This window comes from Schistocerca serialis, chromosome 3 (assembly GCF_023864345.2).
Source record: "Schistocerca serialis cubense isolate TAMUIC-IGC-003099 chromosome 3, iqSchSeri2.2, whole genome shotgun sequence".
Classification (NCBI taxonomy): Eukaryota; Metazoa; Arthropoda; class Insecta; order Orthoptera; family Acrididae; genus Schistocerca; species Schistocerca serialis.
This window is the reverse complement of record NC_064640.1, coordinates 155,296,494-155,440,672: the sequence shown is the minus strand read 5'-3', so window position 1 is coordinate 155,440,672 and position 144,179 is coordinate 155,296,494. Positions and strand designations below refer to the sequence as shown.

At 43.1% G+C, this 144,179-nt stretch overlaps 1 non-coding gene across 1 annotated transcript; it reads left to right on the top strand.

Annotated features, from left to right (window-relative positions):
• Positions 1-31,444: 31,444 nt before the first annotated feature.
• Positions 31,445-31,517, top strand: Trnaa-cgc (transfer RNA alanine (anticodon CGC)). The gene has a single exon. It is a non-coding gene; the product is annotated as a tRNA-Ala (tRNA).
• Positions 31,518-144,179: the final 112,662 nt, after the last annotated feature.

The following is a 144,179-nucleotide window of genomic DNA, read 5'->3' as shown; positions in this document are numbered from 1 at the left end:
CTGCTCAAACTTTTGCCAGGCGGCTTCCACTTTCATTTTTTAATGTGTATGAAACCTTATGAGACTTAACTGCTAAGGTCATCAGTCCCTAAGCTTACACACTACTTAACCTAAATTATCCTAAGGCCAAACACACACACTCATGCCCGAGGGAGGACTCGAACCTCCGCCGGGACCAGCCGCACAGGCTATGACTGCAGCGCCTAAGACCGCTCGGCTAATCACGCGTGGCTTCATTTCTTACCCCCAGTCCGTATTCACCTACTACTTTTCATTCTCTTCCTTTCCCTACTATCGAATACCAGTCCCATATGACTATTAAATTTTCGTCCCCATTAACTATCTGATTAATTTCTTTTATCGCATCATATATTTCTTCAATCTCTTCATCATCTGCGGAGGCGTGTATCTTGGCTACTATAATGCGTTCATTATGCTGTTCATAGTAGCTTATCCGCGCTCCTATTTTTTATTCGTCATTAAATATACTCCTGCTTTACCCCTATTTAGTTTTGCATTTATAAACCTGTATTGACCTGACAAGAAGTCTTGATCCTCCTGCCACCGAATTTGATTAATTCCCACAATATCTAACTTTAATCTATCTATTCCGCTTTTTAAATTTTCTAACCTACCTGCCCGATTAAGGGACATGACATTCCGCGTTCCGATCCGTAGAACGCTAGTTTTCTTTCTCCTGATAACGACGCCCTCCTTAGTAGTCCCCGCCCGGAGATCCCAATGGGGGACTATTTCACCTCCGGAATATTTGCATGCCCTCGGTAAAAATTACGGCTGTAGTTTTCCGTTGCTTTCAGCCGTTCGCAGTACCAGCACAGCAAGGCCGTTTTGGTTAATGTTACAAGACCAGATCGGTCAACCATCCAGACTGTTGCCCCTGCAACTACTGAAAAGGCTGCTGCCCCTCTGCAAGAACCATAAGTTTGTCTGGACTCTCAACAGATACCACTCCGTTGTGGTTGCACCTATGATACGGCTATCTGTTTCGCTGGGGCACGCAAGCCTCCCCACGAACGGCCAGGTCCATGGTTCATGGGGGAAAGGTTATTTATGTAGGTTCGAAAATGATGTGCACCATACATCAGGCAGTGCTGTCGCACGTTCACTTAAAGAACGCTTTTAAATAGAAAGTTAGAGAGGGAAATTGATTAAATTTTACACTCACAGATTTCTTACCGCTGAAATATTTAACGGCAATGTGAACGATGCCTGGTCGGCCCCAGCAAAATGGTTACGAGTACAGTTTAAGTGAACCCACTGTTTCTCAGAAGACTTGTAACTTCGCCTGTTCCTAGCCTTTCCGCAGACGTGGTCATGTTCGCAGTCTGAAAAATTCACCTCTCGTTTGATGCAGTTTTAGTTGCTATACATTGCAGATTGGCTGACTGTAAACTCTTATTGTCGCAGTCTGAATGACGTCTGATCTCTCACACATAGGAAAAAGTTACTCTGTCGGTAATCCCCATTTATTCTGTCCGAGTAGATAGTCTAATCAGCATCTAATACCTGATTCTGACAAAATAATAGATATCGCTACCATGAGACAGAAAAGTTGTCACAGCATTTCTTGAAAGCGTGCCGTCTGCCTGCTGATCCCTCCGTATTCACTTCAGGAGTGCAGTCACTGTAGTTCCCATATTTCTGGCTAAATTACGTCCACTCTCTGTAAAATCACTGAATCGCTACCTTTCAATACAGGAGTGCTATTATGTATTATCTGTCAAGTTAATCAGCTCTCATAGTCTCCTAGAAATCTTGTTGTTGTCTTCCCAGTAGAGGTCTGTCGGTGTCCACCGAAATCCCTCTCGTTCAATTTCACCAGCGAATGCACTCAATTTGCGATGACATCCCCAGTCTCATATGCAGATCGCTATGATGCAGTTCTGTATGCAGATGAGAAAGAGGAAGCTGAATCGCTGAGTACCAGCCATCATAACAGCGCGTATGTTGCTTTCAGTGCCCGCACTCAGTGCTTACATCAGAATTAAAACCACTGATTCGAAATTTACGTCAGTATCACATACCTTTTTCAGCTTAAGATATTAATTCTTCGGTGGACTCGGAGTTTAAAATCCATAATATCATGCGTCGACATTGGAAAACGTCGACTGTTCGTTATCCTCTTCGCTGAATAGATGAATATTGTGTCTCGGAAGGTATAGGCGTTTATGAACGTCTGAACAAAACTAACTTTTACTATTCTTCTGAGAATAATGCAGTCATAAACTTTCTCATTGCTCCTTGCCCATTTTCTACATTTCATTGACGAAGAAACAGCCTAATAACGTTGAACTTTATCACTATTACATACCACAAGCTTCCTTTCCTACGGTAAGCCTTACATTTATAACCATTATCTTGAGCACATACAAACCTGCAGAGACTGAACATGTTAAATATACGACTGAGATAAAATGAAAGTTTAAAATAAATCTTAAGGTAGACGTTTGTGCTCCACAGAAGTGACTATAGTGTAGTATGATATACGAACAATATGACACACACATTCACGTCTTGTGTCATCATAGAGTGTCGCTTCATTTTATGTATCTCCAAATATGTGTCTTACTATAAGACTATTTGTAGCAAAGGGCCGTTTTCTTCTTTTGGATGAAGGCTTTGATAAACATTCAAATGACTGCAGTATGCAAACGTGCAGACCATTGGTGTGGTATATCTCCAACTATTATCTGTAATGGTAGTTACAGGTCAGTTTATGTCGTGTAGTGTGGCTCAAATATAGCTAGATATAACCACCGAAATTCTTTTTATCTCGAAAGGCACGTCCTTTAGAAGGTCTGAAAGAGTGTGCTCAGTAATCGGTAGTCACTGCCTGTTAGATATCATTAGTGAACATGCCACAGAGCTAACGGATAGTCATCTAAAATTTGTAACTCAGATACATGTATTTTTTCTAGATTTAATTAAACTGCAATGAAAATCATGAGTGTACAGTAATTACCTGTAGAATTTTGCAATACCATATCTTTTAAATGTTCCCTCTTCCGTAAACTAGGCGGAGAACACAAAAATTGATAGGCAGTTTATATAATAAATGGATGCCAAAAGTCAACAGGCGACAGTATGTGTGGACTTAGATGATAAGAGATTCTTGAGAGATATGTAGAAGTAATATACGTATCACTTTTTACTGTGTTGTTCTGATTCCTGTAACTTCTTTGATAGCCTATAGAACGTTCTCGTATTCATCCTAATGTATTTGCTCCCATTGCGACGGAAGATAATGGAATCAACAGAAATTGGTTCTGGTTGTATCTTAAATTATTTAGGTCCAACCAACTGTATTTACTATTCTCCGCTAATTTAAAGCTAAAATGCTTCATATTCAGACACATATAGTGGCAACTGACGTATTACACATTCGCAAATGTATCATACAACAATAAAGCAGTAGTTATCCATTAGGGAATGGCTGAAATATAATTGGGATTGTTATAGCCCTTTAAAATGTCAGTAAGTTCTCTTTTCCCGGTTTCCGATTCAGATCTCTTGCAATCGTCCTGCGTGTAAGTTATATGACCCGCATAAAATCTGATTATGATTTGTCGATAAAAAATATCAACTTGTTTTGTGTTTCAAGTGGGTATCTTTCACTTACTTCTTCATATATCACACGAGATCTTTCCGTATTTACTATTCTCCGCTAATTTAAAGCTAAAATGCTTCATATTCAGACACATATAGTGGCAACTGACGTATTACACATTCGCAAATGTATCATACAACAATAAAGCAGTAGTTATCCATTAGGGAATGGCTGAAATATAATTGGGATTGTTATAGCCCTCTAAAATGTCAGTAAGTTCTCTTTTCCCGGTTTCCGATTCAGATCTCTTGCAATCGTCCTGCGTGTAAGTTATATGACCCGCATAAAATCTGATTATGATTTGTCGATAAAAAATATCAACTTGTTTTGTGTTTCAAGTGGGTATCTTTCACTTACTTCTTCATATATCACACGAGATCTTTCCGTTATTATTTACCTAGTCATCGAAACAACGAAAATATTCAGAATTCGATGTTGTATGTATTACAGCCACAAAAAATCATTGGCTGTAATAGAAATAAAAGAAGCTATTGCTGCTGTATCTAACTAGATATCATTCACAGTTTTTGCCGTATCATTTGTTCTGCCCGAAATAAAATCTCCCGTTAAGACACATCGTGAACCTGTCAATGTTTCCGGTACTCACTGCATCAGGGAGCATCTTTCAATAATTATTGTTATGTAGGCAACTTTGGAGCCATTTAATCATAAATACCAAAGTCTGTAATACTTATCAATGGCAAGATGTCCCTGTCTCACTGGCAAAACATGAGTGACCGTTTAGCACGTATCGTTTCTATCGGTAAGGTAGCTAAATGTTGTCTCGGCCATCGCTATTCCTCTTTTACTTTGCATAAATCCAGATAGACTCGGTTTCTCAATGTGCATCACTTCTGAATTTGGATGAAAAAAATTTATTGTTTTGCTTTGTTTTTTTAGTGAATTGTGTCTCATTTCTTGCCAGAGACAGCTACAGAAATACGTTTCAGTTCCAGCTCCTACTTACCATTTATAAATAAATTACTGCTTCAGTCCGCCCTACTACGAAACACATATATTCTGTTGTATGGTGATGGTTCTGAAGAATAGGCAAGACAGCATGCAACGAATTTGGGCTCGGTGGCGCGAGCACGGTCGGAATGAGACAGGCCTTTGTACCGTGAAGCGTGCTTTATTAGCTCTTTGGGCGGAGCGCTGGCCGACGCAGCACAATAAACGGGCTCATTACTCGCTGCGCTTCACAGTTACAATACATCACAGAGGCTGAATTAAACAATCACATCGCTGCTGTGCGCAAATTATATCATTATCTACCTTTTTTCTATATCTTGAAACTACAATGTATCACCTATTTCATGTTTTTGGTTTATAACAGAGAGCCATATGAGTTCATTTTTGAAATGATTGAGACAGATACTCTTGATATACGCAACATTTTATATATTAATGAATACGTCACAGATTATTTTCCACATGCGCTCCGCGTACACTGTGCTTTTGTGACATTTACGTGACTACGATGATTGATAATACTGTCTGAAAAATCAGACACCTAAGTTTTGTCGTACGTCGTGATATAAGGGTGTACAATGATTTCAAAAGTGCTGATGACAACATTGCGTACTGCTCCGAAATGAAACCATTCATCTACTGACGTACTAATAATACTCTTACGTTCTTTGTTGAAAGAGAAAGGCAACACAGAATTCAGATGAAATACGTGATACAAGAGGAAACATAAAACAGCAGCTGCTGCTCTTCCTATTGTTCTTTTGGGAGACGAAAAAAGTGGCTGATCATTTTAGGAATGTATCTGATATTTACTGAACAACGAATGCCTAAATAGCTCTCCATGCTGTTCCTATTGTTTATTTCACTTCCCCATCGCAACGATCTGTTTTCAAATGTCACAATGGTGCTCTTCAGCCTACATGGGTTTTTAAAAACATTGGGCCTATTTTAAGGTATCATTGAGGTTTAAAATGAACAATTAAAATGTATAAAATTTTCATGGTGAATATGGCGATGTTTAAAATTTGACAGTTGTGCAACGCATCTGAATGAGCAGTTGCTCCTAGCAATTGTAAATAGGTGGATGAGTTTGTAATGAAAAGACAGGAAATACTGTTAGCAGGAGAACGACGGGCCTTTTGTGAGACGTTTCGACAGGGTTTAAGGACGTTAAATGAAGAATGATGCTTGCAGGATATATTAATACGAGGGTGGAAGAAAGGGAGGACTATATCTCATGGGAAAGATGAATTTCTGCATGAGTTTCGGAATCAGAAAGTGGGAGATGCTACAAGTTCCTTTGTGGCAAGAAGTGGAGTGTGTGGAAGGGAAGAGACGAGTTTCAGCGTTGATAGAACATGACAGCAGCCCAGTTGGTGTGATGGGGACTGTCACAATGGGGATTATGTGTTGAGGAACAGACGAAGTGTCACTAGTACGAATTTGGCAGGATTAACAACAGGAACTAAATCGGTAAAAGAAAGTACAACACTCATGAATTATGCAAAGTATCACATAAAATGCCCAATAGGTTGCTTTGAATGGACTACCGCTGCAGTGAAAAACTAACTTCAGCCCTTTTTGTATGGTTGTAGTAACTTGACAGTCACTGCACAGTTAATGTGCTCATGCAAGGCGTCACATCCAGTCAATCGTAAGATTGCTGGAGCATACATCGTTCACATCACCGTCTCTTTTCTTCTCTGACATTAATTGCTTATCTGCTGATATAGTGATTACAGCATTACATACACATTTTGTAAAGCTAGGGTTGAATAACTCAACCTCACATCGCAATCTGAGTTTTTCTTAGTTTACTTATGTCCCGCAGTACGGTGTTTATTCAGGAATTTGTTCAAAAATGGTTCAAATGGCTCTGAGCACTATGGGACTCAACTGCTGTGGCCATTAGTCCCCTAGAACTTAGAACTACTTAAACCTAACTAACCTAAGGACATCGCACACATCCATGCCCGAGGCAGGATTCGAACCTGCGACCGTAGCAGTCGCACGGTTCCGGACTGCGCGCCTAGAACCGCGAGACCACCGCGGCCGGCAGCAGGAATTTGTGTAAAATGATTTAGTTAGTTCACGTTAACCGTGAAAACTGTTCGCTACCAAGTATTTCAGTCCCGCTCCAGTTAGATACAAATCCATTGTCCTAAATAATGTGCCATATCGCTCAGTAAAGGGCGATCGTTAACCGTCAAAATTGCTCGCTACCAAGTATTTTGGTCCTGCTTCAGTTAGATAAAGACCTTTTAGACAGCCTTGAACTACTAGCTCCAGTTTGTAAATATTGCACTATTCCTTGAAAGATCGTTTTGTACATAACCTATACTGTGGGTAATTCAAACGCAAATAAAAAGCTACATTATGCTGTTAATACCACTGATTATATTTTATAGTGTAGAACATGATGCACTATCTATGTTGCCACTAAAATGGTGCTTGCTAAATTGAAGCATTACTGAAAAACTAGCAAAAGTGGTAGTGATGTCCATTCATTTTTGAGCACAGCCAAGAGGGATGCTCTCGATCTACACTGTAATTCGCTGTTTCACATTAATGACTGCTAAATTACTACACTGTGATTAGCTGATTCGTTTTACTAATACATTATTACATTGTTATTGGCTGTACTGAAGAGCGTGTGTGGTAGGGGAGAGACCGGGAGGGGGGGGGTCTGATTTGTCATGTCATGATGATGATGTCAGTTATTAGGGGGCAGGTCTTGCCGCCATCTTGGACTCTGGCGTCATTGCCCTTGCATGTAGGTATCCCGTAGTAGCACTTGCACTAAGAATATGTGGTATCACAAGGCTCAATACCGCATTTAAACTCAATACTGATCTAGAACCGCTGTTGCTTTCCTACTGTGTCGGAAGTCGACTCTGGGTGCTAATATCATTTTCCCCTTTTTTTCCATTTTCGAATGGTGCGTTGGACCATCAATAAGTCAAGCTCGAATTTCTGTAATTTTGTTGCCACAGTTATTTTGTGAGTAATGCGTAACAGTTTACTGTATCATTTGACTGTAGACTGCGTGCTGCACAATACCTTTGCTGCAACGTGTGCCAATAGAGTTGGATGATGGTCCTCATGGTGCTTCCGTGCTTATCAAATGATCACGTGATGAATCGTGATTACCTTTGTTTGATGTTCTCTGACTTCAGTATCAGTCCTACGCTAGAAGGCTTCCAGATTGACTAATACTCAAGAGCAGTTAGAACCAGCGCTTCGTAAGCTACATACATTGTCAGTAAGTTATACTGCCTTAGGACTCTTCCCATGGATTTAAGGCTACAGTATTTGTATGGTCATTACAATTCAGGTTACTTATGGAGCATAAGCCTAAAAAAATTACGATTCATACTTATTCCAATGACTACTCGTCAATCGTCAGCTGTCCAGAGTCTAGGATGCAGGGCAAACTGTATCAGCCTCGGGAAGTTGCTCCGAACCTCAGTTTTGGTGACCTGTAAATCGTTTTTAGGTTTTTCTTTTACTGCAAAGTAGACCTGGAGTTAGTCTCATGCTTTGGTAACGATGTGATAGGATAAGAGCTACGATGCGTTTTTAATGGAGCACACGAGCACTGGCTTTAAGTGATGCAGGGACACTATGAGAAAACTAACTGAAAATAGGGCGCAGAGAAAATTCCGCCACCAGTCTCAATAATTTATTGTGACTGGTAGCGGAAATTTTTCTACATCCTTTAAAGGAACAGTCACGGAGTTCAACAGCATCGACTATAGATAAAATTCACTAACTGAAAATGACTGGATAGTAAGTCTGCTTGATTGAAATCGCAGCACAATTGCCGTTTCATTGAATTCCATCTGTTGGAGCCATATTTAACGCACAGTCGACACAACTGTAATTAAAGATGAACTATTAACTCTCGGAAAGATAGGTGGACCACATGAAACTATTTAGAATTATATATTAGTACCTTCAGCTGCTGACGGGCGATGATATATATATATATATATATATATATATATATATATATATATATATATATATATATATATATAACTGGAACAGGTGAAAATGCGAGCCCCGAATGGGACTCGAACCTAGGATCTCCTCCTTACATGGCAGATGCTCTACCCATCTGAGCCACCGAGGGCACAAAGGATAGTGCGATTCCAGGGACTATCTCGCCCACGCTTCCTGCGAGAACCTGATATTCACCTTATATGTCCACGCACTACATTCACAGAAGAGCATTAATAAGTAACAGCTGTCATTCCACATTTGCTGAACACCTCACGGACAAGAACCATAGCCCAGAAAACATCAATACGGATTTGAAAATTCTCAAATGCAGCAACAGTCCCCCACAAAAAATAACAATTGAAGAAAATTATCGGATGAAAAAAGCCATAATGAAAGGCAAACAAGTGATAAATGAATACACAGCTCTTTGCAATGGCACTCTGTTCTCTGCCCTCAAAGAATTATTAGACGGCCGGCCAGAGTGGCCGAACGATTGTAGGCGCTACATTCTGGAACAGCGTGACCACTACGGTCGCAGGTTCGAATCCTGCCTCAGGCACGGATATGTGTGATGTCCTTAGGTTAGTTCGGTTTAAGTAGTTCTAAGTTCTAGAGGACTGATGACCTCAGATGTTAAGTCCCATAGTTCTCAGAGCCATTTGAGCCAATTATTAGAGAAGACCAACCAATAGAGCTCTCAACACCCACCCCCCCCCCCCCCAAATCCCAGCCCCCCGCCCCACACACGCAAAAACACACACACACACACACACAAATTCTATAACCTACTGTCACTCTCTCTCTCTCTCTCTCTCTCTCTCTCTCTCTCCCTTTTCCAACACACACATACACACACACACACGCACACACGCACACAAAATCCTAAAACCTACTGCCCCTCTCTCTCTCTCTCTCTTTCTCTCTCTCTATCTCTATTCACACACACACAAATAAAATAAAATAAATCACTAAACCTACAGTCACCCTCACTCTCCTTTTCTCTCTCTGTTTCTCCCTTTTCACACACACACACACACACACACACACACACACCGAAAGAATAAAAATCACTCTGCGGTTCGGCCCATAGTGGATTCCCCAGGGAACGCCTGACACTAGACGAGTGTGACCCCAGTGTTTGTGTGGTAGAGTAATTACGGTGTAGGCCTACGTGGAGATAGTACACTCCTGGAAATGGAAAAAAGAACACATTGACACCGGTGTGTCAGACCCACCATACTTGCTCCGGACACTGCGAGAGGGCTGTACAAGCAATGATCACACGCACGGCACAGCGGACACACCAGGAACCGCGGTGTTGGCCGTCGAATGGCGCTAGCTGCGCAGCATTTGTGCACCGCCGCCGTCAGTGTCAGCCAGTTTGCCGTGGCATACGGAGCTCCATCGCAGTCTTTAACACTGGTAGCATGCCGCGACAGCGTGGACGTGAGCCGTATGTGCAGTTGACGGACTTTGAGCGAGGGCGTATAGTGGGCATGCGGGAGACCGGGTGGACGTACCGCCGAATTGCTCAACACGTGGGGCGTGAGGTCTCCACAGTACATCGATGTTGTCGCCAGTGGTCGGCGGAAGGTGCACGTGCCCGTCGACCTGGGACCGGACCGCAGCGACGCACGGATGCACGCCAAGACCGTAGGATCCTACGCAGTGCCGTAGGGGACCGCACCGCCACTTCCCAGCAAATTAGGGACACTGTTGCTCCTGGGGTATCGGCGACGACCATTCGCAACCGTCTCCGTGAATCTGGGCTACGGTCCCGCACACCGTTAGGCCGTCTTCCGCTCACACCCCAACATCGTGCAGCCCGCCTCCAGTGGTGTCGCGACAGGCGTGAATGGAGGGACGAATGGAGACGTGTCGTCTTCAGCGATGAGAGTCGCTTCTGCCTTGGTGCCAATGATGGTCGTATGCGTGTTTGGCGCCGTGCAGGTGAGCGCCACAATCAGGACTGCATACGACCGAGGCACACAGGGCCAACACCCGGCATCATGGTGTGGGGAGCGATCTCCTACACTGGCCGTACACCACTGGTGATCGTCGAGGGGACACTGAATAGTGCACGGTACATCCAAACCGTCATCGAACCCATCGTTCTACCATTCCTAGACCGGCAAGGGAACTTGCTGTTCCAACAGGATAATGCACGTCCGCATGTATCCTGTGCCCCCTAACGTGCTCTAGAAGGTGTAAGTCAACTACCCTGGCCAGCAAGATCTCCGGATCTGTCCCCCATTGAGCATGTTTGGGACTGGATGAAGCGGCGTCTCACGCGGTCTGCACGTCCAGCACGAACGCTGGTCCAACTGAGGCGCCAGGTGGAAATGGCATGGCAAGCCGTTCCACAGGACTACATCCAGCATCTCTACGATCGTCTCCATGGGAGAATAGCAGCCTGCATTGCTGCGAAAGGTGGATGTACACTGTACTAGTGCCGACATTGTGCATGCTCTGTTGCCTGTGTCTATGTGCCTGTGGTTCTGTCAGTGTGATCATGTGATGTATCTGACCCCAGGAATGTGTCAATAAAGTTTCCCCTTCCTGGGACAATGAATTCACGGTGTTCTTATTTCAATTTCCAGGAGTGTATTTGCACAGCAATCGCCGATATAGCGTAACTGAGGCGGAATAAGGGGAATCAGCCCGCATTCGCCGAGGGAGAAGGAAAACCGTCTTAAAAACCATCCACAGACTGGCCGGCACACCGGACCTCGACACTAATCCGCAGGGCGGATTCGTGCCCGGGACCGGCACGCCTTCCGGCCCGGAAAGCAGTGCGTTAGACTGCACGGCTAACCAGGCAGGCTGTACAAGTAATTAGAAACAATTGCTGCTGAGAAATAGGAAATAGTCTATCGCAAAACTCCGGACCATAGAGAAAAGTTTCGAAATAAGCGTGATGACTGGTTGATCGAAATGGGACTCGGGATGTAAGGATCATGTTGATTATGTAGAGAAAGAGAAGCGAGGAAGGAGAGGAAACAGAGAGGAGGGAGGGGGAGGAAGCTGAAAGGTAAAGGACCAAGCTTGCGGATAGTTTACCTGTCCCTGCAGGGCGTACCACTACCCTTAATCTAGTTAAACCTGTCGATCCCGTAAAGAGTAGAGAAGAACGTCACTGATACGTGAACGATATTTTGAGTCGTAAAATTAAATTAGTTGTGAATGGTGTCGCAATGCAAGTTCCTGAGAATTGAGACACATAGTAATTACTTTGATGAAGTTAAGGTGAGTAATACAGAAGTACAAGCTCCGATATCCAGAAGAATTGTGGGGTCAGGGTTAGCTGGAATGAGTGTGGGCTGTACCGAAGTGATTAAGGGTGGAGATATCATCATGGGTGACTTAAGTGCAATTGCATCTGCCCCATTGGGTAATTGTGGCTGGAGAGCTTGGGCCAAATGCGCAGGGAAATGCATGTGCCAGTGGTTTTTGAGTCGTGCAGGATGAAACTGCAGACGATGCTCTTGTTTTAGATACTGCAGGAAATGCACAGGAAGTTGTTGAAAGTTTTATTGCATTTGATGTATCAGAAACGGTACAGGCATACAGATTTCGTCACAGGCAAGGTGAACGGAGGAAAAGGAAGCGGAGAAGAGAGCATAGAGTGGATGAGCAAGTCGACAATGCTGAGCCTGATGAAGAGTGTGCGCCAGAGGTTCAGGATACAGCGCTAGTGCAAGTATTTGGTCACAGCATTGCAGGGCTAGCAGCTAACGTGAGCAGCAAACTCTTTACAGCGCAGCGGCAGTCTGATGTACGCGACGAATATGAAGTGGGTGAAGGGTACAACGCGAGTCTGGAAACGATCGTTCTGACTGAACATTGTGCCAAAGCGGCATAAAGTTGTTGCCAGTGTAGAGCAGCCACGAGGTGCATCTAACGTATGGGGCAAAAAGTTAAACCGTGTACAGACATACTAATTCTCATTTTACACTGCCACCAGGCACCAGGAAGTTGTTTTGGGTGAACAGCAGTACCAGAAAACGAAGGATTTTGAGGGGAATTCAGACTGTAATTAGAGCTACAGCGGGAGCAATGTGTGGGACTATGTGTCGAAATGTTGTAAATATAATGGTGTATGCGGTTTTTCTGTGAGGATGGTTCCGGGAGTATGTTTTCTGGGAAGCGTTGGAGGACCTGTTGTCGCAAGGAAAAAGTCCTGAAAGTTGTTCCAAAATAAAGAGTTAGGAAACAACAGAACAGAGAGACAGTATGCAAAGTGTAAGATTTCAATGGTATTTGGTCGACGCTGACATGTTAAGGATAATTTATCAAGAAAGGACGAGAGTCATTTTAGTTTGTAAGTGCAGGATGGAGAGTTGAAGTTGTTTGTGCACAAGCATGGCAAGAGATCTAGCACTTAAATACGGTTCGTAGTATTTGAGATAATAAGCAGGGCCTTGAGACTATGTATGTTTTTGGATAGGGTCCAGCTTTATCAAAACACAATTTTGTTTTTTAACCCAAACATGTTTCACTGCAGTTGCAGCATCTTCAGTGGGCTTTTATTTTTCCATCTGTTAAAGATAAAGATTGTACTTTGGTGTTTGTATACATGTAGCTACTAGTTTTTAAATCGTAATTACAGATATCTGAAAAAACACAAATTACGAATTCATACCCTTTTACCACACGGTGTGGTTTTTCTGATGTGTTGTGTTTCTGCAGTGACCGTTTTGTTCCACAGTTTGTCATCTGCAACCACTTATACCTTAAAGTAGATAAATTGTTTAAGCCAAAATTAAGATTTGAAAACATGTTATTCCTATGCCTGAAATTATTTAATTAAATGTGTCTGTGTGTGTGTGTGTGTCTATTTACATAACGTTTCACTTACATTTTCCTTTTAATCGTCTACATCACCGTCAACCATTATATATTGAGATGCCACTGTCACTATCACTGTAACTGTTTCACTGCATCACTAGCTGTGAAAACAGATATGGCGGGATGTGGAACAACTGAATGTGTAAAAACAAGGTGACTGACAGTGGAACAGTTGAAGGTGTTCCTGGTGGTTGTTCTGAATCTGAACAATAACCCTGGGTTCGGTGTGGGGCGGCTGTGGGGTGAATGGACTGCTGATGCCTGTTGTGGGGGTTGTGAACCACTGAGGGCTACGGCGGGGACGAAGCCTCTCCGTCGTTTCTAGGTTCCCAGTTCCATACATTACAATCCAACACAGCTCCACCTTCTCCGCTCACAGTTTATATACTTCGCCTCTAAACAACTGCTCTGTGGTAGCTCCTTGTGGTATTAACAGCGTTCATCCCTGTCATACTGGCCATGACATTAATACCTGTTACCAACTACACGACACAAATAGGAAGAAAGACACATAAACACATCACTGTCCTACACTCCCTACTACGTAAATGCATAAATACCAAACCGTGTTCCTTGCTCTGAACAAGAGAAAATCGCATTACGAGAACACTTAACGGCAACACCATTCTGTTATTTCTTACTGCATGGTCCAGTCACATGTGACCACCGCGTATGTCAATGTGCGGTAGCCACTCACACACGGCAAGTGCCAGGACAAGCTATGGAGGCTATATGAAGCATGTCGGGAGGTCGCTGAAAACAGTGCAGTCGTTGTCGTAATGCGGAAACGGGGAGACTTATTTGACGTCGAAAAGGGCATGATCATCGGGTTTCCGTTCAAAGGTGGAAGTATTTCCTAAGCGGCTAAGTCTGTAAAATATTCATGGGCCACCGTGGTTAAAGTATAACTTGCATGGCAAAATGGCGTTATAAGAAACCGGCGTTGAGGCAAGTGCGGCACCGCAAGGGCCATAAATGACAGGAGTGGAAGACGACTGCAGAGATGTTTACGGGGGAATAGACGTGCAACTGTTGAGGGACTGACCGCCCGGATGAACTGACGGGCTGCCAATAGTGTGTCCTCAACGACCGTTCAGCGAACATTGCTGCGTATAGGGCTCCGCAGAAGGCGCCTGTTTCACGCACCCGTGCAGCTTACATGGAAGCTCCACGTCGACGATATCCGCACCAAAGTGTCTCAAAGGATAGGGGCACTTTACCCCTTCATAAACGAAGGATCAGACCTCTCGATAGCAAACGGTCTACTGATATTCAGAATGTACATCCGTCCCATTTTTGACTACGCCTGCGAGGTATGGGGCAACACAAAGACACATCTTCAGCGCCTTCAATCGCTACAAAATAAAGTACTTCGTCGTGTTTTCCACGTTGCCCCGCAGTTCCCGCACCGGAACATCCATGAAGCCGCAGATGAACTGGAAGTGCCAAAGCGACATCAACAGACAGCACGAAGGCTCTACACCAGGACTGGAACTTCCGCCAATCGCCTGATGCGAAACCTTGGAGCGCCGCATCAGGCAAGGGAACGCCATGCGCGACCCGTTGCCATGCTGGAACGGTAATGTAAATAATCCGAAATAAGACGGAATCTGCAGCAAAGACAGGAGATAATTCGTGCCCACCTACCCCCAAGACACACAAGCAAATAAAGATGTTACACATAACCCCCCCCCCCCCCTGAGAGAAGTAGGAAATGCTCCTGAGTGAACCCTACACAACCCAGCTGCCGCTGATCAGTCTGAAGCAAAGCGGAAGTAGCTGATTGCTGTTAATTGACGGCAGAGGCTGGATTTTGCACGCCAGTAGCGCAACTGGACGTCCACTGAGTGGCGACAGGTGTTTTTTTAGATGAATCAATTTTATGCTTCATTCAAAAGATGCCCGTTGAAGTGTACTTCGGAAGGGTCTAGGCACGAGAGACCGTTATAGTCAAGGAATGTTTTCGCGGCATTTCTTGGGTAATATTGTCATTCTGGAAGGCACAGTGGATCAATACGAGTATGCCTTGAGGACCTGTCCACCCCCTACATGCCGTATATTTTTCGTAGACATGATAGCTATCTACCAGCAGGACCACGTAACATATCACACACTTCGTAGTATACGTGCGTGGTTCGAAAAACACCTGCATGAGTTAATGTATTCCCCTGGCCACCAAAATCGTCGGATTAAAACCCGATCGAGAATCTGTGGGACCACCTTGATCAGGCTGTTTGCCCTATGCAGCCTCCACCGAGAAATCTACTGCAGCTGGCCACAATTCTGGAGTCAGTATGGGTCCACATGCCTGTCAGTACCTCCCAGAACGTCATTGACCCTCTTTCTGCACGTCTGTGCTAAGAAAGGCCTTTTACAGATAATCACATTAATGTGTAACTACTGTGGCCTTAGTGGCTGCTCATAGTTATTACTACAGACCGAAAAAGAGAATAAACCTAGCTTCACCGCCTGAATGGTTATTCATGGTTTACATCTTATATACTATCAAAAATTTTCCGTTTGGGGGTTTGTTGCATGTATATGCATCGTACAGTGATTCCGATGCAGGTATATAAGCACGAACTTACAGTAAGCGATTAGTGTAGCATTCGTGTCTTGCCGACGTGCGTGCGGTAAATGAGGGAACTTGAACTGTGGTGACGTTATTAGCAAACGCATCCAAACAGGATCAACGTGCTTTATTGGCTGCCATAGGACAAACAGCGTTGGACAATCTTGGAGAATGAAGGATGTGTATGGGGCAGCGTGTCTGTCGAAAACCAAGTGCGACAAGTGGTTTTGCTGCTTCATGATAACGCACGTCCGCATACTGCAGACGTAGAGTAACGCAGAAGTTGCGCCAACTCTAACGGGAAACACTGGAGTCCCACCCTGTAATCTTAATCTGTCCCTATGCGATTATCACACCTTCAGTCCCTTAAACAAGGCATTGAAGGGCCGACAATCCTGTTGGGAGAGACTTGCAGCAGGCAGTTACGGACGCTTCAAGCAGTACGACTCGGTGTTATACCAAACGGATGTCATCAACCTGGTGCGTCGGTGGGATGATTGCCTCAGTGTTCACGGTGATTTTGCCTCATTGGCATGCCTAATCTAGACCGTATGACCTTCGAACGGAAAAAGTTTTGATCGCCCCTTTTACTAGACAATAAGCCACGCATCTTGCTCGTGACACTCACATTGCCCGTATGAACCAAGTAAAAACTAATACTTATATTTAGGCCTCTCAACAGTACTTTCTGCTTTCACCTGTCAGATACTGAAAGTACAAGCAAAACCCAACCACTGGCACATTCTGCCGACTAACCTTGACCTCGCAGCCAAATAAAAGCTAAACGGAAAGACCACACTCCCCCACCATGTGTCGGTGAAACCGCACCCCTGCAGTAGTCGAGTCATCTTCTTCATCCACGGATGATTGCTGTAGGCTGCGATTCGGACGTCACGCCGCGGGACTTCGTACATCTTCCGCTGTCCACTGGCGGCGAAGTGGCTGACACCGTTATACAGGGTGTCCGAAAAGACTTTCCCTGATTACATAAATTGATAACTCAGGCTAGAGGTAAGATACAAATGTGAAACGTGTGTCGAATTGTTTACAACTATCAAAGTTTTTTTTCTGTTTTAGGTTCGCCGTACGTAAGTTGTGAATGAGGTGCAGTGCCCAAGAAGCCAAGTTAACCAATCAGGAGAAGGCACAGTGTGTCCTGTGGTACCATGAGACACGATCACCAACCACAGTGCAGAGACACTTCCAGACAATATTTGGAAGGAATCCACCTCATGTCAAGAGCATTAAAGCCTGGTATGAGAAGTTCAAGAACACAGGACCGGTTGGTGACGTTCCGAGGTCTGGTTGACCAAGAACCTCAGCAGACAGCGTGGAAGCTGTAAGGCAGTCTTTTCTGCGAAGTCCGATGAATTCGGTGCGCGGGGCCTCACGTGAATTACAGATGCAAAAAATCTCTCTCCAAGACATTTTACACAAACGTTTATTGTTTCGTGCATACAAAGTGCAAATCGTTCAGGCCTTGTTGACCAATGACAGTACACGTCGATATGACTTTGTGGTCGAAATGATATCACGTATTGAGGACGATGATGGTTATCTCAGACGAATTGCCTTTTCCGACGAAGCGACCATTTTTGTCAGTGGAGTTGTGAATCGCCATAATGTGCGCATTTGGGGTTCACAACCCCCTGGCGAGGTCATGGAGTGCACCAGAGGCAGTCCAAAGCTGAATGTTTGGCGCGCGCTATTGCACGATCGAATTATCGGGCCATTCTTCTTCGCTTCTTCACATCTGCAGTGTATCTGGACATGTTCCAACTGTATGCTGTTCCTCAGCTGCTTTAGTATCACTCCGATGTCTTGTTTCAGCAAGACAGTGCACCGCCTCATTGGGGATTGGACGTCCGTGCCTATCTCGATATGACCTTTCCTGGGCGATGGATTGATCGTGATGGGCCAACCGTTTGGCTTCCACGCTCTCCTGACATAACCCCATTAGACTTCTTTTTATGGGGTTATGTCAAGGACGAGGTCTACTGAACATGTGTACCAGATCTTGAAACCCTGCAGCAACGGATAACCACAGTCGTTGAATCGATCATTTATCCATCTTGTCACTGAGAATGCGAGGCAGACATGCTCGAACCCGGCGTGGCTGACTGGCAATGCCGGCAGATGGCTGCCTTCCGCAACAGAGTAGGCTACAGGTACACGCGTCAGTGCTTTGCGATATTAACATCAGCCAGCGTCCCGTCAATCAGTCAAGGCCCGGACGTCAGCGGCACTCTTCTCCTTGTGTTGCGACTAGATACTGCTGCACAACCCCAGCGTCCAGCCGAATCAGGCCCGACTGACATCCACCGTGATGACGAGGAAAGACTACCGAGCACCACTACCCCCTGACAGGAGTCTGAGACAGTAGTCCCACAGGGTGGATATAGTGTGGGCTGTGGCTGGTCCCGAACCATAGTTGCAGCTTGCGGTTTCCAGTCGTCAGATCGTCTGTCGTAACCCTGGCGTCGTTGTGGTGCTTCCGGACTCCAAATGAATCTGCCTCAACGTTCACAGTTATTTTTAAAGCTCCGAGCCACATTTGTTGCACTATTACTCGGCGCTTGGTCGTGTAGTTCATAGCATGGTTCTTGCTTTGAGGTAGTAACATGGACCTGCCTCCTCCAGTTATTACCACCGCACAGTGCAGGTTTAACCGAACGTGCCTAGCCCATCTCGCAGTTCTTCTGCGTACATGCTGGTATAACCTTTATGTCGCCACACGATGCTTACCGGCTTACTGTAGCTTTCTTACCAGTTCTTAAAGGTTTCGTTTGAACCTAGGTAACGACGCTGCAATTGGTTAGAGCAAAGCTGTATTTATTTTTGATCACATAAATTCTTACCACCCAGTGAAACTGGAAAAATGCGACGATAGCTTTCCGCACTGACTGATTATAGTATAATAGTCTGTCCAGCATAAGTTGTACAGGACGGAGAGATGTTGTTGTGTAGGCAGTGTGTATGAAAATCTTAGCTGATGATCGCAAACAAAATTGAGTAATTATGGCGTGACTCAAGAACCAGTAGGGCACACGCACTAAATATTCTACACATCTGCTTTTACGTGCCTGGTTCCCCGTGCGGGTCAGCCTAGGTGGCCGAGCGGTTCTAGGCGCAACAGTCTGGAACCTATCGACCGCTACGGTCGCAGGTTCAAATCCTGTCTCGGACATGGATGTGTGTGATGTCCTTAGGTTAGTTATGTTTAAGTAGTTCTAAGTTCTAGGGGACTGATGACCTCAGAAGTTAAGTCCCATAGTGCTCAGAGCTATTTGAACCGTTTTTCCCCGTGCAGTTGCTAAACTGATTGATTTACATTTGTTTTAATACTAAACTTCATTTCACACATTTCGTTAATCTTGTTAGAGTATTATATAATATTTGCCCCAGCACATACATAGTTCCTGTACCAACGTTTCTACAACTTCAGTTAGTGCTGGCTCACATTTAAAGAAATAAAATTTCACAATTTTTTCTTCTGCACTGAGCCTAAAATATGTTTCTTAAACAGAATAAGACAGATAAGTAAGTTGGCCTAGTCTACCAACATGCTTCCATCGAGTCTCCATTTTACTCCAACCAAAGCTAAAAGATACACCAAAAAATTGCATACCGGGCACTACGCGTCTATTTGGACTTTAGAATCAGCAATGAAATACAGCTCATGAAGATATGCGTTCACCAGTTAGTACTAAGATGTGTGATGTCACTGACAGAAACTGAAAAGTTAATTTATGGCACTGTGGTTTTATATTGACAGTCTCTTTCTAAACAAAAGTGTAGGTCTCTTTTTCTGTTTTTTTTTTCATTATTTCGAAGCGCTTAAGTAATTGGTTCTTAGGGTTAATATTTTTTTCGTTTTTCACTTTTCCCGTGAATATTTCACAAAGTGTACGGGTTCATTTCGTATTATATTTGCGCTCCTGTCGTATGAAATGCGTTTGGAAGAAAAAAATGTTCTAGCACGTGCACTTGTGTGTGGGCGTTTGTTTCCTGAATGGCTACCGTTTGTTTCACTTCTGTGGAATATCCCGCGGTTGCGCTTGACATATAGTGCGGCTTCTGCTCTCAGATAACATTACGTTCTCGTTAAAAATACTGAAACAGCGAGAAGGCAAACATGAAGTACTGTATATTATGCTAGACAACACGAATTGTACCGAACTTTTCACAGCAGAAACAAAGTAATAGAAACCCGACACAACGCTGTATCTGCGATTGTGTAGGGATGAGTAACAGGCAGCTACTTTCCAGGACTACAAGTGAATACCAGTGGTTGAGATGCTTAAGATATGAGTAGGATGGGCTCTCAGTTCGTCATATTTCACCTTTTACAATATTTATATTTATAAATAGCACGATGGAGTGCTTTTAGAGTTTTTATGTATTTAAGGGGGAACACCACCAGCCAAGTATTAATTTAATTTGGAAGGAACGGTATATAGCCTTAGTAGGCTATGGCACTCTCTGTAACTAGTTTGTTGAGTTCAAGGTTAATGTGTATTACTGTATGTAGAGGCCAGGACATCTCACCGATTGTTTTTCATGGGGAATGAAACTTTTTTGCTTACGCAACATATTACTTCTTAAATGGTTTTAATAGATGTTTACAGCACTTGTGGCTTTCTCATTGCCAAAATACAAAAGCAAATAAAGGTGCTTTATCATCATTATATGCTTGAATGACATATCTTTCTTCAAAACTAATTCGTTACATTAGATGAGGAAGTATTTGCTATACATTAATCTGTCAAACAGATTCTTCAATCAACTAAAAGGAACGCTGTAGGAGGTGAAGAATAATAAGAACAAAGCAAAAAAGGGAGCGTGTTTTCCAACTCTATGTACACCGTTTTCGTTTTTGTTGTAAGGCTAGTATTAAATATCTGTCACTAGCCTTCACAGTATTTCACTTGTTGACGAAGTGGGCTGGCACACTTAAGCCAAGGGCTGCAGTTGGACTAAACGTAGCAAATTACTGTGAAAACAAGCAGATTGCTTCACCGGCAATGCGACGATGTTATTATGTTATTTGTCAGGTGAATATACTGATAATAGGTGCATTTATCAGTAATTGTGTTAACGTCTAATGGCATTGTCACATCTGATATTACAGACCCCTCATGGGACATTAAGGCAGCTAGTAAACTGCAGGAGTCGGCCGGAGTGGCCGTGCGGTTCTAGGCGCTACAGTCTGGAGCCTAGCGACCGCTAGGGTCGCAGGTTCGAATCCTGCCTCGGGCATGGATGTGTGTGATGTCCCTAGGTTAATTAGGTTTAATTAGTTCTAAGTTCTAGGCGACTTATGACCTCAGAAGTTAAGTCGCATAGTGCTCAGGGCCATTTGAAGCCAAACTGCAGGAGCGTCTATAGAAAGGTCCCAGAACGGCTTTCATTAATAAACGACCACAATGCCCAAATAGTACTAGGGACAGAAAGCTGGCTGAAACCAGATGTAAACAGAAATGAAACTCTAAACTCAGATTGGAATGTATACCGCAGAGACAGGCTGGACAGTGAAGGGGGAGGCGTGTTTATACCGATAAAAAGTGCACTTATATCGAGGTAAACTGACGGAGATCCGAAATGTGAAATAATTTGGGTGAAGGTCACAATTAAAGCAGGCTCAAACATGGTAATTGGATGTCTCTATAGGCCCCCTGTCTCAGCAGCTGTTGTGGCAGAGCACCTGAAGGAAATTTGGAAAGTATTTCAAGTTGATTTCTCGACCATGTTATAGTTCTAGGTGGAGATTTTAATTTGCCGGATACAGACTGGGAGACTCAAACGTTTATAACGGGTGACAGGGACAAAGAATCCAGTGACATTTTTTTAAACGCATTATCGGAAAACTACCTTGAGCAGTTAAACAGAGAACCGACTCGTGGCGATAGCATATTAGACCTTATGGTGACAAACAGACCCGAACTATTTGAAACAGTTAACGCAGAACAGGGAATCAGCGATCATAAAGCGGTTACTGCATCGATGATTTCAGTCGTAAATAGAAATATTAAAAAAGGTAGGAAGATTCTTCTGTTTAGCAAAAAAGACAAAAAGCAGATTTCAGAGTACTTGACGGCTCAACACAAAAGTTATGTCTCAAGTACAGATAGTGTTGAGGATCAGTGGACAAAGTTCAAAACCATCGTACAATATGCATTAGATGAGTATAAGCCAAGCAAGAGCGTAAGAGATGGAAAAGAGCCACCGTGGTACAACAACCGAGTTAGAAAACTGCTGCGGAAGCAAAGGGAAATTCACAGCAAACATAAACATAGTCAAAGCCTTGCAGACAAACAAAAATTACACGAAGCGAAATATAGTGTGAGGAGGGCTATGCAAGAGGCGTTCAATGAATTCGAAAGTAAAGTTCTATGTACTTACTTGTCAGAAAATCGTAATAAATTTAGGTCTTATGTCAAAGCTGTAGGTGGATCAAAACAAATTGTCCAGACACTCTGTGACCAAAATGGTACTGAAACAGAGGATGACAGACTAAAGGCCGAAATACTAAATGTCTTTTTCCAAAGCTGTTTCACAGAGGAAGACTGCACTGTAGTTCCTTCTCTAGATTGTCGCACAGATGACAAAATGGTAGATATCGAAATAGATGACAGAGGGATAGAAAAACAATTAAAATCGCTCAAAAGAGGAAATGTCGCTGGATCTGATGGGATACCAGTTCGAATTTACATAGGGTACACGAAGGAACTTGCCCCCCTTCTTGCAGCAGTGTACCGTAGGTCTCTAGAAGAGCGTAGCGTTCCAAAAGATTGTAAAAGGGCACAGGTCATCTCCCTATTTAAGAAGGGACGTCGAACAGATGTGCAGAACTATAGACCTATATCTCTAACGCCAATCACTTGTAGAATTTTGGAACACGTATTATGTTCGAGTATAATGACTTTTCTGGAGACTAGAAGTCTACTCTGTAGGAATCAGCATGGGTTTCGGAAAAGACGATCGTGTGAAACCCAGATCGCGCTATTCATCAACGAGACTCAGAGGGCCATAGGCACGGGTTCCCAGGTAGATGGCGTGCTTTTTGACTTCAGCAAGGCGTTGGATACAGTTCCCCACTGTTGTTTAATGAACCAAGTGAGAGTATATGGACTATCAGACCAATTGTGTGATTGGATTGAAGAGTTCCTAGATAACAGAACGCAGCATGTCATTCTCAATGGAGAGAAGTCTTCCGAAGTAAGAGCTATTTCAGGTGTGCCGCAGGGGAGTGTCGTAGGACCGTTGCTATTTACAATATACGTAAATGACCTCGTGGATAACATCGGAAGTTCAGTGAGGCTTTTTGCGGATAATGCTGTAGTATATCGAGAGGTTATAACAATGGACAATTGTAATGAAATGTAGAAGGATCTGCAACGAATTGACGCATGGTACAGGGAATGGCAACTGAATCCCAATGTAGACAAGTGTAATGTGCTGCGAATACATAGAAAGAAATATCCTTTATCATTTAGCTACCATATAGCAGGTCAGCAACTGGAAGCAGTTAATTCCATAAATTACCTGGGAGTAGGCATTAGGAGTGATTTAAAATGGAATGATCATATATAGTTGATCGTCGGTAAAGCTGATGCCAGACTGAGATTCATTGGAAGAATCCTAAGGAAAAGCAATCCGAAAACAAAGGAAGTAGGTTACAGTACACTTGTTCGTCCACTGCTTGAATATTGCTCACCAGTGTGGGATCCGTACCAGATAGGGTTTATAGAAGAGATAGAGAAGATCCAACGGAAAGCAGCGCCCTTCGTTACAGGATCATTTAGTAATCGCGAAAGCGTTACGGAGATGATAGATAAACTCCAGTGGAAGACTCTGTAGGACAGACGCTCAGTAGCGCGGTACGGGTTTTTGTTGAAGTTTCGAGAACATATCTTCAGCGAGGATTCAAGCAGCTCCCTCCTACGTATATCTCGCGAAGAGACCATGAGGATAAAATCAGTGATATTAGAACCCAGACAGTCATACCGACAACCTCTCTTTCCACAAACAATACGAAACTGGAATAGAAGTGAGAACCGATAGAGTTACTCAACGTACCCTCCGCCACACACTGTCAGGTGGCTTGCGGAGTATAGACGTATATGTAGATGTAAGTGGCATTAATAAGACTCTACGTATCAGAAACATCTTGGGAAATGTCTTTTAGAGTCATAAGCAGTCTCACACACCTCCATGCTACCCTCGATTGAGTCTCAATGGAATAGATTCTTTTCATAATCTACCTCCTACTATATGTCGGAAAATGAGCAACAGGTCGTAAAGTATAACAGCGTAGTGATCACATCCGGCGTATTGCAAGGGTCTCCTAAGGATTGCCGAACAAGGGGGACAGAGGTAAGACATGGAACTCGTATTACGAAAGACGGCTGTTCAAATCACAGCCCGACAATCCAGATTTGGATTTTCCGTGATTTCCTTAAATCGCTTAAAGTGAATATAATTATCGTTCCCTTGAATGAACACTGTCGGTGTCCTTCTGTTTTGTACCCGGTATGAGCTTGCGCTTCGTCTCTAATCACCTCGTCGTCCGTGTGAATTTAAACCCTAATCTTCTTTCCCTTTCTTTAAGGACTCTAACGCTAAGTATTTACTAGGTTTAAACTATATCAATACCAAGCGCCTGCCTACATGCAATACTATCCAAACGGTAGCACTCCATTCTTTTCTCTCTCTCTCTTTCTTTCTCTGTCTCTGTATCTTTCATTCTTTTTATTTCATTTTACCCGATTCCGATGCACGCACACACGTACACACGCACACACACACACAGACACACACACACACACACACACACAAACACACACACACACACACACTCACAAACAAACAATATCCACACAACACCCACACACACACACGTACAACGTTAAATCTAATGAAAAACACTGAAAATGAATAAGAACTGTTCCATATTCGGCCAGTTCTAGGAGGCATCGATCAAATTATAAAAATGCAAGCTACATTCAATTTTGTATGTAGCCTCACGATCCCTTGAGCTCTTGCTGCCAGTATGACGCCGTTCATGCCCAATGCGTTTACGTTCAGTTATGAATAATGTTGGACAACGATGAGCCACCAAAGTCTGAAGTAAGTTACATGCAAGTCCGTCAAATTACGAAATACTGTCGCTTAAGCACAAAGGCCCACATAAAATACGTTTAAAGTCCCACGCAGATGGGCAGGACAAACTGTTTTAGGGCTTTACCCATTGTCGAACTAGGATCTTTCAGCCAAATACCAGCAAGTTGAGAGTGGGAGGAGAAGGTTTTCAATTTGATTAAGCTCTAGGAGAATAGCTGGACCGGCAATTGCCTTAAAATAAAGAGACTCCTCGAGAATGAGCTGGTAGGAGCCATATGGCGTAAAGCATGTTTGCATTATGAGACAACGCTGTCCTAGTCAGTTATATCTACTCCTAAAGTGTGGCTGCGTACCTTATTTGTCAAAGAATATTACCTAGACCATTTTTATTTACCAAATATGACGTAAATGGCAGCAAGTGAGTCACGAAAATATTGGTTAGTGATCATATTTAAGGGTTTCCTCTTTTTTGACACAATTGGCGTGTGGTATTGCGTGTTATACTATCGCAAGATTAATTAAAATATGGCGTCATGTGCAATCTCATGTGCACCCCTATAGTCGAGCACGTTACACTGTTCTTCAGGGAGTCGCGGAGGGTGAAGCTGCCCTGGATCGAAATCACCTCGCGGATTAACGACGAAGGCTGATGAGCCAACCAGCCTGGATGTGGCTCATAGGCGGTTTCCCACATCCAGGTAGGTGAATACCGGGTAGGTACCCACGTCCCGGATCAGTCAGACGCTATGACAATATTTAGAAATGGTTCTCACACATCATTAAGAGATTAACTTCAGATGCAGACAGATGGAGCACCCGTATTTTGTCTCGCGTGGATGTTGGCGTCATGAAAGGCATCTGGCCACCAAGTACCATTAACACTGCCAATATTCATGTAACGATGTCGACCACGTAGAGAAACTGAATATGGCAGGGATGAAGGAGAAGAAAAGGAATCGTATGGAGACCTACGCAGGCTGCTTGATTTGTGACAGATCGTATAATCGGCTCTGAATATAGAGATTCAAGCACCGGCATTACGCCATTACAACATTATCTCAAGTTTTTACAATTGCAGAAATTTGTTAATGAGTTAGGTAGCAGAAAAGTATCTTCAAAGTGGCCAAGATGTCGGCGTAGTGAGCAATAAGGTTCCAATCACTCCACGTCCTGCTCTGTTACCCGTTGCGGCCATTGAATGTACACAACATGAGTGGCCAACCATATCCCCCTCCACGTAACCTGACAAGCGGCGACATTTTTACATTACTCCAGTCACCAGCTACAAATACGTGAACAAGTCACGTTTCCTCGCGCTCACGCCTTGAGCATCGTCCGTCCTGGCCCCAAAGTTTTGTCACACACATATTCACGCCAAACTGCATTCTGTAACAGGATCCGCGTTACCATCGTTAGATTCCGAATATTTACCAGTTTCTCATTATCCCCCATGCATCATATTTTGAATAGGATGAGGCAGTGTATTATCAGTGTATTATAGATACACACCGTGAGAAACGCACATCAGACAGAGCCCATGAAAACCTCATTGATTTACATATTCTGGGCAGAACAGTTCAGTTCCAGGTTCCAGTAAAAGTGGATCCAGACAGAGGCGTGCACCGAGCCTGTGCGGCGCGCCCGGGACCTTAGCCTCGACTGCTGGTCGAGCCGCACCGAGGCCCAGCGGGTCCGTCAGGGCGCCCGTGTGGCTCGGCTACTGAAGAGCCAAAGAAACTGGTACACCTGACGTGCAGGGACCTCGCAAGCACGCAGAAGTGCCGCAACAGGACGTGGCATGGACTCGACTAATGTCTGAAGAAGTGCTGGAAGGAACTGACGCCATGGATCCTGCGGGGCTATCCATAAATTCGTTATAGTACGAGGAGGTGGAGGTCTCTTCTGAACAGCACCTTGAAAGACATCCCAAATATGCTCAATAATGTCCATGTATGGGTAGTATGGTGGCTATCGGAAATGTTTCAATTCAGAAGAGTGTTCCTGGAGCCACTCTGTAGAAATTTTGGCGGTGTGGTGTGTCGCATTGTCCTGCTGGAGTTGACCAAGTCTCTCGAATTGCACTGTGGACATGAACGGATGGAGGTGATCTGAGAGGACGCTTACGTGTGTGTCACCTGTCAGAGTTGTACCTAGACGTATCAAGGTGTAACCTCCGTGACGCAGTGCTCGTTAAAGCCTGTGCTATGGTAAGTGAGCGGGATTCACCGTATGAGAATGGATTTTCGCGTAGATATCGACCGCGTGTACCTGAATGGTGGCAAATCAGACTTATATCCACTCTGTGATAGCAATGATACGTCAAGTACGTTCGAAATGCAATCACACGTCAGGAAGAATCAAAATCAAACCAGAAAATGCTACCAATGTGACAATAATACGGCCGCCAGCCTAATTAGGCATTAACTGAGTTTCTTCTCTATATTGACTTTAACTTTTTCTAGTCAAACCAATTTAGAACACTTCAGAATTCAAATGAATGAAGGGGGAACCCTGAAACTGTTGTGATTGCTGTATTTAAAAAAAATGATTACTGAAATTATTATTCATGCGAGATTTCCAGTATATAAGTTACTACTCTTTTCATCTTATTTACTGCTCATTTAAATACCTTTAAATCTGTTTCGAAATAATAAACTTCATTACTTTATCAATCCTAAAGTTATCTTTCGACTTCGTTATACCTTCGTTATTCATTTACTGGTTCATTAACAAAACATTTCTTTAAACACCATTCTAGTATAGCTAGTTCTGCAAATAATTATTATTAACACAATTTTTAGTTTTCTTTTCGGGACACTCGGAAAGGACTCTGTCTAGGTTAGATGTGAGGATAATTGATAATTGAATGATAGAGAAGTTCTAATAAAATTTAGTTTATTATTGCACCAAACAAACACAGTTCACCCTCTGATCCATACGAATAAAGTACTAGAAGTTTCAACCTGCTCGTATCGATGCGGCGGTTGGAGGGCGGCAAGATGGCGAGGCACAGATCACATATACAATCACAGCAATGGCTCTTGATGTATCGGCACTTTAATTCTTCTTAGCGTCGCAATACTTTTCCATTTAGTGCCTACGGAATTTTGCCACGCTGTGTGGGCGTTGGAACGGCATACCCGAGGCTCAGTGAAGCTATGTCTTCCAGGAGAGCCTCCTCGCTCCAGATGGTGTTGCCCAAGCCAGTACCAAACTCCAACTACTACTGTGCCCGTTGTGCCGTACAATGCCCGCGCGTTTTCCCGCGCTCGCCTGCGATCCACCTTTTACCGTTCCCTGACGGACCGGGTATTCACCCGAGGTTTTGCAGTCTACATATCTTTTTGCCTAAGTATGGACCAGACGCACAGTTACAATTTTAAACATGTTACAACAGTTTCAAAATTTGTTACATTTCAATTCTATTACAATATTACTTGACATCTGACATAAACATTAAGATTCACATTGAAACTTATTTCCAATTGTCTTAACATAATGGCATGAGACAAAAAGAAATGAAATCAGAACATCCATTACACAAGTTTATCGAAAAATCTGATGAAAAGAATTACTTATATTTACAATAGTACAGAGTCGTTGATGTTACAAGGGGTCCTATATCACTCCAACTGCACACCCCCACATCATTACAGAGCCTCCACAACCTTGAGGAGTCCCCTGCTGACATGCAGGGTCCATGGATTCATGAGGTTGTCTCCACACCCGTACTCGTCCATTCGCTCGATACAATTTGAAACGAGACTCGTCTGATCAGGGAACTGTTTCCAGTAATCAGCAGTCCAATATCGATGTTGACGGGCCCGGGCGAGGCGTATAGATTGCTTTCGTGCAGTCATCAAGGGTACAAGAGTTGGCTTTCGACTCCGAAAGCCCATATCGATGGCGTTTCGTTGAATGTTCGTATGCTGACACTTCTTGATGGCCCAGCATTGATATCTACAGCAATTTGTGGAAGGCTTGCACTTCTGTACCGTTGAACGATTCTCTTCAGTCGTCGTGGTCTAGTGGCTAGCGTTTCTGCCTCTGGCTCACGGGGTCACGGGTTCGATTCCCGGCCTGGTTGGAGAGTTCCTCTGCCCGGGGACTGGGTGTTTGTGTTGCCCTCATTTCATCATCATCATCGTTCGTGACAGTGGCTAAATTGTTGGTCCCATTCTTGCAGGATCTTGTTTCGGCAGCAGCGATGTGGGAGATTTAATGTTTTACCGAATTCCTGATATTAACGTTACACTCGTGAAATGGTAGTACGGGAAAATCCCCATTTCACCCTTACCTCAGAGATACTGTGTTACATCGCTCGTGCGCCGATTATAACACCACGTTCAAACTCACTTAAATCTTCATAACCTGCCATTGTAGCAGCAGTGAACGATGTAACAACTGCGCCATACACTTGTTGTCCTATCTAGGCGTTGCCGATTGCGGATCCGTATTCTGCCTGTTTACGTATCTCTGTATGTGAATACGCATGCCTATACCAGTTCCTTTGGCGCTTCAGTGTATATTAAAGTAAGTGATGGCTGTAACATCAGCAACAAGATGGTTACTTGAACACCTACCGTTGCTTTTATGAACTCATCGTTATGTTCGTATGGTAAACCTCTGTACCTTACAATTCAGTGAAAAGAGCTAACTTTATTAACGGCCATCCTACTAATCAGCGAATTTTTGTAATACCAACCTAAGTATTTAAAAGTTTTTGTTGACTAACACGGATGAAAGATGGTTATATCACTATTCTCTTATTGTAGCCGCGCGGAATTAGCCGAGAGGTCTGAGACACTGAAGTCATGCACTGTGCCGCTGGTCCCGGCGGAGCCAGTTTTAGCACATTTGACGCGTATTATTCATGTAAATGTCTTTAAGTATTTACTGAATCATTTTCATTAGTTCCAGCAATGCAGTAGCCTTTGAAGGTAATATTCTATTTAGGTCTAAGGCGCTGCAGTCATGGACTGTGCAGCTAATCCCGGGGGAGGTTCGAGTCTCCCTTGGGCATGGGTGTGTGTGTTTGTCCTTAGTATAATTTAGGTTATGTAGTGTGTAAGCTTAGGGACTGATGATCTTAGCAGTTAAGTCCCATAAGATTTCACACATATTTGAACATTTTTTTCTTATTGTATGACGTTCATCTTTTCCTCACCAGGCACGCCTTTCCCTCGCTTAATTGACAGAAATTCTGTTAAAAATCAACAGTTGAAATTTATTACTTCACGAACCAAACGCAAAGTTGTGTAATGTGCAAGACTGCCTTGCAGTTTGGAAAATCTGTCTAAATTTGAGTCAAATTGAGTGCATCGATACCCGTCACTATTTTGTAGTAGAAATTCATCTTACTTCGAGCGTAAATGTCAAGAATAAAATTAAGGAACATTTGGAAGAATTTAGAAAAGTAATGACAACTGAATTTGGGGTCAATAGAAAAAGACAATTTTGGAATCAACATTAAGTGTAAGTTGAAACGAGCAGCTACTCTGAAGTTACAGGGAGTAAGTTTCTGATGTCCGGAGCTCGTGGTCGTGCGGCAGCGTTCTCGCTTCCCGCGCCCGGGTTCCCGGGTTCGATTCCCGGCGGGGTCAGGGACATTCTCTGCCTCGTGATGACTGGATGTTGTGTGATGTCCTTAGGTTAGTTAGGTTTAAGTAGTTCTAAGTTCTAGGGGACTGATGACCATGGATGTTAAGTCCCATAGTGCTCAGAGCCATCTGAACCATTAAGTTTCAGAAAATAAATGTTTGTCACCGATAATTTTCTGGTTAACCTTAAAGACGGAGTTTCGAGTGCTATCAAATAAAGCGGTAATAAGTTAATTACCTGTCTCGTCCACGTATCTGTTGGCAATGCATATGAAAATTAAAACCAAAAACAAACTTAATAGTGCAAGTAATCTGAACCGTCTTTACCTTCTGTCGTTCTTGATTTCAAAGTTATGTCCCACGCAGAGCAGACGGATCCTCCTCAAAGAATTCTGCGGAAGTGTTGAGCCAGTTAATTACGTAATGAAGTGATTTAGAGTAACAGAAAAGTGTAAAATATTTTAATACTGCATACTAGACCTACCCATTGTGCAAAGGTTTCATCAGACCTTTAGATGTGGTACAGGTGACATGTAAAGCATTGTAAAAGCATTACGGCTATTATACCATTTGCACTGAGTTTAATTACTTCCATGTTACAAGAAAGTATTTTTTCCTGTTACATGCATGATCTTACATTACGCGATGTTTTTCTTTGTGCAGGATCAAGAACACCCTGTTCCTAGTATATCACCGAGCGAGGTGGCGCAGTGGTTAGCACACTGGACTCGCATTCGGGAGGACGACGGTTCAATCCCGTCTCCCGCCATTCTGATTTAGGTTTTCCGTGATTTCCCTAAATCGTTTCAGGCAAATGCCGGGATGGTTCCTTTGAAAGGGCAAGGCCGATTTCCTTCCCAGTCCTTCCCTAACCCGAGCTTGCGCTCCGTCTCTAATGACCTCGTTGTCGACGGGACGTTAAACACTAACCACCACCACCTCCTAGTATATCAAACCTTCACGTTTCTTAAAGGAGTGAGACGATTCAGAAAGCAATTCCGAACGTGTGTGGCCAGCCAATACCACTTTCCCGGCGCTGCCTGTTTCGCTGTTGCACCGAGTCTTGTTGACACCCTGGCTCGGCCGGATACTCGCTGAGCTACGCGCTTCGACGGCGCATCGCGGCTCGCACACTCCATTGCCGGTACACTTGAATCGACTACCCGCGGTGCAGGCAGCACAACGGAGTGGTCGGCCGCAGTCGGGCTCGGTCGGATAATGTGGCGCCATGCACGGCTCTGGCTCCAGGTCACACTAGCGTCGTACACGCTGTCTCTTTTACAGATGAACACCACTTTCCTAAAATTCTCCGAATAGATTGATGTTGATCTTTCGCCTTCCGCACTACAGTTTTTGTATGCTCGTTCCATTTCATAACGCTCTGCAACGTTATAGTAAGATATTTAAACTACATGACTGTGTCAAGCAGGACACTAGTAACGCTGTTACCGAACATTATGAGTTTGATTTCCTACTCGTCTGCACTAACATGCATTTTTTTTTTTACATTTAGAGCTAGCTGCCGTTGAATAAACCGACTAAAATTTTTTTCTACGTTAGCTCTTATCCTCCGACAGTCACTCAAATTAGACACCTTCCCATATACCACAGCATCGTCAGCAAGTAACCATAGATTGCTGCCAACCCTGTCTGTCATACCATTTATGTATATAGAAAGTAGCTGCGATCCTATCACATTTTCCTGGGGCACTCCTGACGACATGCTTATCTCTGATGTACACTATTCGCCGAGGACAACGTAGTGGGTTCTATTTGTTAAGAAGTTTCGAGCCACTCACATACCTAAGAAACTATTCCATACTCTCTTTGTGCGGTCTTGCCCACTCGTCGCTAATAGGGTGCCTAAGGAATGCAGCGTTCTTAGAATGCTACACAACAGTCCAAACAAATAAAATTAGTAGTATTATTTATAGAAAGCAAATGGACAATACTTAACTCTGATTACAGCAAGTGTCGCTATCGAGACGCGACATGAAAACAGTAAAGTTCTTGCTATACACAAAGTCCAAGTAAGCACTTGATACGGATCACGACAATCTGATAGCGTAGCGCTAATGTCCGTTGCAGATTGGGCCGATCTGAGCGGCCGAGGCTAGCAGGAGCGGCACTACCTCCAGGTGTCCCCCTTGGCGCGGCGCGGTCACATTCCGTGCACCATTGGCCGACGTTTCCTCACCGCCTTCTCTGGTCTTGCGTTCCGCATCTTCGTTGCGGCGCTTGTGGTTACGCCAAAACATTCCTCCCCCCCCCCCCCAAAAGTGACGGACCGTCGTCGAGTTTGGAGTGCGACAATAGCGGGGGATGCAGGAGTGTAGGTGCCTCGACGGGCCGGAAGCTGCGGCTGCAGAGGACGTCAAGTTTCTGGGCGTACCCCACCATCCGGCCAGCGCTCTGGCGGAAACGTCCCCCGGAAAACGACCAGAAGCGTATGCGTCCAACTCCTGCTGTCTTGAACCAGATGAAGAAGGAGGCGACTGCTGCGGTGTGGCAGGGTCTAACTGCATCGGTAGCACGAGAGGAGGCGGAGGAGGCGAAGGCTCCGTCTCCATGGAGTCGTCCCACGGTGTCCTGTTGATACTCCCTCGTGGCTGCTGCGGCCACGCTGTCCTCGGAACCTAGGAATCTCGGGAAAGAGAGACTGAAAGATCGTCGTGTATGTGACAGAGGCGAAGATGATTTTGATGGCGGCGCTGCAAAGAATCTGGACCAGAAAGAAGATACTTGCGTGCGCCTAGTCGACGGACGATCTCGCTTCGCGCCCATCGTCTGCTGCCGCTAAAAACCCTGTAAAAGACAATATCATGCTGCGCAAAGCGATACGTGCGGCCTTCCTGCGGAGCGGGTCCGTAGGAGGGTGCAGCAGTAGGAGCAGTGTCCCATGGCGGTGACAGTGAAGCAATTCCGCGGCTATGGTCCATCTAGTGGATGCGAGCAATACGAGGCGAGAAACAGTTGCAGTACTTGATCCCTGGTGTGAATGGAGTAAAGTTGAGCCATCTGCTGCTTGAATGTTCTAACAAAACGTTCCGCTTCCCCGTTTGACTATGGATGGAACGGTGCACTAGTTAGATGCTGTATGCCATTACGTTCACAGAGTGTTTCAAATTGATTAGACGTGAACTGAGGTCCGTTGTCTAACGCTATTTCTTCAGGTAAACCTCCTAGGCAAAAAATCGATGACAATACCTGAATTGTACTAAGTGACGTTGTCGAGTTCATTGGCACACCAAAAGGAAAGTTGCAATACGAGTCAACCACAATCAACCTATGAGTGTTCCAAAAAGGTCCCGCAAAGTCTATATGCTTACGTTGCCATGGCGATTGCGACCTAGGCCAAGCAGAGGACTCTTGTGGCGGAGCGGCCTGATTTTTCGCACGTACTTGATGTCATATCTTCTATTTGGACGTCCCTATCCTGTCATGTACAGTGTCGACGCGGTAACTGTTTCGTACGAACAATCCCTCTGTGTCCTTGGTGAAGCAACTGCAACACTTCTTTTTACAAACCTTTAGGGATCAACACACGTGACTGTCCACTGTCATTTTGAAGAAGAATCATATCTTTCTGTACAGCGAGGCTATGCCGACGTGCAAAGTATCGGCGCACTACAGAGTTCATGCTATGCAAGGAACGAGGCCAAGATGTGCGAATGTACTGGAGCAAAATGACCAAATCGCTATAAGCATCCGTGGCCTGCGCAATTTTCTTGTAGTTCAGCTAAAAACACTGAAGCAATTCAGAATCCTCAGCATCTATGTGACAACAAGATGCAGCAAAAACGTCAGAGGCTGTATCAGGGCCAATCGGAAGACGTGAAAGTGTGTCCGCATTACCATGTTGAGCAGTCGGACGATACACAATCACGTACTGGAATTGAGACAACAACAAAGCCCAATTTTGCAATTTTTTAGCAGTTACTACCGGAACCGGTTTCGTCGGATGGAACAAGGGCTGCAAAGGCCTGTGGTCCGGTACTACGTAGAATTTTATGCCATAAAAATAGTGATGGAATTTGCTGACACCATACACAATAACCAAAACCTCTTTTTCAATTCGTGAATAGTTACAATGAGCTTTGACCAACACTTTTGATGCGGAAGCAGTAGGTTTGTCTTTATCACCAATTCTGTGCGAAACACTTCATCTATTCCGTAAGAGGAAGGGTCAACTTGCAACAAAACTGGTTAGTCAGGATGAAAATGAACTAAGCAACGATCACTGAGCAATGCATCTTTAAGTTTTTGAAAAGGTACTTGACACTCATCTGTCCAGGCAAAGGGGACATTCTTGAGTCGCAAGCGATGCAACGGTGCCGCGATTTGTGCAGCATTCGGTATGAACCGTTTGTGGTAGTTCATTTTCTGTAAAACTGACTGCAGTTCTATGATATTGAGAGAATCTGTCAAATCTCGTATGGCTAACATATGCGGCTGCAGAGGATGTACACGTTGACTGTTTATGACATGACCAAGATACTGCAACTCAGGTTGAAGAAAATCACACTTGTCCAGCGTACACCTTAGTCCTGCATCAGGTAACTGATGAAACTACGCACGTAAATTTGCAATATGTTCTTCTGGTGTACGACCTGCTACTAGAATGTCGTCCATATAGTTTCAACAGTTTGGCACTTGAGCATTCAGTTATTCCAAATACCGTTGGAAAATGGCGAGTGTGGAAGCAGTGCCAAAAGGCAAAAGCAAATATTTAAACAAGCACAAATGAGTATTCACAACACACACTTTTGGAGATTCTTCATAGAGTGGTATTTGAAGATACGCGTTGCGCAAATCAGTTTTTGAAAAATAGCTTCCAGCGCCTAATTTGTCCATGAGATGTTCTGGGCGTGGCAATGGATAAGTATCAATGACAGTTTGTGGGTTGACTGTAGACTTAAAGTCAACACAGAGGCGAATGCTACCTGAAGGTTTGGGGAGAAAAACCAGTGGACTTTCCCGATTACTAGCTGATATGGGCGCAATAACTCCGTTACCTTGCAGTTCTTCAAGTTCAGCAGCGACTTTATTCTGTAATGCAAGGGGGACAGTTCTGGCTCGGCAAAATTTCGGCTGACCATTGTCTTTCAGTGTAATATGTGCAACAGAATTGTTAACTTTGCTTAAACCTTCAGAAAAGAAATCCGGGAGTTCTTTTAGCAAGCAAGCTACACTGTCTTTTGCGCTGAATGCACACACTGACAACACATTGTCATGAATGTTAAAGCCAAACCAATCAAAAGCATAGAGACCAAATATGCTCTCACACTCACGTGATTTGAGCACTGTAAATGTCACTGTTCGTGTACGCAAGCAAAGTACATGTTCCGAAAATGGGAATTTCTTTTCGATTATCAGCCGTTAGTTGCGTGCTATTTTTAGAAAGGCGTGGGGAGCCTAATAGTTCATATGTGCGACGATTTTTCCCACGTTTCCCACAAAGAAGTAAATGGACAACAAGTATCACTGACGAATGTGCACGCTTGCTAGTTGCAGACTTGGAATACACTGCATTGATGGCCGGCCGCTGTAGCCTAGCGGTTCTAGGCTCTTCAGTCCTGAACCGTACTGCTGCTGCGGTCGCAGCTTCGAATCCTGCATCGGGCGTGGATGTCCTTAGGTTAGTCAGGTTTAAGTAGTTCTAAGTCTAGGGGACCGATGACCTCAGATGTTTAGTCCCATTGTGATTAGAGCCATTTCAACCATTTGAACAACTGCATTAATGACATGGGCCTTGTGACTAGATTTTGGTGAGTGAGCCGAATTCTTGTGTTTGTTCCGTTGCAAACATACGGATTTTACATGTCCTTTCCTACTACAAGCGTAACACTGCGCTTGTCAGAGGGGGCAGTATTGGCGTTTGTGCTGTGTATAGCAGCGAGGGCAAAACTTAATTCTGTTCGCTTGTGTAGCCGCCTGTTTAGCGAACTGCGTACGCGGCGTGGAAGGTTCTTTACTAGACTTGGCTAGCGCAAGCCACCGGTACGGCATGGTGCGATTGCAAGTATGGGACGCAACCGGACAAATAACTGACTGCTCAAATGTATGAGGCGACAAGACACCAGAATCGTACTGATCTAGTATTTGCACTATCTGCTGACATGATGGATCGGACTGTTTCAAAATTTGTTCTCTGATTTTGCCATCAGGCACATTGTACACGATCGCATCATGCAACCTGACATCGGAATATAAAGCACCACAAGCATATTTGAATTTGCATTTCCTTTTCATACCTTCCAAATCTGTTACCCACTCGCGATAAGTTTGTTCGGACCGTTTTTTGCAATTAAATTATTGATACCTAGCTGCTACCACATTCACATGTTGGCCATAGTAGTTAGTTAGGGCCTGTACCACCTGATCGTAATCATGTTCGCTCGAATTGGCGTTAGGAAAAAGTTTTTGAATGAGGCAGAACACTGCACTTCCTACCGTTGATAACAGATAAATGGTTCAAAAAAATGGTTCAAATGGCTCTGCGCACTATGGGACTTAACATCAATGGTCATCAGTCCCCTAGAACTTAGAACTACTTAAACCTAACTAACCTAAGGACATCACACACATCCATGCCCGAGGCAGGATTCGAACCTGTGACCGTAGCGGTTGCGCGGTTCCAGACTGTAGCACCTAGAACCGCTCGGCCACCGCGACAGGCGATAATAGATAGGGAATTTTAACAGTACCTGGTGCGTTGTGGGCGATGATGTCCGCCTCAAACTGGGACAACCACTGAAGCCATTCTTCTTGTTCTTCATTAAACTTTGGAAAAGGCGGTGCTTGTTCCGGCGGGCGCGCAGCGTTAGCCAGTAGATGATGATCCGTGTGAAGGTTAGAAATCTGCTGCGTCTGGAACTGAAACATTTGCATTAGCCGTGTGGCATCTAACGCGTGCAGCTGCGGCGCATGAGCAGGAGGCGGGACTGGAGGGGTGGGCATGTTGGAAGACACAAATGCAACAAAAAGACAAAAATTACGACTTAAGCAAAGAAATGTTCAGCAGCACCCACCTGAGAACACCGATTAGCAAAATCGACTAGTAACTGCTAAAGCAATCTGCACCCCTACAAAGTAAAGACAAGAGAGAATTCATGCGCCAGCCACATAAAAAAATACAAGTCTGTTGCCGACGGATGATGCTGTAGTATACAGAGAAGTTGCAGCATTAGAAAATTGCAGCGAAATGCCGGAAGATTTGCAGCGGATAGGCACTTGGTGCAGGGAGTGCCAACTGACCCTTAACATAGACGAATGTAATGTATTGCGAATACATAGAAAGAAGGATCCTTTATTATATGATTATATGATAGCGGAACAAACACTGGTAGCAGTCACTTCTGTAAAATATCTGGGAGTATGCGTACGGAACGATATGAAGTGGAATGATCATATAAAATTAATTGTTGGTAATGCGGGTGCCAGGTTGAGATTCATTGGGAGAGTCCTTAGAAAATGTAGTCCATCAACAAAGGAGGTGGCTTACAAAACATTCGTTCGACCTATACTTGAGTATTGCTCATCAGTGTGGGATCCGTACCAGGTCGGGTTGACAGAGGAGATAGAGAAGATCCAAAGAAGAGCGGCGCGTTTCGTCACAGGGTTAATTGGTAAGCGTGATAGCGTTACGGAGATGTTCAGCAAACTCAAGTGGCAGACTCTGCAAGACAGGCGCTCTCCATCGCGGTGTAGCTCGCTGTCCAGGTTTCGAGAGGGTGCGTTACTGGCTGAGGTATCAAATATATTGCTTCCCCCTACTTATACTTCCCGAGGAGATCACGAATGTAAAATTAGAGAGATTAGAGCGCGCACGGAGGCTTTCCGGCAGTCGTTCTTCCCGCGAACCATACGCGACTGGAACAGGAAGGGAGTTAATGACAGTGGCACGTAAAGCGCCCTCCGCCACACACCGTTGGGTGGCTTGCGGAGTATAAATGTAGATGTAGATGTAGACACGTAGGTTGTTCCTAACAGGTCGTCGCCAGTAGTGGGGTCTTGCCCATTCGTCGCTAATATGGTGCCTAAGGGATGCAACGTTCTCGGAATGCTATACAACAATGCAGACAAATAAAGTTAGTAGGTATATTTCTAGAAAACAAATTGACAATAATTAACTCTGATTACAGCAAATGTCGCTAGTGAGAGGCGACATGAAAACAGTAAAGATCTTGCTATGCACAAAGTCCAAGTAAGCACTTGATACGGATCACGACATTCTGATAGCGTAGCACTAATGTCCATTGCAGACTGGGGCGGCCTCAGCGGCCGAGGCTAGCAGGTGTGGCACTGATATTCATTTCTTCGAGGTGTCGCTCTTGGCACGGCTCGGTCCAATTCCGCGCACCACCGCCTTCTCTGGTCTTGCGTTCCGCATCTTCGTTCCGGCGCTTGTGGTTATGCCAGAACACTCTTACCTTCGATAACAGTCTTTAGCTTGCATGGACATAGCTTTTTGGTCTCAGGGAAATTTATTGCAGTCGAACTCAGAATTTGTTCAGGAATTCTGCCGCAAACGGATATTAAGGATATTGGCCGGTAATTTTGCTGGTTCGTTCTTTTACGCTTCTCATAGAGAGGGGTCACCTGCGCTTTTTTTCAGTCACTTGGGACCTGGCGCTGCGCGAGAGATTCACGTTAAATGAAAGGTAAGTGAGAGGGGAATGCCTTTTGAGTACTTTTTGTAAAATGGTGTGGGGATTCCATCCAGACATGGCGTTTCTTCCACGCCACGAAAGCTGATTACTATGTCCACTAATTTTCACATCCAAACAATGGACAAATGTGCCTGATCCAATGGCTTTAGAAAATTTGTGGTATTTATGGTTCAAAATGGCTCTGAGCACTATGGGACTTAACATCTAAGGTCATCGCTCCCATAGAACTTAGAACTACTTAAACCTAACTAACCCACGGACATCACACACATCCATGCCCGAGGCAGGATTCGAACCAGCGACCGTAGCGGTCGCGCGGTTCCAGACTATATCGCCTAGAGCCGCTCCGCCACAACGCCCGGCTGGTATTTATGCAAATGGTTAGTAATTATTTCTTTTTCACAGCTTACGCCTCCAGTAAACACACTTAGGCACAAGACACGCCCCCAGGCTACGCGTTGATAACGCCCCCTTGGCAGCGTGCATATAGACCGCCGCCGCGACCGAGTTGTCTGAATCTCTCAATCTCGGTACCCCACTACGTCGCATCGGGACTCAGTTCGCATTGCATCTCAATACGTCGCACTGCACTCTAGTCTTCGACAGTGATAGACGTCGCCTTCCACCTTAGCTAGCTGTGAGCGAACGTTAGTCATTGTATATAGTTGTGATATGGACACGGACAAGATTCAAGAATTAGAATATGTTATTTGATTGCTGTTAACCCTAGAACTTCAGATTGGACGTAATTGAAGTTAAGTACTCAATAGGTTTCTGTTATAAAGTGTATCTTAACCACATGTACATTTTGTGTTGTAGTGAGAGGAAACTGGTCACCCACCTATCATACAGCCAGGAACCACTAAATATTAGAAGAGGGCACAACCACAACATAGGAAATGAAGACGAATGGGGTACAGTGGTGCGAAGTTACATTTGACGCTGTGCACAGAGCAAGATTACTAGAGAGGGGATCACTGGATACTAAAGTGCGCGTCATTTACGACGGCGACCGAGTTTAGGTTCGTTCTGCGCATCTGTCGTCACAAAACACAATCAGCCAGTGAACAGAGAACGACGTTGCCAGAGCTCGACTGCAGTGCAGAGCACAGAAGAGTGTCTTCAGTTTTAGATACGTTAAGTCATAAATGAAGTAACTGAACAAAAGCAATCTCTTGATAGCAGACTTTCTTTTATAGAAAGTTTGGAAAAAGCATTCTTTACACCAATTGCTTCATATTCTATTAATTAATTAAACCAAACAAGCAATAAGCCCCCTAATTGTGGTGATAGCAAGGAAAGGTGTTTGTATCATTCTCACTAACCGCTTTTTCGCAATAAAGAACAGCGTTCATTGTTTATTTCCTATTGTACTTCAACGAAACGTGAGTAATTCATGGTCATACCAACAGTGTTTGTCGGTATTTTGCGTGGTATTTTAAAGTCCTCTGGGAGATCTATTGAATGACGAGCTGCGTTAGCGTAATGCTTAAAAATGTCTGGCCGTTGAGCGAAAGGTACTGAGTTCAAACCTTGCGCGATGCGTAGTACTTTCTTTATTTAAAAAGAATATTGAAGTGTCTTACTTCATGAATTTTATTCGTTTGAATGTAATTTTTTGAAATTTCTAGTGGCAACTAAAATCGACCATACGGAAGTACACAATATGGGCTTTTACCTCTGCAAACTCTTCAAAATTTCGTGCAATGGTTTACTACATCAAATGCTGCACAATAACTGCGTTGAACATCGAAACAAAGTTAAGTCATTTATGGGGGGAAGGTATCAGTGAAGAAGATGTGTAAAAATCAAATTTTTGGGCCAAATAGTTTTTGTGAAATCGAATGATAGTGTGTCAAAGCAGTCGAAACACCATGCGTCTGCACAGGCGAGCAGTGCAGTGATGACAAAAGCGCACACAACGTGGAATGCGGGGAGCACGTCTCTGTAGCAGCGAAAGGGTTAATGCTGCCGTGGTGACTTTACTTCATAAACTGCGCGCTCCCCCCCACCCAAACGTAAGTTGGCGAACTATGCTATGGCACTGCTTGTCTTGGCGCGTACTACTGGCAACGCAGCAATCTCCCGCGTCTGGGCGGGCATGCGCGAACCGCCAAGATAAAAGAATTGAACTATAGTGATTTGGGTTTATGAATCACGCTATACCCCGTGCAATTCGATGGAAGGATTTCGGATCATGTGAGTGTCTGGAGAATGTTACCTGCGATCATGTGTGGTGTCAACACTGAAACACGGATGAGGTGGTGTCACGCTTTTAGATGATTTTCGTGATTTGTGTGTGGTCCCGTTATTGCACTGACTGAGGAATGACACTCGTATGCGTAAATGTTACAGCTCTGTATACTGCTTAGAATAGAGGAACAGATCGGAGAAACTGATTGTTTATATCAGCATTCCAAACGCACGCTGTCTTAGAGTAAGATCTGTGGGGTAATGGTTTGTGGACAATAACATTCCTCAAATGGACTGAAATGACCGGAGTCCCGACGTGAAACCAGTGGAATACCTTTGAGATGAGTTAGATCGTTGACTTCGCAACAGAGCTCAAAAGTGCAACATCGCTACCGTGTGTGGTTTCGGCTCTTGTGGAAGAATAACCTGACACTCATCACACACATTCAGACACATCATTTAACTGTCTCCAGCAGAGTTCGAGTCGCCAAAGAGGCGGAAGTTTGAGACGTGCCATATTAATGTGCACTAATATGTGCCCAGATACGTTCGAGCAGATAGCGTACGCTGTCACTGGATTCAAGTATTTTTAAATCTGTTCCTAGGGGATCAGCAGTTACCTGTCTCTTAACCAATATGTTCCTGAATAATGTAGCAGAAATGTCTTTAGATGCATAATGAAACTAAAAGTCTACAGAGACATATACTGGAATCGTTATGTCGATAAGATAACAGGTTGACTGCATGCAGATTGTATTTTAAAACGAGAAGCCTTTCTCATTAAGTGGTGTCAGGACGGCTTGAAAGCAGGCTATAAACAGGCAGTATGACAGGAATGGACCTGAACTGACCGTTCTGGATTTAACATGTGTCTAGTAAGCCCCATGGGTCGAATAAGCTTATCTTTCTGACGACAAGTCTAGTATTTTAGCGATGTGATATTAGCTAACTATTTATTTTATTTTCAATGGAATAACAATCTGATTTTAAGTATGTGACCTAGTTAAGCCCTTATACCCTCACATAATGTATGAATACGTCACCTTTGCGCCGTACCAGGTATACTTTCCACGGACATGTCACGAAAATGAAAATGGGAATGCATCATATATTCAGTTCCATTATTCGTTGCTTCCCGGAATTAAAGTGGGTGCAGGAGAGGCTTAGGAAATACTTCGTCTGTTATAAACTTTAAGACCTCCCCACGGCAGTAAACTTTTATATTTTTCCCAGGTGTACAGCTGAATTATGCCGCTGAACATGCATACTGTTTCGTCAGACAGTCTTTTTGTGTTCGTAATGTAAAGGGTAAATTTTACGAACAACATGAAACCGAATTTCTGCAATAATGTGACGGCTATCCAGTGCTTGTTATCGTCAGAGATTACTGAAATTTCTATCTTATATTCTTCAAAGAGCTAATGCGACACCTTCAGACCCTGAAATTACCTGAAGAAATAGTGTGAAACTTTATCAATACCATCTAGCTGAAAACCACACAAGAATATTAATCTCCCTTGTCAACTTTATTAGAGCTGGACCGACACTTCATTTACTTTCCAGAAAATTCACTTTTATGCTAGGGCGGTGCCAAGGTACTGTTTCGTTTATTATTTATCCTTTAGTCTTCAAATGTGAACTGTACAAAGACTCCAGTCAATGTAAAATAGTTTCGTTTTTTTATATTTTAACACTTATGTTTGTTACGTATTATTTACAATCGACAGTCAGTAGGTCGCTTGTAAATTTTCGGAAAGTGGCTGAAGTGCCGTTGGTATCTGAGATCAGGTAATAATAAAACTGGTAGGTGGAATTGCTGATACTATAAACACCAGCGTACAGCAGAAAATCGAGCTGGCCTATGCATATTTCGTGAACGACTGCGTTTAAAACAAAACAAAGCAGCTGACCTAGTGAAGTAGAGCCACGAGATAACAGAAGTGGTCTCTACAGAAAATTTGTGTTGTTGGCATCCCTGCTTGGCGGTTTGCCAAGTGTTAGTCTTACGTAACTATCTGAGGAGAAATTTCGCCTTACCCTCGCACAGGGACTCGGCAGCAGTATGTTACGTCTTAGTTCTCTACAAGCACTAGCTTAAATAGGGCAACAGTGTGTGTACTTCAGAAATAATATGATCCACATCTAAAAAGCGAGTTAGTTGTTAGATCTTTAAGTAAACGAAAATTTTAATTATTCACACTCAATAATTATGGTGGTGTGAAGTATCACTACTGTTATTCTCACTGATTTGGCTATTGATGGTGTAAGTGGTCTGGTTTTCGTCAGAATCCAAGTACATAATATCTACAGGCAATTATCCTGATTAAAATTTCCACTTCTTAACTGTAAATACTGAATAGTCCTCATCATATAGTGAAGATGCAGCAGGATGGCGTTAAGTTACACTACACAGCTTAAGAGGATAAACGTCTCTGCTGAAACTGCAAATCATTGCAGAAAACCCAGCCAGTCGCCCGAAGTGCAAGGGGCAAGATGTTCAGCCACACCAATGCAAGCAGCAATGCGTACACAATGTGTTCCACTGAGGTTATGTTGCTTACAAACAAAGAGGAGTTTAATAAGTGCACTACATGCAAGAATGCAAGTGGGGCCTGCTCCCACAGCCTCCTACATGAAGACTGGGAAGAAAAGATAATGGGTGAATGTAGGGTGAATACTTCCCAACAAATAATGGCGATGCAGCTGGATGGGGCGATGATGCATTTCAGAACTCAAGTTGATAGATGCTTATCCTGGAACTGCGTACCTTTTCTAAAATTGTCAGAGGTATTCGAGTTTGGAGTGACTTTGTTCAGGGACGCTGTTGTCCACCCCTACACCCCTACTACATCCTTCTGAAGCCAAAAGATGCGCAGTAACACTGTATCTGGTCACGTGATCGTGATGCGGCAGCAGCAATGGTGATCATGCAGGACGCCACAGCAGCACAATAGGAAGAATTGTAAAGCTTCACTGCAAGTCCATTTCTTTTCTTCGTTCAGCTCCATTTTATTGCTTCTTCTTCTATGCTCAGTGGTGACCTTTGACCTGTCCAGACCAGGAGCAGCAATGACAACCGACTTGTCAGGGCGTGCAGTGAACTCAAACATGAGAGGGCAAGCATCAGGATTGGTATTGTTGGTTCCTTATGCGAAGCTGGTCAGAATGCTGGAGCAGGACAACGACGTGCTGTTGTTTATACCACTCGGTGAAGAATACACTCGAACAGTCCCTGACTTGTAGATGTGTACATGTGGTCCTAACCACCACAGTAGAGGTCAGTAATAGCTGTCAACACATGAGCCATCTCAGAAGATTCCGATGCCACTGCAAGAAGAACGAGGTGTAGACATTGTAGATGAGAAGCTAGCAGTTCCATCTAGCGCTCTAATGCTTTTCAACATGCAATGTAACATCTAGTGATTCAAAGCTTTTAATTCTTGGTATTCTAGCATCCGTAGAAAGCAATGACTGGTGTGTGTTGTTAGCAATTGAAAATGTATGTAAATATGTTAAAGAGCAGTTTACTGAGTACAAACTGGGTGAAATGAAATGTGCTGAAGCGTATATCAATCAGAATATAACCACCCAGCATTATCTAAGTCGTACCCTACCACAAATTAACTGTGATGTTCTAACTCTGTGAATTACAACAGTGTAGATGACTCAGCACTCTGGGTGAAATCAGAGAAGATAATCATTTACCTGTGGCTCCACTATTACAAATACATTTTATAAAGGGGTGGCATTTTTCTGTGTGTTGGAAAGACTGAACAGACGGCTGGATTGTGGTAAAAACTTGTATAAGGGTATTCTCCAAGTGAAAAGTGTGCTTGCTGCCTGTTTACAGATATGCATCAATACAGCGCAAAAAGAAACTAAAAGACAACCAATGAGTTTGAGAGAAATTCAAGCTGATTCCCCATATCCAAGAAACTATTACTTGGCAAATTCCGTAGAGTAGTGAAGGAGAAGAAAGGACCTGTTGATTTTTCAGATGTATTGCATCCAAAGTAAGATTTTATATACATGTAATCGGAAGTACTGTGTGTTATTTCTTACTTCATAACCAATGGTTCAAATGGCTCTAAGTACTACGAGACTTAAAATTTGAGGTCATCAGGCCCCTAGGCTTAGAAACTACTTAAAGCTAACTAACCCGAGGACATCACACACATCCATCCCGAGGCAGGATTCGAACCTGCGACCGTACCAGGCGCGCGATTCCGGACTGAAGCGTACTTCATAACCCTCTCACCATAACATAGTCACGGTGGCTCAGCTGGTAAGATGATTGCGCTGTAGTGACTACATATATTATCAACATTATTATTATTAATATTATTATTATTACAAGTGATCAGTTTTCTATAAAAAGCCACTTCAAATCATGACCTGATGTAGCTGGAATCATGTCAGGGTGGGTGAAGTTATGAATGGTTCTGTGATGGAGTGGAGGAAGAAAGGAAGAAGATGAAGAATAGTGGGATACTCCTTCCTGATAGTATAAGAGCTATAATTGTGGGTCCGTCCAAATGCAGCAGGACGAAAGTTCTCATGTCATATGTCATATATGTGCGAAATGTGGATCGCTACGCTTTCAACTGCCTAGTTTGAATTACTTTTTAAGGTAACACAGCTAAGGAACGAGGGTTTCTATGATATCGGCTACCCAGTTTCTTACCAATTCGATCTTGAAAAGTAGTTGACACCAGGTAGTTAAAAGCGTAGCGATCCCCTCTTCATACCTAAATGATTGCTTCAATGACCGATTTTCCGAGATTTATCTGACCCTCTAACTTCCATCTCAGAAAACCGGCCATTAAAGCACTAGCACTCATTTGGGTACGAAAAGGGAGTTGATAAGCTTTTATTTAGTTTCTACTACTTACAAAGATCAGATGGATAAGACACGAGGGTTACTATACTTTCGCCTACCTAATTTCTTACCTATTTGACTTTGAAAACTAGTTATAATTAGGTAGTTGAAAGGTAGCGACCCCCATTTCGTACCTATATGAGTATATCACTCGATCAGTTTGGGAGGTATGACTTCTGAAATGCTGACTTGTGTTTTGAGATAAGTGCCAAATCATTTAATTTACATCACGTTCGTGGAACCACATTTTAATACGACAGTACACCGTATCCATGAGTCTAGTGTCACGAACATCAACTACTCTAATTTTTATTATGCTATGTTTGGTTCGATTACACTATGAAATTATTTCTGGAAGGATATCTGTCCATTTGTAAGAGCCGTGAAGGTTAAAACGCCACCATATTTGACCTTTTATTGTTCTGTTCAGACGTTACGGTTTTGCAATACCTCTTATAAAACTCTCCACCATGATCGGTTTGGCGGTCGTTTGGGCATCAGTTCGTTCCTGTCTGCATCAGCCGGCCGCAGTGGCCGTGTGGTTCTAGGCGCTACAGTCTGAAACCGAGTGACCAATACGGTCGCAGGTTCGAATCCTGCCTAGGGCATGGAGGTGTGTGATGTCCTTAGGTTAGTTAGGTTTAATTAGTTCTAAGTTCTAGGCGACTGTGACCTCAGAAGTTAAGTCGCATAGTGCTCAGAGGCATTTGAACCATTTTGTGTGCATCAAACGCTCAAACACTTCCGTGACATTTCTCCCCGTTATTGTTTTCACAGATAAAGCCCACGCAGATTTGGAGTATGTATCAATAACCATTAAAGTATATTTGAAACCATTATTCTCATGTGAATATTCCCTATTATCAAGAAGATCGGCCTGCCATAAGTCATCCAAACATTTAATCAGAACATGCCTACTTGGGGGTGTTTTGCGTGCTGGTTTGTGCAGTTCTCGAACTACCGAGTCTGTACTCATTCGATTATACCAGTCTCTCTTGGCTCTGAAATTACTGAGACCACCTCATTGGAATGAGTTGCATTAACCACAGCAGCTGATTCCATGAGCAGTCGAAGTCGTTCTGTTATCTCATTGGGGGCGTTATAGTACATATACTTAGGGGTCTGAATGCTGACACTTATGCTGATTGTGAATACCATCACCATTGCTATATCGACCGTCTAGTAGTAATGGCTTTATAATGTCTCTGTATCTCACGCTGTAATGATTTCCTGCTTTCCTATGTACATCGGTGAACTGTATTACTTCACCATACACCTACAGATCTTTGGCTGAAAATTTTACTGTTTCCGACCGTTTTAGAAAAATAAGGTCCAGTAGACTTAGTGCTCTTTGAGATTCCCTAACCCCTAACAGGATTTTTTAAAAAAAATTAAGGTTATTGGCTGCATGCGCAACGCGTATAGCTTTTCACCACTGACACCCAATGTTTTGTCTACTGTAGTGGGTGCTGTGACGGTTAATGAATCATGCAATAGCATCATCTTTATCGTTGTGTAATATCGCTGACAGTTCATTGAGGGATTCAGTAATTGGTTTAAACGATTCTCACAGTATCTGGTCTCGATCCAAATGTTCGAACCTCAGAAAATGTAACTTTTCTAGAATGGTACTCCGTGCAGTGGTTACCTTAAGATTAGTTGACATCTTGCTCTATACAAAGCGGGCTGCTACGCAGCCTGCACCTTTGGTCAACCTTTAAATGTACGTCATGTACTTTCTTTTCAGTTCCATCAACGTTTACAGCTAAGTCTTTTACTTTCTTTCTCAGAATGATGTTGGTGTATATTTGTAGCTAGCATTTAATTCGATGATCAATCTCAGAAGGTCCTGGGCATACATCTCGAGCTTCTTATCATACGTTCGAGAGCTTGAAAACTTCCATTCAAGTACAAACGCTTTCTCTGTCAATGCACACCTATCCTCTGGGGCTGAATGCCTGACGTAACTATGATGTATACTAACATATGCAATACTTTTTTCATGGCTATACATATAGAAACCCCTCGGCGTTCCGTCTAATCCTACCGTCATTCAGTTTGCTCGATTTGTCAATAAAAAGAATCCCTTACTATCTGTGATTCCAGCAAACTGCACATATCTTTACATAATCGTTGAATGACATGTCGATTCCTATATGCGCCAGGTAAATGTGTTTTAGATTCAAATTGTCTTGTCTATAAGCTATAATGATATTTGCGTCACTCCACAACACATCTTTTGAGGTTCTGGAATATGTCTGACTCAAATAAAATACGTCAAGGTCCATATGACGACCACCGCAGAAACATTGTAGAATTTGATCTTAGTTTTCCGTGGCGGCAACATCATATATGAAAACTGTGTTTGGCGTTACATTTTTTGGCAGGGGGAACTGACAGCTTTGACTGAATATCGTCTAAATTACTAAGATACGCCATCTTTTGCAGTAGCTGGTACTTGTATTGAAACAGCGTTTCTGAATATATACGTACATGATGAGAGTGTACTCCATTCGGGTGTGTTGGTAATGACACGAGAACATTTGTCTTATAGCTCTTATGTTATGAGGAAGGAGTCTCCCATTCTTCTTCATCTTCTATCTTCTTCCACACCATCATTGGACCAGTCACAACAAAGTCCTGATGCTTCACCCACCCTGACATAACAGCAGCTACACCAGGACATTATGTCGAATCGCCTTTTATAGAAAAATGGACACTTGTAATAATAAGAATAATATGTGTAACAGCTACAACGCACTCATCTTAGCAACTGAGCTACCATGGTTACATTATAATGAGAGGGTTATGAAGTAAGAAATGATACACTGGATTTTCGATTATATATAAATTAAAAAGTCATGCATTCGATGCAATACATCTGAAAAATCAACGGGTGCTTTCTTCACGTTTACTCCCGTACTAAATTTCCCAAATTATGATTTCTTGCATGCACTGAATTCTGCTTGAAATTCTATCAAACTTATTGGTTGTGTTTTAGTTTCTTTTAGCACTATATTGATACATAGGTGTAATTCATCAACATGCACACTATTCACTCGGAGTGTCTTTATAAACACATTGAATACTATGTAGCCATCTGTTCTCTCTTTCCAACAAACATTATTATTACATTACTTGACTGAATTCGGAGAGTAAGACCACCACAGTTAATGTATGATGGGTCATGGGTTGGATAATACTGGATGGTCATCTGCTAATTGATATACGCTTCAGTAAATTACATTTCACACCATTTGTGCTCAGTAAACTGCTCTTTAATATTTTTACATACATCTTCAGTTTCTAACAACACACACCAGTCATTGGTTTCTACAGTTGCTAGTATACCAAGGTTTGAAAGCTTTGAACCAGTAGATGTTAAACTGTATGTTGAAGCGAAAAGCATTAGAGAGCCAGGTGGAACTGCAAGCTTCTAATTTACAATTTCTCGTTCATCTTGCAGTGCCATCGGAATCTTCTGAGTTGGCTCATATGTTGGCAGCCAATAATGACCCATACTCTACATCTACATCTACATTGATACTCCGCAAGCCACCCAACGGTGTGTGGCGGAGGGTAGGATCACGTGCACACTTGTGCAAGTCAGGGACAGGCTGACTGTATTCATCACTGAGTGGTACAGACGACCGACGCCGGCAAAATACATTTTGTGCAAGGACCGTACTATTAAAAGCACAATCATAATGACTGTGTAACTGTCACCCTGCATAAAAAGCAGTCTTGGTTCTAGAGGCACACACAAGAGGCGCTGACGATATTCATGTAGAAACTATACAAGCTTTATAAGTCAACGTATGGTTTTGCTTCCAAATGAAGTGGTCTTCCACACAAATACCGTGACATTCAATGTATATGTTGACCACTGGTGTGTGTATCAACAAATCGAAAGGGTGTGTACATGGTGCCAGCTGTATAAACTCCTAACAAAATCACCATTCTCAACGAAAGTGATTCGGTTAAGGAATGTGCTATAAAGTTTATATTTGCATCTCTCTAATGCCACTGCTAGATATTTCTCACACTAACGAACAGTATTTGTAATGCATTCTGTCTCGATTCCTTGCAGACAGTACATTAGAGGTTCCACAACATATTCACACAGTTTTAAGTGAGGGCAGATTATGGTTTATTGAGAATGGTCGCATACAGTAGCTGGTGTGCTATGTGAGGAATCACTAAGAAAGGCGATGCTAGAGTGAAGTCATAAGAAATGTACACAATCCTATGATCAATACACTGGCTTTTCAGGTCTCTGCTGTTACGCTTTCTGGAAGAAATTCTGTCATCGATTAGGAATCAAGTTTCTCTTTTCTACCACACACTTGCGTTGGATACTATGGAAATGTCTTTTAATGATTACAGCCACTGGTGAGTCATATTTGTGGGACTATCATATCTCAAAACGAGTCACCCTTTTCGAATCTGTCTGCTGAGGACTCCATGTAGCAAAACTCCAGTGTGGTCTTTGACAGTCTCCCTGCATCTTGCAACTGTTCCTCAGTGTCTGACCTGTTCTCTCTCCAACTCTGTCCACGTGAACGTTCCAACTTGTGTCGGAACTGAGATGAAGTTGGAGACATATCTAAAACCTCCTGCACCCCTTGGAGAAACAGAGTGAGCTGAGGTAATGCGACAGGAACGTGTTTTGACCACTCTGCGGAAATGAGAACATGTTGTCATAGCTCCACCAACCACTTACAATGTGCAAGGCCAGCGTCAAACGAAGCTTTTTCCTGCAACACAAAGTAGTAGAAAAGACACTACAAGCAGTTGCGGTGGTGTTTCATAGCGGGAAAATCAGGAAGACTTCACATCACATGGGAACTGGAAGAAAGACAAGGATATTTCTACTGCATTGGGGTATGTTTCCAAACCACATACCGCTCTGCAGTCTGAAGAAAAGCTGCATCTCTAAGTGTGCATTCTTGTTCGTTACTCTAACATTCTACCCCTTCTCATTATTCTGTACCATTCAACATGGAAAAACTATGAACTATACATATTTTTCTTACATCACCCACAGAGAACTTTATACGATACTACCACATCGCTCTCTTCCGATATATCAAAACCAAAATACCGTCTGCATGCTGACATTGAGTATATATGGCAATACCATTAAATATACAGGTAAAGGTCCACTGTGGCAGGTGGTCAGTGATCTAAACCGCTTACACAGGTCAGTGTAAAGTTTCATGACCTGTACTATTGGAGGACCATATCCCACAGATTATCAATCACAGGCAGTTTCATGCACTGCTTTTCAACTACAACTCATCCAAACAGTGTATGACTACAGATTTGTATACAGAAGTACATTTTGTTTTTCCACGATGACCTGGAGGTCTGTGTCATGTGCTATACTGATATTAACATATCTCGATCCATTGGCTTTCACAGAAAGCTGGAGATCGCATGGTGTATACTATGCTGCTCCCACAAGACACAGGATGGTTGAAATAAATGACAGAGGTGGTGTTTCTTATTCACAAAGAGAAGAAGACGACACGACATATGGAAACTGGAGGAGTCTATGGCATTGTGGAGCTATCCGCAGGTGTATGATGACCAATATAGTTAAACTCATGTTCCACAGTGATGTGGTAGCAGATGCCTCAGTGTTCCTTTTTTTAAGAGACCCAGAGTATTGATTCTTCATATTGCAGCCACGTAAGCTACAACTGTTTTGATGGTGGCCAGTGACAGAAAGTGTTGCTCCCATCAAGACTCCTTTCATCTCAGACAAGTGGTATCAGTCAGTCACAGTGTACCAGTGGAAGGATAAGATGGAAAAGACACTATAGATATGGGACCATGTGCTGTAATAAGCACCACAGTTGATAGTGCGATCAATTTTTGCAATTTTAACAGTTTTTCCATAATTTCAAGCCTGACCAATGACATGGTACGATGTTTCCCAATTTCTGTATCACTACTAAACCATCCCTCCATTACTTTGTGTGTACTGTTTACTAGATTGCAAATGTACCTACCTGACTCTGGAGCACATTCATTCATGGTTAATTCTAGAACATATACACCAAAGTATACCAGACAGACATTATACTAATGCCGTTAGATTATCTATGTATTTCTAGGACTTTGGTCATATGAATACAATTGCACATCTTTTCCTGTTTGGATGGGAGTCAAGCATATTCTTGCATTCTTAGGATAGAAAGATAGACTTCGACCAACCCTTCCAGTAACACAGTCGCCAATTTAATTTGCAGCTGGCCAGAAGTAGGAGGGTACTATACCCACTACATTTCACGTCTCGTGAAGGAACAGAGCAAACTGAATCAACAACTGCTGTTCAAAAAAGACTGTCCTGCATCAATCTTATTCACAACATCCATCCAACTGCACAAGATCTCCGCAGATGTTCGCATGTCAAGGAGTTTAGTACTCATAATCGGTGTACTGTAGACATCAGAGAGTTGTGATGATATAATAGACAGATAAGAAGAAACATGTGGTTTCTGCATGATGGTGCTCCAGATGGATGGAGTTTGAGGCATTTTATGTGAGTCAACTGTGCTGTCAACTCTAAACCTTTGTTCTAGTGACTGGGGACAGTACCAGGATGATATTGGTACGAGAGAAATGATCATAGAACATAAACACATTCTCTCTTAAGGCTACACGGTACTGCACTTAAACACACTATTATGTCAAAACCATATGGTTTGTAAAATATTAGTAATGCAGAGTACAATGCTCTTGATACTTTAATACAAGACAGATCTGTCCAAAATCTGACATACATCCACCGTGCAATTTTTCTGTCCCATTCACTATGGTGAGCAACTTTAAGATGTAGTTTTATCATCCTTCAACATCAAAGAAAAATGTAGATCCTTTGTGATATATGTACAATATAGCTACCCGGAGGTGTATAGAATCCACTGTTCATATAGGTACGGAAGGGGGTTTGCTATGCTTACAACTACCTAGTTGCAACTACTTCTTAAGGTCAATTAGGTAAGAAACAAGGGTTACTATAGTTTTGGCTAACTACTTTCTTGCCTATTTTGCCTTGAAAAATAGTTGAAACTAGGTGGTTGAAAGCATAGTGACCCCATCTTCGTACCTGTATGAATTGTGAATTGTGACTTAACCCCATCCTGCTGCATCATCATTATTTGATGAAGCATATTCGTGCACTTCCTATGCTTGTTTAGTGTCACAGCTGTCTAAGCAACATGTAGGGTGCTATGGGCTCAGTCCTCAACTACATGACTATAGCTAATATAACTGTTAAACACCTCCTTGAGCTGGCCGAGCGGTTCTAGGCGCTGCAGTCCGGAACCGCGCAACCACTACGGTCGCAGGTTCGAATCCTGCCTCGGGCATGGATGTGTGTGATGTCCTTAGGTTAGTTAGGTTTAAGAAGTTCTAGGTTCTAGGGGACTGATGACCTCAGAAGTTAAGTCCCATAGTGCTCAGAGCCATTTGAACCAACCTCCTTGAGCAACATGGACAGTTCATCTATTGAATACATAGTACAGGGTAAGGACTTATGATGGTAATGTCAGATGACAACACAGACTGAAGCTCCCTCACAAGTAGAGGAAGGGAGGAGATGCAGGGTATTGGGGGAGGAGTGGTCGTGGGTGTGGGAGGGCCAACAGCACCTACTGGTGGTGGTGGTGTGAACAAGGTGAGTTGGTCACTGAACTGCAAGGTGAGCACCCAAAATTTGATATGCTCACCAATAAACTTGAATTTCCCTCCATTTTTTGGATTTCCCGCAAAAATTTCAATTTCCTTCGTTTTACAGTGTGGAGGGAGGGAATGGGGAAGGGAGCCACGTGCCAGCTGGGGAAAGCCCATGATATCATCAGGGGGCGGGGGTGGGGGTAATGAATTGATCAGTTACTTAATTTCCATAAGTAACTGATCTAAATTTCATATCAAAACTGGGGAAGTACACTACTGGCCATTAAAATTGCTACACTACAAAGATGACGTGCTACAGACGAGAAATTTAACGGACAAGAAGAAGATGCTGTGATATGCAAATGATTAGTTTTTCAGAGCATTCACACAAGGTTGGCGCCGGTGACGACACCTACAACGTGCTGACATTAGAAAAGTTTCCAACCGATTCCTCACACACAAGCAGCAGTTGACCGGCGTTGCCTACTGAAACGTTGTTGTGATGCCTCGTGTAAGGAGGAGAAATGCGTACCATCACGTTTCCGACTTTATAAAGGACGGATTGCAGCCTATCGCGCTTGCGGTTTATAGTATCGCGACATTGCTGCTCGCGTTGGTCGAGATCCAATGACTGTTAGGACAATATGGAATCGGTGGGTTCAGGAGGGTAATAGGAACGCCGTGCTGGATCCCAACGGCCTCGTATCACTAGCAGTCGAGGTGACAGGCATCTTATCCGCATGGCTGTAACGGATCGTGCAGCCACGTCTCGATCCCTGAGTCAACAGATGGGGACGTTTGCAACACAACAACCATCTCCACGAACAGTTCGACGACGTTTGCAGCAGCGTGGACTACCAGCTCGGAGACCATGGCTGCCGTTACCCTTGACGCTGCATCACAGACAGGAGCGCCTGCGATGGTGTACTCAACGACGAACCTGGGTGCATGAATGGGAAAATGTCATTTCTTCGGATGAATCCAGGTTCTGTTTACAGCATCATGATGGTCGCATCCGTGTTAGGCGACATCGCGGTGAACGCACATTGGAAGCGCGTATCCGTCATCGCCATACTGGCGAATCACACGGCATGATGGTATGGGGTTCCCTTGGTTACACGTCTCGGTCACCTCTTGTTCGCATTGGCGGCACTTTGAACAGTGGATATTACATTTCAGATGTGTTACGACCCGTGGCTCTACCCTTCATTCGATCGCTGAGAAACGCTACATTTCAGCAGGATAACGCACAACCGCATGTTGCAGGTCCTGTACGGGCGTTTCTGGATACAGAAAATGTTCGACTGCTGCCCTGGCCAGCACATTTTCCAGATCTCTCAGCAATTGAAAACGTCTCGTCAATGGTGGCTGAGCAACTGGCTCGTCACAGTACGCCAGTCACTGCTCTTGATGAACTGTGGTATGTGTTGAAGCTGCATGGGCAGCTGTACCTGTATACGCCATCCAAGCTCTGTTTGACTCAATGCCCAGGCGCATCAAGGCCGTTATACGGCCAGAGGTGGTTGTTCTGGGTACTGAATTCTCAGGATCTATGCACCCAAACTGCGTGAAAATGTAATCACATTTCAGTTCTAGTATAATATATTTGTCCAATGAATACCCGTTTATCACCTGCATGTCTTCTTGGTGTAGCAATTTTAATAGCCAGTATTGTATCTCTAGAACCAGGGCCGGCCAGAAATTCTGTACGCGTGCGGTGCTCTTGCACATGTGCAACTTCCGGGTCACAGCGTGCACGCCGCAGCCGTCAGCGTTCATGTAGTGCATGTTTCTATGCACAGATGTCGCTCCTCTGTTACACAAAGTGCGTTATCGACACCTCGTATGTATATCACAACCTGGGCTGTATCTGTAAGATCTGTTGCTTCATCGAGCGCAACAGAGAAAGCAACAAAGTATTTAGCCTTATTTATTAGCTGCCTGTGCAGATCGCCGGCCATAGCACTGATACGTCTTGTCACTGTTTGTTTGGATGGACTGATTTCTTGAAACCTGCTAACGTTCGTGGGAGACACAAGTTCTGCAGCATCAATCAGACACCCTTTCACAAACTCCCCTTCGGAAAAGGGTTTCCCAGATCGTGCAATTCTTAATGCGATTTTAAAACTTGCTCGCTGTGAAATTTAGTGTGGTTGTCATTCTGGAAAATGGAAAACAGTACATTGTATAGCGTACAGTAAAACAGACATACAGTAAAACAGACATGTAACACAAGAAACTAAGAGTTCAAGAAGTATCAGTTACTTTGACGTACAGTAAAATCGAGTTGATGTGTCTCATCCATTTTCTGAAGGACATTTAATTTTGCTTGCCGTTCTTCACTGTTGAGTACACTACACTCGTCTTTGTGATATGTATTGTAATGTCTTTCAATTGAAAACTTACGCTGGACGCCTATTACCCGGCGGCACAGCAAACACTGTGAGTTTTCGCCAACGGATACAAAAATAATTGCAGTTCCCAGTCATTTTTAAATGACTGAGAACATAGATCTCCCGTCCTTTGCTTTTTCACAGTACTTGCCATTTCTCAGTACCTCTCTGCTAAGGTTACGGTCACCAGGGGTAAACGAGACTGGGTATGCAGCGCTCTTGCTTGTACCACAGGGAAGAGGAGCCGCCGCCGTTCATTTAGGACACATGTCTAATAACAGATGTCGCTGTCGCTCGGTGTCGCACACGTGCACACATGTGCAGCACTTCCGCACGTCTGCACACTGTGCAGCGTTTGGCCGGCCCTGTCTATTACCTTACTACTAATGGGTGCAGTAGTTGAGAAAAGAGTGAGACAGATTTGTAGCTTACCTGAATGTCACTCAGTTGAGAAACTGGGCTGGCAGTAAAGAATTATGAAACAGAAATTTAGAAAGGAAATTAGAGTTTAGGGAGAAGAAATAAAATCTTGAAGATTGAAACATGATATTGTTATTCTTTCAGAGATGGCAATGGAATTGGAAGGGTAGTAGAACGTAATGGGAAGTACCATGAAACAAGGTTATACGGTGAACATAAGAAAGTAAAACAAGGTTAATGAAGTGTACTAAAATTAAATCAGGAATTGCTGAGGGATTTCGCTTACAAAATAAAACACTATGATAATTATAATGTATGTACATGTGCTGTAGATGTGTTTTTCTATTTAGGCATGAAGATAACAGACAGTGGGAGAGGTACAAGTGGTGGCCAAAAATAGGGGAACCCCAAAAACACAACACATTTCCTTGCCTAACATTGTGTAGGAAGGGACTTTGCATCGTATTTTTTAATAACACAGGCACTGCAGTATCGTACCTTTCCGCCGACGCCAGACAAGCGACTTTCAGCTACGGCGTCTCGCCTGTTCTGGAATATACTAGAGATGGGTCGTTCGCGAACTAAGGGGTCCAAGGGAACGGTTCATGAAGATGAATGGAACGAGCGGTGAACGAATTCTAGGGAACGATCTTTCATAGTTCACTTCGGTCGCGGCTTTCTACTTATAGTTCCCAGGAACGGGAAACGGTCGGTCTAGTTCCCGCAACGGCACGTCGGCCGGTCTCGTTCCAGCCTCGGTCCCGTTCCCATCTGTCTCGGTCTCGCTCGGCCGGACTCGTCCTTCGAGTGGCCACTCGTCGCAGTTTCACTGCCGACTGCTCATAGTTAGTTCAGTATAGAGATGTTCGTTCATTCGCTGCGCACGCCAATTCTAGATCTGTTTCAAACCTATTTTGAACTCTAAACTCCTGGTTCTTTTCATATTCTATTCAGCGTCCATGACCGGTAATTAAAATGTATGTTGTAATTGCGTAAATTACATAAAATTACGTGGTATGTAATATATACATCTTTTTAGGTAACAAAACGGCATATCAGCTTACTTCACTATTTCGATAAACAGCAGAAAAAATGAAACTTCCTGGCAACTTCCGCGGGCAAGTGCTCTACCAACTGAGCTACCGAAGCACGACTCACGCCCGGTACTCACAGCTTTACTTCTGCCAGTACCTCGACTCCTACCTTCCAAACTTTACAGAAGCTCTCCTGCGAACCTTGCAGAACTAGCACTCCTGAAAGAAAGGATATTGCGGAGACATGGCTTAGCCACAGCCTGGGGGATGTTTCCAGAATGAGATTTTCACTCTGCAGCGGAGTGTGCGCTGATATGAAACTTCCCCCAGGCTGTGGCTAAGCCATGTCTCCGCAATATCCTTTCTTTCGGGAGTGCTAGTTCTGCAAGGTTCGCAGGAGAGCTTCTGTAAAGTTTGGAAGGTAGGAGACGAGGTACTGGCAGAAGTAAAGCTGTGAGTACGCAGTCTGCTTTCGGCTGCGGTGGGGCGAGGACGTCCGCTGCGCCTCGCCGTGCGCGACCGTGAGCGCTTGCTTGTGTTTACCTTCTCGCGGCGCGAGTTGTATTTGTTCCAAGTTCAGTCCGATTATGGCACACACATGGCGCCACGATACGATCAAAATTACTTTCCAACCAGATCACGCGCGTCCTCGAGCCTATGAAATAGAACAGTTCATACGCGACGATCTACATTTAGATCCGGCGACTGTCGTCGGAATACATTTTTCTATAACGGCGAGCGTGGTTTATGTGAAAATGACCAGTGCAGAGGTCTGCGCGACAGTGGTGTCTAAATACTCGAACTCACTCAGATTCAAACATTCTGACGGGCATATCGGTGCCGTGACGGTGGATCATGCTGACATGGGCCTAAGGACTGTAAGAGTTTTTGAGCTCCCCTTCGAGGTCCCAGAGGAAGTTGTCAAGGACGCCTTCCGACCATATGGCAATGTTATCAGCCACGTTGCAGAAAAGTGGCAAACTTTCTCGACGTATAAGGTCTACAATGGTGTGCGCCAAATTAAACTTGAGCTCAAGAAACATGTGCCGTCCTATTTGAGCATCGGTGGCTGTCGTGCAATCATCATGTACGACGGTCAACCGCGTACCTGTTCCGGATGTGGGCAGGAAGGCCATGTTCGATCGAGCTGTTACAACGTAGAATTACGCAGATACCAGTGGGAGACTCCGTTTCCCCGACGGGGACGACAATCCTGCCCCTCACGTACGCTCAGACGACGATGCGCACCATAGTTGAGAACGAAACGGGCGATCAGACGCATCCATCGACGCCAGAAGTACCACGGGAGGAAGAGGAAGGACCCTCGGTGCCAACCCATATGTCGCCCCCTCCACAGCAACAACAGCAGCAACAGTCCCACGGACTCCAGACGCAACATAACATTCAGAACGCGATGGACGTGGACGCGAACATTGTCCCGACCGCGGCTTTCCTAGCGGAAGGTGATACGACGCTGGATTGCATCCCACATTCGGATACGGATGTCCACGTTCGAAAGCAACGTTCGCCCCGACGACGCAAGCGACGTCGGCGGACCCCTTCTGACGATTGCCTCCTACACACGGCCGGTCAAGAAGGTGACATCTCATCAGACAGCATGGATGCTGCGCCTGCTGAGGATCTAAGTGGTGTAGACGGTTCACTTGCCCATACTACGAGTGCCCAGTTACTTCTTGCACCACAAACGCGGCAGGTCGCGTCGATGGATGGCGATCCGTCTACCTCTACCAAAGACGACGTACGTGAGAGAGATTTAGGTGCCGATCAGCCACACAGCATCGTGTTGCACCCACTGTGGTCGGACGATGTTGAGGAACTTCCTGAAGAGGGCACGGGTGACAGGGGAGGGGGCGGCATTGGGGATGCCACTACTAGCGTGAACGACTCATAATTTGTAACGGGTTTGGTGGGTCTGGCATCTCTTGCGGTTAGCTTTTATTGCCATGGCGTCTACCCTAGGTGAAGAGGCTAGGCAGCACACCTTTCGCCTTGCCACAATCAATGTCAACGCGATAAGGGCACCACACAAACTGACAATGCTACAACGCATGCTTGATGCGGCGGACATCGACTTGGCCCTCTTACAGGAAGTATGTGTCGCTAGTTTCCCTGACTTCTACGGATATACCGCCCACATCTCCCACGCCTCTTCTACCGATTGTGGTGTGGCTGTTCTGTTACGGGACGGTTTGGCGGCTACGGACGTACTGTACTTACCGAGTGCAAGAGCCATGGCAATAACTGTCAACGGTGTACGACTCATCAATGTATATGCCCCTTCAGGATCAGGGAGACGGAGAGATCGGGCCCGCTTTTTTTCGGAAGATATTACGCGTCTATTTATGGGCCACATAGACGATATGGTGATCGGAGGAGATTTTAACTGTACATTATCTCCATCTGATCAGCAGCCACATCACGTCCCGTGTGCGGAATTGGAAATGCTAGTGCGTGACCTCCACCTGATTGACACGTGGCGCCACATCCATGGCCCAGCTCCTGGTTACACCCATTATACAAGCCATTCATCAAGTCGGTTGGACAGAATTTACGTCACAAGCACCCTTTCGACGGCGACGAGAGGAGCAGAGCTCTGGCCCACTGCATTCACCGACCACACAGCCTATATTTGCACCATTGCCCTCCAACCTGCACGTGTGTGGCGCAGTAGGCCCCCCTGGAAACTGAACGTCGCCCATCTGGACGAGCCGGCATGTAAAGGTGCTGTCGAAGAGTCGTGGACCGCGTCCTTACGGCGTCGTGGTCGGTACCGATCGACCCTCAGTTGGTGGATTGAATGTGCGAAGCCTGCTCTTAGACGCACCTTCATGGCTTACGGCCGGGAAGCAGCGGCATGGAGGAGCAGCACGGAAAACTTTTATTACACCGTCCTACGGGAATGTCTTGCTATGGAGCCCTCACCTGACAGGCAGATCATAGTCAATCGTGCGAAAGCGCAGCTCGTCTCCTTAGCACGCCATCATTTACAAGGCGCTGTTATACGGTCGCGTGCTCCAGACATGATACAATCAGAAAGGCCATCTATGCACCACGTGCTCATAGAACGCAGGAGGCGCCGCAGGGCACTGGTAACCGACATGATAACCGACGACGGTCGACATGTGGTAGAACAAGCAGCAATAGCAGAAGCCTTCTATGGGCATTACGCTCAACTTTATTCAACAGTGCTCCCTGATATGGCGACGGTAGACACCGTTTCAGCACATGTCCACGTTACAGTTCCACTAGACATGGTACCGAATTTACTGGGAGAAGTGACAGAAGAGGAAGTGCTCGACGCCATTGGTAAAGGTGCTCCCCATAAATCACCAGGAATCGATGGGTTACCATTAGAGTCCTATCGAGCCTTTACACAGCTGTTGCTACCGTGTTTGATTGAAATTTGCCAGGAATTGATGTCCCCGGATATAACATTGCCTGCACCATTCTTGGAAGGTCTGATTGTCCCCATCCATAAGCCGAAGGGACGGAATCATGTCCGCGACTATCGTCCCTTAACGTTATTGAACAGCGACTTCAAGACCTTTTCGAGGCTGCTATCAGAACGTATTCGCGGCACACTATTGCACGTCTTGTCCGGCGATCAGACGTCCTTGGGGGGACCCAACAACATCAGAACTGCGTTATGTCGTTACCGAGATCTGATCTGCCTTGCACGGGTGAGACGTTTGCCGGCAGCCCTCGCGTCTATCGACTTTAGCCAGGCTTTTGACCGTGTGGGCCACACTTTCCTCACGGCCGTTCTACGGCGCATGGAATACCCCGACCCCTTTATCACAGTGTTGACACGCCTACTACATGGTGCAACTTCTCGAGTTCTTATCAATGGAAGACTGACGGCACCCATGCCGATCCGCCGATCAGTACGACAGGGATGTCCATTATCAACATTGTTATTTGCATTGGCCTTAGAACCCTTGTTGTGTGGTCTCCGAGACAGGCTCACTGGAATACAGTTCGGCGGCTCCATCTATCGCTGCACCGCATATGCGGATGATTTGATGATCGTCATACGAGGAGCTGACGATATGGCCGCGGCTTTGGACTGGATTGCAACCTACGGTACAGCTTCTGGTAGCCAAATCAACGTTGACAAGTCCGTCGCCTTGAGCATCGGGATTGGGCTACCGCAGGAACACATTGCCCCCTTACGCTTCAGTGATACTGTACGCTGCTTGGGCTTAGATTTCATGAACGACATGCGACGCGCGACGACGCTCAATTATCGACGTCTTCTTAACCAAATTAGGGCCGGAATTGCAAATCAGCGCTTGCGATCCCTCAACATCGTTCAGCGGGTGTATTATGCCAATGTATACCTTGCGTCCCGCATACCGCATGTCGCCCAAACGCTACCCATTCCGAAGCCCTTGGCTCGTAGCATTATGGCAGCGCTGGGATACTTCGTCACCACTGGTATGTTACTGAAGATCAGATACGTATCTCTTACCCTCCCCAAGGAAAAAGGTAGTCTCGGTCTAGTTAACGTCCATGATAGGGCCATTGCCCTCTATGTTAGCTCACATTTATGTCTGTTGCGCCGTTGTCCAACGAGCCTCACGAGTCTGCTTCTGACGGCGCTACGCCCTGCTTCACTAAGAGCGCCGGTGCCACTACAGGACATCCCAGCGCCCCTCTTTTATATAGGACGTTTCTATTTAGAACAAAGTTATTGCAGTGTCGCGCTCACGACACCACAAATGGCCACAACTCGACGCCTATATCATGACATGCTGCAACGCCGCCCCCTAAATGTGGTCGAACTAAAATATCCTGACGTACGGTGGAGCGTGGTGTGGAAGACTGTACACGATGCTATGCTTGATTCCGATGTTGTTTCTCAATGGTACGTCGTCGTGAATGGGAAGCTCGTGACGCAAGAACGTCTCTACAATATCCACATGACAGAATCTCCCAATTGTGTGGGTTGTAATACAGTAGATTCTGACGAGTACCGCCTCAGCTGTGGAGAGGCGGAACCGGTTTGGCACCTAGTGCGGCAGATGCTGGCTTATCTCTTGCGAGTTAGGCCGGAGCATATATCTGCACGCACGTTATTGTATCCGGATGAGACATTTTACCCCAAGACTCGAACCAACTCTGTCACCTGGATACGTGGACATGCCGTCCATTACCTCTGTCGTGACGGACACAAGGATTTCCTTGACTTCTGGCTCTATTTTTTTTTTTTTTTTTTTTTTTTTTTAAAAAAAAAAAAAAATCTTTATTCATCATTGTTATTATTATACAGAATAACCTACTACCTAATACATTAGTAGGTCCTATTATTAACTATTTCTAATTTTCTATCTGCAGCTAATGTTATGTTTAACACTACAGGATTTTTACGATACATCACCACTATGAGAGTATTATGCTACTACTTTGCTATTCTATTGTTTTACTATTGTACTTTAATTTTATCCATCTATTTTAAAATGCTAATGTCAAATGGTTTCTTGTTATAACTATTCTAACTATTCTACCTGCAGCGTTACATATGTGTCAGATTATGATACAAACCTATTTTATTGGCCGTTCCCACTGAGCTAATCCCAGTGGGAGTGCCCCTGACACTGGGCTGGCCAGAAACCTGGTCGCTGCAGTTTTATACTATTTCTCTTATCCTAATTGTTGATCTTATGACTAACTTAATTCTAATGTCATGATTGGTGCTTGTCAATCCGGTAGTGATGTACTGCCCCCCAACCTATTCCATAGACCTGGCGGATTCCAGCCGTGAAGCGACTGGCCTATTCCATGTCCCGGCGGAACAGGGGGGCGTACGCGACAAATCTGGTGTTTAATTAATCAATATTACGGAGATATTCTTTGAGGACTTTAGTTGAGATGTTATTAGTTAATTTGTTCAGAATGTCGAAGGTGCCTTCTTGCCTGAGCAGGTGGTACGTATCGTTGTTCGGTAGTTGTTCCCTGAGTTGGTGTGCTACATCGTCGAAGAGGGGACACTCATACACCACATGGTCTGGAGTGCCCAGCACTGCTCCACAGTCACACGCTGATGCTGCCCTTTTCCCAAACCGACAGAGATATGTCGGGTAGGGTCCGTGGCCTGTAAGAAAGTGCAGTAGCCCCCTTGATGGTTTGATATAAGTCAGTTCAAGGCGTTCCTTTATGCTTGGAAACAGCTCGTGTGTTCTTCGCCCAGTTTCCTCACTGTCCCAGAGTTCCTGCCACAATTCCATTCCCCTTCTTTTAATGCTTGGCTTATCCCCTACATATACCCCCATAATTTCTTCTATCTTCTCCCTTCTATTTTTCTTGACCCAGTACCAGGTAGCCTGTTCCCTAATTTTTATGTCTAAAGGACATAACCCCATCAGTACTGAGAGTGCCCCTCCTGGAGTTGTTCTATAAGCGCCTACTGACCGTAGGAGCATATTTCGCTGCACTCTTCTGACGGCCACGGCGGGCATGACCCTCGTGAGCCTGTGTGCCCAGACCGCTGATCCGTAGCCTACAATGGATGTGAGAATGCTGTTGTGATACAGTTTAATGAGATCAGGTGGGAGGTGAAATCTTTTGTGCCCTATTCCAATTAAGTTGTGTAATACTGTGAGCGAACGTTGTGTTACTGTATCTATATGTGATGCATAGTTCCACCTCTCGTCGATGATGACACCAAGGTACCGAGCTTCTCTACGCCTGAGGATTGGTAGGCCATTTATTCTGACGGTAGGGTTTCTTATAAGTTGACCCTTAAGCAGCAAGTAGGTAGACTTATTGGGTGCTATTGACATCTTAGTTTTATGACACCATGTTGTCAGTATTGTGATGGCTCTTTCTACCTTTGGCTCCAATTCTTCGCGACTATGGCCGCCAACCAGCAGAAGGAGGTCATCTGCGTAGGCTATGACCTCTAGTACATCTTCACTTCTCTTGAGTTCTTCCAAGAGTGGTTCCATATTTATGTCCCAAAAGAGTGGCCCCAGGACAGAACCCTGAGGACACCCCTTGGTGATTTTCTTACTAACTTTTCCACTAGGGGCCGATAGCCAAACCTCCCTGTCTTCACAATAGCTCCTCAGACAGCCATATAGCGGCCCTGGGCACTCCTTTTCCCGCAAGCAGGAGAAGAGCGAAGGCCACCACAGGTTGTCAAAGGCGCCACTGATGTCCACCATGATGCCAACTATGTACTTGTGCGGGGCAGAGCCACAGACATCCGCGGCCAGGGCGATTGCGTCAGACGCGGATCGCCCCGTCCGAAAACCGAACTGTCTGTCACTCATCCCGCACAGGACCCGGTGTGCAGCCAACCTGTCTGCCAGCAACCTCTCAAAGAGCTTGCCCAGCAAGTCCAGTAGACATATAGGTCTATACGACTTTGCTTCCTTGGGATCTTTGTCTGGGCCTTTTCTGATTATGACAACATTTGCCTTTTTCCAAATTGAGGGGAATGTCTGAAGCCGTAGACATTCATTGTATAGCTGAGTGAGAGGTGCTACCAGCTGGGGGGCGAGGTATTGTATCACCTCCGCAATGATGCCATCTGGGCCAGGAGCCTTTCCCTTTTTGAGGTCTTTTATTTGAGAGCTTACCTGTTCTTCAGAGAAGGGGTAAACCACGCGGTTGTTTTCGTAGACCCGCTGGTTCTCTAGTCTTATTCTTTGCTGTTCTTCCGAGTCATCTTCTTCTCTATCGTCAGGTAACAGGGCACGGAGTAGGGCCTCCGCAGTTTCCTGCCAGGTTCCCGTCATCCGGTCCCCATCCCTGACGGTAGACAACACCATAGGTGATTTTATTTTTTCTCTGACTATTTTGTAGGGAAGTCCCCAGGGGTCCGTAGCCAATTGGCTTTGCACATATTTCTCCCAGCTTCTCATCCTGACAGCCTTAAGTTCCTGTTGGAACTGTTCTTTGGCTTCTCTGTATATTTGCTGCCATCGCTGCTTTTCATGCCAGACGACACACCGCTGGTAATACCTCCTCGCCCTCCGTACTGCTTGGCGCATTTGCCCCAGTTCGGCTGACCATGGTGAAGGGGAAGCCGCGACGGCCCTCCTCCTGGTTGGTACAGCTGCCTTTACTGCCCTGATTATCGCATTTGTAAGATCTTTGGTGTACTCCTCTACGTCGACACCACCCTCCAGCAACGCAGGAATGTCACACTCCCTCGCCAGACGGTCCCAGTCAGTTTTATTGTAATTGAACTGCGTTTCCCACCCCCTGTCCCAGTGGCACTCGCCGTCTCCTATGGTAAATGTTATCATGTTATGATCACTGGTAGTGATCTGATCCCAGACTGTCCAGTTGAATAATTTTGTTGTAAGATTTGGTGTGATCAAGGTCACATCAATGTTTGTGCCATGTCCCCCCCCTCCGGAGTAGGTGGGAGGGTTTCCTTGTTTGTTAGCGACTATGAGTTGTAATGCCATGATCGTGTCGACAGCTTTTTCTCCTCTTTCATCCTGGGTGCCACTGAACCAAAGGGGGGATTTTGCATTGATATCCGCGGTCACAAGAATTTTCTTTCCCCGCAACGCCGTGGCTATTTGAACAAGCTTCTCCAAAAATTCTTCAATTTGTCTTCCGTACTGGAAGTACATATTGACTAGGTATAATAATCCAGTGGGTGAGTGAAGCTCCACGACGTTGCAGTGGTCATCCGAAAATTGTGCTAATGTGGTGGCTCTTAATGCTTTATTTGTTATCATAACCGCGGCTTTTGGTTCCTCTCCGCTATAGATTTGTTGCCAATTAACTGCAGTGAATGGGATCCGGCCAGCCAGGGAGTACGGCTCCTGTATGCAGAGTACGTCCAGACTCTTCTCCTCCACCACTTTTCGCAGTTCCTGCAGGACCAGTCTGCTATTATGAGTGTTTATCTGTCCCACTCTTAACTGGCTCACGTGGAAAGTATGTATGTATATGAGATTCTGGCCAGTTTTTGCGCCAGTCGTGAGCTATTCTGCCGTTTGTGATGACAGATTGGTTATATAACTCATTAAGGTCGAATTTTTCATTTCGCCTTTCAAACACTTTTTTGACCAGGTCTCGCAGGGCTCCGAAATCTGTGGGGAGATTCATTGTCTTGAGCTGTATTCTGTCAACAGCCTCCATCACTGGAAAGGTGATGTCTCTACCGTATTGGTGGCCGACACGCACCACGTGCCTCAAGGCTGTTGTGAGGGTGGCCGGCTCTTCCAGCCTAGACAGTTGTAATGCATGCTCCAGGTTGGGGTAGATCCTAGCAGGATCTATACCCGGCTCTCGTGTACTATGTGGACTTGTTGGTGTACCACTATTTATCGGTATACTAGTGCTGCTTATTGTGTTCACTTGCACTAACTCTTCCCGCATTGATAACTTCCCCACCACAGGATGCCCAAGTGGTCGTTCTTGATCTTTAGACGACCTTTGTCCCCGATTCGGAGGGGAGGGTGCATCATTCTCTTCGCAAGGATCAGTTTGAATACAGGCGTCTTTCATGATGATGAAGTGTTGTGGCCTGGTGATCTTTTTTATAAATTCTCTAAATTTATTGGCCCTTATTGCATCCCTCAACCTCTTGCTTGGAGACTTCCTTTTGGGCTTCTTATTCCCATTTGGGGACTCAGCCATAGTCAATTCGGGCTATAAGTCTCTGCTCGAGCATCCTGTAGGTAGGGCAGTTTCTGCTAGTGGTGTTACATGATTTTTTCCCTCTCTTTGTACAGGGTATACAAATCCCGGCTTTGTTACAATTTTTTCTCGTATGATCCTCGGCCCCACACCTGGAGCAGGCCGGCCGTCTTTCACAGTGTTTATGTATATGATCTAAATCGCCACAGTTGTGGCATCTGGGTACTACTAAGTAGTCCCGTACATTTATGGCATGAAAACCTAAATATATTCTTCCCATAGTGGTGATTTTGCGCCACATGTTTCCAGATACCTCGGCAACGTGATGTACAACATCCCGATCCCGGGGCCCTGTTTTGAAACGTAATTTGAAGTCTTGTCTGAATGTCTCCCATTGCATATCATCAAAATTCTGATTGTATAGTGTCTCATAGATGTCTGATTCTGTTAGAGCTACTGGCACATCGTAGAGGATTACCAGCGGGTTCCTCTTTTTTGGTGGTTCGCACTTGACTGCTGTGTTCAGTTTCGTGTTTTTTAAGATTTTATCTCTGTCCACTTCTGTTGCTACATCAACTACTACTACATTTTTTGTTGCCTTGACTTTATTAATTTTAATTTTATCTTTGGCTGGGTCTATTATTGTGGTAAATAACTCTTGCACCTTCTTTACTGTTTGTCCGGGCAGGGGTCTTAAGAAGACCGCCGTGTCCGGCCTTTTTGTTACCTTAGCTATTGTTTCTTTAGTGGTCTGAGTTTTTGTGGCTGCTTGTGCAGCCACTGCTGCCCATGTCTTGGTTGGTTGCTGTCTGAGTCTATAATTTTCTTTTTCTAACTCTTCGAGTCTCCCCTCAAGCTTTGCGTTAGCAATGGCCCAAGCGGCGAGCTCGTTTTTAATTGCCATGACGGCAGCCTGGCTTATTTTGCCATTTTTGACACTTGAGTCCAAAATTTGATTAATTTTTGTGTGTCTTTCTAATGTAGTTTGCACATTCTGTTCCCCTTCCTCCTGTGAGGCAGGAACAGTCGCTATCGACGCCCTCGAGGTCGCACTAGATTCACCCGTCTCAGATTCAGCCATGTTTGACGAGTGAAGAAAAAAGGTGGGAGCCCGTCTCTTGCCCCGGACCGGCTCCTCTGGCATGGGGGGGGACTGTTGCAGCTCGCCCACCAACCTCGCCCCTAGGTCAAGGGCACTCCTGAGCTGCAGGGTTCAGCGCGCCGTTGCCAGCGCACTGGTCCCCGTCGAAGGCCTCGTCGTCGACGATTTCACTCGACGCTCCTCGGCAAGTGCACCCCGCACTCCGGAGAGGCGGATGCACCCCTCGCCCTTCGCCGCCTACTAGCCCGAGTTTCCACCTGAAGGCCAAGGACCCACTCCTACTCAGGTGGTGGGTCGGTCCCCCAGTCGTTCGGCGGTCTGGGCCCATCTAACCTAGCCCAGGCGATGTCACCACCTCCTGGGTTTGGCAGAACACGCCCCGGTTACCCAGGGGCGCGGCGAAGCAACCTTGCCGACTCGCGCCGCGATCCCACGCCGACAAACGAGGTCGCCGGCATGCAGAGCACCTGCTGGTCTGTGCCCTGCGAACAGAAAGGGACTGGTGTTCGGTCCCTTGACACAGCTCCCCCTGTGCCACGCACCCTTCGCTTTCGCATCGGGTTGGGTCGCAGCTCTCCCTTTTGACGCAAGGCAGAATGCCGAGCTTGACGTCTGGCACCACGGGAAGGCGGAAAGAGCCACTTGGGAAGGAGAGGCTGTAAGAGACGCTTCACTTCCCCGAGTGAGGACTGCCGCGGCACGCCCGACTGGAAAGCGATACGCCCCAGTGCGAGCCTCCGTGCCTTACGGCGCGCCGGCAACGGGCGGGCCCGCGCCGAAACGCGCCGTCAAGCGACTGACCTCACACCAGACTTCTGGCTCTATTTGCAAGAAAGACATCATGCTATTTCCGGGCATACCAGATATCGACAATGCTTCGCAAACTACCTATGGAGTGCCTTTCATAGCCCGCCGTGTAGCTGGAATGTTCCAGGCAGTGGCAGATGAGGTCAGAACGAACTGCAAACGACCATATATTGAACAATCTTATCAGTGGGTGCAGTCGCTGGGAAGCCTCACTACGACGTGGTAGCTTTCTTTTCATGCTATTTATGTCTCATATCTTCGATGGCGTCTTCATTCTGTTTTAGTTTTCCAGGCTTGGTTAACTGTGACTGTTAGCACATTTAAAAAAAAAAAAAAAAAAAAAAAAAAAAACGTGGGCAGGAGACCTGCTTTCAAATCCAAATAAATACACAGGAACAAAATAAGAACAAAATGAACAACAAATAAAATTTAATAAAGTATTATACCCTTTCCTTTCTTCTTTTATTTTATTTTTTTTATACAAAGTTCAGAAAAAAAAACAAAAACAAAAAAAAAAGTTGGTAGAGTAGTTGCCCGCGAAAGGCAAAGGTCCCGAGTTCGAGTCTCGGTCGGGCACACAGTTTTAATCTGCCAGGAAGTTTCATATCAGCGCACACTCCGCTGCAGAGTGAAAATCTCATTCTGGAAGCAGAAAAAATACTTGCAAAAAGGCAAGTTTTTTTTGTTATTACACATGCAAAGAAAGTTGGCACGGCACACACGAGTGGCCATTGTCCGTCTTTTTTTGATGCAAGGTAAAAGAGCATGTTCATTGTAATGGAAGGCAGACCGACTTACAACCGAGTGAAGTCTGCGTTCCATAATCGGGCGTCTGGTGTTACATTTTGTAAGGAGAATTTGATAATTTCTACAATATTGTTTCAGTGCCACAGTGTGGCGCACGAAAAATCGACCCCGAGTGCTAGACCGCACATTGTCGACTACCAATTGCCATCTATTGTTTCGAAGTCGTTATTTGCATTGGCTTATATGTTATTTCTTCACTGCTTAATTATTACGTGTTTATCTATTCTGCTCATAGAGGTCAACAAATCCTGCGTAATTGGAGAGCAGACTGTACTCGGGGCCGGTTTTCGTGCACCACCTTATATTATTTCACTGCGATCAGTCATGTAACGCTACAGTTGACTAAACGAGAGGTTTTGCACAATCACGAAAATTACAAATGTGTGAGAATTCTGTTATAAATAAAAACTCTGTAACCCAGGGTGGAGATAAGTGCCCCCTCTTGGCGCCTTCCATCTTCAGTCACCTATGCCACTAATTTTCAGTTTTTCAAAAAATGGCTCTGAGCACTATGGGACTTAACATCTGTGGTCATCAGTCCTCTAGAACTTAGAACTACTTAAACCTAACTAACCTAAGGACATCACACACATCCATGCCCGAGGCAGGATTCGAACCTGCGACCGTAGCGGTCACGCGGTTCCAGACTGAAGCGCCTAGAACCGCACGGCAACGCCGGCCGGCTCAGTTTTTCATAAGAACCGTCTACCAAGCACAAATGAACGGCGAACGAGTAAAAATGAAAGGTTCCCAAAAAAGAGCGATCACCAGTGAACTAGTTCCAAAGGATGATCGAGTTTGCCCACCTGTAGAATATACGCAATGGTTGCGCACGAGTACGAGATATAGACAGATAGCTTACGTGGTGAGGAGGTTTGGGTCTGGTTGTCAGCCGTGTTCAGACAAGCTAATGATAACGTGACCACTCGCAATAAGCGGGATATCTGAATTCGACTCCCAAACCGACCAAAATTTTCACTGTCGTCATTCCATTATACAACTAATGGATGCGCATATTCGCAACTGCGAATACAGTTAAAATATTCCATAACATCTGTAGTTATTCATTGAAGACATAAAGTCTGTAAATGAGTCCGTAATCATTTTTTGGCACTTTATTTTTAGAAGTCCGTCTTGATCACACAGATTTCTTACACTTTATTACCGGTGACGGCTACTCTGCCATCTTCAGATGATTAAAATATTCTGATGTAGATCATGGTCAAGTTAAACATCTGAGTACATGGTACGTACCATAACGATGATTTACATCAGAGTATTTTAATCATCTGAAGATGGCAGAAAGTGTAAGAAATCTGTCTAATTACGTATGTTGTTACCGCAGTGCCCGTTCCCTCGGACATGCATGTATGTGCGAAGGAACTTTGCATCGTATTTCTGAATAACACAGCCACTATAATATCATACAAAGAGATGGCTGTCAATGACAACGAAAGCTTATCTATTAAAGAGATATTTGTTAATATCTGATATAAATGCATCTGTCATGAAACATTTTCAGGAAGTATTTGTCTGGAGCATGGAAGAGAAACGTGGATGAAAGCAGTATAGAGAAGACTGGAGCAGAAGCATGTGTCACTTAGTGCTACATAATAATGGTAATGATTGAATGGGTACATCGAATAACTAATGAGGAGGTAATGAGACGTGGCCATTGTGGGAAGTATGGAACGGCAACAGTGTAGAGGGACACAAAGGCTTCAGTACAGTAAATAGGTGTTGTAATGATTATGCAGAGATGGAGTCACTTGCACAGGAGAGACTGGAATGGACAACAGTATGTAACCAGAGTTGGGAATGAATGCCAAAACAGCAGCTACACTTATCAAAAAGTTCGGACGGCTCTGAGCCCTATCGGACTTAACATCTGAGGTCATCAGCTCCCTAGAACTTAGAACTACTTAAAACTAACTAACCTAAGGAAAACACACACATCCATGTCCGAGGCAGGATTCGAACCTGCGACCACAGCGGTTGTGCGGTTCCAGACTGAAGCGACTAGAGCCGCTCGGCCACACCAGCCATTTTCGATGCAAAGGGTAAAACGTCTATGTGGTTGTCACCCAAGTATTCAGAACTCCCCATATCTACGAATTTCGCCACGAACTTCACTGTCTCCTTTTTTTTTCTCTTACAGTATTCTCAGTTTCATCATGAAATGTGACGCACAAGTTATACGAGGAAAACAAGTTTATGTTGAAACTTGTCAAATTTTATATTAGATTCTTGAGATTCTGTCGTGGGTACACAGTTTTTTGCATGCACGACAGTTAAAAACCATAGGATATAATACCATGTACTAGACGATAATCTGATGATTTTACATACACAAAATCTGTTGCCATTTCATCGAACTTACCGATTATCTTGGAGCAATAGCTTCCAAAAATGGTTCAAACACTATGGGACTTAACATCTGGCGTAATCAGCCCCGTAGACCTACACCTCCTTAAACCTAACTAACCTAAGAACATCACACACATCAATGCCAGAGGCAGGACTTAACATCTGAGGTAATCAGACCCCTAGACCTACACCTATTTAAACCTAACTAACATAAGAACATCACACACATCGATGCCCGAGGCAGGATTCGAACCTTCGACCGTAGCAGCAGCGCTGTTCCGGACTGAAGCGCCTAGAACCGCTCGTCCACAACGACCGGCGAATAGCTTCCAGATTATCGAGTTAACATACTATCTGCGCCTTAGGTAGTGGAACGATACACCACAGGGACAAAATTCTGGCTTTTTCGCTAAATGTGGCCGCGCGGTTCTGGCGCTGCAGTCTGGAACCGCGAGACCGCTACGGTCGCAGGTTCGAATCCTGCCTCGGGCATGGATGTGTGTAATGTCCTTAGGTTAGTTAGGTTTAACTAGTTCTAAGTTCTAGGGGACTAATGACCTCAGCAGTTGAGTCCCATAGTGCTCAGAGCCATTTGAACCATTTTTTTTTTCGCTAAATTTTGGCATTACATACGGGTTTTACACGTCGTAACGAGCATTTATCCGGAGGTGGAACACATACACAGACAAAATTCGCACTTAAAGGCTTCAAAAACAAATTATCGGTATGTAGTAGTATCAAGTTTACAAACTCATTCAATAAAAAATAAATAAATGAAATCGTTCCAGTTTTCTTTTAGGTACTACAGTGTAAGTAGGCTGTTTAGGTTTTTTTATTGGTAACGCCACGTAGCGCTACCAATAAAAAAACCTAAACAGCCTACTTACAACAGTTTAAATCATACACAAGCGCTGTGTAAAAATATTCCAGTCGACTGTTTTCGCTATGATAATTTACTATGTATTGTTATTCAAAATTTTGAAAGTCCGTCGTGTATACTGTAGTGCCAAAATTCTGAGTTCTGAAACCATTGTGGCTGGACCGCCACAAAAAGGTCTGAAAAGTCATTTTCCTAGTGATTTTTAACGCATTTTTACGTAGATAGCCCGAGTTCTTTCCCGTTTCAGCAACGCTTAAGAGGTATCAATTGCATTCGTAGCACACGCCTTTAGCTTCTCATACCATGGAACCATTTATGATATTTATCCTGCATTTGAAACACTTGAATATCCAGATTAATATGTTACCTCATGGTCATCAACCATTAATTGGTATCTGAAATGATGTTCGCCTCGATAGCTGAGTGGTCAGCGTGACCGAATGCTATGCAAAGGGGCCGGGTACGATTCCCGGCTGGGTCGGAGATTTTCTCCGCTCAGGGACTGGGTGTTGTGTTGTCTTCATCATCATCATTTAATCCTCATCGACACGCAAGTCGACGAAGTGGCGTCACCTAAAAGGACTTGCACCAGGCGATTGGTCTACCCGACGGGAGGCCCTAGCCACACGACATTTCATTTCATCTGAAACCATGAAATAATTGAATAAACGAAAGTGGCCATTAAGTTTATCGCTACAGTATAGATGATATATTTTTTCATATTTTCCCCTGGCTTTCGTAGATGATGCCAGTGGGCATAGTGGGCACGTACTGCAGTAGGGAAAGTAAATAGTCAGAAAAGAGACAAATGGGAAACCGTTGTAGCGATAATACGGACCGCAAATTGGGACATCCATTAATATAAGCAACCTTGAGTAGTGAAATATTTTAATGACGAGTTGCCTGAGGACGACCGTCTCGGGAAAAGCGAAGCTGTTTGGTTAACTGAGTGCCGCTGCGATTAAAGGTGATTGAATGACGGTGAGCGCACAAGCAGGAAACGGAGAGTTGAACATGCGCGTCTCATCACAGAATGTGGAAGTAGGAGGGCTAATCGCTCTGTAAAACAAGATGGACGGCGATCTGTGACAGATCTGACTACAGTGTGCAATACTGACGTAAGTACAAGTGTTATGGAGCTCACTATTGAGCACACATGGTTGAACATGCGTTTCAGCAGCCGACAACGCCTAAGGGTTTCAATCTGGACCCAACGATATCGTCAATTGCAGTGGGCACGGGATCCTCTCGAATGGACCGCGGATCGAAGTAAGAGCGTCACAAGGTGGGATGAATCAAGTTTCTCGTTACACCAGGTACATCGTCGTGTCTGGTTACGCCGTCATCCAGGTAAACGACTGTTCGAACATGCACCGCGCCACGGACACAAGCTGATGCCGGTAGTATCATGTTACGAAGACAGTCACCTATGTTTCCATCTGACGTGTGCTAGTAATCCAAGACATCATGACAGGCGTGGACCACGTGAACATTATTATGTACTATGTGCATGCCTTCTTGCTTGTTCTCTTCCACAACAAAAATGGCATTATTCAGTGTGATTACTGTACATGTCACAAGGCCAGAATCGTCTTACAATGGTTTGAGGAGCATGATAGTGAACTGACGTTGGTGTTTTGTCCACCAAATTTTCTTGATCTAACCTCGGTGGGATACATCTTAGACTATCTGGCGCCATCTCCTCGTCCACATACAGCTGGCCTGTAATTTACGAGAATTTCGTGACGTCTGCGTAGATCTCTAGTGCCACATAATACCGAAACGTACCAAGTACGATCAAAATGTGGATCAACACGCCATTAAGCAGATGCCATGACGTTTTGGCTCATCAGTGAATACGTCATTGGATCTGTAGTGATCGATTCTATTTGCTACTGGCCTCATATTTGGTGCTGTAAGTTTAGCGAACTGCAAGCGACACATAAATTTCAATTTAGTAAAGCTGTTTCGCCGTACACATCTATCACCACCAATTTCATACAACATTTTGTTTTCAAGACTAGCATAAATAATTGAGTAGGTATGATAATGTTATTCATCTTAATTCATTCAAAATGTGCATATGTGTGTGAAGGGACTTAACTGCCAAGGTCATCAGTCCCTAAGCTTGCACACTACTTAACCTAAATTATCCTAAGGACAAACACACACACCCATGCCTGAGGGAGGACTCGAACCTCCGCCAGGACCGGCCGCACAGTGCATACCTGCAGCGCCCTAGACCGCTCGGCTAATCCCGCGCGGCTCTTAATTCATTAATGTCTTTCGTGTCGTCAGCGTCATTATACATAATACAGAATACGTTTTGGCCTTCTAATGACCCCCTTACTGAGGTCATTAAAGAGGTGGAACACGTTACTGTGTAACATAAATGTTATGACCCGTTTCTTTGATAATTAAATTCACACTCCAGTATCTGTAAGTCTCTTACTGTGTTCGCAGCTGCCATCTCCTGAACACTGCTGGGAAAACTGGGGATATCGGAAGGACTCTAAATCGGCCGTCTACTACTCCCACGGAGCCCACCACAGTGCACGACTGCGAAGTCGATCACATATCTTCTCAAACGTGAATAATTTTGGCAATGCTGTTTAACTTTCAATCTGACACCTCGTGATATCTTTGAGTTTGACAGTAAATTCAACTGCATCGCGGTTATAATGATTACAAGCACTCAGGGCTCTAACAGCCCTACCACAACAAAGGTCAAAATTTAATAATGATTGTGGTGTTGCTCACGCTGCTAAATACTGCATTTTCGGGCAACAACAAAGTTATTATGTGGGAGGTGTCATTAGAGCACAGTTAATAAAGTCATTTCACGTAATAGTGAATAAACTAGGCACTTACCTTTTTGTGTTTCCTACGCTGGTCTCGTTGTAAAATCATGGCTCAAACGTTGAAAATCTAGGTGGTGATGATTCAAAGATCGGATGCAAAGAGGCCTAGGTTTTATTCTGCTATATTCAAAAGTTTTGTGGATGTGTTTCACACACCATTCTTGAAGATTCAACCTTTGAAAGTTAGCACAATGGTGATGTAAAAAAAGTAATTATCACTCCGAATTGAAATTACACTTCTTTTTTATTGCTTTTGTTGCAATGGCACGTAACACACAAAACATCACTTCACAATACAAAACATACTTGAAAACATCTTCCTCACTGTTAAAGTTCACATTTTATAAACTGTCCACAATATTCGTCTTTCCAACATTACGTCCAAGACTTGACTTTCTCAAGGTCCGACTCTCTAACTAACTAATAATCGCTTACGCGCCCAAAAATCAAGCATTACATGTACGTTAAAGATCATAGTGACAAAAGAAAGAACACACATAAGAATAATATCATTGCAATATAAACATATCGATGTATCAGAGTACCTCTACATTAATGAAATCAGATCTAAATGTTGTCTCAGAAATATGTTAACTATTCTACAGAAACACAGTAAAATATTGCTGGTATGGAGAGGTTCAGGTGAGGTGCCGTAATGGTTACGTAATTCAAGTACCATTACAGGGCCCATACGTACTTCTAACTGGTGTCAGCAATTTTCATGCTAATGTTGCGTTACAAACTTATGTCTTCAGGGACTTCGTATGAGACTACTATCCGTATACTGCATTAGAATCAAAAATCTTACACGAACGTCTAACCTTACTGTGTGTCTTATGTTGCCGGGTTGCTGCTCGCTGCTAGCCGGCGTGGCACGGCGGTGATGAATCAAACAGTCTGTGTCTTATCGGTCTATTTAACCCGCACCATCTGTGCTCGCTACGATTCTCTCGCCGAGCGAAGCTATGAAGCTTGTTTGTGTTTCGAGCTGTGACCAACGCCGTATGTCATTAGGTGCTCGAAGGCCACTCCAGCGGTGCTGCGTTTGGCTCTGGTAGCACTCTGCTCGATACTTGAACAGCTGCAGGGTAATTACTCCCTTCGGGCGGCGGCCAGCGAGAAGCGAGGCTGTAGCGTAAATGAACAAGGCACCCGACGAGCGACAAGGTGCGGTGTGCCAGCAGCGTGCAGAGACATGCCAGCTGAGAGTCTGTAACATAAACTTAGCCTGAGACTTGCTCTAAAACAGTGCCAGGGGCTTTTCTGAAACTAAAAGAGTTTGTAATTCGGTGCTCTGCGTTACATGACCACATAGCTCCGACAGATGTGTGGTTTTGATTACAAAGGAAAGACTGAACAGAGAAATTTGTCAACTTCATTTACAGAGTAAAGCGGATCCGTATGCCGTCTGCGTATCATACCCGAAAGTGATTACGATTGTTGAGGAAAAATTTACTGTGTCGAATTCTTCATACGGGTAACAGACATCCTTTCGGCAAATGCAGCGTGGTCTACGGACTATGGTAAAGCTACCTGCTGTGTGGTCAGGTGAATACAGGGATATAAATACAAAATCAAATAGGTGTAATGCAGGAATAGGTTTAACAATGAATAAAAAAATAGGAGTGCGTGTAAGCTACTACTAACAGCATAGTGAGCGCATTATTGTGGCCAAGATAGAGACGAAGCCCACGCCCACTACAGTAGTACAAGTTTATATGCCAACTAGCTCTGTAGATATTGAAGAAATTGGTGATATGTATGATGAGATAAAAGAAATTATTCAGCAGGTGAAGGGAGACGAAAATTTAATAGTCATGGGTGACTGGAATTCCACAGTAGGAAAAGGAAGAGAAGGAAACGTAGTAGGTGAATATGGATTGGGGCTAAGAAATGAAAGAGGAAGCCGTCTGGTAGAATTTTGCACAGAGCATAACTTAATCATAGCTGACACTTTGTTCAAGAATCATGAAAGAAGGTTGTATACATGTAAGAAAACTGGAGATACTAGAAGGTTTCAGATAGATTATATAATGTTAAGACAGATATTTAGGAACCAGATTTTAAATTGTAAGACATTTCCAGGGGCAGATGTGGACTCTGACCACAATCTATTAGTTATGAACCGTAGTTTAAAACTGGAGAAACAGCAAAAAGGTGGAAATTTAAGGAGATGGGATCTGGATAAACTGAAAGAAACAGAGGTTTCAGGGAGAGCATAAGGGAACAACTGACAGGAATTGGGGAAAGAAATACAGTAGAAGAAGAATAGGTAGCTTTGAGTAATGAAATAGTGAAGGCAGCAGAGGATCAAGTAGGTAAAAAGACGAGGGCTAGTACAAATCCTTGGGTACCAGAAGAGATACTGAATTTAATTGATGAAAGGAGAAAATGCAAAAATGCTGTAAGTGAAGCAGGCAAAAAGGAATACAAACGTGTCAAAAATGAGATCGACAGGATGTGCAAAATGGATATGCAGGGACGGCTAGAGGACAAATGTAAGGATGTAGTGGCTTATCTCACTAGGGGTAAGATAGATACTGCCTACAGGAAAATTAGAGAGACCTTTGGAGAAAAGAGAACCACTTGCATGAATATCAAGATCTCAGATGGAAACTCAGTTCTAAGCAAAGAAGGGAAAGCAGAAAGGTGGAAGGAGTATATAGACGGTCTATACAGGGGCGATGTACTTGAGGACAATATTATGGAAATGGAAGAGGAGGTAGATAAAGATGAAATGGGAGATATGATACTGCGTGAAGAGTTTGACAGAGCACTGAAAGACCTAAGTCGCAACAAGCCCCCGGTAGTAGACAACATTCCATTAGAACTACTGACAGCCTTGGGAGAGCCAGTCCTGACAAAACTCTACCATCTGGTGAGCAAGATGTATGAGACAGGCAAAATTCCCTCAGACTTCAAGAAGAATATAATAATTCCAATCCCAAAGAAAGCAGGTGTTGACATATGTGAAAATTACCGGACTATAAGTTTAATAAGTCACAGCTGCAAAATACTAACGCGAATCTTTACAGACGAATGGAAAAACTGGTAGAAGCGGATCTCGGGGAAGATCAGTTTGGATTCCGTAGAAATGTTGGAACACGTGAGGCAATACTGACCCTACGACTTATCTTAGAAGAAAGATTAAGGAAAGGCAAACCTACGTTTCTAGCATTTATAGACTTAGAGAAAGCTTTCGACAATGTTGACTGGAATATTCTCTTTCAAATTCTGAAGTTGGAAGGGGTAAAATACAGGGAGCGAAAGGCTATTTACTATTTGTACAGAAACCAGGTGGCAGTTATAAGAGTCGAGGGACATGAAAGGGAAGCACTGGTTGGGAAGGGAGTGAGACAGGATTGTAGCCACTCCCCGATACTATTCAATCTGTATATTGAGCAAGCAGTAAAGGAAACAAAAGAAAAGTTCGGAGTAGGTATTAAAATCCATGCAGAAGAAATAAAAACTTTAAGGTTCGCCGATGACATTGTAATTCTGTTAGAGATAGCAAAGGACCTGGACGAGAAGCTAAACGGAATGGACCGTGTCTTGAAAGGAGGATAGATGAACAGCAACAAAAGTAAAACGAGGATAATGGAATGTAGTCGAATTAAGACGGGTGATGCTGAGGGAATTAGATTAGGAAATGAGACACTTAAAGTAGTAAATGGGTTTTGCTATTTGGGGAGCAAAATAACCGATGATGGTCGAAGTAGAGAGGATATAAAATGTAGACTGGCAATGGCAACGAAAGCGTTTCTGAAGAAGAGAAATTTGTTAACATTGAGTATAGATTTAAGTGTCAGGAAGTCGTTTCTGAAAGTATTTGTATGGAGTGTAGGCATGTATGGAAGTGAAACATGGACGATAAATAGTTTAGAGAAAAAGAGATTAGAAGCTTTCGAAATGTGGTGCTATAGTATGAAGCTGAAGATTGGATGGGTAAATCACATAACTAATGAGGAGGTATTGAATAGAATTGGGGAGGAGTTTGTGGCACAACTTGTCTAGAAGAAGGGATCGGTTGGTAGGACACGTTCTGAGGCATCAAGGGATCACCAATTTAGTACTGGAGAGCAGCGTGGAGGGTAAAAATCGCAGAGGGAAACCAAGAGATGAATACACTAAGCAGATTCAGAAGGATGTAGGCTGTAGTAGGTACTGGGAGATGAAGAAGCTTGCACAGGATAGAGTAGGATGGAGAGCTGCATTAAACCATTCTCAGGACCGAAGACCATAACAGCAACAACCTGCTGTGTCGACAGCTATACATACATTGTGCGCCACACTCCAGGCAGTCTCCAGCAAGGTGACATCAAGTTATGATCAGTCACCATATAGATGGCGGACCTAAAAGGGACGTTATTATGCTTCAGCCACTAGACTTACAAACAGTCCGTTACTTCCAGTGATAGTTGTGTCTGCCGGAACAAAGGGCACTGACACCAAGAAATACATTTTGTGTGATCGAAATTGCAGATGATCATCATTCTGCCGTTCGCCTGTAAAAGTGGACACTCCGCTCCACTGGACCAATAATCACAGATCGTCAGTTGTCGCATACCGTCAGATGTCGCAGTAAAGCAGTTAACGACCGATTACGTACAGCATAGTATACATTTGGCGTAGCCCATCAGCTACCAACGAGTGACGACTATAAATGTAATGCCGAGTGTGGAATTGTGTGGCATTATTCCAGCCATAACTAAAAACTCCGATTGCAGTCCGGAGCCGTGCGAGGCAGCCGCGCGGGCTAGGGTGCCTTGTCACGGTCCGCACGGTTCCTCCCGTCGGAGGTTCGAGTCGTCCCTCGGGCATATATATATGTATATGTGTGTGTGTGTGTGTGTGTGTGTGTGTGTGTGTGTGTATGTTGTCCTTAGCGTAAGTTATTTTACGTTCGATGTGGCAACAAGATCTTATGGGATGAAACTGCTCAAGTCATCAGTCCCTAAGCTTGCACACTACTTAACACAAATTTCTAAATTTCAACAGCAGTCCAGACTAAACAACTATTATATTAGTTAGCCATCGTTCACTGACAAGGAACCAATTCCGCTACGGTCGCAGGCTCGAATCCTGCCTCCGGCATGGATGTGTGTGATGTCCTTAGGTTAGTTAGGTTTAAGTAGTTCTAAGTTCTATGGGACTGATGACCTTGGAAGTTAAGTCCCATAGTGCTCAGAGCCAAGGAACGACTTGTGCGCAAGTTCATAAAGGGCAATGATGTTTACGGCATTCGGCGTCCCACATATTGTCTTCCATGCAACCACAACATTGTCTGCTAACGGCAACAGGAGGCGGGACTGGAGTTATCCAATGGTGAGCACAGTGTGAGGCTGCGGGATGTAGTTGAACAGCTGAGTCGACGAGTAACTAACACTGTGCTACAGTGCTTGTGGTGTTGATACAAAGCAGAGCAATGGCAACGATAAACAAGGCAAACCCTGCATTATATCTACAACAGATGTCGAAGTTGACATTTGACCCCCCCAGGTTAGCAGAGAGCGATAATGCGCTGCTTCCAGGACTCGGGTAGGCGCGCCGGCCCCGGTTCGAATCCGTCCGGCGGATTACCGACGGCAAAAAATTGAGGACAAGTCTTGAAATGTCTACGTGACGTTGTCGACTTCATTGGTACAACAAAAGGAAACATGCTGTAAGAGTCTACCACAATCAACCTACTAGTGTTCCAAAAACGTCTCAAAAAAGTCTATGTGCACACTTTGCCATGATGAGTGCGATTACGGCCAAGCAGAGAATTTTTGTGGCAGAGCGGACTGATTATCCGCACATGCATGCCACTATGACGTCATTTGTTCTATGTGGGCGTCCATACCCTCCCAAGTACAATGTCGGCGCTTTAACTATTTTGTACAAACAATCCCCCAGCGGCCTTCGTGACGTAAGTGCAACAACTCCTTTTAAAAAGCTTTGGGGATCAACACACGTGACTGTCCACTGTCATTTTGAACAAGAATCACACCTCTCTGTATAGCGAGGCTATGCCGACTTGCAAAGCGTCGGTGCACTACAGAGTTTTTTTATGTTATGCAGTGAGTGAGGCAAAGATGTGCGAATGTATTCGAGCAAAATGTTCAAACTTGAATCAGCTTCAGTGGCCTGTGCTATTTTCTGATACTTCTGAGGAAATCATTGAAGCTATGCAGAATCCTAGAATTTCGTACAGGTACTGAGACAACAAAGCCCATCTTTGCAATTTTTGGGCGGTCCGTACAGGAACCAGTTTCGTCGGATGAAATAAGGACTGCAGTGCCCTGTGACCCGTTTCTAAGTAGAATTTTCTGCCATACAAATAGTGGTGGAATTTGGTGACACCATACACAATACCTAATGCCTCTTTCTCTATTTGTGATTAGTTACACTGAACTTTGGACAACATTTTTGATGCCTGCCTCTATCACAAATTCTGTGCGAAAGCACTGCACCGATTCCGTAAGAGGAAGCATCAGCTTGTAATACAACAGGTGTTTCAGGATCAATGAGCACCAAACATCGATCACTGAGTAATGTAAAGCTTATTGGCACTCATCTGTCCAAGCAAAGGGGACATGGAGCTGCGATTTGTGCAGCATTCGGTATGAATTGAATATAATAAAAAGTGGTTCAAATGGCTCTGAGCACTATGGGACTTAACTGCTTAGGTCATCAGTCCCCTAGAACTTAGAACTACTTAAACCTAACTAACTTATGGACATCACACACATCCATGCCCGAGGCAGGACTCGAACCTGCTCCCGTAGCGATCGCGCAGTTCCAGACTGTAGCTCCTAGAACCGCTCGGCCACTCCGGCCGGCTGAGTATAATAGTTCAGTTCCCTAAATGTGACTGCAATTCTGTGACATTGCGAGGAACTGGCTAACAAATGAGACTTTACAGGATGTACACCTTGACTGTTTCTGACATGACTAAGATACTGCAACTCAGGTATAAAAAAATTACACTTTTCCAGTCTACACTTTAGTACTGCATCAGATAACACATGAAACAAAGCATGCAAATTTGCAATGTGCTCTTCAGGTATACGACCTGCTACGACAATATCGTCCAAATAGTTTGAACAGTTTGGTACTTGAACAGTCAACTATTAAAAATACGATTGGAAAATGGCGGGTGTGGAAACACTGCGAAAAGGCAAACGCAAATATTTAAACACATCCAAATGATTGTTCAGAACACACACTTTTTGAGATTCTTCATTAGTGGTATTTGAAGATATGTGTAGCGAAAATCAACATTTGAAATGTATCGACCGGCGCCTAATCTGTGCATGAGATCCTTTGGGCGTGCCAATGGATAAGTATCAATAACAGATTGTGGGTTGACTGTAGACTTAAAGTCAACACAGAGACGAATGCGACCTGAAGGTTTGGGGAGCAATAACAGTTGACTTGCCCATTCTTTACGTTCAGCAGTGACTTTGTGCGTAATGCAAAAATGGTTAAAATGGCTCTGAGCACTATGGGACTCAACTGCTGAGGTCATTAGTCCCCTAGAACTTAGAACTAGTTAAACCTAACTTACCTAAGGACATCACAAACATCCATGTCCGAGGCAGGATTCGAACCTGCGACCGCAGCGGTCTTGCGGTTTCAGACTGCAGCGCCTTGAACCGCACGGCCACTTCGGCCGGCTGTGCGTAATGCAATAGGAACAGTTCTGACCTGGTAAAATTGTGATTGAGCATTGTCATTCGGAGTAACACGTGGAACAAAATTGTTAGCCTTGCCTAAATCTTCAGGGAATTCTTTGAGCAAGCCTAGTTATACTCTCTTTAGCATTGAATGCAGATCCTGACAACACATTGTCCTGAATTTTAAAGCCAAACAAATCAAATGAATCAATGCCAAATATGTTCTCACAGTCACGTGATTGTAGCAAAGTGAAAGTCATAATTCGCATATGCGCTTGATACGAAACAGGCACTATACATTTTCTGAAAACAAGAATGTCTTGTCCATTATAAGCCATCAGGTATGTGCTAGTTTGAGAGAGGCACTGAGAGCCTAACAGTTAATATTTTGTTACGATTCATAATGTAACAGAGGCACCCGTGTCCAACTGAAATTTCAGACATTTCCACTAATATGCAAATGTACAAAAAGTTTTTTGGACTGGCGTAGCATTGAAGAAACTGTTCACTTACTTGTTTTGCTAATGCCTGCAACAGGTGTTGAATACACTGGATTGATTACAAGGGTCTTGTGACTAGATTTCTGTAACTGGGAAGAATTCTTATGTTTGTTCTGTTGCAAACATAGGAATTGTGCATGACCTTTCTTGCCTCAAGCTTACCACTTCTTGTCTTGACAGGCCATCTTTGGATTTGTGCCATGAATAGCACCGAGGGCATGACTTAACTCCATTCGCCTGTTTAGAGAGCTGCTTATGCTGTGTGGACATGTGTTTACACTGTGTGGCACACGCAAGCTGTTGCTGCCTAATGGTCCGGTCGCGAGCAAGGAGCGACTCGACCTGAGAAATTTGCGGCTGCTCAAATTTATCGGCCGACACGGCACCTGAATCATACTGCCCTATGTGTTGAAATGATGGATCAGACTGTTTTAAAATCTGTTCTCTAAGTCTGACATCAGTTACAATGTACACGATCGCATCACACAACATAACATCTGAATATAGAGCACCACAAGCACATTTGAATCCTCGTCATACCCTGCAAGTCTGTTACCCACTCACGATAATTTTGTTCTGACCTTTTGTTGCGATTAAAGAACTGATACCTAACTGCTGACACATTCACTTGTTGGTCATTGTAGGTAGTTAGCAAATCTACAACTTGCCCATAGGAAAGTTCACTCGGACTAGCGTTAGGAAACAATTTTTGAATGAGTCAAAACACTACACTACCTACAGGTGGACAGTAAATACTGAAGTTTCACAGTACCTGGTACATTATGAGCAGTTATGTGGGCTTCAAACTGTTGCAACCATTTGAGCCATTACTCGTCTTGTTCATTAAAGTGGCGAAAAGGCGGTGTAGCACCCGGAGCCACTGCAGGTGTTGTTTGTTGTTCTGTTGAGCGCACAGCGTTGGTCAGTAGCAGCTGCGCTGTTTAGCAGCGTTGAAATTTGTTGGCTCTGAAACTAATACATCTGCATTAGCTGTATTCCATCTATTGCTTGCAGGTGACGGACCTGAGCAGGGGTGGATTAGGTGGGCTGCTCATATAGGGAGAGAGAAATGCAATACACAGACAAGGCAAGCAAGAAAAGTAAGAACAAAAGCAAAGAAAATTTCCACAACCCCCACCTGAAAACACTGATTAGCAAAAACATTATAAGAGGCACTGTTAAAGCAGGTAAATACAGCCCTGCAAAGAAAAGAGGATGTAGATTTAAGGCGCTAGAAAAACAGAGAAAACGACCAAAACACAGGTTGCCCCTATGGAATCCATTAACATTCTCGTCGCCAATGGTGTGTTCTGCCTACTCGTCGAATATGCAGTGCCTAGGAAATCTGCTTTCTTGGTTCGCTAGACAACAAGTCAAACAAATCGTATTAATGAGTTTTCATAACAGTAAGATTAGCTCATGGTAGTAAAGAATTATTTCGTAAGTTAGTGGGCTCAGATATCTGGATTTATATTTCATTTATAAAGGACAATTAGAACGTGTCGGTTTGGCGGCGTTTCTGCATCATATATGTAACGTAGCACAACTCCAATGGGCTTATAACAGCAACGACAATATAGGCAAGGGAACAGTGTGGCATTTGTCTTTTCGATGAGGGTGCGGTAAACGCGGAACCGTGAGCTATGGCAACGTTATTACCAAATGAGTTTAGAAGAGGACCAAAGTGCTATTATTCTTTTCGTGGGGGCCGAAGGACAAACACCAGCAGACATCCATCGGAAAATGAAGAATGTTTATGGTGTAGCATGTCGGTCGAAAACGACCTTTGTGGAGTGGCGCGCCCAGTTCCGTGTTCCTTGCTATTGGACACAAGACGCCGGTCGATCTGGAAGTTAAGCAGAAGTTACGCTAACTCATGTGAAAGATGCTCGACAACCCGCCCTATAATCTTCTTCTCTCCCCATGAGGTTATCACGCCTTCGGTCCCTTAAAAAAGGCTATGAATGGTAGACGATTCCTGTCGAAAGGGGATGTGCAGTAGTCAGCGACGGAATTCTTCACACAGCAGGACACGGTGTTCTAACAAACGGGAATCTTCAGCCTGGTGCATCGATGGGATGGTTGCCTCAATGCTCACAGAATTTTGCTTCATTAGCAAAGCGATTCTGGACTGTACGGCTTGAGAAAGCAAACTTTTTGATTGCCTCTTAAATAAGACAGATAAGGAGTTTTACAGTGTTCAAAATTAATGTCCGTTATCTATTTACGGTATTCATTGTAAGTGAGGCAAACAAAAAGTATTTTTAAAGATACATATAATATGCTGTGTTCTTTAACATACTCTCTGTCGAGCAACCGGAAGCTATCTGCAGATGCATCACCTTACAGTCCGATATACCGAGGTTATCTTATGAAATATCGAGTTGTTATTTGGATAACCTTTGACAATTCAGTTTTTCAGTTCGATTGTTGAACGGTTTCTGGGATAAATCTGTGCTAGTGAGTGCTGATGTAATCCATCCGTGCACATTAATAGCATTGTTGAAAACTTCCTTGAACATATTAATGTTAGTTGGTGAATGACGCAACGTGGTTAAAATAATATTAGTGTTTATCGCCAAACCGCTAGATATCGAACACGATAACTTCGCTTCGGGTTGTGTTCATGATCTAATATCGCTTTCTTGGAGTGACTATCATTTATTCCACATACTGAACGATCTCCGACAGGGATATCTTCTATCTATAACGTTCTATCGTATAAAACGAGCACACACACTGGTGTATGGTGCAGGGAGTACAACGTGAATTAAAGCTCAAGCCATAAGTCTGTCGAACTACATTTATCGTCTTTATTCTGTTTGGTACAGTGTATGGCTACAATTGCTGATAGTGGTTAGTGTTGAACATGCAGTCGCTAGAAGTATTTTATTCTTGTTTATGGAGTGAATAGTGAAATCTAACGCACGTATAACAGAGCAATGAGAATTCGTCTTGATTTTTCTCTTGGCGTTAAGTACTCCAGCAGTAAATTTTGTAAATAAGAGAGGTTTTAACGCCAACTAACATTGAGTAATGAAATACACTAGAATATCAACAAGTTTTCGTTTTCGTCAGTCGTGTTAGAATGATGAACTAAGGAGTATCTTTGATAAAACCCAATGCTCTATTAGGTCCTATGCAGAAAACTAAACGAGTGCCCCAGCAGACTCAAATACCTGTAATAATTCTAGCTGTTGTTCATCAGTCACAGAAATGTGGGAAATTTTGCAGACGGGCTTGTTAACTACGTATCTGTTTAGTTCTGCAGTAAATGTGCACGATATGCGCAGCGCTGTGTCACAAAAACAATTTATGAAATTAAGTTCATGTCTTCAAAACGCTATGTTAACTACAATAAATGAAAACGTAAACGTCACGCGTTCAGTTTGATGTACCGCTATTAGTTTTTTAGCTCATTGAATTGATATTTTAGGCAACACATATATGTTTTGACTCCTCAGGTAATCCCCACATGCTGAGTTGAAGCAACTTCATTATAGTTCAGCCCATATGAGATACGTTGAAACGAAATAACTTTGTGTTGTGTATTGGTCTCTTATTGGCTTCCGTCAGCCTCAACAAAAGAAACCAGAACGTCATGAGAACTGTTGGTTAGGAAAACCCCAGCGGAGAGCCATTAATTACATAAGGTTTATTTCTTAAAATTTCGACGCCTTCCTTCCCTTGGTGAGATGTAGTGAAATGTGATTGGACCCTCCCTTCCCCTCACGTGAGGTTTACTCTGTAGTCGGAAAAAAATACATAAAAACCAAGTTTTTTATTTTCTTCAATCATTCATCTACATCTACATGATTAGCCTGCAATTCACAATAAAGTGTCCTGCAGAGGGTTCATCGAACTAACTTCAAGCTATTTCTCCACCGCTCAACTCGATCATCCCACCCTATGCAGATGGGCGCCTACAAAATTCTTTCACAAGCTGAAGACAAGGTTTGCGATTGAAATTTCATGATAAGAGCCTGCCGGAACAAAAATCATCTTTGCTTTAATGGTTGCCACCTTAATTCCCATATCATATCCGTGGCATTCTCTCACCTATTTCGCGATAATACAAAACGAACTGCTCTTCTCTGAACTTTTTCTATGTTATCCGTCAGTCCTATTTGATGCGGATCCCACACCGCACAGCAGCACTCCAGAAGAGGGCGAACAAGTGCAGAGCAAGCAGCCTCTTTAGCAGACCTGTTGCGTTTTAAGAATGTTTTTCCAATAAATTGCAGTCTTTGTGTTGCTTCCCCACAACATTCTCAACGTGTTCGTTGAAGTTTACGTTAATTGTAGTTCTAATTCCTAAGAATTTATCTGAATTTACAGCCTCAAGATTTGTGTGTTTTAGGCCGACCGGTGTGGCCGAGCGGTTCTAGGCGCTTCAGTCTGGAACCGCGTGACCGCTACGGTCGCAGGTTCGAATCCTCCCTCGGGCATGGATGCGTGTGATGTCCTTAGGTTAGTTAGGTTTAAGTAGTTCAAAGTTCTGGGGGACTGATGACCTTAGCTGTTAAGTCCCATAGTCCTCAGAGCCCTTTGTGTGTTTTATCCTGTTACCGAAATTTGGCGGATTCCTTTTAGTACTAGTGACTTCACAATTTCATTATTTAGAGTCATACCACTATTCTCACCACATTGATATCTAATCTAAATCGTTTTGCAATTTGCTTTGATCGGCTAATGCTTTGTAAGAGGCCAAATGAAAACATCTGAAAACCTCATGAAAGCATCCGTAAACAATCCAAGAGGGCTGCTCAGATTGCCTCCTAAATCTGTTATGTAGATCAGGAACAGCAGAGGGCCAACATTTCCTTGGAGAACGCCAAATTTTACTTCTGTTTTATGCGATAACTTCCCGTCAATTACTACGAACTGTGACCTTTCTGACGTGAGATGACGAATCCAGTCGCACAACTAAGACAGTACTCCATAGGAACGCAATTTCATCACAAGAAGCTTGTGAGGAACGGTGTCAAAGGCCTTCTAGAAATCTAAAAATATGGAATCAGTTTGACTTCCCCTGCCGATAGCACTCATTACTTCATGAGAATAAAGATGTAGTTGAGTTTCGCAAGAAAGAAATTTTCTGACTCCGTCTTGGTGGTTAGTCGATAAATCGTTTTCTTCGAGGTACCCCATACTGTTCGAATACAGTATATGTTTCCAAATTCTACTGCAAATCGACATTAGCGATATAAGTCTGTAATACAGCGGACTACTCCTATTTCCTTCCTCGGATAGTGGTGTGACTTGTGCAACTTTATAGTTTTTAGGTACGGATATTTCGACGAGCGAGCTGTTTTATATGATTGCTATGTATGGAGCTATTGTATCAGCGTGCTCTGAAAGGAACCGGACTGTTATACAATCTAGACCGGAGGCCTTGCCTTTATTAGTGATTTAAGCTGCTTCATTACACTGAGGATATCTACTCCTATGTTGCTCATGTAGGTAGTTGTTCTTGAATCTAATTTAGGAATACTTACTTCATCTTCTTTGCTGAAAAAATTTCGGAAAACTGTTTCTATTAACTCTACTTTAGTGACGGTGTCATTCGTAGTATCACAATTGTTATCGTACAGTGAGGATATTGATTGTAACTTTCCATTGGTGTACTATACACACGAACTGAATCTCTTCGGATTTTCTCCCAGATTTCGAGACGGATTCTTGTTGTGGAAACTACTAAAAGCACGTCGCATTGAAGTTCATGCTAAGTTTCGAGCTTCTGTAAAACTTTGCCAATCTTGGGGGTTTTGCGTTCTTTGAAATTTGGCATGCTTTTTCCGTTGCTTCTGGAATAGCGTTCTGACCTGTTTTGTGTACAATGAGGGATCAGCACCATCTGTTATTAGTTAGTTGGTACATATCTATCAACTGCTGTCGATACTACTTCTTTGAATTTAAACCTCACCTGGTCTAAACCTACATAGTTAGATTGGAAGGAGCGGACGCTGTCTCTTCGGAGGGTGTAAAGGGAATTTGTATTTCACTTTTTAAAAAGCTATATTTTCCGTTTTTGTTTGGCGGATTTTGATTTTAGAGTATTTAGTCCAGCTACAAAAACCTTGTGTTGACTAATCCCTGTATTCGTCATGATGTCCCCTATTTGCTCAGGATTATTTGCTGTAATGAGGTGAAGTATGTTTTCGAAACCATTTACGCTTCGAGTGGGCTACTGAACTAGTTGTGTACTGGAAATGGGAAAGGTTGAAAGTGCCAGAATGAAATTTTCAACATGCACTAGAAGCTAATAAGAACTGTAACCATGAACTTTAAAATTCCGAAAAAAGTATTAGCAGTACGTAATACAGTGACATCTTGAAAAGTTTTGTTTTTTACATACATATATACTTATAACTTGATACTGAACAGGAGAACTGAAAGTGTCATCTATCGTTCTTCTAGGAGTTTTGTATGTGCCGTGCCCATGTGATTAAAAACTTAAATGTTCAGCTGGGTTTGCACAAAATTGATGAATGTTCCTCGTAATTTTTCCAAGTTTATTAAAATTTTTCATCAAGGTTGATTTTTATGACAGTTTTGTCCATAAAATTTATCCAGATTTACAAATTGGTTTGTGAGATTTTTTATATGTTCAGGACAGTGAAAGGCTTAAAAAACCTCTTCGCAAAAAATGTCAAAATATTTGTTAAATGTGTGAAACAGACTTTCACACTATATTATTTTTTCCCAAGCCTTATTGAGATGGTTTTTATTACATATTGCACTTAACACACAGAAGTTAACTAATAGGTTATCCTTAAGAACACTCTTTATAATAGGTAAAAGCTAACTGTATAGAACAAAATTATAAAAGTGTAACTCCTACGTAAATAAATTGTTACCCTTTCGCAACCGTTTCCACTTCCACATGATCTTTCTTTCATTTACCTTGGATGAAATAAACTACCTGAAAACGTTTACAACTGTTAATAAATAGCTTGCCTATTTAACATAAAACAAAGAAACAAAATAAAAAAACTTAATTATTCCTACAATCATCTGTCTTAGACAGTAAACTGCCCTTTACACTCTTGTTCAAAAAATGCTGAACTCGAAAAGTTCTGTCACTTAGCACACGTTGCCTATCCTCTACTTTTGCCTCGTAACTCAAGTTCTAATCTTATAAATTAAATTTAAAGTATTAATTCTCAGGGTGGATTATTCTAACCAAAGATGTACATTTCTAAGAGTTTGCTTCTTACCCTTTGTCGTCTTATCTTCCTTCCTGCTAGCGCTATCCATCTACAATCGTCTTGTAGAACACATTGTCATCTCCATTCTGCAAGAACTCGATTATTCTCTCTAGATCTTTCTTCTTTTCTTGTGATACTTGCACCTAAACTGAACTTCGGGTAAGTCAATGAGGAAGTTATTAAAGAATTACATGATTACAGGGTTTCTTATGTGAAATGCGAAAATGTGGGATGTTCCTAATTTCAAAGCCTTTACAATCAAAGCACTTTTTGGCAAGCTCCTTGAAGTCAATAAACCCCTCAGGTGTCATAGGGACAGCGTTAAAGGGATTTTTTACACAACTCTTTTGGAACCACTGATTTAAAATTTTTGCGCCGCTTTTCAATTACAGAAACATCATGGTCGCAGTGAATGTAGCTATGTCCACTAAGTTAGTATTTTAGATTAACTGAGCGATTAAACACATTAGTCATTAACTAAATTATTGCCATTACGAGAAATTATTTTTTAGTTCGTGCTACGCAGTTGTCACACCATAATGCAAGTCTTTCTGAAGTTAACAGACCACCGGAAGTAACAACCATTAAAGAAAAAAAAGGAAGGGATTTCGTTTGCTGCACGACCACCAACGCCTTCGTGCCACATACGCATTTAGGCTGACCCATGATTACTCACATGTGTTAGCACTGGAACAAACATCACTTTTTAGCAATATCTGGAAGCTATCAAGATACGGTGTTCTGCTTCATACATTCCTGCCATTTTTGTGGTGTAATTACTTGTGTACTTTTATTCGATTCTTGATACGGTATTTTCATTTACAGCTTCTTGTCTCTAAGCTATAAACAGGTCACGTCTTTTACAAGTGTCGGTTGATAGACTTTTAAATTTGAGGCTGAGAGAGTCCTTTTTGAAAACTTCAACTACTACTTATAAGTTACTTTACGATTTTTATTTTTTCCTTTGAAAGCTGGGAACATACAATGTTTCAATGTTTGTTCACATCTAGGGACCTAATTCATTTGTTGTTCTTTTGCGTGAAGAATGGCTTTCGTACCGTGGATACGAAACGATGTGGTTACGTACAAGATGTCTATTATTTTCTGTAAACTATTTTTGTGTTCATGTGACCTTTAGTGTCAGCGTACACGAAGCAACCCTCTTTCTTCTTGCTTTGAAGTGTATACATTTTCCAAGCAGAAACGCCAAATATATATCGAAAAGTTTTGCTACACATCTCAACGTTTTTCCCGAATCGTGAGATTACAAGTAAATTTGCAAGAACGCCTACATTCCGCCGGATCGTCATACGTTCCATGCCTTCTGCGACCTATAGGTAGCAATTGCATGTGGCTCAACAAGTGCGTACCTAAATAATGTTCGTTTACTTTATAAAATTCCGAGAACAGCAACTGCTTTCGATCATGGGTCAATTCCTCACATTCGTACTAAGACGAACATGTTGGTTGTACATGCGGGGAGAATTTTCCAGGAATGTTTGTACCTTTACTGCTTACATACGGGGTGTCCTGGCTCTCGAGCTTTCCGTCTTTCCTTCCATAGGTGCGTCTCATTTGGTAGGTGATCATCACTTTCATTACTAGGCACCGTAACACTAGCAACTGACTCACTAAACCCACAGAAACATTCTAATTCTCACTACACAAGCGAAAACAGCGGAATACTCAAGAACACGCACTATCGGTGTGACGCGATGACTTGCTGCAGCAATGCGTGGACAGCCACATCCGTCAAGGTGGTTGGCCCGTAACAAACCATCCCCAGTGATAGCCCACTGGTCCTTACACAGTGCTGCTCCTTGCGACCGCGCTAGGAACTATTTGGGTATCTTGCTGGAACTTACTGCACATCATAGACATTGGCAATGACCCATACAACACAATCCACGCAAAATTTCGATTTTAGATTTTCTGGCACTTCCACCCTTTTCCATTTCCATTACGCAGTTGTTCAAATAATTTTCTGAGGACGCATTTAGAAGGATTACGGCGTTTTATGCCAACCACCGAATTTAAACATATATTTTCGCCTACATATCGAGGGTTGATTGAAGTCACCACCAACTATAATTGTATGAGTGTGGTACCTATCTGAGATGAGACTGAAGTTTTCTTTGAACTGTTCAGAAACTGTACATCTGGGTCGTGGGATCGGTAAGAGGAAGCATTTATTAATTTATTTCGGTGTTCAAGTATAATCTCAATCCATACTACCTCGGAGGAACTATCTACTTCAATTTCACAAAACGGTTAACAACTGCTGACAGCAATAAACACTTCACTACCTACTGTATTTAATCTATTCTTCGTGAAAAAGGTTAGGGCCTCTCTAAACATTTAGGCTGACCTTATTTCTGGCTTATTTCTGTACCTGTAACGAACTGAGCTTCAGTGCTTTCTGTTAGCGCTTTGAGCTCTGGTTCTTTTTCAACACAACTACGACAGTTTACGACTACTCCAAAGAATTTTACTGTGTCTACCTTCTTGTGTTTGTAACGCACTGTTTTATAATGAAGCCTTCACTGTAGTTTCCTGAGACCCTCTAACCTAAAAGCCGCCCAGTTCCCTCCAAACAACCGCTACTACCCGTGTGGCCAGTTCCTGTGTGTAGTGATTGATTAAAACACTTTAATAACGACATGTTTTATTTGTAAAGCGAATTAAAAAGCGTTCTTAACAAGTGATGAAAAACACTATTTTATACCTGTCAATCCTAAGTAGTACTCGGACAGAGAGACAGACAGGGACAGAGGGACCAAATGGCACAACGAAAATAGTATTAACCGCTTTGACGGGCTGATATGAAACTCATCACTTATTGATATATTTTATATATTAAATGTCATTGAACCTTTATTTACTTTTCAGATAAAAGGCAATATTTTTGTGTCCTCCTTTAAACCGCAGTACTGCGTAACTTTTCAATCTCTTGACGTACACTCACGAACACTAAGAGAATTCTTATCGCCACGCGGGATTAGCCGAGCGGTATAAGGCGCTGCAGAAATGGACTGTGCGGCTGATCTCGGCGGAGGTTCGAGTCCTCCCTCGGGCATGGGTGTGTGTGTTTGTCAAAAAATGGCTCTGAGCATTATGGGACATAACATCTGAGGTCACCAGTCCCCTAGAACTTAGAACTACTTAAACCTAACTAACCTAAGGACATCACACCCATTCATGCCCGAGACAGGATTCGAACCTGCGACCGTAGCAGTCCCGCGGTTCCGGACTGCAGCGCCTATAACCGCACGGCCACCGCGGCCGGCTACAGTGAACTCCCCCAAAGGAATCTGACACTTGTGCGGCACTTGTTTTGAATCACGTTATTCGTTATAACAATGTATATAGACACGAATCCCACATCCACCACAGAAGCACAAGTTTATATGACAACTAGCTCCGCAGATGATTATGAGATTGAAGAAACGTGTGCCGAGATAAAATAAATTATTCAGATACTTAAGGGAGACGAAAATTTAATAGTCGTGTGGACTGGAATCCGGTAGTAGGAAAAGGAAGAGAGAGAAAAATAGTAGCTGAATATGAACTGGGGAAAGGAGTGAAAGGAGAAGTTTCCTGTTAGAGCTTTGCTCAGAGCATAATTTAATCATCGCTAACATTTTGCTTATGAATCATAAAAGGAAGAGAACTGGAGACATCGGAAGGTCTCAGGTTGATTATATAATGGTAAGACAGAGTTATAGGAACCATATTTTAAATTGTAAGACATTTTCAGGGGCAGATGTGGACCCTGACCATAGGTTATTGGTTATGAAATGTAGGTTAAAAGTTAAGAAATTGAAAAATTAAGGAGATGGGATCTGGGTAGGTTGAAAGAAGCAGAGGCAGCTGAGAGTTTGAGAGAGAGCATTGAGCAACAGTTGACCAGAGCAGGGACAGGAATAGTTGGAGAAGAATGGGTAGCTCTAAGAGATGAAATAGTGAGGGCAGTTGAGGATCAAATATGTAAAATGACAAGGCCTAGTAGAAATCCTTGGATAACGCAAGAGATATTGAATTTAATTGATGAAAGGAGAAAAAATAAAAAATAAAAACGCAGCAAGTGAAGCAGACGAAAGGGAACGCAAACATTAAGAAAATAAAATTGACAAGAACTGTAAAATGGTTAAGCAGAAATGGCTAGAGGACAAATGTAAGGATTTAGAAGCATATTTCACTAGGAGAAAGATAGATACTGCCTACAGGCAAATTAAAGAGGCCTTTGGAGAAACGAGAGGCAGCTGTACGAACATCAAGAGCTCTGATGGAAAACCATTCCTAAGCAAAAATTGGAAAGCTGTAAGGAGGAAGGAATGTGTAGGGGTTCTATACAAGGGAGATATTCTTGAAGGCAAAATTACAGAAGGGGAAGCGGACGTAGATGAGGATGAGATGAGAGCTTTAATAGTGCGAGAAGAATTTGATACAGCTCTGAGAGATCAGTCGAAACAAGGGCCCGGGAAGAGATGATATTCCTTCAGAACTAATGACAGCCTTGGGAGAGACAGCCATGACAAAATTCTTTCATCTGGTGTGCAAGATGTATGGGACAGGCAAAATACACTCAGACTTCAAGGGGAATGAAACAATTCCAGTTTCAAAGAACGCAGTTCATGACACGTGTGAAAATTGCCGAATTATCAGTTTAATAGCTCATGGTTGTAAAAAACTAACACAAATTCTTTACAGACGAATGGAAAACCGGTAGAAACCGACCTCTGGGAAGATCAGTATAGATTCCGTAGAAATGTTGAAACATGCGACGCAATACTGGCTCTACGACTTATCTTAGAAGACAGGTTAAGAAAAGGCAAACCTACGTTTATGGTATTGTTAGACTTGGAGAAGGCTTTTGACAATGTTGACTGGAATACTGTCTTTGCCATTCTGGAGGCAGCAGGGGAGAACTACAGGGACCGAAAGGCTATTTACAAGTTGTACAGAAACCATAAGGCAGTTATAATAGTCGAGGGGCATGAAAGGGAAGCAGTGGCTGAGGAGGCAGTGAGACAGGGTTGTAGCCTATCCCCGATGTTATTCAATCTGTACATTGGGCGGGCGCTTAAGGAAGCCAAAGAAAAATTGGGCGTGGGAATTAAAGTTCAGGAAGAAGAAAATAAAACTTTGAGGTTTGCCGATGTCATTGTAATTCTGTCAGAGATAGCAAAGGAGTTGGAAGAGCAGTTGAACAGAGTGGGCATTATCTTGGAAGGAGTATATGAGATGAACATCAACATCAGAAAAAGCAAAACAAGGATAATGGAATATAGCAGAGTTAAATCAGGTGATGCTGGAGGAATTAGATTAGGAAACGAGACACTTAAAGTAATAGATAACTTTTGCTGTGTGGGCAGCAAAATAACTGATGATGAAGCAGAGAGGATAAGAAATGCTGGCTGTCAATGGCAAGAAAAGCATTTCTTAAGAAGAGAAATTTATTAACATCGAATATAAAATGGCTCTGAGCACTACGCGACTTAACTTCTGAGGTCATCAGTCGCCTAGAACTTAGAACTAATTAAACCTAACTAACCTAAGGACACCACACACATCCATGCCCGTGGTAGGATTCGAACCTGCGACCGTAGCGGTCACTCGGATCCAGACTGCAGCGCCTAGAACCGCACGGCCACTCCGGCCGGCTTAACATTGAATATAAATTTAAGCGTTAGGAAATCCTTTCTGAAAGTATTTGTCTGGAGTATAGCCATGAATAGAAGCGAAACATGGACGATAAAGAGTTTAGTCAACAACAGAATAGAAGCTTCTTCAATGTTCAAAATTAGATGGATAGATCACGTAACTAATAAGGAGGTACTGAATGGAATCGGAGACACAAGAAATCTGTGGCACAATTTAAACAAAAGTAGGGAGCTGCTCATAGGACACGTTCTGAGAGATCAAGGAATCACTAGTTTAGTGTTGGAGGGAAGAGTAGGGGTTAAAATATCGTAGAAGGAGGCCAAGAGATGAATACAGCAGGCAAATTCAGAAGGATGTGGGTTACAGTAGTTATTCGGGGATGAAGAGGCTCGAACAGGATAGTGAAGCATCGAGAGCTGCATGAAACCAGTCTTCAGATTGAAGACCACAACAACAACATTCTCTGAATAAAACAGTTGACGTGCTATTTTCATTGCCTACCTCTCCTTTAAAATGAGATTTTTTCCATTTTCCCAGACTCGTGAAACCTCTCTTCCCCATTTTGAGCTGACGTAGTTAATGGATGTAGCACTAGCGTAAGATGCAGCCCTCTAATAGGAAATAATTTTTCCTTCTCGCTGCACAATGGTCCGTTTCCTAAAGGTGTGTTACAGCTGTTACATATGTGAACCTGTTGATTATAAGTAACTGTAATTTATCTGTGTACTGTGTGGTCTCATATTTGTGGTATATGATGGTGAGGGAAGTGAGACGGTGAAAGCCTGTGCCATCTCACAGCCTACTGCTCTCGGACAGCACCTAGGGGACCACCTTGCCCAACGACCTCTCACATCAAAAATTCCACATGCTCTCACTTCACGAAACACTGCAATACGATTTGGAATTAAATCTAAGAGTTTAACTTGTCATGAAATTGAAGTGGACACTTCCTGTGAGTTAGTATGGGCAGAGGTCATTGTTGGCAACCGGAATAAAATAATAATTGGATCCTTTTACCGACCTCCAAATTCAGATGATACAGTTGTGAAAGGTTCAAAGAAAACTTCAGTTTGATTTCAAACACGTACCCCACCCATACGATAATAGTTGGTCTTGACTTTAATTTACTCTCGATATGTTGGCGAAAATACATGTTCAGTTCCGGAGGTACGCATAAAATATCATCCGAAATTGTGCTAAACGCACTCTCTGAAAATTATTTCGAGCAATTAGTTCATGAGCTCACGCGAATAGTAAACGGTTGTGAAAACACACTTGACCTCTTAGCAACAAATAATCCTGAGTTGAAAACGAGCATCAAGACCGATTCAGGGATTAGTGAACACAGGGTTGTCGTAGAGTGACTGAATATCGTAACCCCCAAATCCTCGAAAAATAATCGAAATATATACCTATTCAAAAAAGAAGTTAAAAATTTACTTCACGCCTTCCTGAGAGACAATCTCCACTCATTCCAAATTAATAATATAAGTGTAGACTAGACGTGGCTTAAATCCAAAGAAATAGTACCGGCAGCAATTGAGAGGTTTGTACCAAATAAATTAACAAACGACGGAACACTCTAGCAGAAACAACGAAACAAACATGTCAAATTTAAACAGACGCAAAACCCAAAGATTGGCGATCTTTTACAGGAGCTCGAAATTTAGCGCGGCTTCAATGTGAGATGCATATAACAGTTTCTACAACAAAACTTTTTCTCGAAACCTGGCAGAAAATCCAAAGCGATTCTGGTCGTATGTGAAGTATGTTAGCGACATGAAACAATCAATGCCTTCTCTGCGCAATAGCAATGGCGACACTATCGAAGACAGGGCTGCCAAAGCAGAGTTGCTAAACACAGCCTTCCGAAATGCCTTCACAAAAGAAGACGAAGTAAATATTCCACAATTCGAATCGAGAACAGCTGCCAACATGAGTAACGTAGAAGAAAGTATCCTCGAAGTAGTGAAGCAACTTAAATCACTTAATAAAAGCAAATCTTCTGGTCCAGACTCCATACCAATTAGGTTATTTTCGGAGTATGCTGATGCATTAGCTCCATACTTAACAATCATATACAACCGTTTGCTAGACGAAAAATCCGTACCCAAAGACTGGAAAATTGCACAGGTCACACCATATTCAAGAAAGATTGTAGGTGTAATCCACTAAATTACAGGCCCATATCGTTAACGTCGATGTGCAGCCGGATTTTGGAACATATATTGTATTCGAACGTAATGAATTACCTCGAAGAAAACGGTCTATTGACACACAGTCAACATGGGTTTAGAAAACATCGTTCCTATGAAACACAACTAGCTCTTTATTCACATGAAGTGTTGAGTGTTATTGACAAAGGATTACAGATAGATTACGTATTTCTGGATTTCTGGAAGGCTTTTGACACTGTACCACACAAGCGGCTCGTAGTGAAATTGCGTGCTTATGGAATACCGTCTCAGTTATGTGACTGGATTTGTGATTATCTGTCAGAGAGGTCACATAGTAAGTAGTAACTGACGGAAAGTCATCGAGTAAAACAGAAATGATTTCTGGCGTTCCTCAAGGAAGTGTTATAGGCCCTTCGCTGTTCTTTATCTATATAAACGATTTGGGAGACGATCTGAGCAGCCGTTTTCCGTTGTTTGCAGATGACGCTGTCGTTTATCGGCTAATAAAGTCATCAGAAGGTCAAACAAACTGAAACAAAGCGATTTAGAAAAGATATCTGAATGGTGCGAAAAGTGAAGTCATCCACATGAATACTAAAAGGAACTCGTTAAACTTCGGTTACATGATAAATCAGTCAAATCTAAAATCGAAAATTCAAGTAAATACCTAGGTATTACATTTACGGACAACTTAAATTGGAAGGAACAGATAGACAATGTTGTGGGGAAGGCTAACCAAAGACTGTGTTTTATTGGCTGGACTCTTATATAATGTAACAGACTTACTAAGGAGACTGCCTACACTACACTTGTCCGTCCTCTTTTTAGAATACTGCGCGGTATGCGATCCTTACCAGATAGGACTGACGGAGTACATCGAAAAAATTCAAAGAAAGGCAGCACGTTTTGTATTACAGCGAAATATGGGAGAGAGTGTCACAGAAATGATACAGGATTTGGGCTACACATAATTAAAAGAAAGGTGTTTTTCGTCGTGACCGAATCTTCGGACGAAGTTCCAACCACCAACTTTCTCCTCCGAATGCGGAAATATTTTTTGACACCGACCTACCTGCGAAGGAACGATCACCACGATAAAATAAGGGAAATGAGAGCTCGTACGGAAAGAAATAGGTTTTCATACTTTCCGCGCTATACGAGATTGGAATAATATAGAATTTTGAAGGTGATTCGATGAACCCTCTGCCAGGCACTTAAATGTGATTTGCACAGTATTCATGTACATGTAGATGTAGACATTGGCGCAAAGGTGAGTGATCAGGAACCCTGTGCTATATCCCATCTCACTTCTTTTCCGGCTGGTGAAAGTATCTTCCACCGCCGGTGTTCGAATCAGTTACTTCCGAGTTGAAAGCCGCCACACAAGCTTCCGTTAGCGGCCACAGCTACGGAGCCAAGTGTCTGCCGTGACACAGGAGCTTCAGTGTATATGAAACAAACTTGATGCTGAACAAGAGGACAAACTTAAACGTTATTGTTAAACTCTGGTATCACCAGTTTTCGTCTCTTACATGGTGACGATGATCCTGGCTAGCTGATTCTTTATTTCATTTAACACAGAAGTGCAAGCATTGTCTGTAGCCCGACTTCGCTGAAGGAGATGGGTTGTGTGTCTCGTCGTAAAGCCGCCGGGCAGCTCGAGGACGTGCTACATTTCGGTGGGAACGCCCGTGCATTGAGCGTCAAAGTAGCATGACTTTTGATAACAGTTCCCTATATGAACAGGTTCTGATTGATCGTAGGGGAAAGTGTCGTCATTATTGGCATTTAACTACAGCAAACTTTGCAATAGATTCCGAGAGCACCAAAATTTGACAAATTCCAGACTAGCGTTAAGCACCCAAAAAACGTTCAAATTTGTGTGAAATCTTATGGGACTGAACTGCTGTGGTCATCAGTCCCTAAGCTTACCTAAATTATCCTAAGGACAAAGACACACACCCGTGCCCGAGGGAGGACTCGAACCCCAGCCGGGACCAGCCCGTTAAGCACCCATTTACGTGAACAAAACCGTACTTCCACTAATTTGTCAAATGATTAAAAAATTTTACATGCCCAGAACAAAAGTCGTACTTTACATATATCTGAAGCGATTGTGATTCCGTGAAATAGGAATTGTCATACTGGATGTGCACTAAATAGCCAAACTGAGGTAAAGTGTTATAATATACACACAAGTTTTGTTTGTCTACAAGTAACAGATCTTCTTTATCTTGCAATAGTCATTTTACTGCATTTTTAACTTTATATCTCTGTTTTAAGAACGCGTCCCACATTTCTTATTCACATTATTTACAATTTCAAGCACCGTCTTTCTCTTCTGGTTGGGTCCCTCTTCTTGGTCTTAGAATTATATTGTACTTTTTAGAGACGACCTTCTTTTATGGACGTCCTCTTGATTTCACCTGATTTAAATTTTGGCTTTGTCACTATTCGAGGAATTTATTATAGCCTGACTGGGAGTGATGAGACGTCCAATGCGCACAAATTTTCCTGCAAATGATCTGAAAATAAGTAAGTTGATTATGATTTTCAAATTTTCATTCTTCAGTTATGTAAAGTATACATAACATTTTAATTCTTCTTTCTATATTACAGCCACCTCTAAAAGAATTACAATTTTAATTCCCTCATTTCCTATTCGTCTTAGTTGGATATATCTGAAGATGCAACTTTAACGTTGTGAAATCGATAGTACTACTAAATTATCATACAGCGGCTATTTACAGTTTATTGTCAAGACTATTAGCATTTGATTAGAAAATATGATTAATGTCTTAGGCTCTTTTAATTAACTATCGAAATGCATAAACTTTCCAGAATCAGGCGAATTGTGCCCTAGATTGTACAATTTTGAATAATATGTAGTAGTAACACGCATTAAAACAGGTCTTTAATCGTAGTATAGCTACAATTCCGGGATGGGCCCGCATTAGGTATCATGTAACACGTTTCTCCGTAATTGTGCTGTTAAGACAAAGAATGGCACGTCGGGAGTAATTTGATGGCACCATTAACCGTAACAAACGAATTTAATGATACCTGTGACTTTATTTGCTAGTGTACGTTTCACAACAGCCATTCAGTTCTTTCAACCCCGATTACTGAAAACTTAACATTACGACGGTATTGGGCATTACGCACTGTAGATTGAATAGTTTGGTGCTATGGCACGAAAATATATATATTTGTTGCACTCATCATTCAGCTTAATTGGGAGGCCCAGAGATGTGGCTGGTTTCAATGCTTGGCTACGTTTTTAGTCATAGGGTGCCAGCTCACAGCTGTCGGAAACTCAATTTTCAAGGTGAAACAAAAATATTAAAAAAGGCAATGCAGGCAGATACAGAGGTGAAATTTAAAAAAAATATTGAGTCACTCACGTTGAATTATAATTTGAGAAAGTAGTTTATTTCTATTTTTCCAGGAATAGTCTTCAATATACTGACTAAACACACAAAACGCAGTTTGAGGGGCTTTTACGTAAGGGCGGCCGTTAATAACTGATGTTACAACACTTCACAATAAAATTCATATGTCGCGATCGCGGCACTCGTCAGTCTGAACACAGTTCACAAAATACGCTGTCCTAAACCACCATATTACGCTCAATTTGATCGTTTTCGAACGTCACTACATACATACTTCTCCCCGAACGTGGCTACCAACCCACTACCACCCCCAGATGCACGGAACGTCCAGTTCTTAGCGTTGCTCCAAACCCATTGTCATCAAAGATGGCCCTATGTACTCTCGAAACGACTGTCTATCTCAAAACAATGTTTGAAAAAAGAATTACGAATATTCTAAAAATAAACATAAAAACACATATCATACGTTGGAAAATATGAAAATTTTCCGGGCAATAACAACCTAAAGTCCAATGTTTTGTATCTGCCACCGTTTTTTCGCAAATAATGTTCTTGTGGCGTGATTTTGCGTTTCCCATATGTTTGATACTAAACATAAATAAACAAGTAACGGCCAGCTGGGGTGGCCGAGCGGTTCTAGGCGCTACAGTCTGGAACCGCGCGACCGCTACGGCCGCAGGTTCAAATCCTGCCACGGGCAGGAATGTGTGTGATGTCCTTAGGTTAGTTAGGTTTAAGTAGTTCTAAGTTCTAGGGGACTGATGACCTCAGAAGTTAAGCCCCATAGTGCTCAGAGGCAATTTTTGGAACAAGTAAAATACATACTTAATTACTCACCTACCTCCTTACATTTTAGAATGCTGCCGCTAGTTTCGTCTCTTTAAATTTATTTGTTACCAAAAAACACAGTTTCTCTCTGTCGAAGCTCTTATTCCGACCTCTCATTCAAAAATGGCATGTATTCTGCTAAACCGGCTATGATTGCTCGATGCAGCTCTACTAACCGCATACCTAAACACTTTGTACACATTAACCGGCCAAACTATTGCCAAGATATTAGCTTTTGAAGTGTCATAAATTTATAATTTTTAAGACAACAATAACTTTTAAACTATTATACATTATTGTGGCTCGTCTAGATAATTTATCTTTCCCTATTTTTCTGTCCATAAGTGCCAACTCGCATCTCCGTGTCACTCTTAGTTTTGTTTTTATCAATTTTTCTCTGCAATATAAATTCCTCCGAGCGCGCAAACACCGCCATTCGCGCCCCCGCCTAGCTTCCGCTCGGGTTTTTCCGACCCCGCGTAACGCTAGCCGCACACCGCAGCCCCGTAGCAACCGCCGCGCCACGTGATCTGGGGCGGGAAAATGCTTCTCTAATCTCCCCCACAGCTTGTACGCTCACACCATATATGTCCTGCAGATCTAATTCATGGCATTCCTGCGTAGGTTTCTCGTCCGCGTTTCACGTACTAACACTCTCATTTACTATGGATGCTATAATTAAGTATTAATGACTAGTTGAAACACGCTACAAAGCTAACTGGCGTGTCTATACGTCTGCTATAGATGCCGTAAATGGCATCCCTTATGTAAAGAACGCCATTGCAATCAGAGAAGCTAAAAATATGTACAATCGGTGTAAAGAATTACAAGGATTAAATACAGAGAGTGAAGACCAGGGCGTGTGGATAACGTGTTGCGAGAATATAACTGAACAAAGTGGTAGCGTGCTGACTCCACAAATTCTGTGCTTAAATTATGACATCCAACAAAGAGGAAGACAATAGCATATGCAGCAGGTAGCATCGCAGACAGGAAAGCCTATCGTGCTTCACGACACTGAGATAAATCACAAGCAGCTGTTTGACGGCAGTTACAAGGAGCAGGCACGTAATCAGAGTCTGTAGTCTGAATCGTCGAGAGGCGACAGTAGCCTATCTTTTGACGCATCCGGCTGTATCCAAGGTTTTCCAAAATGGGGTAAAAATAATAGTCCATAAAATTGTTTTCAATTGATGCTTAGACCACTTTACTGCCACAATTCCGTAGTCGAGCGGCATATGTTATAAAACATGTTTCTCCTCAGCTGTGGACCGACGTCTAAGAGGATTATTAGGCATGCACGTGTATATCAACGAAGGAAAATGAAGAGTTCATGTTGTAATAAATGCTTGTGAGAAATTTCGACTGTTTTTTATGATGGTGAAGTAGTCAAAATTTGTCGAAATATATTATTACTGGGAGTGAAAGAATGGGAGTTACAGAAAGGCTGGGTGCATAAGAATTCTGAGCAATTGTCAAGAAGTCCAGTTGGTCACAAGAAAATTACACGTAGCGTATCCCAAGTGTTAACCGAAGGAGTGTGCCGTAGAAGATACCACAGAGAAGTCGGTATCTCTCATGACGTGGTTGTGAGAAGATAATGATGGTGTTACAAATGGGCTTGAATAGCTGAAATTCTATTGCGGTTGCTAAGTGTACTGAGGAGAGACCATAAGGAACTAAAAGGTGGTATTATTGTCGCTGTTGTTGTTGTTGTCATCAGTCCTAAGACTGGTTTGATGCAGCTCTCCATCCTACTCTATCCTGTGCAAGCTTCTTCATCTCCCAGTACCTACTGCAACCTACATCCTTCTGAATCTGCTTAGTGTATTCATCTCTTGGTCTTCCTCTACGATTTTTACCCTCCACACTGCCCTCCAGTACTAAATTGGTGATGCCTCAGACCATGTCCTACCAACCGATCCCTTCTTCTAGTCAAGTTGTGCCACAAGCTACTCTTCTCCCCAATTATATTCAATACCTTATCATTAGTTACGTGATCTACCCATCTAATCTTGAGCATTCTTCTGTAGCACCACATTTCGAAAGCTTCTATTCTCTTCTTGTCCTAACTTTTTATCGTCCATGTTTCACTTTCATACATGGCTACACTCCACACAAACACTTTCAGAAATGACTGCCTTACACTTAAATCTATACTCGATGTTAACAAATTTCTATTCTTCAGAAACGCTTCACTTGCCATTTTCAGTCTACATTTTATATCCTCTGTACTTCGACCATTATCAGTTATATTGCTCCCCAAATAGCAAAACTTCTTTAACGACCGATCTTAATAATTCCTCGGTGGACATAACCGAACTAATTTCGTCGCTAAGAACCGAAAAAGTGGAAAGTACAACAGTCATTACCTAGAACTGTTAGAAACAGTTACTAAAGAGCTAACACAAATACGGACGATCATTTTGGTTTGAGGAAATTTTATACCTATATGTTATGTACAACTGAAGTGCTATTAGTATTTTTCTTGACGATACTGTTAATGGCGTATACGACGAGGATGAAGCATCGAAGATAAATATAATACCTACCTGTGATGTACGTCATGATGTCTCAAAGCATGACGATGATTATGGTCACCTTGAACGTGGTATTTACACAAACAGATGAAATCTTTGTTTGACCTTATTGTAGGAGAGAGCCAACGGTCTTGCCGCAATGGTAACACCGGCTCCCGTCAGATCACCGAAGTTAAGCGCTGTCGGACTTGACTAGCATTTGGATGGGTAACCGCCCGAGTCAGCCTAGGCTGTAGGCCAGCGGGAAGCACTAAGCCCGTGTGAGGCCAGTTGAGGAGCTACTTGATTGAGAAGTAGCGGCACCGGTTACGATCGCTGACAACTGCCAGGAGAACGATCTGCTGACCACACCCCTCTCCGTATCCGCATCCGTGACGCCAAAGGGCTGTTGATGACACGGGGCCGCGTCGGCACCGTTGGGACTGTTCGGACAGTGTTTGTTTTGGATTGTAGGACACGCTGAGAGATAGAAGCAGAATGAAGTTAAATTTGGGAGACAGTTCCAGTTGGTTTTTTTTCCTGTAAGACATGGAAGGATGCCATTTAAGGTGGATAACGTGAGCGAAGTGTGGGCTGGAAGAACTCCCGCAGGTCTGTGTATGTAATGGAACGGTGGAGCACGTGCCCTCCGACAAAGTAAGCAGCTTACTCAAGGCAGTCTAACAGGGGCGTCTGCTGAAATTTTAGCGTCACCCCAACGGTATCAGATGCAGGGGATATACTAACCTACTATTTATTTATTAAAACGTAAGAAAATTAATGCGAGCCCGGCAGATACCAAATACAGAGCAACGGATAATACAATAGAGATTTATTTATTTCTTTTTTCGGAATGTCAAATTTCTAATATTTGTGCGACAGCAACACCAGTGTCACTATTACACAGGCTATCTTCAAGAGTGCATTGAGTCCCAGTTGACGGCACACCAGCAGTTAGTCCTTGTTCTGCAGATCTTTGCAATTGCATGGAAGGTCTTTTACAGCCGGATTTAAATCAGTTATACATCTGGAAACTTTGCTCCTTACGTGCCTCTGGATTTTTCATACAACGCACTGAGATTCTATGAAGAGGATGACTTTAGTTTTGTTGGAAAAGCTGATCCACCCAAAAGAATGCGTCATCTTACAATAAATTAAATTCTGAAGTAGCACTGTGATGAAACAGAGTCCTTCGATTAATTATTACCTTGCGCTATGTAGAAAAGGACGCCGTTCTTCTGTTATGGCACGCATTCTATTCCTGACTTCCCACGAAATGTTATCTAGATGTTTCGGAACTTTATTCACTTCTCCAAACACTATGTCTGATTTGGATGGGAAGCAAATTTGTATGTGATGTCATGTTCACTTAGTAAGCCACTAATTATGAAAATTAATCGAACTGCTCTATTAATAAAGTCCTACTCTACTCCGCTGTTTTGTTCCACTTTAGGTAGAAGACGGAAGACAATATGTTCCTATACGATGTAAAGCTTCACTCAGATTGGTGCTTGTGAGCAGCAATGCAGAGTTTTGCTGCATATTGCCAGGGTTGTTTAGATTACGTTGCAGAAGTTTCAGTGGGAAGCCCTTATTTATCCTACATACTGTCCCGATCCCTCCCCATGCGATTTCCATATCTTCGTAGCCCCAGAAGAAGGCTTTGGTGGCTGTCGGTCTGTTTCGGGCGAGGAGGTGCATGTCTGAGTACGGTCGTGGTTCCTTAGGCTACCGCTCATGTTTTTCCATGTGCACATTGACCTTCGTGTTTCACAGCGGGGCAAGTGTACTAACAGTTACGGCTATTAATTTTGAAATTATAAACAGTTTACCAACCTTCTTTACATCTGCCTCGTTTCCATTTGACTGCCTCTTTTGATGTTTCAGCCTCTCATATACGTGTGAAATCAGGAATAGATGCGAGTATCTGGGAGACGCAAAGAAATTTAGCAATCCACCCTCCACTGCTGACATAAGGAATTGCATTAATGTGGTTGTATATGCAAGTCAATTGTTTAGAATCAGTGCAGTATGATCAGTTGACATGACAAAATGATAGAAAGGAGCTAGCACATTCCGTCATATTTCGGGTGTGCATGTGGGATACTATTATTGCTTTTTCTTGTATTTCGACTGATAACCTTGCAGCCATATTTAAGCTGAGTCGCTGGCAGAATTTAAACCACTTGACACAAGTCTATGCGTTTACGCCAAAGTACTGTGACAAGCGGTTTAAGGTCTGCCAGAGACTCATTTTGAAGACGGCTGTAAGGCTATCAGCCGAAATACTGGAACAAGAAATAACACTATTCTCGATGTATGCCGGGAAGGTGGTGGATATTCTACCTGCCGAAAACATTTCAAGCCATACAGTAACTAGACTCTTTAGACGTGTCCATGAACACATCGCCAATGAATGTAATGGATATTTTGAGTGATGCCATTGCTCACAGTTATATATAAGGCTGCACGTCTTCAATGGACCCAAAAAGTAAAGAAATTAGGGGCCAAATATATTTTTCACTCACAATGTGTGGAGGGTGATGTCAGTAGCTGTATTAAAAGGGCTGTACGCATACGTTTATTGTTTAATGAAAACTTGGACGCCCTGTCTCATCGTGACATGGTTGAACAGCATCGCGTCTTGATTTCCTCATCAGAGTTGACCTGATGTTACAGACTGGATACTCGTTCTTTCTGAACATCATCGTCAGATGATTCCTAAATAGCCCTGGCTTTGTATACACTCCTGGAAATTGAAATAAGAACACCGTGAATTCATTGTCCCAGGAAGGGGAAACTTTATTGACACATTCCTGGGGTCAGATACATCACATGATCACACTGACAGAACCACAGGCACATAGACACAGGCAACAGAGCATGCACAATGTCGGCGCTAGTACAGTGTATATCCACCTTTCGCAGCAATGCAGGCTGCTATTCTCCCATGGAGACGATCGTAGAGATGCTGGATGTAGTCCTGTGGAATGGCTTGCCATGCCATTTCCACCTGGCGCCTCAGTTGGACCAGCGTTCGTGCTGGACGTGCAGACTGCGTGAGACGACGATTCATCCAGTCCCAAACATGCTCAATGGGGGACAGATCCGGAGATCTTGCTGGCCAGGGTAGTTGACTTACACCTTCTAGAGCACGTTGGGTGGCACGGGATACATGCGGACGTGCATTGTCCTGTTGGAACAGCAAGTTCCCTTGCCGGTCTAGGAATGGTAGAACGATGGGTTCGATGACGGTTTGGATGTACCGTGCACTATTCAGTGTCCCCTCGACGATCACCAGTGGTGTACGGCCAGTGTAGGAGATCGCTCCCCACACCATGATGCCGGGTGTTGGCCCTGTGTGCCTCGGTCGTATGCAGTCCTGATTGTGGCGCTCACCTGCACGGCGCTAAACACGCATACGACCATCATTGGCACCAAGGCAGAAGCGACTCTCATCGCTGAAGACGACACGTCTCCATTCGTCCCTCCATTCACGCCTGTCGCGACACCACTGGAGGCGGGCTGCACGATGTTGGGGCGTGAGCGGAAGACGGCCTAACGGTGTGCGGGACCGTAGCCCAGCTTCATGGAGACGGTTGCGAATGGTCCTCGCCGATACCCCAGGAGCAACAGTGTCCCTAATTTGCTGGGAAGTGGCGGTGCGGTCCCCTACGGCACTGCGTAGGATCCTATGGTCTTGGCGTGCATCCGTGCGTCGCTGCGATCCGGTCCCAGGTCGACGGGGACGTGCACCTTCCGCCGACCACTGGCGACAACATCGATGTACTGTGGAGACCTCACGCCCCACGTGTTGAGCAATTCGGCGGTACGTCCACCCGGCCTCCCGCATGCCCACTATACGCCCTCGCTCAAAGTCCGTCAACTGCACATACGGTTCACGTCCACGCTGTCGCGGCATGCTACCAGTGTTAAAGACTGCGATGGAGCTCCGTAAGCCACGGCAAACTGGCTGACACTGACGGCGGCGGTGCACAAATGCTGCGCAGCTAGCGCCATTCGACGGCCAACACCGCGGTTCCTGGTGTGTCCGCTGTGCCGTGCGTGTGATCATTGCTTGTACAGCCCTCTCGCAGTGTCCGGAGCAAGTATGGTGGGTCTGACACACCGGTGTCAATGTGTTCTTTTTTCCATTTCCAGGAGTGTATTTTGGTATTCACCTTAGCTCTCTTGTGGTCCGAGTAATGGAAACTACTCCTATTGACTTACAGGCCTGCATGTGTCGGTTTTTTATCTTTAGAATGGGTGAGTCATCCACTTGTTTTCTACTGGACCATCACAACTAAGAGTGGCAGCTTTCCGTCCTATTTGCCGCAAAAATTATTCTTTCACGTATGCGGTTTGCATGGTCAGTGAACAGCTACATCTCCTCGCAGTCATGCGACCAGATTAAAATACTCCACGAAACAATCAGCTATGGCTAGTGACAATGGCGAACCCATGGTTTTCCGGCAGTTGTTTCTCAATGGTTGCCGTGATGTGTCAAAATTATTTTAAATTTCAGTAGTTTTAATGCTTCTTTTACTGATACCCAGGTAAAAAGTGTGACCACATCGAGACTGACCATGATTATATGTGTTGCTGTCGTCATCTTTTTCCATCTCTACAAACATTTGAGAGTTCTTAATATGGTGTCAGCAGTGGCCGACAGTAATTGAGTTAAATGCTTAGCCAGCCTGTATGTAGGATAGCCTGTAGAACTAACAGTTCGTCTACTACACTTGTCCATCCTTTGATGGAGTATTGCTGTATGGTATAGGATCCTTACTAGATAGCACGGACGAAGGTCGGCGAAAATGTCCAAGGAAGGGCAGCTCGTTTTGTATTATCACGAAAAAGGGGAGAGAGTGTCATGGGTATGATAAGTGAGTTGGGTTGCATTCATTAAAACAACGGCGTTTTTCGTCGTGGCGTGATTTTTTCACGAAATTTCCGTCACCTGCTTTCTCCTCTGAATGCGAAAATATTTTATTCATGCCCACATAGATAGGAAGAAATGATTATGGTAATAAAGTAAGAGAAATCAGAGTTCATATGGAAAGATTTAAGAGTTCGTTTTCCCATGCGCAGTCCGAGAGTGAAACGGTAGAGAAGTAGTCTGAAGATGTTTCGCTGAAGCCTCTGCCAGACACGTCATTCTGAATCGCAGAGTAGTCACGCAGATGTAAATTTAGATATTTAGAGAAGCTGTACTATCTGGTTGGCTTAAGTCATCGTGGCCTTAAGCCGTTTACAAGTTCACCAAAGAGGCCAGAGTTCTTTCGTGGCGTGTCTGTCTTACTACTGAGTGCCGATGTGTTACCTTTCTCTCGTGATGGCTGGGTGTTGTGTGATGTCCTTAGGTTAGTTAGGTTTAAGTAGTTCTAAGTTCTAGGGGACTGATGACCATAGATGTTAAGTCCCATAGTGCTCAGAGTCATTTGAACCATTCTTTGTTACCTTTCTTAGAGATCATAACGTTCTTACGGTAACATGTAGCATTGATGATACCTTAGCAATACCGATTTTGGCCGGTGAGACGATTAATTCATCATTCTTCTCCAAGAAATTCTGCTCTCGTTTCATCCATCCTGCTAATGTTGTGCCGGGTCTCGAACCAGAAACGTTGTCAGTCGCGGGCAAAGCTCTTACCTAGTGAGCTATGCAGATACAACTCACACCGATCGAGGTCGTCAATCTGGCGGGAAAATTTACAACAGCACACGTGCCGCTGCTGATCGAAATATTCATTCGGGATAGAATGTTTCAGTAAAATGCGACAGTGTGTTTGTGTCATAATGTTTATGGAAAAACCACGGTCTGCGTCGAGTGGCAACGTTACAGATCTGTATTCTTTTCACCTAAGTTTTTCGAGGGATTTGGGCTCAAAACTACGACAGTTATGTCTTTACATTCTACGAATTGGACAAAAGTCTCAGGATCGTGCTACAAATATTTGATAGATATGCGCGGCTGATGCTCGCTTACGGTGACATTGGTTCTCAATTTGTTTCCCGCATCATACCTTCGTGTCCATACTATTTTTACTACAAATTAACAAAATAAACAGTTGAAGGCTGTGATACAAAATTAGCAGATGGATTCTACCTTTATTAAAAATTAACAAAATAAACAGTTGTAGGCTGTGATACAAAATTAACAATGGAGTCTACCTTTACTACAAATTAACAAAATAAACAGTTGTAGGCTGTGATACAAAATTAACAGTTGCAGGCTGTGATGTTATGTTGCTTTTATTGCCCTCGATCAGAACCTCATCTTTTGGTAACAGTCGCAATGCTTATGTACTAACCATATACACTTCCATGGTGTCTTGGTTAGGTGTTGGTAGGCAACTGTTGTTCATTTAATGTTTTGGTTATGTGATAATCAACAACAGGTCAGTTACTGAAAAAATGTTTCTTTATCCATCTGGTCTTTACTTTAAATCATGTGTGTCCACCGGTTTGGGTCAGGGACCATGTTCAGAGGATGTAAGATGAAAACAGATAGGTAAAAGCGTATTACATGTTCCTTTTACGCTGATACAACCTCAAAGCTGCCATAGAATAACGATTAGTATTTAAATACGTCACATACAGCAGTAACCAACGCACTCCAAAGTGATTCACGTCAAAGGGACGAAAAATAATAGAGGAACATATACACATGAAACAAGCAACGACAATCGTCTATTGCGGATCGTCAAGGATGGTAATAACCGATAGACATATAAGTAGGTTTTTAAAACAAATAGCTGATGGTTAAAATGCATTTTTTCTGCTCTCACGTGATGTCCAATTTAGTATCCTTCCAATAATATCAAAATCACGAGCTGTATCAACAGCTATATCGTCACTCTCGGCTTTGTCTACCAGTCATCACCACCGAACATCGTGATGATTTACAAAACAGAAGTAAGCAGAAGATACATTCCTGTTCACTTTGACTAAAACGCTGTTTAAGTCGTGTACAATAATACTGATGTCCGCTGACGTTATGTGGACGTTTGCTATTCTTGGCGAGGATGGAGAGCTAGGAAACGCAGATGTGTCCATGTACCCAGAAATGTGGGGTGTTCTCGACACTTGCAATGAATGAATCTTTGGTTTAATGACTCGTATACCTTCTACTTTCCATCCTCATTCTCATTCTGGAGCATAAGAAATGCCTCAATTTTGAGCCCGGCGTGTTGTAGTCGAACAAACTCACTTCCCAGTACGTCTACATAAAATCTACATTAGGAGAAATGGACTGAATATGACCAGTATAGGTACTGAATCCATATAATGTGATTACTGGTGTAATTCCTTTAAAGCTTTTCTGTTTGCTAGTGAGTGAGCATACTGATAAAATTGATCAGAATTTAAAGACCTCACAGGCGAAGTTGATAAGTATTGTCTTTAATACACATTACTGATAAGTTACATTTGTGTAATGTATTTCTCCGTTAAAAGTGTCGTACCTGCAAGCTATCTCACCAATACTTCGCTTTAATATTACCATACACATGGATAAAAAGTAGACTGAAAATGTTTTCTACACTGATGTCATGATTTCAGTATAGTGTTGGACAGTCGATAATACTGGATAATTTGCTGACAAGTGGCAGAAAACTCTACCTAACGATTAACCGATGTGTGCGATTTGAACTACATGACAGACGCTGCAGGCTAATCGTGAATGAAGTACTAATTTTCAGATGTCTTTGACACGGCCTGTGTGGTTCTGTGTCTCAGTTGCTTATTACACTACAACGTGTAGTAATCAAATTAGGCTAGTTTATAACGTATCAGTAAACAGGCTGGGCTATTTCTTGTAATATATTCCGAAGTGTTTAAAGACCAGTGCTTAATGTTTTTGGGTTAACGTAATGATAAACTAGTAAAATAAACTTATAGAAATTTTTTATCCAAAGAATTCTGACATTAACATAAGCAATTATGTTAACGTTTTATTAAGAGAAGTACGTACAGCGTTATTTCATTTCGAGATCTAGGGAAACAAGACCGTGAAACAGCGAAAGAATTTTTTTATTAAAAGTGTTCAAAAAGCTCAACTTGAGTTGTTCATCATAATTACTTGAAATAAACAGCCGGACGTCCACGGAGGGCAAGCGCCCAGCACTTACAGAATTTGGTGGAAGATAGATTTACGAACACGTTTACCAGAGAGAGAAATGTTGAGGAGAAGAAACGAGGTAGCTACGTGGAACACAGAGAAACTAACTAAGGCCTTACATGCAGCTGCGGAACATTGCGATACTCATGCCGCGGTGGAAGGCTATGAAATACAGAGCTAGCGCTCATGGTATGTACCAAAAGGTTTAAAATGAAGTTTCACGAATGGAGTGCGATTACCAAGCTTTATCTAACGTGGGGTACATGTGCAATCAAACCAACTTTCGGAAGACGTATCCTCTCACTCACTCTATCTTTCTCTGAATGTCTGTGTAAATGGACGGGAAAGATACGGGTTAACTGCATTAGCTAAGAGAGCAATAGATACGTGCAACAGTCTCTTATAGAAGGTGTAATAAACTTCTGTAAATTCGAAACGAATCCAGGAATTGACGAAACCTGTTACAGTACTATCATGTGCCGAGTAACTTATTACTCAGGGATATACGACGCAAACAACATCACACTCAGAGTATTTCTGAGATAACTGTAAAATCCACATGTCTTAGGTCTAGGCACTGCGGTCCCGTTCCTGGCGTACATCCACTACCAGTAATACGTAGGATATTTTGGCGAATGCCTCTGAACCGTAGTATCCAATCGCAATGATACCCATATTTATTAGTACTTATATTAGTATTGATACCTAACACAATGGAAAATTGACTTAATTGTTAATTATGTTGTTCTGAGATATTAATGCATTTTTCTTGACACTTATATTACAGCTTTTGTTTTATAAATGGCAGCTATCGATTTCCTTTGAAAGTAAAAATGTCGTACTGAAAACATTTTTCTGAAGTAAAATTAACGCCATCGAAACAAGTAGTGGGCAGTCACTTCATGTTTCAATTATTTACTCAAGCATAGGAAAGTAGAGACCCAACACATGACTCTGACAAGAAATGTGTCCCTTATTACTTCATGATTCACTACGAATGGTATAAGACGTATTTAAAGGTGTATTGGAAACTTGGAAAATGTCTAAAAAGTACATTAATCTTGACAACGAATTAATTACAAAGAAGTGAACTAGTGAGATCACATAAACAGAAAACTGAGAAAGCAATAACCTACTATTAGGAAGCAGTGCTTACTGCAAACCTGTAGGAAACAAACATGACAGACGTGCTAAATATTAAGAGTAAGAAGAAAATTCTTCCGTTGAACATGAAATTCTGTGTGCAATGGAGTCTAGTACAAATGTAAGTAAAGGTAACGATTTATTTCGCAACATGCTCAAACTCCACATTCTAGAAGATGTATCTTTGAAATGCCTGGCAGTTGCTATATGGGAAGAAAGTGGCATAACATGAACATTATTTATCGAGGTTTTATTAATTAACTTGGTTCCAAGATTAATTTTTAACCTCTTTTCACACCACTAAAATCAGTGACTTGCACGAAGAAATGTACCTTTCCCAACTGCGCAAGTGTTATTCTGAAATGTCTTATAAGATATTCAACATATGGATTAATAAAACGAGACAAGTGGGTACCTTCTAAGGTCTCCAGGATTAACGGCAGAATGGTTTTCTGTAGCTGTAAATGGAAACTATTAACATAATACAACTCTTCTCACCAACGCCTCTATCACACATACTTCTTATTGAGAGGTCGAAGGTTTCCCTGTTATTGATAAACTGCTCCCACAAATTTTCCTATCTCTGTAGTCATTCTTCATTTCGAATACAATGACAGAAATTTCATGTACCACTCCACAACATCACTTCACTCGCACGGGGCTGAGATCCTCACATGTTTTAATGCTTCGAGCTCCATGTTCCGAGTTCCAGTGGCGACATTCCTCAAAGTAAGCTTACTCTGCACTTTTTTCCAACACTTTCCGTTATTTTCGTTGGTTAAAAGTGTCGGATATTTGTCATTCACGTTTCTCTTTCCGATTAAAGTCGCTTAAATATACTGTTTTTCCATTTTCCAGCTTAACTATGTATTAAATTTCTCATTTCACGTTCAAGTCCAAGAGACGACCATTTGATAATATATTCTTAGTAGTATATTCCTCTTTATCCTTGCATATCCAGACTCTTTTGTTTCTGATTATTTTGGAGGACGTGACTGGAATTTTGTAATCCCCCTTCCCTCCCCCCCGCCACACAAAAAAAAAATTACATGCTTTGGGCGGGGCCAACGTGAAGAGATGAAAATTCAAAATTGTGAGCCAGTGTTCTGGTACTAGGACACATGGGCTCGATTCCTAGAGACGAAAACTCAGACTGACACTTTGACTCAACTTGCACGGAATGCCCGACGCTAGTTTAAACTACACTATGTACAGTTCAGAACCTTTAAGAGATTTCCTTCCAGCCTGTGTATAACATATGAAGACGTGCAGACAGAAGAGGTTGAAAGCGTGAAAGTTCTGGGATTACAACTCGATAATAATTGCAATCCGAATGATGTCAGTTGTAGGAGATATAAATATATAAATTCTTGCATACTTTGCTTATTTTCATTCTATTAGGTCATATGGGATCATATTTTGCGGTAACTCGTCAAACCGATAAAAAATTTTTAGAGTGCAAAAGCGCATTTGTGGTGCAAATTCTAGAGCATTATGTAGAAATCCGTCGAAGGAACAGTGTATTCTAACCACTGCTTCTCAGTATATATGCTCCTTAATGAAATTTCTTGCAAATAATATGTCTCTGTTTCCAGCAAATAGCTCAATACATACTCTCAATACTAGGAATAAGGGCAAACATCATAAAGACCTCCAGTACTCAGGAAGACACATTATCAATAAATTGCCAGCAACCATTAAAAACTTGGTTTCAGATAAGGCAATGTTTTAAACAGCGTTTGAAAGACCTCTTGGTAGGCAACTTCTTCAACTCTATAGATGAATATCTTAACAGGAACTATTATACCAGCGTAAGCAAATATGTCTCTTAGATTTCAGTTTTGACTGCACTTGCTCACAACAGCCAAGATTAGATATTTTGTGTACGACAAATTTATTAAAAGTGTATACCTATGTATCATTCTGACAGCGTATCAGTTCTGTAAATATTAGCAGTTACAGTTTCCTGTAATCTATCCGCATATCGTGACAATCTCCTGACAAATGACCAAGGAAGTAAGTATTATATTCGAATGTTCTGTGTTTTTTATGCTGTACTTTGTGAGATGTTCACACCCACGAGAGTCATCTCATTTTTTGGTCTATCAACGAAAACTGACTATAATCTAACCAAATTTATGCTTTTAAGAAGTAGCGCTGATCGATTTTCCAAAACAATCCAGTTACTGGTATCGCATTCCGAGGGATCTGGATCCAGTTTCCTGCCAAAACTTCCAAGTCTCCGTTTTCGGTGGTTTCTCACAGTCACTTTCTGTAAATCTGAGGGCCATTCCCTTAAATAGTAAACAGATAACGCAATTCAACGTCTCTACTCATTGCAAACTTGGACTGTGTCTCTAAAAACTCTAAAAATCTTATCATCGAAAGAGCATTAAACATTATTTTCGTCCATCCATCACTCAGAAGCAGTCCTCTGCCTCCGGAGCATTAGAATTCTGTCTGAACTCTTAAGGTTAACAGTTCCTAGAGAAATAGTCTCCCTATTCGTGCTGTACTTTCGTTTCATAGGCATTACTGTCTGACGTTTCCGTATTTGCACAGAACATCAAAGTCACATTCCGTGTATGAAATCCGCTTATGCGGTGCAGCAACATACGTTGGACAAGTACTACTCCAAAACAAGCAGCAGCAATTAAGCAGCTGGGCATTATTTAATATTAACTATTTGAGTTTAAAGCTCAAAACGTAAGTAACACATGCCGTCTCAAAGAACGACTTCCCGAGGATGACTTACTCGACTTGTTTTGACATTCTACCTCTTAACACTTTTCTACCAACTGTGTGGCGTCCAAGTATTAATAATACGTTTTTATACTTTTAATTAGCCAAAATTCCTTTTAATTTATTTAACCTGATAAAATTAGACCCTTTATAGTGCTTCTTTACTTATTACGTGTAGTGAAATCTTCCATCACGCACCATTAAGCGGTGTAGCGTCAGAACTTATTGCCAGCTCATTGCTCTAGAACGACATATTTGGCTATTGGATTTAACTTCCTATCACTGACATAATATAAAACGAATGACACAAGTATTGCTTTACGGCCATGATATCACAAACGACAGAGCTGGTTGACAGCTGATTGGCTGCGCCATAGCAGTCACATGCGCCGACCATGTGGTTTGTAATTTTTCCCGACTGTTGAGATAACATTTCACTAACCATTATGACAATAATCGTATTGGTACAAAAGCTTCACGTTTCTGAGACATCTGAAATAAGAATATCGCTAAGCTTCGGGTGCACAACGTACTGGTGACAAAGAAAATTTGTTCTGGGTCGAGGCTCGAACCTGGATCTTCCGCTTGACCACCTCAACCACCCGAGCATACCCCCCAGACCGCCCCAACATCTGCCTAAAGGAGACCGCAGAGTACATTACAACGACACAGCCACTACAGTTGAGTATTTCCTGCCCAGTAACTGGAATCCGAACTTTAGTCATACATCTCTTCCTCTACGGGCGCACAATACGTGTGTGGATATAGGATGCAGACGGAAGCGGTGACACACGGGAGTTTGGGGCTGTACGGCGAGCGTGCACGGGTGGTTTAGGAGATCAAGGAGACTGTTCGCGTCAAGAGGAGGACCTGGGTTTGAGTCCCAGCCCGGTGTAAATTTTCATTTTCACCATACATATTGCAGCGAAAGTTTAGCCATATTCGCAAGTGCGCATATGTTTCTCGAATTTCATACAGCTGTCGATTGCTGCAGTGCCTGTTCCTTCAAACATACGTGCATGTCTGAAGGACACAACAAAATACATAAAAACAATACAGGCACTGCAACTCAGTGCGGCTGTCTTAAGGTGTCCATGGTGTCAAAGCACGGGAAATTCGAATATACAGTGACAGAGGTTTCCACGTTGACTAAACTTCAAATCGTGCACTTAGTTTACGATAACCTCACCATCAGCTGTCGGGTGTGTGTGAAAGCCACAGATAAAGCAAACGTTTAGCCGTTCACCGGCTCCGGGAATCTAATCTGTCCCGCCAGTGACACTAAAGTCTGAGTAGATTTACGGCTGTGTAGTTGTTGAAATTATATTCCCTTTACGTTTATGATGATTCGTATGGTAGATTATGGTGTTCCTGACTTGTGATAACCAGAGTTGTTTCTGTGACTGTCACTGGGAATCATGTTACCTGCAAGGTCTTTCTTGTTCTGCTTATATTAATACACATGCAGATTGCTGCGTTCTGCATGACATGCCTTTGCTGCCATAAATTTCTGCTTTTTTCAGTCCTACACACGAACTCCCTCACGTTGTTGTCATTAAAACTCCCACGTATTGACGTGGTTCAGCAGACAGTTTTGACTGCGCTGTCGGTAAACGACTCTCGTTATGAATGTTACCACGTGTACGCAGAACGGCAACGTGCACATAAAACTTTCTCAGTTACACGCAGCGTGATACGCAGAACACGTTGTTTTGCTCGCATAAAAGTGTAAAGCCTGCGTGGGCAGGCGCTCGATTAAAATGTTCTGTCGAATTGGGTGCTCTGTACCTCTGCTGTTTACCCACGTGCTGCTCAAAACAAAAGCGCAGCACGATGCTGTACGTCAGGTAGACCTACGTCATCCCCATCACACGTCATCCAAGCAACGTCTGCCACATTTACTACAAACCACTCAATAGACTTTTAAGATAAAATAATGTGAATAGCTCATTTCTGGAGCTGGTTATCTAATGACGGTACTAGCCTATAGTTCCAAGTTCCGTCGCCGATTCGTCAGTTCCTTTGTGACATGGGGGAGAAAGCCCACTTCTGCTACGAGAAAGTTGCAAATGGCGAGAAAGCCCACTAGTAGGGGTCTATTAATTTAAAAAGGCTACAGGTTTAAAGTTAGTTAATGTGGGAAACACATTTATCGTCAAGTTAAAACAGCAACAAGCATAAATTGGCTATGCTTTCAGTGAAAAAAAAGCGCTAGATGGAAACACAGTTTCTCCTGTTGTATGTTTAGATGTATTGAAATTAATCGTTTAACTAGCCAATTTGCTCTGTGGGAAAAAAGGTAGGAAATAAGCCACTTCCTATAAGTTAAATTGAAGCTGCAGTTTTGTTGGTAGAGATGTCTTCCCCCTCCTCATTATCACACATCGCATGAAGCAACGCGCATTAAAATTCGCCAAAAGCCGATTTCGACATTTTGTATCGTTTTTATTATTGAGAGACACGAAGATGTGATACGCGTAGGTTTTGGAGGTATTACGACTTGTACATATTTAAGTACTGCGTAATACATCAAAACTATTCAGAGGATATCGATAATTCTTCAGTTATAGAGTGTTATGGTGATGAATCTTTTGTATATTTTCAGAACTAGTTACATGACGTGTGGACGATTAAGCCATACTTCATCGGTCTTGCACCACCTTGTGCCTTGAAATGGAAGAAAGGAACTCGTGATATTTGCAAATGAACTTAATTTCTTTAATGTTCTAACAATTTTCTCTGCTTTGAACACGGAAATTTATCTTAGTTGCCAATAGCGTCTGCTTCAAAATGTTTTTAAAGTGTAACGAGTTTTTGGTAATATTTCTTCATAATTTGATTTCGTTTACTAATTATTGGGGTGTAGTAGAGTAATAATGCAACACATATAATTTAAATTCAGTGTTAACAATATTTTCTCCACTGCAACAATTTTAAATTGAAGGAGAAATTTGTTGCTAGGCATGTGACCATTTTGTACCTTCAGTGTTAAAACTGCAAAAGCCTTACTTTTCCGGAGCAATTTCGTACTGTCAGAAACAGACAGCAGCCAACGCAGAGCAAGTACCATAATTTCAAAATGGAAAAGTGTATATTACAAACTCTATCTCATCACTGGCTAGAGATGAAAATCTTAAAGTGTTCCAATGGAAAATACCCCCCCCCCCCCTTCTGAACAGATTTAAGCAAGTAACAGCAGTGGAAGTAATTCAAGTGTAATGCACTTCAGTCCCTGACTGATTTACGATAGAGATCCGTTGGTTTTGTGCTTTCGTACAACTAATCACGGATTAGATATCTGGCAGTGACATCATTTCAAAATTTTAAATAAGTTCTTAGTTTGTCGAGATTTTTAGATTTTTAAAAAAATCATGTCTCTTTACTACACACCACGCAGATTAGATATCCAGCAGTAGAATTTATGTCGCTGTAAAGCACTAACAATTTTTTCGCTAATACAGTATACTGTTTTGTATCCAGCATATTATTTTGTTGCTTTAATTCTCCATGTAATGAAAGTTAGTATTGAATGTTTTCTCTATAGGATCACTGTGCCAGACATTTACTGTGGGAGTTACAGAATTTGTTGTTTTTATCATATGAACTTCTACTGGGTAGTATTCCGTTGTTGCTGTTGAACGCAGTTGCTTCTGAAGTCTCGTACCACACACATATCACTTTACCACACAGGCAGTCATTAGATGGAGTTACCTCCGTGTAAGTCAGTTGCTCAGCTCCGGCAGCGGGCTTAAGAGGAATGAAACCTATAACACTGCAAATGTATTACCGCTAATTTAAACCTGAAATGTACTGTGTGTGGGTGGTGGTTTAACGTATAGGTATGCTGATGGTAGCGAATGACTTCGGAATCACTGAGACTGCATCGCCACTTCAGCTTAGTACAAATGGCTCTAACACGTTGATACACTATGTGATCAAACGTATCCGGAAACCTGGTTGAAAATGACTTACGAGTTCGTGGCGCCCTCCATTGGTAATGCTGGAACTGAACATGGTGTTGGCCCACCCTTAGCCTTGATGGCAGCTTCCACACTCGCAGGCATAAGTTCAGTCAGGTGCTGGAAGTTTTCTTGGGAAATGGCAGCCCATTCTTCACGGAGTACTGCACTGAGGAGCGGTATCGATGTCGGTCGGTGAGGCCTGGCACGAAGCTGGGGTTCCAACACATCCCAAAGATGTTATTTAAGGTTCGGGTCAGGACTCTGTGCAGGCCAGTCCATTACAGGGATGTTATTGTCGTGTAACCACTCCGCCACAGGCCGTGCATTATGAACAGCTGCTCGACCTTGTTGAAAGATGCAATCACCATCCCGGAATTGCTCTTCAACAGTGGGAAGCAAGAAGGTGCTTAAAACATCAATGGAGGCCTGTGCTGTGATAGTGCCACGCAAAACAACAACTCCTCCATGAAAAACACGACCAAACCATAACATCATCGCCTCCGAATTTTACTGTTGGCACTACACACGCTGGCAGATGACGCTCACCGGGCATTCGCCACACCCACACCCTGCCATTAGATCTCCACATTGTGTACTGTGATCGTCACTCCACACGACGTTTTTCCACTGTTCAGTCGTCCAATGTTTACGCTCCTTACCCAAAGGAATGCGTCGTTTGTCATTTACCGGCGTGATATGTGGCTTATGAGCAGCCGCTTGATCATGAAATCGAAGTTTTATCACCTCCCGCCTAACTGTCATAATACTTGCAGTGGATCCTATTACAGTTTGGAATTCCTGTGTGATGGTCTGGATAGATGTCTGTCTCTGTCAGTCAACAGACGAGGTTGGCCTGTAGGCTTTTGTGCTGTACGTGTCCCTTCACGTTTCCACTTGACTATCACATCGGAAACAGTGGAACTAGGGATGTTTAGGAGTGTGTAAATCTCACGTACAGACGTATGACACAAGTGACACCGAATCATCTGACCATTTTCGAAGTCGGTGAGTACCGCGGAGCGCCTCATTCTGGTCCCTCACGATGTCTAATGACTACTGAGGCTGCTGATATGGAGTACCTGGCAGTAGGTGACAGCACAATGCACCTAATATGAAAAACGTATGTTTTTGGTGGTGTACGGATATTTTGGATCACATAGGGTATATTCGAACTATTTTACATGAAGTGAACTAATTCCGCCATCTTGGATTTCTGCTTTTCTTATATTTGATGCGCGCCACATTCGAGAAATTTATCATTTTAATTTGACGCCCGTAGCACTTTCTTCAATAATTACCTATTATTTTTATTTTGTGCCATTTTCACTTAACACTAGCAGACGCGTTCCGCAACCTAACTATACTACACTGTACGAATGCACTACTACAGTTGCTGTGGATTTTTTCTGCCATTTTTAGCATAAGTGGCATTTTTGAATGTGGTTAAGTATTGCGCCAGTACAAGCGTGTAATTAGTGTAGAACGTAAAAAGTATTGTGCAATGCTGTCAGTAGCTGATTTGTTCGCTAATTTAGATGTAACGCAGTGATGTTTTATTTTGTCAAGTCCTCGTACTGCGGTGAACAACGATACGGAAGCACCAAAAGTATTACACATTACCATGCCTAGTACGGTGCTGCAAAACCGCGTCCAGTCGTCTCCGAATTGAGAAATACACATCTTGTAAAGTTATCAAGGGAATTATATATCATTCTTCTTGCAAAACAGTGACAAGCTCAGGTAGCGATGATGGAGATGGATAGCGATCACTCACCATTCTCTCCAAACCACATCATAATGGCTCAATAACATTGAGATCTGGCCACTGTGGTTGCCTGGGAAATGCGTCAGTACATCCGCGCGATCATGAAACGAGTCCTGGCCGATGCGAGCTGTGTGAACATGGACCCTGCCGCCTTGAAACACAGCATCAACATCGGTGAATAAATGTAGTACCACGGGATGGACCTGATCACCGAAAATGGTAACATAAACCTTGACAGTAACGCGCCCTCGCAGAGTATCCATTGGCCTCATGGATTGCAACGATATGGCTGCCCAAATCATGACTCTAAATCAACGTCTCTAAATCGAGTGTTCAAGACATTATCCCAATGATATGACGTAGAGAAAAGTGTGCGTAAGTTTTGTCACTCACATCTTGACTCCTGAAGAAAAAAAAAAAAAAAAAAAAAAAAAAAAAAAAAAAAAAAAAAACAGACGCCTGGTCGCCTGCCGCGATTTGACTCATGTACAAAACACGGACAAAAATAAATTCACATGAAGGGATAACACTTTGATGACATAACCGATATTCAAGCCAGTGTGACGTACCACTGGAACCATTTCCCAAAGAAGGACTTTCTAGACAGTTTCATATCGTTGCACCAAAGTTCAGTGAATTGTACTCAAGTGAAGGGAGACTATGTAGAACACCTTAATGTGTCGAAACGTTTAGGACTGACCGGGTGAGCGGTTTAGCATATCACTCAAATTTTTATGCTAGATTAAATCAAACAATGAGCAGCCATACGAGCCAGAACTTCCCCTCGTGGTACAGAGGCCATTTCCATTGACACGCAGACCTGTTCATCGCACGTCACAGGTCACTGAGGTTACCATAAGCCCAAGAAGATCGCTACTGGACGCTTCTAGCATGGGAAAAGAGCGACTGAACTGATGAGTAGCGGAAGACGTTGGTTCGTCCTGTAGTGACGGTATGGGTGCGACAAAAAGTAATGGGCTATAGACCCCACCAACGGAACACGTTCAAAGAGTTGGTCAAGATGTTATCAACTCCAGTGAAATTTTGGCTGCAATACACGGGCAAAAAACCAAATCAAAAAGTGGAATAAGATATTTTCGAAAGATTACGTTTATGTGATTATGCGAATTGTTAATTTATGATTTGTATTGCACTGAGATAAATCCTTAACATGAATATAATGTTAAATCATTTGGTCAGATTAAATGACAGCTATAATATAATACATGTAAACTGATCGTCGAGGTGGGAGGGGAGGAAGGAAAGGGAATGGATTAATGATGTCATCTGCATCGGGAAATTACGCGGAATCAGCGGTGACGAGTGAAAAATACAGGGTTATTACAAATGACTGAAGCGATTTCACAGCTCTACAATAACTTTATTATTTGAGATATTTTCACAATGCTTTGCACACACATACAAACACTCAAAGTTTTTTTAGGCATTCACAAATGTTCGATGTGTGCCCCATTAGTGATTCGGCAGACATCAAGACGATAATCAAGTTCCTCCCACAGTCGGCGCAGCATGTCCCCATCAATGAGTACGAAAGCATCGTTGATGCGAGCTCACAGTTCTGGCACGTTTCTTGGTAGAGGAGGTTTAAACACTGAATCTTTCACATAACCACACAGAAAGAAATCGCATGGGGTTAAGTCGGGAGAGCGTGGAGGCCATGACATGAATTGCTGATCATGATCTACACCACGACCGATCCATCGGCTTTCCAATCTCCTGTTTAAGAAATGCCGAAGATCATGATGGAAGTGCGGTGGAGCACCATCCTGTTGAAAGATGAAGTCGGCGCTATCGGTCTCCAGTTGTGGCATGAGCCAATTTTCCAGCATGTCCAGATACACGTGTCCTGTAACGTTCTTTTCGCAGAAGAAAAAGGGGCCGTAAACTTTAAACTGTGAAATTGCACAAAACACGTTAACTTTTGGTGAATTGCGAATTTGCTGCACGAATGCGTGAGGATTCTCTACCGCCCAGATTCGCACATTGTGTCTGTTCACTTCACCATTAAGAAAAAATGTTGCTTCATCACTGAAAACAAGTTTCGCACTGAACGCATCCTCTTCCATGAGCTGTTGCAACCGCGCCGAAAATTCAAAGCGTTTGACTTTGTCATCGGGTGTCAGGGCTTGTAGCAATTGTAACCGGTAAGGCTTCTGCTTTTGCTTTTTCCGTAAGATTTTCCAAACCGTCGGCTGTGGTACGTTTAGCTCCCTGCTTGCTTTATTCGTCGACTTCCGCGGGCGACGCGTGAAACTTGCCCGCATGCGTTCAACCGTTTCTTCGCTCACTGCAGGCCGACCCGTTGATTTCCCCTTACAGAGGCATCCAGAAGTTTTAAACTGCACATACCATCGCCGAATGGAGTTAGCAGTTGGTGGATCTTTGTTGAACTTCGTCCTGAAGTGTCGTTGCACTGTTATGACTGATGTAAGTGCATTTGAAGCACGACATACGCTTTCTCGACTCCTGTCGCCATTTTGTCTCACTGCGCTCTCGAGCGCTCTGGCGGCAGAAACCTGAAGTACGGCTTCAGCCGAACAAAACTTTACGAGTTTTTCTACGTATCTGTAGTGTGTCGTGACCATATGTCAATGAATGGAGCTACAGTGAATTTATGAAATCGCTTCAATCATTTGTAATAGCCCTGTATGTAATTGGGGTTCGAACAAAGGATTTCCTGCTTACTAAGCAGGTGCGTTAAACAATGCCCCATTTTTTTCATATTCAGAATGACTTAGTACTATCATGACACATCAGTAAACCATAGTCAGATCATCACTTAATAGAAGCTGCAAATGGAAGGAAAAGTTAATTACGATAACAGAATAATAAATAAAAGAAGAAAGGAGAAAAAACGAGAACGTATCAGAGAAACCACCACCAAACTCACATGATATGTATCATCAATTATTTTCAATATGTTTTAACAATTTTTTTATTTTGTGTTTTTTATATATTTTCATAGTTTGTAATAGAATCTAAACGTAGAAGGAAAACGAAACGAGATTACATTCGAAATAGCAACCTAAGAAAAACCCCAATTTTATTCCAAGAATTTTAGACGCTCATGTGTACCTATACTTCATCTACACGTATTTTACAATAGAACTGGAGCGATGCTGAGTCAAAACACAGAACAAAACGAACAGGGAAACCAGGAGAGTACAAGCCGAAGCAAATCAGATGGGAACATATATAACAAATAAAAACACTTATCATCAGAAAAATTAAATTAACCAACACCTTGCCGACGGAAAAAAAGATTCGACATGTTGGAGAAGATGTCTCGATATCGAGGCATTCGCAAGCATGTCCAATAGGCAGTGATCATGTACATCATGGAGTTCATGTGATCTTCCCCTCGCCTTCTACAACATAATGAATGAAGTGTCCCAGCAACCACATAACGGTGTGGGTTTTCGACCGTGGAAAGAAAGTATTATCTGGGCTAAATATGATGTCTGTAGTGCATGCAGTCTCAGAAGATCGAGTAAGGAAGGCCAGTTTTGTCCTGATCCCAGCCGGCCAGTGTGGCGGAGCGGTTCTAGGCGCTTGTCTAGAACCGCGCGACCGCTACGGTTGCAGGTTCGAATCCTGCCTCGGGCATGGATGTGTGTGATGTCCTTAGGTTAGTTAGGTTTAAGTAGTTCTAAGTTCTAGGGGACTAATGACCTCAGATGTTAAGTCCCATAGTGCTCAGAGGCATCTGAACCATGTGTCCTGATCCAAGATCAGTTTGCAATACGACCTTCACAAGTAAAGTGATGTCGTATCGTATCTGGAGGCGTAAAACGACTACATACATCCGTGTCACTAAGCCCAATACGGCGAAGTCACTCTTTCGTTGGAATCAAGTTATTTACTACCTTACATCACGAGGACGCTACGCGCATTGGCAAAATCGGAAGACTGATATTGAACAAAAGTGCCGTCCAGGTTGTTTGCGGCGATTCTCTTCCAACGAGGTTCGGGCAAGGGACTGCTTCACAACGAGTCTTTAGGTACTTTATGGTGAGGACAGGTCTCCATAAGATGTCGGCCCCTAAATGGCTCTCCGCAAGATAGAAGTCACGAATGTGTTTTAACTTATAATTTATGCGACCAACATCCATAGGGGGTTCAAGACTAGCGGGACGGACACGGCGAAATAAACGAGACGTGAATGTGTGAGTTTCTTGAATTATCATCAACACAGTACGTCACGCATAGAGTATTTGCGTCTTCCTTCGTATGTCAGCCAGGCCCAACCCCCAAAGGAACGAGACTTCGTGACCACCTCATACCGTATGTCTTTTCCATAAGTAAAGACCAGACAGTTGCTGTAGTTTCTTCGCCATTATCGAGGGAAGCGGATAAACTTGGGCCACGTATTAAGCTTTGCATAAAACATTTGTATCCAGTATTCGGACTGTGCCATTCCGGACACAGTGTTATCGCAACTGCGTGCACTATCTCGTCACGCCTCACTGCCGACCCACATTCCGGCCGAGCACCCCCTGTCCGCAGTCCCTGTTCTTTTCCTCCATGCTCGCTACTCTGAGATTCCCGCAGGAGGTCGGATGTTTTTGTGCATCCGCATTGAAGAAGATGGATACATTGCCTATCTAGGTGAATCAATTGTAGGAATACGTGGTATCTGTTCTTTTGAACATGTCCAAAAGAACAGACACAAGGCATTCGTATATATAATATAGTTGGTAAATAACGCTGGAAAATATAACAGATTTTTTGGACATATTTGATACATATTTCTATATATTAGAGAACTCGCACAACGGGCTTCAACCGATTAAGAAAAAGTTGGATAAGATATGTGTCTTACGTAATGGACAGATTCCACAGTAGTAAATACCCACCTTGTGGAGCAAGGAAACGAGAAACGAAAAATCTTAAAATTTTGAAGACTGTAAAGAATGAATATTTAGTAATAAATGTTACTACGGAGCTCAGCTCCACGCTGCTGCCCATTATAATTTCAACGTCATGAAGACGGTATGTTAAAAAATAGCAAACTGGCATTAAACGTATTTCATTTTTGGGTATGGCAATAACTATCAATTCAGCATAACCACACAGGCAGGAATAAGGCCAAGAAGTACCCATATGTCTTATTTGCCGACGAATGTAGGTTCTGTGTACAGCATCACGATGGGTGCGTCTCTGTGTGGAAGTTCCCAGGTGAACGAACGTCGCCAGATTGCATTCCTCATCGTCGTACGTGCCCAGCACCTGGCTAGATGGTATGTTATTTCGTAGGCTACACAACACCTCTGATTCGTACAGATGTAATCTGGACAATAGGAGTTACATTTATAGCGTGTTGAGACCTGTGGCTCTGCCTTACCTTCGAAGACACCGTAATGCAAGGCGTCATATTTCCAAATGATTTACCTCGATACAGAGGGTGTTCTATTGTTCCCCAGACCTGGACGTTCTCCAAATCTACCGCGCACTGAAAACATCTGGTCGTGCGTTGCCGGAAGACCAGCACGCCACTACTCGCCAGCCACTACGACTGATGTACGAGGAGAGTTCAATAAGTAGTGCAACGCATATTTTTCGAAATGCAGGTCGCTTTTATTCAGGATACCATTCCACTACATTATTCTCTAATCTTTTGTGTGCAAACCCTATCTTTCAACATAATCTCTGTTCAATGCGACGGCCTTACGCCACCTTTCAGGGAGGACCTGTATGTCCACATGGTAATACTCTGCTGGTCAGCCGCGTGACCGCTACGGTCGCAGGTTCGAATCCTGCCTCGGGCATGAATGTGAGTGATGTCCTTAGGTTAGTTAGGTTTAAGTAGCGCTAAGTTCTAGGGGACTAATGACCACAGATGTTAAGTCCCATAGTGTTCAGAACCATTTGAACCATTTTGCACTCTGCTGGTCGACGTCCAAATCAGCGATTTGCTGCACCAACAACCTCCCCATCATCCGCGTATAGCTTCCCGCAGGGGCGCAGTCTTCATTGAGAAAAACAAATGGAAGTCGTGGGCGTTCAGACTTGTGTGATACCTTGGATTGTCATGAACAAGGCTAAGTTCATTTGCGTTTTGGTGGCAATGATCACGCCGAAGTCGTTCCTTTAGTTTCCTGAGGGTAGCACAGTACACTTGTGAACTGATCGTTAGGCCATGAGGGAGGCCGTGAAACAAATTAAACCCTTCGGAGTCCCAGAACACCGTCGCCATGACTGTACTGGCTGAGCTGTCCGCCTGCCTAGCTGAGTTGTAATGTGTTTACCTACCAAGCACCGGACCTGGGTTCGATTCCCGGCCGCGTTGGAGATTTCCTCCGCTCGTAGACTGATACTGTGTTGTTGTTATCATCATCTTACCGTCATCGACCGGCAACTCGTCCCAGACTTGCAGCCCGGAGGCCAAAATTCCCCATATGTGGCGTCCCAACCATTAATGCCATACGATCATTTCATTTCATTTTGAAATTTTTCTTCGGAGGAGAGGCGGTATGCCGCAACTCAGTGCATTGCCGTTTTGTTTCCAGTTCCAAGTAATGAACCATATTTCATTGTCTGTGACGTTGCTTGACAAAAAATGTAACGAGCAAGCAATTCCGCATAGCTGGTCCTTCGTTGCTCTTTATGGTCTTTTGTTAGGCAGTGAAAAATCCAGCGGGCACACACCTTTTGAGTACCCCAGACGTCTAGTTGAGTAGCGAGGTGTTTGATTGTGATCCGTTGATCATCCCGAATGAGAGTGTCCGCACGTACCAACATCGCAGGAGCTGTGTGCGGCCGGCCGGCAAGCGGAAAATCCGACAGATTTGCGCGACCTAGTCCCGAAGATGACAGACGCCTCGCCCAGCAACTCACCATGCTTTTGTTCACTGATATGTCTCCGTAGATATTCTACAAGCACCTGTGAATATCAGTGATGCTCTGGTTTTCCGCCAAAAGACACTCAATCACAGCTCTCTGCTGTTCAAAAAAGCAGATAAAAATTCATTTGACGCCTTCCTGAGAGAAAGTTTCCAGTCTTTCCAAATTAATAATATAAGTGTAGACCAGATGTGGCTCGAATTCAAAGAAATAGTATCGGCAGCAATTGAGAGATTTATACCAAATAAATTAACAAACGACGCAGCTCATCCTCCTTGGTACACAAAACGGGTTAGAGCACTGTTGCAGAAACAACGAAACAAACATGCCAAATTTAAACAGACGCAAAATCCCCAAGATTTGCGATATTTTACAGAAGCTCGAAATTTAACGCGGACTTCAATGCGTGATGCTTATAACAGTTTCCACAGTGAAACTTTGTCTCGAAACCTGGCAGAAAATCCAAAGAAATTCTGATCGTATGAGAAGTATGTTAGCGGCAAAAAATAATCAATGCCTTCTCTGCGCGATAAAAATGGAGATACTATCGAATACAGTGCTGCCAAAGGAGAGTTACTAAACACAGCCTTCCGAAATGCCTTCACAAAAGAAGACGAAGTAAATATTCCAGAATTCGAACCGAGAACAGCTGCTAACATGAGTAATGTAGAAGTAAATATCCTCGCAGTAGTGAAACAACTTAAATCACTTAATAAAAGCAAGTCTTCTGGTCCAGACAGTATACCAATTAGGTTCCTTTCGGAGTATGCTGATGCATTAGCTCCATACTTAACAATCATATACAACCTTTCGCTCGACGAAAGATTCGTAGCCAAAGACCTGAAAGTTGCACAGGTCACACCAATATTGAAGAAAGGTAGTAAGAGTAATCCACTAAATTGCAGGCCCACATCGTTAAAATTGATATTCAGCAGGTTTGTGTCATATATTGTGTTCAAACATTATGAATTACCTCGAAGGAAACTGTCTATTGACACACAGTCGACACGGCTTTAGTAAACATCGTTCCTGTGAAGCACAACTAGCTCTTTAATCACATGAAGTGTTGAGTGCTATTGACAAGGGATTACATACCAATTCCGTATTTCTGGATTTCCGGAAGGCTTTTGATACAGTACCACACAAGCGGCTTGTAGTGAAATCGCGTGCATATGGAATATCGTCTCAGTTATGTGACTGTATTTGTCATTTCCTGTCAGAGAGGTCACAGTTCGTAGTAACTGATGGAAAGTCATCGAGTAAAACAGAAGTGATTTCTGGCGTTCCCCAAGGAAGTGTTATAGTCCTTTCGCTGTTCCTTATCCATATAAACGATTTGGGAGATAATCTGAGCAGCCGTCTCAGGTTGTTTGCAGATGACACTGTCGTTTATCGGCTAACAAAATCATCAGAAGATCAAAACAAATTGCAAAACTGTTTAGAAAACTGGCAGTTGACCCTAAATAACGAAAAGTGTGAGGTCACCCACGTGAGTGGTTAGAGGAATTCGTTAAACTTCAGCTACACGATAAATGAGTCTAATCTAAAAGCCGTAAATTAAACTAAATACCTAAGTATTACAATTACGAACTACTTATATGGGATGGAACACATAGAAAATGTTGTGGGGGAAGGCTAACCAAAGACTGCGTTTTATTGGCAGAACACTTAAAAAATGTAACAGATCTACTAAGGAGCCTGTTTATAGTACGCTTGTCCGTCCTCTTTTAGAATACTGCTCCGAGGTGTGGGATCATTACCAGATAGGGCTGATGGAGTACATCGCAAAGAACGGCAGCACGTTTTGTATTATCGCGAAATATGGGTGAGAGTGTCATAAAAATTATACAGGATTTGGGATGGACATAATTAAAAGAAAGGCGTTTTTCGTTGCCAAGGAATCTTCTCACGAAATTCCAGTCACCAACTTGGTCCTGCGAATGCGAAAATATTTTGTTAACACCGACCTACATAGGGAGAAACGATCACCACGATAAAATAAGGGAAATCAGAGCTCGCACGGAAAGATATAAGCCTAGTTGTTCGTTCTTACCGCGCGCTATAAGAGATTAAATGGTTCAAATGGCTCAGAGCACTATGCGACTTAACTTTTAAGGTCATCAGTCGCCTAGAACTTAGAACTAATTAAACCTGACTAGCCTAAGGACATCACACACATCCATGCCCGAGGCAGGGTTCGAACCTGCGGCCGTAGCGGTCACTTGGCTCCTGACTGTAGCGCCTAGAACCGCACGGCCACTCAGGCCGGGATAAGAGATTAGAATAATAGAGATCTTAAATGTGATTCGAAGAGTATCCATGTAGATGTATTTGTAGATGTAGATGTTACAGACGCAATTTTGAAGGCTACTTTTGGCGCCGTCACCCATCGGAATTCCATGAAACTATAGGCACGGAAGCGAGAATATTCCACGATGTCGCACAACAAATTCCGTATTGTTTTGTACAGAAATTGTCCGAGGAAAAAGTATGTTCCATTACTTATTGACTGCCCTCGTGGTCTGTTATAAACGTGAAGTTGCATGGAATGACGTATCGTATTTGTCAGCCAAGATCAGTTCGGTGCTATTCCCTGCCGGGTTAGAGCCGTTGTTGCTGACAGAGGTGGCATTTCTGTAAACTGAATTTCGCACTCGGTATACCCACAAATCACCTATAAATTTAATCATACATTCTTCCTACTACATTGTATAACCACCATAAGTGAACTTTATGGATACCTTTATTCCAAGTAACAGCTAATAGACATAATATATTCTTCGCGCAATCCATCCGACAGTCACTCATTTTACAGTGCAGGACATCGACCGGTTGATGGACTTTAGAAACTGACAAAGCATTCAGACAAGGATATTTCATATCGACAAAATTATTTCCAGTCAATCCGCAGAAAGTTTATAGATATCTGAATAGTGAAAAGAAATGTTTGTGGAACTCAATTGAGGTTAGCTAATGATATGTCCCATGGAAAACAAGTATGACCTTTTGAAACGATGTAATACGAGTCATTTACACAAGTATAGCAAATTTTCTAAGTGGAAAATATGACATCATGCAGACAGTTTACATGATTGTATTAAAGTACTTTTTTGCATACAGTGATTCATACTTAACTATGTTCAAAGTCCTCGTTTCTTCAAAACACACACACACACATACACACACACACATATCATGTGGTTATACATTCAGAAACACTTCCATGGAGTAGAAATAGATGTCAAGCATATATGATTTCAATCTGTGCCTGAAATTAATGTTATTGCCTCTTAAATTATTTACGCCACTGGGTAGGCAATCAGAGCTTTTACGGCTTTGTAGCTCATCATTTCCTGTGTCACACTAGGGGTGAGTGATGTATACTGTAAGTCATTTAACCTTCTTCTGTAAGTACATATGTTTTTGGGTGGCGTCCGCCTTTAGCAAAACACAATTTTGGTTTTTGTCCCAGACATGTTTCACGGCAGTTGCAGCATCATCAGTGGGTTAATTTTATGGCTGTTAAACGTAAGGAATGTTATTCATTGTTTACACACATGTAAATATTAGTTTTTAAATCGTAATTACAGATGTTTCAAGAGCACATAAAATCATGTACACATACCTTCCTGGTGTGGTTTTCCTGGTGTATTAAATTTTTACAGTGTGTTTTTCTTTGCAGTTTGTCATCTGCAATCATATACAACTTAATGCAGACAAAATATTTACGCAAAAGTTACAATTTCTAAACTGTATGGCTATACCTGAATTTAATTAATTTTATGTGAAAGGTTTTGTGTGTGTGTGTGTGTGTGTGTGTGTGTGTGTGTGTGTGTGTATTTACATTATGTTTCACTTACGTTTTCTTTTTTCACATCTCCTTCACTGTCAAGTTCTGTGTATTGAGTTACGTTTAACAGCCATAAAATAAAATAAAAACAACTTATGATGCTGCAACTGCAGTGAAACATGTCTGGAACAAAAAACTAAATTGTATTTTGCTAAAGGCGGGCCCCATACAAAAACATGTGTCGTTGAAGCCAACACAGACAAAAGAACTTCAACATCAAGATGATTATTCCTGTATAAAATTTATGAATTTTGAAGTTGTAACCGATATTGACTGTTGACAACAAAATTCACGAATGAGTAAATGTACTGTGGACCTGTTGTCAGTATGAGCAGTTATGAACTGTTTCCGATTTTATGATAAAATTTTACTTTTGGTCACAAATTCAGCTATATTTACCACCTGGTGGAAGAACGTTATAGACTTGGTTTCGAGCTAGACCTGAACGTCAGTAATAATAAGTCTGAAGTAATTTTTGACCAACACATGAAAAAGAAAGATAAATAATATTATGCCGTAGAAGCCGTTGTTACGTTTTCGTATCTAAGGGTGCTAATGCCAATAATTGTATGAACTGAAACAGAAATAAACTGAAAATTGAAACGGTCTGGAGTAGATTTGTTAAAATAATTATCTTTTTCAGGAATAAAATTACAATGAACCTCCAACGGTTTAAATCTGAGTATTGCTAGTTACGACTTAGTAAAGTGGGACGAGACGTTTATATTTGAAATCATTCAAGATGTGTAGGTTGCTCAGCAAGGGATGAAGAGCAGTATTAAAGGATTTAGCAGGAAAGGAAGGAAACAATAAGCCGGACCTTATCGACAATGTCAGTATAGAAACGGGGATTTAGCGCTCATGATGTCATTATAGCAAATATGATTACGAAAGTTAATAAATCAATTAAGAAGGCGAGGAGAGTGTTTTTCTAGGTAGAGCAGATAAGCAGTACATAACAAGGGTAAAAGAATGGACCCGCAAAATTACAGACCAATATCTCTAACTTCGGTCTGCTGAAAATCCTTGAACATATTTTCAGTTCGCATATAATAAACTTGCTTGAGACTGAGAAGTTTATGCCGACGAATCACCATGGTTTTAGAAAGCATCGCTCGTGCCAAACTCAGCTTTTCCTTTTCTCACATCATATATTGTGAACAATGGATGAAGGGCAACAGGCAGATTCGATATTTCTAGATCTCCGGAAAGCGCTTGACACGGTGTCCCATCGTAGGCTCTTAACGAAGGTGCTAGCATGTGGAATAAGTTCACAGATACGTGGGCGGCTCACTAATAATTATTTCGTCCTAGAAGGCGAGTGTTCATCAGAGACAAGTGTATGGTCAGGTATACCGCAAGGAAGTATGATAGGACCACTATTGTTCGCCATATACATAAATGATTAGGCGGAGAAGGTGGGCAGCAATCTGCGGTTGTTTGCTGATAATGCCGTGGCGTACGGTAGGGTGTGGAAGTTGAGTTACTGTAAAAAGATACAAGGCGACCTAGACAAAATTTCTTGTTAGTGTAATGAATGGCAGCTAGCTGTAAATGTGGCAATATGTATGTTAATGCCGATGAGTAGGAATAAGAAACCTGTAATGTTCCGACCCAGTAGTACTAGTGTCCTGCTTGACACAGTCAAGTAGTTTAAAGATCTGGGCGTAATGTTGCAAAGCGATATGAAACGGAACGAACATGTGCGAACTGTGGTATGGAAGACGACTTCGGTTTAATGGGAGAATTTTAGGAAAGAGTGGATCACCTGTAAGGGAGACCACATATAGGACGCTGGTGCGACCTCTTCGTAGGTACTAGGCGAGTGTTTGGGATCCGTACCAGATCGGATTGAAGGAATGCGTCGAAGCAATTCAGAGGCTGGCTGCTGGATTCGTTACCAGTAGGTTCGAGCAACACGTGAGAGCTACGGAGATGCTTCGGGAACACAACTGGAAATCCCTAGAGGGAAGGCGACGTTCTTTACCTGAAACACCGTCAAGAAAAATTGGAGAAACGACATTTGTAACTGACTGTCGAACGGTTTTGCTGCCGCCAACATACGTTGCGCGTAACAACCACGAAGATAAGACACGAGAGATTATGCCTTATGCGGAGACATACAGACAGTCGTTTTTCCTTCGTTCTGTTAGCGATTGGAACAGGATAGGAAATGGCTAATAGTGGTATACGGTACCCTCCGCCACACACCGTACAGTGGCTTGCGGAGTATCTATAAATAGATGTAGAAACAAGTTAGTGGAAAAAGGAATAAATGAAACTGAAGACGTAATTTTGAGTGCCATGAAAGTAATGGAGATGGGACACACAGATAAGCAAGATACCTGGATAGCAAAAGATAGGACGTAATGGAATGTGAACAGATGACATTAGAACACACGCTGTGTATTTATGTTTCTGGTGGTGTCGTTTTTTTCTAAAAAAAAAAAAAATCGTAAGCCATAGAGCGTGGAAATGCATCTCCACAGACTGAATACTCACTTTACGAATATACGTGTGTGAATGTGGAATATATATTTTGAGGGGTGCCAAATTAGCTACATTCAGTTTGCCTATTTGCCTGCTTAGCTAACTATTATTTTCTTGCTGTTACAAGCCTGATCAGAGTAGTTTTACGATATCGCAATTTTAAGCCTACATTCTCAAATGCCAACTGTCCAACTGTTTAAATTTACCATTGGGATAAATACTTCAGAACTTGAGGCTCTAATTTCACAAATATAAGTATATGTGGAAATTACCTCACACTTCCTTTTACATTGCAGACGTTTCTTTTCCTGTAATATTGTGACATCAAACAGCGTTTTTCATGTATTAACCTCAACAAGTAATGTAAGTATCATACTTTTTTGAGCTACTGCTATGTTTTGGTGAGATTTTAGAATTTTTCCGCCTGTCGGAATGGCCGAGCGGTTCTAGGCGCTACAGTCTGGAACCGCGCGACCGCTACGGTCGCAGGTTCGAATCCTGCCTCGGGCATGGATGTGTGTGATGTCCCTAGGTTAATTAGGTTTAAGTAGTTCTAAGTTCTAGGGGACTGATGACCTCAGAAGTTAACTCCATAGTGCTCAGAGCCATTTTTTTTAGAATTGGGTCAACATCATATATGCAGAAAATAATTAATTTTCGACTCTGCTGCGTTTTTAATTGCTGATGGAGTCATCTATTGGTGTGGCACAAAAATTGAACGATTGTCGCGCTTTTGCAACGCAGCCGTCTGGTAGTTACTGGAGAAGCTGAGATTTGCTATTGTTTAATGTTTTCTTGGTTAGTAGAATGACATTTAAGATAAAACTCACGTTCAACAAATATTAATTCCTAATTTATTATTTATATTTTCTCAACAAATGTTGGTTTTTAGTTATTTGTAGACAACTATCGAGTTTCCAGTGCAGCCATCTGCTGCTGGTAGGAGCAAGTAGGATGTGAATGTGGACTTGATTTTACTTATGTTTTCAGAGCTTGTGGGGTAGTATTTTTAGGTAAAAGCCTCATTTTCAACAAATAAGAATTCCTATTTCTTTATTTACATCTTATACATCAATGTTGACCTTTAGTTATTTATTAAGAAATATGCTCCCCCCGTCAGGGGTTCGAGTCCTCCCCCCGGCATGGTTGTGTGTGTTTTCCTTAGCATAAGTTAGTTTAAGTTAGATTAAGTAGTGTATAAGCCTAGGGACCGAAGGCCTCAGCAGTTTGGCGGCTTACCACAAATTTCCAAATTTTTTAAAGAAGTATGCTATCTACTCCTTCCAGTATCCCATGGCGAATGATATGCAGCTTCAAATCGAAGTTACCAAAGTCACGATTGGTGAGTTAGTTCTTAAACGAATTTTCGGAGTCAGTAACGTAAACGTAATTGTAGAGAGTGGGCAGCTGGTGCGAGGGGATCGCGGGTAACGCAGAGAGCGCGTGACATGGGGAAGAGAGGGGTTGGGCGTGCTTCACGGAAAATTTGCAAAGGAGTGGGAGGGGAGGGGGGACGGATGTGGGTGCTGATGTTACCGAAATATGAAACACATGCGAACTGCAATCGAATGTCGTGCCCTCGAATGCCGAGTGGACAGTGGGGAGGACGCTGGGGGCACTCGGAGTGGGGGTTGTTTCATGTGAAATTTGCAGAAGTGCAGGGTGGGAGGTTGGAAGGTCCTCCTCTCCTAGGCCTTGGCACGTGGCAGGATGTCATGATACCTGGAATGTCGTTAGTGATAAAGAAGTGCTGATGCTGACGACAGCGAAATATGACATGTGCAATGGTCGCAGCTGTATTATGACAACACTGTTGAAGACGTGATGACAGATAGTGAAGCAGCTTTTTCCGCCATAACATACGTTGCCACACTACTGTTGCCGCATTATCAGATAAAATAAATTTCCAATTTCCACTAACATAATAGCTACTCTATTGTATGAACAAACACGGACTTTGATATGAAATGCGCCCTACGGTGCGTTTCTTACTGTAAGCCTTATCTGTCACCTAAATGACTACCTGTGTAAGTTCTGTTTTACGTTAGTACCTAGCAGAACGACTTTTCATCCATCTGTCAACTAGGAAAAGTGTACTGGATGTTTTAAAATTAGATATTTGCTGTATAAGCTTAGTGAACGGATGATCTTCACTCGTAGATCCAGTTGATAGCAATTCCCCATCTCGTAATCACTAATTGCATTAACGATTTTAGTTTTACATGTAACTATAAATTAAATAAATTGATTTCGCTTAGTTAGACAAAATTTTCCAAAACATGAAGGGGAATGTAACTGAACAACAAAGGCCTATCAATCTATATACTACCACCGAGTGTCGGTGGCTCTCTAAGAGTACAATAAATCGTAAGCGATTGTATATTCCTTTCATAATGGTCTCAAATGTATTTCTCGTGTGGATACTGTTGGATGGGATGTGTAATTAGACAACGGTTGTATGGCACCGAATGTGTACGTTCCTTTCCTACCTGAATGTGCCGATTTTCTGTCTATGAAACGTTATTTCTAAAAAGTGTACATTTTTTTTGCGCATATATGGCACAAGCTGGAGCAGAAAGGGAATTTGTAAAAATTGTAATAGGTAAAACATTTAGTATGTCTCTTATTATCTTGTCTCAGTTGCACATTTATTTTAATTTTTTTATTTTGATTTGTTTTTTGTTACAGGGCATCTCGTTAGTCACCGTCATGTCAGTGTCGGAACTACACATCACAATACTGATAGTATATATGTAGTTAAGTAAGCAATCACTCATTTCTGTATCGGAACTACACACCAGTACCACTGACAGAATCCTCACGTGTAGTTCAAATACAGACACAATGGGTTGCTTACGCTACTAAATAGATCTAAAGATGATAAAGTGTATTCGAAATAAATCATCATGCAAAAAAGTGTGCAACTGAGACAGAAGGTAAGCGATGAAGGCCATCTGTTACAAAACGTCCTTGATATTAAAAAATCATTATGTGAGTTGTGACACAGTACACAGTCTCTCTGTGCACTGTTCTCATCTAATAGGGAAGTCACGTCTTTGGCTAGACAGAATATCTGAGACCAGTATCTTGGAGACAGCGCCTTGCCACCCAGCCAGGTGGCTTCCTCTGGAGTATCGATAGTGCCGCATGGGTAGTCATTCGCTTTGCTGCTCACCTCCTGCCTGTGATTCTGGACATGCTGCCCCTCCCATACTGCTCACTGACGATTTTATGAAGTTTTGAGATTTATGTAATGATGATCTGAGAGGAGCATACCTACACTGCTACTCCGGAAGTTCCGGTGAGAGCGTTGCGTGCTTGCGCTGCATTTCCATTATTAAAGTTTTATGACTTTCCAGATTTGCAGGTGCGCTTCGTGGTGGGTACGGGTAAGTATTTGTGCGGTATGCCTATTTCGTGTATAAATTATCTACTTTTGTTCGAGCCATCCACATACATTGGTCGCTTTCAAATTTACTTTATCACTCTTTTAATAGTATTATAGGAAGTTCAGAATATATGTGGTTCTTCTTTGGTTGCGTGTTGATAATATGTGGTATGTTTGCCACATGGTCTCTTGGAGGAAATATGTAACATTATTACTACATTTTCTTACATGTTTACTGAATATTAACACGAGGATATTTCAGTTTTCTCTTTAATCACTATTATCCCATAGCATTTTATAAATTTACTACTATATTATACTCAATACCCATAAGTTCACTTATCTCTTGTCTAAAATTGTAGTTGATCCGAACACAATTCAATGAATACCTTCTGTCTTCAGCGGAACCGCTATTGCGATAACCTGCCGTCGGCACACAAAATATTTATTTCTTCGTATGTGTATTACAGCCAATTCGAGACACGTGCTGCCAGTCTGAATACGCTACGAGTGGCCGTTGCGTTATCAAAGACCTGCGTGCTGCCGAATATTTTCATCAACAGAAGACAAATCCCATTCTTGTTCATTCATGTAGTAAGATTTTGTTCGAGACGGAGAATATTTTTAGGGCATTAACACTGAAGTCGCACCGAATAGATACTTAGTCATATTGAAAAGGCAGTAAGTGGCTTTTAACGATATACACTGCTGCCCATTAAAATTGCTAAACCACGAAGATGACGTGCTACAGGAAGAAGATGCTGTGATATGCAAATGATCAGCTTTTCAGAGCATTCACACTAGGTTGTCGCCGGTGGTGACACCTACAACGTGCTGACATGAGGAAAGTTTCCAACCGATTTCTCATACACAAGCAGCAGTTGACCGGTGTTGCCTGGTGAAACTTTGTTGTGATGCCCCGTGTACGGAGGAGAAATGCGTACCATCAAGGTTCCGACTTTGATAAAGGTCAGATTGTAGCCTATCGCGATTGCGGATTATCGTATCGCGACATTGCTGCTCGCGTTGGTCGAGAGCCAATGACTGTTAGCAGAATATGGAATAGGTGGATTCAGGAGGGTAATACCGAACGCTGTGCTGGATCCCAACGGCCTCGTATCACTAGCAGTCTAGATGGCAGCCATCTTGTCCGCATGGCTGTAACGGATCGTGCAGCCACGTCTCGGTCCCTGAGTCAGCAGATGGGGACGTTTGCAAGCCAACAACAATCTGTACGAACAGTTCGACGACGTTTGCAGCAGCATGGACTATCAGCTCGCAGACCATGGCTGCCGTTACCCTTGACGCTGCACCACAGACAGGAGCGCCTGCGATGGTGTACTCAGCGACGGATCTGGGTGCACGAATGGCAAAACGTCATTTTTTCGGATGAATCCGGGTCCTGTTTACAGCATCATGAAGGTCGCATCCGTGTTTGGCGACATCGCGGTGAACGCATATTGAAAGCGTGTATTCATCATCGCCATACTGGCGTATCACCCGGCGTGATGGTATGGGGTGCCATTGGTTACACGCCTCGGTCACCTCTTGTTCGCATTGACGCCACTTTGAACAGTGGACGTTACATTTCAGATGTGTTACAACCCGTGGCTCTACCCTTCATTCGATCGCTGAGAAACGCTACATTTCAGCAGGATAATGCACAACCGCATGTTGCAGGTCCTGTACGGGCCTTTCTGGATACAGAAAATGTTCGACTGCTGCCATAGCCAGCACATTTTCCAGATCTCTCAGCAATTGAAAACGTCTGGTCAATGGTGGCTGAGCAACTGGCTCGTCACAGTACGCCAGTCACTACTCTTGATGAACTGTGGTATGTGTTGCAGCTGCATGGGCAGCTAGCTGTACCTGTATACGCCATCCAAGCTCTGTTTGACTCAATGCCCAGGCGCATCAAGGTCGTTATACGGCTAGAGGTGGTTGTTCTGGGTACTGAATTCTCAGGATCTATGCACCCAAATTGCGTGAAAATATAATCACATGTCAGTTCTAGTATAAAATATTTGTCCAATGAATACCCGTTTATCACCTGCATTTCATCTTGGTGTAGCAATTTTAATGTCCAGTAGTGTATAAGAGGGCGAGCTGAGAAGTAATGCCTCCGAATCTTTCATGTGAAAACTCTTAAAGCTATTTGAATAAAATAAACGTTATTGAAGTTCTTCATCTTTATTTTTCTACATTATTCTTCCTCTACATATTTCAACCCTCTGCCGTTAGAGGGCTCCAAATTGTACCGTGTAACATGGCGGTGTGTAATGTGACAATGTCGGTACGTGAGAAGTGGTATGCTGTTATCGAGTCTCTAATTCGAAGAGATGCCCACACACGGAGCACCCCTTCCTACAGCGTGACACTGCCAGGCCACACATGACTGCTGCAACATCTGCAAGAATCCGAAGCATAGGCTTCACCGTCGTCAGTCGTCTTCCATTCAGTCCTGACTTGACCCAATCCGATTGTCCTGTTTCCAAACCTTAAAGAACGCCTTCGAGGACTTCACTTTGATGGGGATAAAGCGGCGCAAGCGGAGGTGAGACTGTGGCTTCGTCAACGGAGTCAAACATTCTACAGTGACGAATCAACAAACTGGTCTCCCGTTGGAAGGCATGTGTTTGTCGCTAGGGTGACTATGTTGAGAAATAAATATGTAGACATGAAGGATAAAGATGTAGAATGTTAATAACGTTAGTTTTCACGTAAGGATTCGGAGGTATTCGTTTTCAGTACGCTCTCGTGAAATTTATTTAAGTATTAACATGGCTCCTGAATTCTTTCGCCCTCACTCTGCGTTATCTGCTTGTGGTTGCGGATTTTTGAACCCTCGGAAGCTGTCTAGGAAATCTCTACAAAATCGTCGGCCTGAAGCCGAGGAGATTATTAAGTGGGTGTCCGCAGAGATGTCTCTGCAAAATGTGACACAGTGACCTTTCTGACCGAAACTTCTTATGACGACTTCCAGTTTCCATGAGTTTATTGGTACAATTTATTAAATTGACTAACCATTGTCATAATTTTAATTGAACTCTCTTCTTATGCTTATTTCACTCAGACTTCCTACACGTGAAACGACTAGCTGACATTCCTTTTTCAAAGGTTTTTGTAGGTATAGCACCTTTCATTCTATTGGTTGTATTTTCAAGACACAGAGCATATCTGGAATCCATACATATTGCACAAATGAATGGACGTTCGTTTGTATGTATACAGAGTTGTCAGTAACGGTCTGTAAAGCTTGTAAGGGTTTCGCAGGGTATGTTGTGCTAAGCAATAATTGTTAAGAAAACAGTGGGATCGCTGCCCCGTTTCTGACTCAACTAGCACTAAAGTTAGCCATCAGGCCACTGGGGGTAGAAATTCAGGCGGCCTCCCAATTACAACTGGTGATGATAGCACCCGAGACTGCTC